A 119125-nucleotide genomic window follows, 5' to 3' on the forward strand; every position below is an offset into this window, starting at 1 on the left:
GAACACACTTTATCAAGTACTACAAATGTTGGTTTCCCAGATGTTATTTATAATTCTAGCGCTCTTTGATATCACAACATGAAACATTTGTCCCATTTATTTGCGTATGGGTGCCAATATTTGTGCATAATTGAGTGACCGTTGTTTTTAACAGACCTATAATAATATAATTAGCTCTATCAACATATTATTGTAGCTATAATTTGGCTATTTTACGTTGTATATTTAGTTCTATACGCTCTACACTTTGCAATACATATAATATAGAGATTTACTCCTGTACCTTTCTCCTATTATTATTTTAGCTGCCTTCATTTTTATTTTATTGTAATATACCTAAACTTTTTTGTTTAACGCGTCATTTTTAATTATTATTTATTATTTTTAGTGAAAATGGACACATATGCGGTATTTCAGTGGTTTTATTGTGACATTGGACGTTTGTGCACTCATCCGTGATTCTTCCAAGTGGCCGTCATACAAATACGTACATTCGATTCGTATTTTTTTCACGGATCCGTAAAATCACGCCTGAGTTCAGAAACGTCCATAAAGGTCATCGCAATTGTTTTTTTGGCTGAATTTGTTGTACTTTTGCTTAAAACTGTATATTTCAGCCAATAGTGGTATACTGCAGTTTTCCTTAGTTTACTTATAAGATAAACAAATCGCAGAAAGTAGAAACTTTTCTGAGAAACGCGTAAGCGACGCCCGGGCGGCGTCTTAGCCCTTCTGGAGTTAGGTTTTCACTCTTATCAAGATTTCATTGTCAGTCCTGAAAGAAAATTTTCTGAATTTTGCCAGATTTGCACAAATATGAAGTAAATGAGTATTTTTGACCAAAGTTTTTATGGAAAAACATGTAGATGTATAAATGTTAAGCCCGCAAAACTCATGATCATAAACCTTCAATGTATGGTTAGTCTACTATTTTTGAAAAACTAGCTAAAATTTGAATTTTCGCGGCCGGATGTATCAAACCACCTTAAGTTAACTAAGGAAAACTAAAGTATAAGTCCGTCAGCTAATCAAATGGATGGCGATGATCGATTTCAAAGGTATTTATCAATAAGGCCGCAGTCGACTTTGTATTGTATATAATAATCTGCTGTTTTCTTATTATCCAAAGAGGAATGTGTTCATTAATGAAATTGCCTTTTTTTTAATTTGTTTGTTTTTTGTTTTTAATTGAATTTGTAACATAAATATTTATTGGATCCAGACTGCATTTGCACTCGTTCAGTTCCCTCCAGAGTGTATGTTATGTTAAGCTTCCCTACCATATAATTATATTTACTGCGATGTATGATTGTGCTCAAAATGACATAGCCATTTATTGCTGAAGACGAACGATCGAGTCATGTCTGCATACTATTATAAAATGAAAATGTCAATAAAGTGGTATTTTAACCGGCTACCTGTGTTTTATACTTACTAGTCTTACCCTGACATCTATGGAATGTATTTTGACTTTGCTTAGACTTAAGTTTTAGTTAAAACGAGACAGATTTATGTCAGCGCTATAACAATCTCTTAAGTCTAAGTAAAGTCAAAGTGCGCTCTATAAGGTCTCAACTTACAGTCCGCGGCAGGAAATAATGTACACCGACCTTTAGAAGGAGATGGCGGATTTGTAGAGCATTGTCTCTGTCGTCGAGACCGACAATATGTCATATTATATGAGTTACAGAGACAACGCTCTACTAAGCCGAAATGTCATTCTAAAGGCCGATGTACATTATTTTCTGCCGCATATTGTATGCCGAGACGCAGGTGGCGTAGCACAGCCCTGAAATCTGCCAGCACCACACCGCGACGCAGCGTAGTACAGACACGTGATGTCTGCGTCGCACATGCCTGCGCCGTAGCGTACGCAGCTCTCAGTACGTTCATATATTATTACGAAGTCTGCTCTGAACTACGGCGCCTGCGTCTCAGCATACACTTAGCCTTTTAGTCGTTTACAGTTATAATGGCACCAATTCCGTCTGCATCCTCTTCTTTTTAACAATGCTAAAAAGGGACAGAACATGAACTTTACATTAAAAGACTAAATTTTAGTGCACGCTACAAATTTAAACAGTAGGTTCGCGACTGTGCGCTAAAATCACGGGTCTTACCATCTGAAAATTAAATTTAAAACTGTCAAACTGCGTCTGTCCTTTTCATATTACATTGGTAAGAAGAGGATTCGAATACTCTAAAATTAGGTTGTGCTCAGAATCAGTAGGTACTCTAATTCCGTAAGTACACAAACTCTAAACTAAACTAAAATGACACGTCTAAATCTATTGCTATCCCTGTCATAATGTTGCTTGCGGGAAAGGATACACTAGATTTAGTCCTGTTAATTTAGTTTAGTTTAGAGATTATGTACCTACAAGAGAATCGGCCCCATTGTACCTACATCTCACTAACGATTAAAGAACAACAAGTTTACAATAAAGAAGTGAGTGCCTTTTGAGATTCAGGGATGTTGTCACAAAATGAAAGTAAGTACCAATTTTTACACAATTTTTATTAAAATAATTCAAAACATCAACCGCACAAACTAGCACAACAGTCAACATCTGAGTACACCTTTTTACTCCCGAATTTCACTCTATCTTTAATATTTGGTACGTACCTACTACATAAAACTTATGTAGAAAATGTTTTATATTTACGAAAATTTATTCATGAGAAGATTTTTGTATTTTTAAGAAGTGTCTTCTGATAAATAAGGGCTTAGAAGACAAAATAATTATACAAATCATTTATTTACATAGAACTAAGAATAACGACGTAGGCATATACCGTATCTATAGTATTAAACTATTGGAAAAGTACCTACTGTCAAACTTTCCTAGCTAATCCTTAAATAGGTAACTCGTTTCTTTACAGTCAGACAATAATTATCACCTTATTTTAAAATAAATACCTGTATTTTTGGTTGGACTTGTTCATAAACCAACAATACTGTAACACAGGTTACATGATTTATGTCTAATGATACTTCGACATACTCGTAACCTTACGTTTAAAACAATTAATTTCATAATGAATACTTGTAAGGCAGTGTAACTGGTTGGGGGACCGCTTCTTCTTTTTCTTCCTGATCGGGCACGTAATAGTGTAACTCATAAGCCGGCGATAACTCAACTGTTATTTTTTCACAATTCGGTTCACAAGACTTCTGCGAAGGAATCTTTGGTTTAAAAATATCACTATTATAGGAACTCCGCATGAAAGCTCTCGACGAAGCTAGATCTCTGCCGTGTTGCATGCCTCCGTGAACAATGCTACTGTTAAATATGATGGGGAAATCTGATCTATACCGTTCACTATTGTGATTGAAATCATCCACGAATCTTTGCAGGACATCTTTTCGGAATGGTGGTTCGTAAGGGTACCCACTGTCTATTGTTCTTGGTTTTTCTTTATCGTACCTAATAAAGTCTGCTTTGGTCACCCCTTCTACTGGAGCTTCGGTGTATGGTTCGTAGCCTAAATTCTTATCATATTCGGCGTCCTTTGCCGCCTCGTGCAAGAAGTCTTTGTAATGTTTTATAACATAAGTGCCTCTATCGAAACTGCCATCATCAATTAGGGCAACGCTCGGGTCGGTCGTGAGGTGTGGTTGACTTAAAATCAAATTTCTAGTGTAATCAGACGTACTGGCGACAGTGTTTACAGTCACAGGTGTCGTCGGTCTGTCGATAGAAACAAGTTTCGGCTCATCCGTCTCGGTTGTGAATGATTCCATTTTGAAATTAAACCCGTTGTCATATTCATTTACATTAACTTTTTTTGTTGTCAGAGGTGGGAAATACTGGACGGTGGCTTTTCTTTCAGGAAATGCGTTGTTCGAAAGTTTATTGCTATTTTTGAGCCAATCGGGCTGATTTGCTATTATTGTTGCGGGATGGAATGGAGTACTGGGCCTGAGTGAAGTAGTGAATTTCTTCAAGTCGATCTGTGCCATATTTAAATAATCACTGTCGTCTTCATCCGTGCTATCGTAATATTCATGGAAAAATTTATTGGGTTTCCTAGTTGAATATGAAATTTTATTAAAACCTTCTGTTATTAAAGATGAATTCAATTTAGTTTGGTTCGTGCTTTGCAAGGCAGGTGAATATGTAGTAACGGTTGAAGTAAGTTCGTCTATCGTAATTCCTGCATGTTCCGCTGAGCTACTATTCTCTTCATAATCAAAGTAAACAACGTTACCAAACGAGTCAATCTTCTTTCGTTTAGATTTTCTCTTTTCAGCCATCTTTTGCAATCTTTCCCTTAGATCAGGCAAATCATTTTTAATATCTTTTTCTGACAAATTGTTCCATTCTGTCTCTGTCTTATTTTTTAAGACTTGAGTGAAAGGTTTAGAAGAGTTTTTCGGTTTAAAAACAATGCCTAGCGAGCTTAAGCTTTCATTCCTCCAGCTGTTGTCATCTGGGTCTCTAACAAATTGTTTAGGAGGTACAACTTCTATTTTTTTCATCGGTTTATAATTAGGATTGACAGTATACAGGCTGCTATTCTTTGATCTGTCGCTATTAACTGGTTTAACGCTTAGCTCCGAAGACAAGTTGATTTCAGCAGAATTTTCAGGGTTTCGATTTTTCATTTCTGTGAAATCAGACTTGTTAGCGAGCTCTTCCCGTTGATGTTTAGCGTTTTCCTGATTATTAATTAACTCCTCCTTCAGTAATTCTTCTTTAATAGCGTCCTCGTTCTGAAAAAGTAACAAGAATAGATTACTGCATTAATTGTAAATTTTACAAATATAGTAGGTATGGCATAGTTTTTCGAACAAGTGTTATAGAGGAATGCCAGGACAAAAACACGAGTCATATTAAACATGCTACTATTCATTATACTGAAAAAATGTCTTACGATCATTTACACTTACCAACACAATGAGTGATCCAATTTTACTCTTATCTTCCTGAACATCAATATCGAGATTTTTTGTTTGTGGCTCATCAGTGGTTTTCAAATCAGACATCTCTGTTGTGACTTCTGCATTTAGTGATTCAGTTGTTATTTCTGAAGTGGTCATATCAGTAATAAAATCTGCAGTTGTAGTCTGTCCTGAATAATTCAGAAACCCAGCTCGTTTCGATTCGTGACCAACTGCTGAGATTGTTTCTGTAGGCGTTAAACTAATAGGTGTGCTTATGTTTTGCTCTGTAACCAATGATTTCAAAGCTACGCTACTTTTGCTCTCCAACGTCTGAAGCTTTAGAGTTGAAGATAGGAGATCATTTTTTAATGATTCAAGTGATGGTATATCAGATGTTACCGTATCCTGTAATGTAACCCGCACGTGCTTAGTTTCCGCTTTCAAAATATCTTCCACGTTATCTTCTTTCTTTCTTTCCTTTAGCTTTTCTGCAGATGAAATCAATGGTCGTTTTCTCTCAATTATTTTGTATTTCTTCCATTTAGGTATGGGTCGTGATTTTTTTGGACTCTGTGATAAATGTTTCTGTTCTTTAACATTGTTTGTAGCTTTTTCTGTTACATTTGATTCTGATTCCGAAAATTCCTGTTTATTTTTAATTTGATTAGATTCCTCAATATTAGTTTTATTCAATGGCATTACATCCATCGTTGGAGGTTCATTTATATCAATTTCACTTAATATTGTTACATCTATTAAGTTAGTTGTAGTTTCTGTATCAGTTATTTTATCAACAAATAATGGAGATGTGTTTTCCAAAATAGAATCAGTAGTTATTGTTTGTAATTCTGTATTTATTACATCTACAATGCTTTCGGTTGTAATAACTTTGTCAGCAATTATGCTTTGCTCTGGTACTAGAGTCTCATTTGGTAAACTTGTTGTTCGATCGTCTGAATAATTATTTGAATCCGGTTCCGTTATAACATCTCGTTCAAGTTCTACTATAGGGCTTGTAAATGTAAAATTATTATTGTTATTAATGTGTTCAGTAGTATTATTCTCAGTTATCTGTATTTTATCAGGTACGTTTAACTCCCTCTTGACTTCTAGTAGAACGCTCTCCTCTTGAGCAAGATCTCTGTAGGAATCGATGTCTCTGGTTGTGCGACGAAGCGTGAATGCTGCTACCGGTACGTCAATGTTCCACAACACAAATGTAAAGCATAGAACGGATAACCTGAAATAGAAATGTGCAGTTTTAGTACCATGTAAACATAAAGCAATAATGAAAACTGAAGGCTGCTAGTCTACTTTAGGCTGACAACTAAAGCCATCGAACTGGATTTAAACACGCACATTTCTAATAAAAGAAAAATTATTAAAAAAATCGCGAAATCACCCAGCATTAACAATTTACGGCTAGTGTAAAAGTTCTGAGCCTGATAATTCCATATTAGTATGATTTATACCCGGACAGAATACACCTATATTTATATTTAACATTGTATTTAACGTTAGGTAGGTAGACACACGTAAACGAATTTGTTGTTTAAAAAAGTATAATGTGTAAAAGGAAACGGATGGAAACTATTGTTAGGTATATCTTATTGCAATTTTATTATTAAACAATTGCACCTGCGTAGTATTTTGAACCACCGACCCATTGTAATATTCATAAGGAACACTCGCTTATGTCTTGTTTAAAAAAAAAAATATTTAAATCAATTGTTTCCGATTGTTATGACTGGGTATTTCAAATACGACATTCCTGTATTATTGCTATTACAAAAATATTTTTAGGAAACTTATTTTCATGCAATTCGATTAGGCACAATATTTTCTTTTATTCTGATTCTTATTTCTTACACTAGGTCACTACCACTGGTTGTTATAACATAAGAAACATGATAGTTAATGTATTAAATAGGTATTCCTGATCTCGTAAATACTATGTTCTATTGTGTGTTAGATTCCTATAAGAAGGTGTGCCCTTGTACATTGCAATTGAAATCCTCGCTGACCGAACACAATGGGCAGTGTGAAAAATTACGCTTTCCCGATAATTTATATCTAACTTGTAAGACGACTGATGCGATATTTCTTTAACTGAATCCTGACCGTACTGAACGCATAGCAGGCTCTTTAGTCTCGTGGCTAGCTTAATTAGCTGCGGATCATGAAGTCTCTCTGGCTCAAATCCTGGGTCACGATTTAAACCTAACCACTACTTCCTCTCCAAGCTCCCATGCTTCGAAAGCACGTAAAGCCGTTGATCTTACTACGCCTGCACTCCCATCGGATTATGAAAGTGAGCGAATAGAGATAACTGATAAGGTACGCCTAGGTTTGCGCACACACTGTGCACTATAATTTCTCCGAGGTAACTGGGCTGTTTCTGTTAAATTGTCTACCATAGCCAAAATTTGGTGAGGAGAAGCTTAATAATTATTATATTTCTTAGCTACGCGAGTCAGGATAAAAATATTTGGCATGATATTTTTTTTAAACTAAAGGAAACAAATTCTGACCCACAGACAGTCTGTAGAGCTGTTAAAATAGACTACTAAAGTGACTTTATACTCATAGCATGTGGCTGATAAAAGTTTTAAATTTAACGATGCCCCTCAATTATAAGTCCCGCAAATTGCTATTGCGCTGGAACCATGTCTCATTTACATCGAAATAACATCATTTTGACGTCAGCTGAAATAAAAATATACCATCAGCTCGAAACTTCAGTCTAGTGCTGACGTCACTAAAATTGCGGCCACGCGCATTAGCGATTTGCGGGACTTATATTGTGTAAGACATCAAGGAGTTTTCATATCAAGTAAAGTTGTATCTTTCTTAGCAAAACTTATTACCTACCTATTATAGGTAGCATCAATAGCTCAGTGGCAAAAGGTAGACTAAGGATAAAGGACAAGTTCAACCTTCCGTCGTTTGTCGTGCCAAGTTGGTACTTATACCTGCCGACAGTCCATCTGGCATAATATTCGCGCTTATAGTGAAAGGACAATGGAATATATGTTTAGAAAATATGGCTAAAATAATAATTGTTATTGAGAGAAAGCTATTTTTAACAAACAAGTTTATTACGGGTGCATGTCTAATAACCAATAACCATGTAAATATTGTTGCAGCAAGAAGTCAATTCGTAGTTAATTTACTACGTTGTTTTACCTTTTCGTTGTGGAACGATTGTGCTCGAAGACAATTTGTTCATAAATTGAGGATGCTAATTTCACGTACCTAGTACTGAATAGGTTTACTTAATCGTGTTCTAATCTAGCACTTTCATTATTGAAGCGGAAAATACAAGCATTAGTTACAAAAATAATTTATTTCTACCTACTAGTACCTACTTAACTGCCTACTTCTAAAGGGCTTTGATTTTGTAAATTTTTTATTTATTCGAAGATTTGAAACATGCTCAAATCAAAAGTCAATAAGTATAAAAATGTTAGGTTTTTCCGCGGGATTTTAAGAACTTCCGAAACGGTCAAGCACTTATAGATTTGTTTTTCTTGATCAAGCTGCTTGATACGCCCGTCAAGCGGCTTGATCAAGCAAACGGCACTTTTCTCATAGAGACGATGTCCGAAAGTCGCGTCAAGCAAAAATATAAAATCGCATCAAGCTCGTAAATGCTTGACTCAAGCATCAAGCTTTGTAAACGGTTAAAATGCTTGACTCAAGCAAATTCTACGTGCTTGACCGTCTCGGAAGCCCTTTACTGCCACGGACCTTTTATTTGTGTTTTTTTCGTGATTAATATTTTATTTAAATCTTAAATATCTTATTCCAACATAAAAAATATTAATATCTTACTAGGTACTTATTTGATATTATTCAGTTTAATATTTTAGTTGAAAATGTATAAAAGAGCGGAGATTTAAATAAAGAGTTTCGTGCAGTGGGCCCGCATATTTTTCTTTAAATATAGTCCGTTACGTTTAAAAACCAGTAAGTACAGAAAACAAAATTGACGCGCTAATCCGTAAGATTGAATTCGTATCAATAGTAAATAAGTAGCCATTACATGTTATGATCGGCAACTCGTCGTCACGCCCTGATTGCTGCACGTACCTGAAAGTGTTGCACAGTGACATCTTCAGTTCGCGTTGCGTCACAGGTTCCACATGACAGCGTATATACTCTGTGACAGCGAGAACGCGCGCGCACCACCGCTGCCGATCGATCACTGAATCCTACTCTACGAATACGATCTACCACAGCCGATATTGATTGGCGATTTGCTGATGTTCAACCGATTAACGCAAATGTCGAATGCTTCTTTCCATTGACCAACTACTTGACTAACTAAAAATAAGAATATCAATACATACTTACCTTTAGCTTACCTATAGCTATACGATGTTTTCAATTTGTATATCTACGCAATGGCCTTCAATTATTTCAGTTTTCAGTTTCTATCCGAAACATTACGGGTCTTACGGATTCACACAATTAAATTGTAGTTATGACTAATTAATTATTATTATTTATTATGTAGGTAGGTCTGCATTAACAAGAAAGTTTTAATATGAAAATTATTAGCATATTTTTGCATATATTATTCTTACAGCAATACGAGTTCAATAGAGCCTATTAAGTATATCAGACAAATACATATGAGGCTTATTGATTACCAAACACTCTATTTAAAAGGTGTAAAAAAATATATTTAAAGCTTAGGTAAACTATTTCTTAATGGTCGAATTCCTCATTGCTGAGGGTTGAGACTACCTACAGTCTACACAGTCCGAGACACAGAGTACCGAATAGTCCAAATTATGACCTCTAAAATCAGCCACCCATTCTAGTTGCCGACTTGGGTCAACTTTGCTTAACAATCGCAATGGATCAATATGCGTTGTCACATATTATTAGGTACCTAAATGTAAGTGTGGGGCGTTTCATCCCCGATTCCCATTTCGACCTGTCGCGTAGGTATATATTTGTACAGTACGCGGCCGAAAGTGATGAACATTGACCTTTAAAAAGATACAGTCGGCTAATTTCGGCTTCGTAGTAGAGCCACGGTAATACAAAGATTATAATAATATACGGTAATGTTATCTAAATATTACCGTGGTAGAGCGTTATCTTGTATTTGTCGCAAACTACTTATGTGACGTTTTGTCACATATGTTATTGGTCTGTGTTCACTGTTCTGTCAGTCGATGCAACTGTAGTCTGTGAGTCGATGTTCAAGTGCGTTGGGGTGCGGTCGCATTAAGTTTAAAATGTAATATAATAAAGAGTTTAAAATGTAATGTAATATAGAGTTGTTAAAACCCCCAAATTTAAGTAACTTTCCAAAATGTTGTGAACATGTTTTTTTATATTATTTTAAACCCAACCAAAAGACAGCACTTACAGAAAAAACTGGACATCGCTCACCGAGGGTTCCGTACTACAGTCGATTTTTTTTTGGTATATTAATCTTAAGGTTCGTACGCACCTGAGCGGCGCGGCGCGGCGCTTCAGTCCGACTGCAGAACGCTTCACCTCAGGCCGCTCGACGGTGCCTACCGCACTACAACTTCAGTACGCGGCACCTCGCGTCACTTGCGCGTCACTTTTATACCCGTTCGCGTACGAGCAACAACGTCGCAAGATGAGCGACAGTGAAGAGGATTTGATTATTATTTCTTTGTTGTGCAGAAGAAGAACGAATTATCGAAGAGAAAAAACCGGCCAAGTGCGAGTCAGGCTCGCGCAATGAGGGTTCCGTACTACAGTCGTATGATTTCGATAATTCAAAAACTATGATGCATAAAAATAAATAAAAATCTGTTTTAAAATGTACAGGTGAAGACCTTTCATATGATACCCCACTTGGTATAGTCACTCACTTCGAAAGTTGAAAATACTAATTATTAGTTCATGACCACAATTTAATTTTTTTTGTGTGATCTAATCCTAAATTCACGGTTTTCAGATTTTTCCCCAAATGTCAGCTATAAGATCTACCTACCTGCCAAATTTCATGATTCTAGGTCAACGGGAAGTACCCTGTAGGTTTCTTGACAGACAGACGGACAGACAGACAGACAGACAGACAGACAGACAGACAGACAGACAGACAGACAGACAGACAGACAGACAGACAGACAGACAGACAGACAGACAGACAGACAGACAGACAGACAGACAGACAGACAGACAGACAGACAGACAGACAGACAGACAGACAGACAGACAGACAGACAGACAGACAGACAGACAGACAGACAGACAGACAGACAGACAGACAGACAGACAGACAGACAGACAGACAGACAGACAGACAGACAGACAGACAGACAGACAGACAGACAGACAGACAGACAGACAGACAGACAGACAACAAAGTGATCCTATAAGAGTTCCGTTTTTCCTTTTGAGGTACGGAACCCTAAAAAAGAAGAAGAAATGGATTGCTGACATACCAAAGTCACGATATCAAGAAGGATATCACATTTTGTTTCCTCGCCTTCTTAATGACTCTGTACCATTTCACATTTACTTCAGAATGTCGAAGACAAAATTCTTTATGCTATTGCCTAATAGTTTTTGTGGAAATTACATTAGAAACAATAGGTATACCACACAGGTCGGTAATATAATCCTACAAGAAACCTATGTCCAGCAGTGGACATATCTATCGGTTGATGATGATGATGATGATGATAGTTTTTATGGAAATTATAAAAAAATATTTATGCATATCCATACTTATATTATTATCAACGCAAAAGTGTATTTGTCTGTCTATCTACTAGCTTTTCACGGCTCAACAGCTTAACCGAATTTGATGAAATTTGGTACAAAGTTGAATTACATCCCGGGGAAGGACAGGCTACTTTTTATCCTGGAAAATGAAAGAATTTCCACAGGATTGTTAAAGGCCCATTTATATGAAGTTTGGACCAGAGGTAGCTTGCATTCCGGGAATTGACAGAGGTAGGCAACTTTTTATCCCGGAAAATCAAAGAGTTCACACGGGATTAAAAATCTAAAAAAAAATGCAACTAGATGATGCCTGCGACTTCGTCCGCGTGGATTTAGATTTTTCTATAGGTGAGCACATTTCCGGGAATTACCTACTAGTACCTATATACCTGAGATAGATTATACCCTGTAGGATAAAAGTAGCCTATGTGTACCTACACATAGGCTAGTTTTATCCCGAAAATCAAAAAGTTTCCACGGGATTTTTAAAAAACCTACATCTACGCGAACGAAGTTGCGGGCATCAGCTAGTCCCTTAGGTTCTGTGGAAATTACATTAGAAAAAGCATTTTCGCAAAATGTCTTTGTTTTATGTGCAATAGAATATATAAAATAGGCAGGTAAACACAGGTACGTATTATATCTAAATACCTATCTAAAAGAAAAAGGTGACTGACTGACTGATCTATCAACGCACAGCTCAAACTACTTGACGGATCGGGCTGAAATTTGGCATGCTGGCTAGCTAACTAGCTAATATGACGTAGACATCCGCTAAAAAGGGATTTATGAAAATTCAACCCCTAAGGGGGTAAAATAGGGGTTCGAGATTTGTGTAGTCCACGCGGACGACGTCGCGGGCATAAGCTAGTATAATATAAACACAAGTACAATAGGTAGGCATATTTCCGAAACTATTAATTCTACCTAGATGAAGTAGGTAGGTATAATATGTACATAATATATTATAGTTATTTAATCAGGATTATTTTTACCATTGATGTTTTCTCATAACGCTCGGAGAGACATTTATACATTTAGACACTGGGAAGGGGGGAAGCCGACATCCTAGGGGTTGGGACCTTTGAGGATATACTTCTAAGAGCATGAGGAACACGTCATGTGTCAAAAATTAAACCTACGTTATTTATTTTGAGGTCTATCTTGCCGATTCTTGCCTGTACTTTAAATACCTAACAAGATGCGCGTGTATCTTATTCGAGCGACGTACGCATACTGAAGCGCCGCGCCGCGCCGCTGGGTATGTCGCACTAGCGTCACTGCACTGCGCGTCGCTTCGGTGCGCTTCAAAATATTCTCTCCAGCCGTGCCGCGCGGCAACGCGCGGTGAAGCGCCGCGCCGCGCCGCTCTAGTGCGATATGCGCCATACAAAATGATAGAAATGATATTTTGAAGCTCTGTGCCGCGACGTGAAGCTCACTGAAGCGCCGCGCCGCGCCGCTCAGGTGCGTACGAACCTTTACTTTGAAAGTTGAAAATATTATTTGTTCGCGAACACATTTTAATGTTATTTGTGATAGGTTCACAAATTCATGCTTTCCTGATGTATTCCTTTACTTGTGCTATAAGACCTACCTACCTTCCAAATTTCATGATTCTAGGTCAACGGGAAGTTCCCTATAGGTTTTTTGACAGATAGATAGACAGATAACAAATTAAGATATACTTTTTTACTTTTGAGGTATGGAACCCTACAATTCCATTTTATACAATGAATAAAAATAATCATCAAAAGAAACAAATCACAGTTAATTGTTTAGCAGCTCCTAATAGATACTGGACTATTAGTATTTCGTGCGACTGGGATAACGCTCTACGAAGCTGAAATTAGCCGACTGTCTCTTTCTAAAGATCGATGTTCTTTACTTTTGGCCGCGTACTATAGCTCCGCGCCGACTGTTAAATGTGTACGTTTTTTCTTCGTTATAGTTAGTTTATTTACGTTTATTAAAGTTCTTCTAGTAATAAAATTAAAATATTTTTTAGAAGGCACGCAATTAATATTGCCTTCTAAAAAGTAAATATTTTATTATAATAGTTTTTGGACGAACTAAAACGTCACTGTCACAACCATTTTATGTCAAGATTTCCGTTATGTTGTCAAACATTCGAATTTCGAATTTGAAAATTACGGAACTTGAACCTTGGTTGTGAAATTGAATTATTAATTCTTGTATTTTGTGAAATCGTGAATTGTTTTGTGAAATTTAAACTCCCCTACCATGTCTGAATTCCGAACGCCGACCAGGACCAGGACGAAAGCTATCGACATCAATGAAACGATCACGATTCCTCCGTCACCGTTCCTCAACAGACTTGGCTACGGAACAGGTAGGTACCTACTTCTCTAATGAATAATTGAAGTCCACAGGTTAGGCAGTTGGCAACTGTAACAACTGCTGACTGCTCGATCAGTCGTAACTCCTACAGGACAAAGTACAATTAAGATTCTGGGTGTGGCTGCTCTTAGACAAACAAGCATAATTTGATTTCATACTACAAAAAAATAATTTCTTTTCTCTTGCAAATGCAAAAGAAATTGCAAAAAAGTTGTGTTGAATCTTATTTCTCTTATATTGCATTGACAACTAAGTAAATGCCATTGAATTATGTAATTAAATTACCACAAAAGCATTGTCATTTTATTGTACCTAATTATTTCATTTTATATAGGTGTATCAGTAATGCAGCTGATGCGATCTCCTAAAGCCGGTCAGATACGTTCACCGTGGGCATTGAAAATGCTCAACAAGCGTGTGAAGCCTAACAAAGTGTACACGGACCGACTCCAAGCAGAGGCGGAGCTTCTGCAGCGCATGTCCCATCCCAACATAGTGGGCTTCAGGGCCTTCAGCAAGGGGAAGATCCTGTACCTGGGTATGGAAGCCTGTGACCTGTCCCTCGGTGATATGATTGAGAAGAAGTTAGATGATGATTGTGAGCCCTTTGCGCCTGAGAAGATATTGAAGGTAAGATCTTTATTACTCCCTCAGCAGACTTTTGACTATAAGTATCAGCCTGGTCTTGCAGTCTTTAATACTGACAAATCAAGTACTTACATACAACTTATGAACTTATCAATTAACTATATGGAGTTCACTGATAAATAATAGTATCTACACCAATACATTATTCATGAAGGAATATGAATTCATGCATTTGTTGGTTGATATTTGATTTATTCCTTAATTTATTCATATTAATTGTTTTCCTAGGTTGCCTGGAAGAGATTGCTTCTTTGTGATTATTTTAATGTATAACTAGATGACTGGATGGATGGATGAATTTGGGTTTTTCATAAAATCCTGTGGAATCTCTGATTTTTCAGGATAAAAGTATTCCGTTTGTTTCAAGGATGCAAGCTATTTCTGTACCAAATAGATGATGCCAGTGACTTCATCCACATGGATTTAGATTTTTCGAGTTTTTCTTTTTCATTAGTACTTAGCCTTACTAGTTACAATAAAAGTATTTTTATTATGATTTGTTTATAAAATAGTTGTTATTCTTGTATTCAGGTGGCATTAGACATAGGGAAGGCCCTGGAGTACCTGCATACAAAAATGCAAATCCTGCACGGAGACATGAAGTCCTACAACATCTTAGTGAACAGCGACTTTGCGGTGTGCAAGCTGTGTGACTTTGGAGTCACCCTGCCGCTCGACCAGAAGGGACAAGTTGACAAGGAAGAGGCTGGGAAGGCTGTTTATTTTGGTAATTTGTCATTTTCTTTAAATATTAAACATTAGAACCTACGGGATAACCTAACCCATAGGTTTAGCTGATAACATTTTAATGTAGATAATGGGTACATAGTACATACGTACCAGGATTAATTTGATGTTTTTACTTGTCGATATTTCAAGCCACGGGTCATGGTCACGACGGAACTGTTGTCTAAATATATAAAAGGATTGACTGACTGACTGATCTATCAACGCACAGCTCAAATTACTGGACGGATCGAGCTGAAATTTGGCATGCAGATAACTATTATGAGTTGACGTAGGTTAGACATCCGCTAAGAAAATCCGCTTAAAAATTTAACCCCAAAGGGGTGAAATATGAAGTTGTTTAAAGTTTGTGTAGTCCACGCGGACGGAGTCGCGAGCATAAGCTAGTCTACATTAAAATACGTCATTAAACCACGAAATAAGCTAAAAACCATTAGTTAACTAGTAATGTGTGGCACAGCTTTCAAAAATGAAATGTTTTTTTCTTTTTTAGAATCTAGATTCTAGATGGTGGTTGGGACTTCATCTACGTGGTTTTAAGTTTTCTACAAATCCCATGGAAACTTTGATTTTCTGGGACAAAAAGGAACATGTGCCTATTAGGTACCTCTGTACCGAATTTTGTCGAAATTGGTTAAACAGATTGTCTGTGAAAAGTTACCAGACAGACAAACTTTCGTATTTAGGAGTAATGTTAGTATGAATTATGGCTGTTTCACATTATTCTACTCATAGTTATTATTTCAGCTGCGCGATTGCGGTACAATGACAGCTACAATGTCACGATCGCAATCACCTCTGATTGGTTGACGCTCGATCACTATTGGCTACAATGCATTGTTGCACCAAGAATCGCACAAATTCAGCCAATCACGACAATTGAGATTGTAAATGCAGGTTTTACAAAATCGACCTACGGTAACGTAACGTCAGCGTAAAAAGGGCTTAAAATTCCTTGATTTACTGAAATTAATATTACTTGGTTACCATGTTTTGAAAAATAACTGGTTTGATTTGTTTAAGCATACCTACCTAATGTTTTTTCATGTACTTGTAGGCACAGAAGCGTGGAGTGCTCCAGAAGTGATAAGTGGTGACACCATCACCAGTGCAGCGGACATCTGGCCCCTGGGGCTCACGCTGTGGGAGATGATGGCGCTCATGCCGCCGCACAGCCAGAGCGAGGACGACACGCTGCAGGACATGAGCATGGACAGTCTTGATGATGAAGATAGTCTTATGAATATCTTCTTCGAAAGATACGGTAGGTTTTAATTTGTTAGAACAGTTTTTATATATTTTATAAAGGATCACTTTGTCGTCTGTCTGTCTATAAAGAAACCTATAGGGTACTTCCCGTTGAAATAGAATCATGAAATTTGACATGTAGGTAGGTCTTATAGCAGACATAAGAGGAAAAATCTAAAACCCATGAATTTGTGGTTATATCACACAAAAAAATTAAATTGTGGTTATGAACTGATAATTATATTTTCAATTTTCAAAGTAAGATAACTGTATAAAGTGGGGTATCATATGAAAGGGCTTACCTGTACATTCTAAAACAGATTTTTATGCATATTAGTTTTTGATTGTAAGTGAAGTTAGTTAAAATTAATTGATTACCCCAAAAAAAACCAGTGCTGCACTTGTTTCCCGCTCTGAATACCAGCGATTTAGGTCAGTCGCAGTGGTGGCAACAACATTAAAATATTATTTTTGATAATGTTCCGATACTTGATGTTTTGATATTGAAATATCACCAAAAAAATATTGATGTATGGGAAACAATAATATGGATATAATAGTGTATCAATATTTTTTTTAACAAGCCTATATTAAGTGTATATTGAACAATCGAAATATCGAATATGAAAAATTACTAAAGAGTACCTATCCCAAAAAAACAAAATATCAATACAATAATATTATATCCATACTAGCTGATGCCCGCGACTTCGTCCGCGTGGATTTAGCTTTTTAAAAATCCTGTGGGAACTCATCAATTATCCGGGATAAAAAGTAGCCTATGTCCTTCCCCGGGATGTAAGCTATGTCTGTACCAAATTTCGTCAAAATCGGTTGAACGGTTGAGCCGTGAAAAGCTAGCAGACAGACACACTTTCGCATTTATAATATTAGTATGGAAGTATGGATTATATCAACATTTTTTCAACATCCTAGTGTATATTGACAATTCCTCATCTCTTCGCCTTGCCTGCAGGCACGCGGCCGGCCGTGCCCGCCAACATTTCGGAGCAGGAGTACGCTGGTCCTCTGACGCTGTTCTCCTGCTGCACCGAGCCCGAGCCGTGCCGCAGACCCGCCGCGCAGCACGTCGCGGCAACCGCAGAACACTTCCTAGCTAACATGTAGAGGTATAGTGCTTGTGACGTGAAGTTGAAGAACTAACTTGCAATTTAACATTCCAGGTCGATTGCGGAAAAACTGTATCATGACGGTATTCTTGTTGCAACAATACATTGTAGCCAATAGTGAGCGAGCGTCAACCAATCAGAGGTGATTGCGATCGTGACTTTGTAGCTGTCATCCTACCGTGCTCGATTGCGGTAGAATGTCAGCTGTCACGATCACGATCTGGCGATTCGCACGAACACGATTGGCTACAATTCATTGTATTACAAACAAGTAGTATTGCAACAGTAGAATACAAGTACAAATTCAGCCAATCACAACAATTGAGATTGTAATAATGATTGACGCAGGTTTTACAAAATCGACCTACTGGATTGTATCCAGTGACAAGTTGCTAAGTTGTTTCACAGAGCTGTTTTGTAAAACAACTGTTGGTTTTATAAAACAGCTGATTGTACTATCCAATTGCGACATAATATACATTATAATAGGATAAACTGACTGACTGACATATCAATGAACAGCTCAATCCCTACGCTTCCTTCTATTGAAATTTTCAAAATATGTATATTGTATATTTAATGTACAGAAATGGTCCAGTTGTAGTTCTATAAGTTAGAGATTATTATTGTACTTTATTTTTGGTAACATACCAGAAAAAAAAACAATTTACACAAACTCGGTATTGATACCTAGTTTTTGTAAATTTTATTTTGAAATTTTATTGGGTAAATAAATTAAATAATGTTTTAAACAACTATATTTAAGTAACATAAATAAAAATTCAACAATGTATGTAGGTAGTTCTTAAAAGTAGTAGTTAAAATACCTCGCTTCACTATTATACACTTACACACCACAATTGTATACAAAATTGTGATTTATACACTTAATATACAATATTTTACAGTACATTATCTATATACTATATAGTATGAATTAGTGATGTGAAGCAAATGTTCAAAAATATAGTTATATTTTGTGTTTTAATGTTATAGGTATAATCTATTTTTCCTTAACTGACTGACTTAAAAGGTAAAATCCCGTCGCTTACGTGTTTCTCCGAGGTTTCCGCGATTTATCTTATAAGTCAGCCAAGACAAACTAAAGTATAAGTAATAGTATATAATTTGAGATTATTATAGTTTATATTATAACAGATCTTATTATGGCTAAGCTGGTGCTGGTAAGCATGATCTGCAATACTGCATACTGCAGTTGCAACTATGCAATAAATTGATTTTAACACTTAATTGGGTATTTGACTCCAATTTTTTTATCACTTTATAGCAACTTCACTTTCTTTTTTTTTGTTTACTTTATGTTTATTTCACTAGGATAAAAGTAATGGACGTAAACTAAAAGAAAGTAATTAAATCGATCAAATAACAAAAAAGTTATAAGCATTTAAATATTTCTGATTAGACAGAGATACTGATATAGAATTTTGACGTCACACCCTACTAATGCCATAGTAGCTTCGTGCGGTTTCATACAAATTTTCGTTTTGCGAGAAAGAGATAGAAGATCCTCCCACTCCAAATTTAAAATGCCTGTAACTTTTTAAATCTTTGTTGGATTTTAATATTTTTTTCAGCGTATGTCATTATTTTTATCCTAGTTTATCATAAATTAATAATATTTATCAAATTCCCAATTCAATACCCAATTCAGACAAATTACGAGTTGTTTTTGCTTCGCGCTTTATAAAGCTTACAAGTTATAACTTGTAAGTTTTACAAAAAATAGATACTAAAATTACATTCAAATAGGGTAGTTGAATAAATATTGTAAAATCTGTACTTTAGTTATTATTTTTTCGCCCATTGATTAACATTGGCAACCACATTGTAAAAAATGTACTGTTTTACTTCAAAAATATGTACTTTTCCGAGATTCATGACGATAGCTTTTCGACATAACGTTAAGAACTACAATGAGCTGTTTAATTGACTAGTTAAAGTTAACTGTACTAGTGAGATTTTACTATTAGTACTTATATAATAAAATAGCTTAAAATAAAAAGCACCGATCGAAAAACAAGGCCCTGAAAGCTTTTATGACTCACTACACATTGGTCCAAGCGTCCAACGTATATTATAATACGTTCAAAGAATAGAAAATTTTATGACATCGCAACTGTCACTTGAAAGTGGCAGTTTGTATAAAAATAACAACTCCCTCCTCTCGGCCGAATTTCGGCCACGGTAGCCAATTCACAGCCTAGCTGCAGTGTCATACACACACACAGACACACACACACATTCACAAGCGTAGTTTTTATTCCTATATTCTCATAGCCCGATTCGAGGCATGGAGGTGATAATCTGCTAACTTTCTATCTCCGGGCAATACATTCTACACAAAACCCAATTATGTAATTCCTATTTTTTGCCAAAAAATACATTAAAAAATCTACATTGTTTTAAGTATTTCACGTTCGCCGAGGGAAACGGGTCAATGTGTAGTGGGCTCTTTGTATAAAGAGATGTTACAATTTCATAAAATGCATTTAAGGCCCTGATTGTTGGAAACATTTCATTGGATAACATAACTAACGTTTATATATAAAACTAAGTTAGTACACTTAGTATAATTTGACGTCCATATTAGCTATTTACAGTGCGACAAGGATCTTTTGGCGCGTGGCCAAAATCGGAACTAAAGCCGCCATCTTGTGAAGTGTCACGCTGCCCCCATAAATGTGGTGTTGCTATGTAAAAAATCTGAAATACACTGTTTTTATTAAATACTAGCTGATGCCCGCGACTTCGTCCGCGTGGAATTAGGTTTTTAAAAAATCCCGTGGGAATTCTTTGATTTTCCGGGATAAAACGTATCCTTTGTCACTCTCTAGGTCTTTATCTATACCCATGCAAAAAATCACGTAAATCCGTTGAACTGTTGCGACGTGATTGAAGGACAAACCAACAAACCAACAAACAAACACACTTTCGCATTTATAATAAGGGTACTGATAAGAGCCCATTCCGCCATAAAATATCACGATATATCCTGATAATAGATACATGATATCTAAATATATAAAAGGAAAAGGTGACTGACTGACTGACTGATCTATCAAAGCATAGCTCAAACTACTGCACGGATCGGGCTGAAATTTGGCATGCAGATAGCTATTATGACGTAAACATCCGCTAAGAAAGGATTTCTGAAAATTTCAACCCCTAAGGGGGTGAAATAGGGGTTTGAAATTTGTGTTGTCCACGCGGACGAAGTCGCGAGCATAAGCTAGTACATGATAAGTTGCAAGTCCATAACCTGTCAATGTTTATATTATTATTTCTCGCCGTGGAAACAGAGACACCTTTCTTAATTTCACATTCAGTTAAAATTAGATAAAACTTACTCGATTCTCAATATTGACGTTTTCAACATATTCTCTCTAAAAGAGATTTTATTTGCTGGCAGCCTTTGTTCTACAACTACGCCCCCCTGTCAATGTCATTCAAGTGCCAAAAGATCCTTGTCGCACAGTACAACGTTGCTTATCCTGTTGTACAATATCTCTACATAGACAGGTCTAAAGCTGACATCTATAGAGCGCACTTTGACTATGCTCAGACTAAAGACTGAGTTACAACGAGACAGATTTATGTGAGAGAAATAGCTCTGTCTCGCTTTAACTCTGTCTTAAGTCTAAGGTATGGTCTAAGCTAAGTCAGTGTGTTCTATAGATCTCACCCTAAATCTTATATTATCCTTTTCCGTAGCGAGCATTATGAAAGGGAATAGCAATAACTGTTAGTAGAGATTGTGTACAAAAGAATTGGCCACAATATCTAAGGTTACACTATTATTTACATACACACAGACATGTGGCTTGCCTAGTCGCCTAGACTCTAGTTCCAACTTCAGTTTCAAGAATTTTCTGGTTGCAACTAGCTTCTATGCATCGATATAAATGACAAGATATGCCCAAGCGAACAAAATTTTTCACGGTTTTGGAACCAAATAAATCAGCGCCACCTCTTAGATACTAATGAACGACCCGTTTGACATTCAGACGTCACTGAGGTTGCAGTGGTGCTAAATAAACATTTTAGGACCATTGAGTCGGTGCCATTTTGCTTGTTCAATGGACCTGTCCTTACGAAGTCTTCTTTTATATAAAAGTAAAAGGTGACTAACTGACTGACTGACTGATCTATCAACGCACAGCTCAATGTACTAGACGGATCACGCTGAAATTTGGCATGCAGATAGTTATCATAACGTAGGCGTCCGCTAAGAAAGCATTTTTCAAAATTCAACCCCATAAAGGGTTAAAATAGGGGTTTGAAGTTTGTATGAAACTGTCAGCTAGTAATATATAAGTCAATGCTTCTATGACTTTTTCTGGACTCGGAACAGATGAAAAGTTCATCTGTTCTGAGTCCTTATGAAACAGTCTTTAAAGACTAAGTAATTAGTTGTACGAATTGACAATCACCCTAATTCTATGTAGCTATTTTCCAATACTAAGCCCATTTTAAGCTCGATTAAGTTTTTGTTACAAGAATGTAGGCGAGAAGCGCAAGCCTGTCGTTTTATTTCTATTCAATACATTTCTATGTTTATAAAATATTGTTTTATTTACAAGCCTTTCACGTTATTTTTATGTTTGATATACTTTTAATAAAAATATTGTTATTGTGTGAGGTATACATATAAGGCGATGGCTAATATGTGCTTATTTACTTGATATTAGGTTAATTAATATAAGTACAGTACACGGCAGAAAGTAATGTACATCCGCCTTCAGAATTACATTTCGGCTTTGTAGAGCGTTTGTCTCTGTCACTCATATGACGTTTTCGACAGAGACAACGCTCTACAAATCTTCTATGTCTTTCTAAAGGTCGATGTACATTACTTTCTGCCGCATACCTACTGTTCTTTCTTTTTTTATTGCTATCTCCTTTGATGGAAAGTGATGATGCAGTCAAGACGGGAATGTGACAAGATGAGAAAAGCTGTACTAAGTCCGTACAGTTGGTTAATCAACTAAAAAAAATCCAGCAACTCAAAATTTAATTTAGAGGAATCCCGATGTCAGGAAACTTTTTGTGGGATTTTTTTGAAGTAGAACTATTATTAAATAGGTAACATGGCTCACAAGATAACTGCGAGCGGAGCGAGCATCTATAGAGAATAATGTTTAAAAGTTTAAAATTAATAAAAACCGCGAGCGTTACGAGCGCTAAAATTTCGTTCTATTTGAGAAAGAGCCAATCCGAACTTGGCCAGCATGGTGGACTATGGCCTGAATGACCCTTCTTTTTCAGAGAGGAGACCTGTCCTCAGTAAGCTGGTCCTAAAAGTCGATAGATTCCCATCGACTCACACTGTTGCGACTCGATGGTACCTAATCAATCGTTTTTTCGAATTGAGTTAACGCGAAATCTATAGAGCGCACTCTGACTTAGCTTAGACTTAAGACTCAGTAACAATGTGACTCGATGGGAAAAAAATCGATGAATTCCCAACGAGTCACACCCAAATGGGTCGAAAAAGGGTTGATATGATGATGATGATGAAGATGGTGTTACATGGTGTGTGTGATATATCACGAGTGCTCCAGCTGCTTGAGGTAGGCGACCACGTCTCGCTTGCCCGCCTGAGCGGCGACCTGCAGCGGCGTGAGGCCGGCCGCGTTGCGGAGAGTGGTCACCGCCACCACGTCGCTGCCGACGGCCACGCGGCGCCGCGCCAGCAGACGCACGCACGCCAGCTGGCCGAACATGGCCGCGCCGTGGAGAGCTGACTGACCGTTCTGGGAATACACATGCGTCGGTATTATAAAGAGCTTGACGTCAAGCACCTAGATTTGTTTTGCTTCATCAAGGTGCTTGATGCACGCTTGATGCGCTCGTCAAGCGGCTTGATCAAGCAAACGGCACTTTTCTCATACATCGAACACTGTCCGAACGTCGTCGTGTCAAGCAAAAATATAAAATCGCATCAATCACGCAAATGCTTGACTCAAGCATGAAGCAAACTTTGTAAACCGGCAAAATGCTTGACTCAAGCAAAAATCTACGTGCTTGACCATCTCGGAAGCTCTTAATATACCTACATATTAAAAAAACTCAATATGGCTGCAAATCAAAAAACTTAATAAGCACAGAATCTTGCACTATGGTACGGATCCCTTCGTGTGCAAGTTCGACTCGCACTTTATCGGTTTTTTTTAATTACGTAACTACATCAAAAACTTCACTCCTTTCCGTAAACACAGCAAAATACACCACAATTTTATTTATATTTAAGAGACCTTAAGCAAAATTGTTACCGCAGCGGGAAGTGGCTGGATGAGGAAGGCTGAGGACCGGGTGTGGTGGCGCTCTTTAGGGAAGGCCTATGTCCAACAGTGGACGTCCACAGGCTGATGATGATGATGATGATGATGATGAAGCAAAATTGTTGCGGTAAATGAAAAACGCACTTTTAATTTAAATAAACAATTGCACTGACCGGTAATATGCCTAAATTGGGCTTATATTTCAGCAGCTCGGCCACCACGGGCGCGTGCCCCTTGTGTGCCGCCTTGAACAGTGGCGTGGCGCCGTCCTGGAAACAGGAAATATATCATCAAACCATCGCCGGCCCACTACTGAACACGGTCTCCTCTACGAAAGAGAAGGGTTTGCCCAACAAACTGGCCAAGTGCGGATTGGCAGACTTCACAGACCTTTGAGAACACTATGGAGAACTCTCAGGCGTGCAGGTTTCCTCACGATGTTTTCCTTCGCCGTTAAATCAAGTGATATTTGATTGCTTAAAACGCACATAACTTCGAAAAGTAAGACGTGCGTGCCCGAGATCCATATCCCTCGTATTGTTGAAGTCACAACTATTTCTTGTCCCATAACCTGACGCATTGTTGAAATCACAACTATTTCTTGTCCCATAACCTGACGCATTGTTGAAGTCACAACTATTTCTTGTCCCATAACCTGACGCATTGTTGAAGTCACAACTATTTCTTGTCCCATAACCTGACGCATTGTTGAAGTCACAACTATTTCTTGTCCCATAACCTGACGCATTGTTGAAGTCACAACTATTTCTTGTCCCATAACCTGACGCATTGTTGAAGTCACAACTATTTCTTGTCCCATAACCTGTCGCGTTGTTGGAGTCACAACTCTGGTCTCATAACCTGTCGCATTGTTGGAGTCACAACTCTGGTTCCATAACCTGTCGCGTTGTTGGAGTCACAACTCTGGTCCCATAACCTGTCGCATTGTTGGAGTCACAACTCTGGTTCCATAACCTGTCGCGTTGTTGGAGTCACAACTCTGGTCTCATAACCTGTCGCATTGTTGGAGTCACAACTCTGGTTCCATAACCTGTCGCGTTGTTGGAGTCACAACTCTGGTCTCATAACCTGTCGCATTGTTGGAGTCACAACTCTGGTTCCATAACCTGTCGCGTTGTTGGAGTCACAACTCTGGTCCCATAACCTGTCGCGTTGTTGAAGTCACAACTCTGGTCTCATAACCTGTCGCATTGTTGGAGTCACAACTCTGGTTCCATAACCTGTCGCGTTGTTGGAGTCACAACTCTGGTCTCATAACCTGTCGCATTGTTGGAGTCACAACTCTGGTTCCATAACCTGTCGCGTTGTTGGAGTCACAACTCTGGTCCCATAACCTGTCGCGTTGTTGGAGTCACAACTCTGGTCTCATTACCTGTCTCAGCTTGTCGACTTGCGCCCCCGCGGCTAGTAATGCCCGGGCCACACGCTGGTGTCCGCATTGCGCCGCGATCCACAGCGGCGAGGCGCGGTCGCTGCGTGCCGCGTCCACACTCGCGCCTGCCGACAGTAACGCGAGGCACACTTCCTCGTGACCGTTCTGTGCTGCTATGAATAGGGGGGTGGCTTTGTCCTGGAAATTAGAATAAAAATACTTGAATTTGAAGCAGATAACCATTGAGTTTTCGGGGCAAAGCTTCATAACGGCCAGTGGCGGATTTGCCCTAAGGCCCAGTAGGCCCGGGCCTAGGGCGGCTAGATATTAGAGGCGGCCAATCATGGCAAAAATAACTTTTTTTTAGTAACAAAAAAAAATTGCGCCTGCTGCGCTCGAGCTCCTATTTGTCATTGGATTGTAATTTACTGACAAATCAAAAGGTACATTTTTAATCCCCCCCCCCCCTCAACTCATGGCTACGACCATGATTAATGGGTGTTGAGAAAGGGGCGGCCGGTACTTACGAAATCCTGGGGCCTAGGGCGGCCAAGACTGAAAATCCGCCACTGATAACGGCAGTGATGCCTCTATTATCATGTGATCTGAGAGCATGCTGTTGCAATCACTATTACCGGGGGAGACATACTCAAGAGTGAGATGGTCGATGTTTAAACAACGCGCAAATCTACGTTTGGCATTACATTATTTGCCGCAAAATTTCCCCTAAAATAGAGACACTTAAACCAAAGGGCAAAATATATATTTTTTATCTGAAATTTTTCTTTAATGAAAATACTATTATAATAAAACTTAAAGCTAGTCTTATCTAATTACTATACAAATCATGCCCGCGTGGAACGGTGCCAAGAATACTAGCTGCATTCCCGCGCTGGACAGCCGGGCTGATACGTTGCGCAAAAAATGAATCAGCCCTTCTGTCACTAACTATCTATTAATCGCGGTGAAATGTCTCGTAAATTTTTTTTAGCACTAAAACTCCATGGCCCCTGGGTCTCCACGGCAAACGGAACAAAAATGTAACTCTCTAAAGAGAGGCATACTTGCGCCGCTTGCCGTTTTCAGCTGTTTCTGCTGCGGCTCCCGGTCTTGATGCTGTCTCCCTGATATGACACGGGGCCAATGTGTCAACGCAAGTTGCGTCTCACATTAGCGCCCGTCCCCGTTCCCAGGGAACCAGCGTCAATCCATCAGGTCTCTACTCTCTTGCCATCATCCCGACTAATCCCTGCCGGCTCAATGAGCGAAGGAACGTCTATGGTGGCAAGAGCCCTTTTGATCGTGTTTTACTAGTTTACATTTATTATTGGATAAATAGTTAAATCTGGATCATATAAAAACTATTCGCAAAACTAAAACATTGTATTTTGGAATCTCAAATAGAAAGATACTTTATCTTGCGTAAATCAAATGGTTTCCGCAGAATTTTTAAAACCTAAATCGGAGCGGGTAAAAGCTAGTGATGTATAACGAACCTTCATGCAAGAGTTCACATTAGCCCCCCTCCGTATGAGCTCCTCGACGACGGGCAAGTGGCCGCACTGACACGCCACGAACAGCGGAGTGCCGCCATCCTGGAATAAATACGTATAACGAATATAATTTTATTATAAACTACAAAACCGGCCAAGTGCGAGTCAGGCTCGCGTAACGAGGGTTCCATACTACAGTCGTATTTTTGCGATATTTTGCACGTTAATCTATATATATAAAAGGAAAAGGTGACTGACTGACTGACTGACTGAATGACTGACTGACTGATCTATCAACGCACAGCTCAAACTACTGGACGGATCAGGCTGAAATTTGGCATGCAGATAGCTATTAAGTATGACGTAGGCATCCGCTAAGAAAGGGTTTTGAAAATTCAACTCCTAAGGGGGTTAAATAGGGGTTTGAAATTTTGTAGTCCACGCGGACGAAGTCGCGAGCATAAGCTAGTTTTATTATAAACTACAAGACCGGCCAAGTGCGAGTCAGGCTCGCGTATCGAGGGTTCCATACTACAGTCTATTTTTGCGATATTTTGCACGTTAATCTATATATATAAAAGGAAAAGGTGACTGACTGACTGACCGACTGAATGACTGACTGACTGACTGACTGATCTATCAACGCACAGCTCAAACTACTGGACGGATCGGGCTGAAATTTGGCATGCAGATAGCTATTATGACGTAGGCATCCGCTAAGAAAGGATTTTTGCAAATTCGATCTCTAAGGGGGTGAAATAGGGGTTTGAAATTTGTGTAGTCCACGTGGACGAAGTCGCGAGCATAAGCTAGTTCAATAACTAAAATGTATGATGCATAAAAATAAATTAAAATCTGTTTTTGAATGTACAAGTGAAGCCCTTTCATATAAAAATCATGTTATGTCGATTTTTTGGGTTCCGTACCTCGAGAGGAAAAACGGAACACTTATAGGATCACTTTTTTGTCTGTCTGTCTTTCAAGAAACCTATAGGGTACTTCCCATTGACCTAGAATCATGAAATTTGGCAGGTAGGTACGTCTTACAGCAGACATGAGGGGAAAAACCAGAAAACCGTGAATTTAGGGTCACATCAAACTAAAAAAATTAAATTGTAGTCATGAACTATTAATTAGTATTTTCAATTTTATAGGTAAGATAACTATATTAAGTGGGGCATCATATGAAAGGGCTTTCCATTCCATTCCTGTGTATTCCAAAACAGATTTTTATAAAATGTCGAAAAAGTACAACTGTAGGAGCCCTCTGTGTGCGAGTCTGTATTGTGAGTTTGACTTGGAAATGAGCCCTGTAGGGCGATTGTGTAAAACCTGCATCAATCATTATTACAATCTCAATTGTTCTGATTGGCTGAATTTGTGCGATTCTTGTTGCAACAATGCACTGTAGCCAATAGTGAGCGAGCGTTAACCAATCAGTGATGATTGCGATCGTGATATTGTAGCTGTCATTCTCCCGCAATCGCGCAGCGGGCTAATAGGAAGGTGTAAAGTTACCGTGCTTGGGGCGTCGATGGCGGCGCCGCAGTCGAGCAGCAGGCATGCGATGTCGAGGAAGCCGCCCTGTGCCGCGAAAAACAGCGCGCTCGTCCCTGTCTGACACACAACCACACTTGTACACTCCTCTATGCCGACTGGGGGTAGACTTAGATATAAGTCTTAAGACCACGCGATTCCCTTCGAGAGAAATTTAAGGAAATAGATATCCTTACTGTAGCCTCTCAATGGCCCCGATTCTCTAGTCTCTCTCTAAACTAAATCTAGAGTATCTGCATCCTTTTCTTTTTGCTAATGCTAAAAAAGGAACGGAACATGATTTTCACATTTAAAGACTCTAAATTATAGTGCACAATACAAATTTAAACAGTAGGTTCGCGAGTGCGTGCTAAAATCACGGGTTTTACCATCTAAAAATTAAATTTAGAAATGTCAAACTGCTTCTGTCCTTTTCATATTACAATAGTAAGAAGAGGGTGCGAATACTCTAAAATTAGGTTGTGCTTAGAATCGGTGCCAATATATTTATAATAACATAATTTTTGTAAGACAAAATATTCTTAGTTACAAGAAAATTGGTGATCTACACAATAGGCTAACTAGAAACAGAAACAAACTTGCAGCTCCTGCCTTCCGCCTCAGGAAAGTCCAAAAGTCATTTGTGGGTATTGGTATTACCTTTTATAATAAAATCCCGCAAACTATTTTGGACTTACCTTTGCACAAGTTTAAAAAATCTATTAAAAATATGCTCCTGAAAAAAGCATATTACACAATTGAAGATTAGCTAAATGATAAAAGAGCGTGGATTTGACCTGCAGCTCGTTCCAGCAACGCACAAGACTGCAAATACTATTTTATACATGGCATAATTTTGTACCTATATCAAATATTCGAAAAGAGCAACCGCCGAGTTTCTTGCTGGTTCTTCTCGGCAGGAAAGGCATTCCGAACCAGATGGTATGGTATTGGTAGATGCATCCGACTATTCGTAAGCACTTGTAAAAGTTTATACGAATAAAAAAGATTTTCATTTTCATTTTCATTTAAGCTAAAATAATACGATCAGCTTTGAGGCTAGTAGCCAACTTCTGGCTTCTACCGAGACAATAGAATCTATCTCTGTAGATACATACAGGGTGTAACCAGAACGCTAGCAAAAACTTAGCGTTATTGTAAAGCTACCTAAACACAATCCAATACCAGTTACCATTTGCCTCATTTTGTAGTTTTAATGATTCAGTATTTTTCAAACTTGCAATGTATATCGTGCAAAACTCGGGTCAATGCTCCACCTACGACGCGGTATTGACTCCGAGTTGCCTACTTACTTCTTTATGCGCCTATTTTTTAAACCAACAAGTAAAGACAAATTACTACAAACGACTTAAATAAAGCCAACACACATCAATACGCCTTAATTACTAACCCGGTCTACATTCAGAACACAAGTAAGTCAAGGAGTGGTATAAAACGCGAATTGCAGTGATGAAAAGAGCCATAAGCGAGCGCTCCACAAAATAGGTGCTTGACAAGCTCGCTACGTTATTCAGGGCTTTTCAAACAACAAAGGGGAACTTTTAAGAATATTATCTATCATTATAGCTTTTATGTGATAGAAATTCATAGAGTGAAGTAATGTAATATACTGAAAAATTGCTCTTTTTTCAAAACTTTGTTTTCCGAACCAAAAGCACAATTAAACAAATACTGAGTAAAACTTAATTAAAGTCATTAACACACATTATTTAGAAAACAAGTAAGTCAAGGAGAGTGGTATATTTCGCAAAGTAAGCGCTATTGAAAGCAGCTCATTCATATATAAAACGCGAATTGCAGTGATGAAAAGAGCCATAAGCGACCGTTCCACAAAATAGGTGCTTGACAAGCTCGCTACGTTATTTAGAGCTTTTCAAACAACAAAGGGGAATTTTTGAGACGAGAACGCCCTATATTATTAGTTCTTTGTGAGGGAAATTACAGTCAGACTCGCGCACCGAGGGTTCCGTACTACAATCGTATTTTATCGACATTTTGCATGATAAATCAAAAACCATTATGCCTAAAAAAAATCTGTTTTAGAATATAAAGGTAAAGCCATAAGTATGATACCCCACTTGGTATAGTAATTTTGAAAAGTATCCTGTTTCTTGACAGACACGACTGACAGACAAACAGACAGACAACGAAGTGATCCTATACGGGTTCTTTTTTTCCTTTTGAGGTACAGAACCCTAAAAAACTGCCATACCTCTTCCAGGTTAGCCCGCTTCCATCTTAGACTGCATCTTCACTTACCACCAGGTGAGATTGCAGTCAAGGGCTAACTTGTATCTGAATTTTAAAAAAAATATTTCTAAGATGTGTTGGTTTTGGAACCCTCGTGCCTTTAGTTTTAAGTACGGTACGTATTAATTATCACCACTATAATAATAATAATAATAATTAAAATTTTGACCATCAAGCGTAAAATTGTACACGAATAGGACCCCGCCGTCTGCGCCTGGGCGCGTTTGGAACCCTCGTAGCTTTAGTTTTAAGTTTGCGTTATAATTATCACCACTATATTATCTTACAAATCTAACACTATACCAGACAATCAATAAGAGTAATTTATTACCTATTTTGAATAAATCATTTGACTTTTGACTTTTGACTTTTGACTTTTGCACTTGATTTCAGAGGAATGTGGCAAAAAATTAACCCTCAGCTCCACCCTGGTCTGCCACGGTTATATCATTAAGGCCTCCTACGCACTGGCGACCATGGTCGCCGCGACCTGGCCGCGGCGGCCAGTGAATTCTGGACTTTATATGGCAATCGCTATAGCCCCTACGCACTTAGCGGCCAGCGACCAGCGGCCACCGTTGGCCGCGGCGTCCAATTTGATGCCACGCGACCAGCGACCAATCGTGGCCGTCGAGAACATCACTTCTGTATTAAAATTCATCAGTGCTACCGCATCGGCCGCGGCGACCAGACGTGTAGCTAGCTACAGAGTGATTATTTTACAATGGCCAATTTCGACACGGAAAGGTTCATAATTGAAGTTGAAAATAGAAGAGGTTTATGGGATTTAGCATCAAATGATTACTCCAATAAAGTCCAATGAAGTCGACTGCAAATTTTTCGGCCGTCCACATGTCGCGCTTGCCTACGCACCGGCGACCATAGCCGCGGCGGCCTGGCCGCGTCTATGGTCGCCAGTGCGTAGGAGGCCTTAGTTTGGAGAGTGCTGAGCTGTTTAGAATAATTATCTCACATATGTTTCACTAGGGTCTGGCTTGTCCATGTAAGGGAGGGAGGGTTGCTCATATCTTCGAAGGAAGCTCTTCGAGTAAATATGATTGAACTTCACGTACAGGTAAGTTCATTTAATCATTAATTACTCTACGAGCTTCCTTCGAAGATATTTTTTATACACACAATAGGCTACTTGACTCATATCTAATTTCATCCAATAAATGATTATTTATTATAGTATTTTGCTTAAGACAACGAAATATATCAATAACAATTATTAAAAACGCAGGATGGATATATAAATCCAATTTGAAAAAATATATTTTTCATGTAGTAAACTAGTATAGAAGTCATGTTTATTAAACTTTGGGAGGTTATGCTGTTGTTTACAAATGCATGACGTCAGAGCACAGATAATCTATCGGCCAAACATGGCCGACAGTGTTTTCACCTGTCTAAGAAAAATATATTTTTAAATTAAAGTTTTACGGTTTTTAGGGCGCAAAAAAATATAGTGTTAATTTTTTTGATCTAATAGGACAAATATTAACCATTTAAGACCTACTTAAAAAAGTGTCAACTAGCCGAGGTAGATGATGAGACATACCGTCCTAGAGCAGGCGGGGTCGGCACCCTGCGCTAACAGCTCCCGCACGCAGTCCGTGTGCCCCATGGCCGCCGACAGAATCAGTGGCGTGGTGCCGTCCTGCGAAACACATAAAAGGACAGTGTAACAAAAGTTGCTTGGCTTAGCATGTTCAGGTAGATTGTTATTTTAAATCGTAGGGTGAGTGGGAAAAATGTGAGAACTTGTACAATACCTCCAGGGTCAGTTAGGAAGGGTGTTAAGACTTGAGTTCTGACGCCAATGTGGATCTTTGTTCTCATCACTATATACATGATTGTATCACTGCCTGGATTAGATTAGATTAGATTTATTTATTTGCCTTCATGTACATTAATTGATGGTAGGTGCTTAAAGCTAAATATACATTGGTTTCAATACAATTTGATTCATAGGGCATATCTCTATTATATTCCCTTATCCGTGCATGAGACCCTGTCAGGGCATTGTAAATACAATTTTGGAATGATAAACATTAAAGATACAAAAAGGTTAAAATTTAAAATACAATAAGAATAGAGCCGAAATAAAAGTCTAAAATGAATTATTTAATACTAAAATTTCTGACTTGGCAAATAATTTTTATATGGAAATATTTGTCTTTAAGTACTACAGAGAAACTGCTAAATTTTGGTTTTCAACAGGACTTCTATAATTTATTAAATTCAAATTTAACGTTTGAAACACAGAATTTGAACGTTGCCAAGCGGTTTACTTCAAACCCGCTGCCGGCCTCGGTGACTCGCCTTAAAAATTAAAATTATCAAATTATCATTACCATCATTATCATGCATCATATGATCATCACATACTTTCATGTGAAATCGTGGTTAAACACGTACAAAGCCATTTGAAAAGCACGTGCTTGCTTTCAAGGTCAACTAACGCATATCCAATGGAACAAAAAAGCTTGAAGAAAATCATTGCCTCGGGCTTTCTGTGCGTTGCGTAACCGATTGCGATGCCAGTTGTCGGTACCTCATAGCCGCTATAGCAATTACGATCTGTGAGTGATTGGTGCAAGGTGTAAGAGGATCATCATCATCTATACACTTTTTCACTTGATTTTGCGAGTTTGCACACTTTTTGAACTCTTAGCGTGTTAAAACGGTAGCGGAGCGGAGCGGGTGTATAAATTGCGTGGCACATTCGTTGTGCAAAAACAGGAGCGGTTTTCAGCGTGCGTAAGCGCCAGAATGCGGAAGCGGACTGAAGGGGGAATTTGAAAGGAAATGTCATTGCGTACATGTTTATGTGTGAGTTTGAATGTGCGTATGTGTGTATATAATAGATTATTTGCAAATATAATAAATGGCGTAAACACAGAGTAACAATGCTCCAGAGAAGGAGTGAAACGTGCGTTGAGTGTTGGAGGATTTGATTGATGTTGAGTGGTAAGCACTGCTTGCTTTACCTGCAATTTAATTCCCCCTTTTGTAATAAAAACCGGCCGAGTGCGAGTCAGAGTCGCGCACCGAGGGTTTCGTACACTACGGTCGTACTTTTTCGTCATTTTTTTGTACGACAAATCAAAAACTATTATGCATAAAAATAAATAAAGAGCTGTTTTAGAATGTATAGGTCATAATATGATACCCCACTTGGTATAGATATAATCTTGGTATATCTTACTTTGAAAGTTGAAGATATTAGATATATTTGTACACGAAAACATATTTTTTGTGATGTAACCACAAAGTCACGATTTTCGAATTTTTCCCTTTGCGTGTGCTGTAAAACCTACCTACATGCCAAATTTCATGATTCTAGGTCAACGGGAAGTACCCTGTAGGTTTCTTTACAGACAGACAACATAGTGATCCTATAAGAGTTCCTTTTTCCTTTTGAGGTACGGAACCCTAAAAAAACAATTTAAATCATTGATGGTTATATAGAAACCCGCTTACGCTAGTAACTTGATTCTAAATAACTGCCGAAATAAATGACCGAAAAAACTTGAAAGTGGAGCACTCTATTGTTATACGATCTTTGTGATAGATTGATTTCGGTTGCATATAATACCTATTAATATTAATGAAACTTAATATTAATATTGTGTACTTCGATTTTCTCTACGATAAGTTCACAAGATTGGCCAGCGTGGTAGACTATGGCCAAAACCCTTCTCTATAGAGCGCACTTTGACTTTTCTCACACTTAAGTTTGAGTTTAAACGAGACAGATTTATATGACTCTCTTTTTAACTCCCTGTCTCGTTTTAACTGTCTTAAGTCTAAGCAAAGTCAGAGTGCGCTCTATAGATTTCACCCTGATAGTAAGCCCGTAGTCTGTACTCTGTATTGAGCCGGTGATGGGTTGATCATGATGATGATGATGATGGATAATAATGTAGTACATACAGAAATAGAAAAACTCGGATTACTTAGCGCACTCGATCATAAATCATCATCTCTAATGTTTCCTCTCACGAACACGTCATTAACCTAAAAACGGCTTCTCTATACTCTACAGTCTACACATATTACGAAACGCGCTGAACAACATAAATAGGACCGAGATGTTTACTAGCACTAGAGGCGCATTGACTTTTAGAGGATTAAAATCTTGATCAATAAACACATTTAGGAATATCATCATCATCATCATCAACCGATAGACGTCCACTGCTGGACATAGGTCTCTTGTAGGGATTTCCACACGCCACGGTCTTGCGCCGCCCGAATCCAGTGGGGGTCTTCCAACACTGCGTCTTCCAGTGCGAGGTTGCCGTTTCAGCACTTTGGGACCCCAAGCGTCTATCGGGTTTTACGAACTACGTGCTGCCAATGATATTAGAAGAAAAATAGGTAGATAGGTTACTTATATCAAATTCGATGTTTAGTAATGGCACGCTGCGTCAGCGCCGAAAGACTCAACACACATAAACGCATAGATAGTATTTTAACCTCACACAACAGAGAGTAAAGGACGGTGAACTAATAACCTCAGCTTCAGTTGCGCACGAAAAAGAGACGGTTATATTTTGCACTACCTCGTCCTGCACAGAAGAGTGGAAGAAGGACGGATATATGCCTAATAATGCGAGCGTAAAAGAGACGGGACGAGACGGTAAACTAGAAACTCCAAAGAAAAAAAAAACAGTAAAGTCTATTCGGCTAATGCCGATTTATGCCTACACTGTAGTTGTATAGTAAAATAAAAACCTTATACTGTGGTATTTAATATATTACGAACTAGCTTTTTCCCGCGGTTCCGCTCGTTTTTAGGGTTCCGTGCCCAAGGGGTGCCAACGGGACCCTATTACTAAGCCTCCGCTGTCTGTACGTCCATCTGTCAGCGGGCTGTATCTCGTAAGCCGTAATAGGTAGACAGTTGAAATTTTCACAGAATGTATTTCTATTGCCGCTATAATAAAAATAATAAAAATTAAATTAAATTAAATAAAGGGGGCTCCCATACATGGAAAAGAAGTCGAAATAAAATTACTAAATTTTACGCGGACGAAGCCGCGGGAAGGTAGGTAAAGGAATAAAATGTGAAATGAAAATATTTTTATTTTTGAAAATATTTACTATTACACAATCTACATACTCATAGCCAAAATTCCCTCATTGTATGAAGAGACCCAGCAGTGGACCGTAAAAAGATGTTAGACCATAGTTAATTTATCCTTCCCTAAAACAGGAAATATGCACACTATTTGAATTGTCAATACTCAGAAGAGACCTATCTGTTTATTTTATATTCTTTGATCGGAAACTTTAAAATACGTACAACGATAACTTGATACGTACTTATGGCATGTGACATAAGGTACAAATTGCAATGAGTTGCATTTTACACGAACGTGCACGAGTTTGTTATTGTTAAATAAGTATAATACGAATTATATAAAAGAAATAGTTTTACTTACGAATGAAATGTGATTCCTTGACTTTTGGAAACCTTGCTTGTGTAGTTTGTGCAGAATCTCATCACACACGACGGCATTTTCGGTTGTTTTGGGAGACGAAAACAAAATACACATTACTATCAACGACGTCATCGATAGCGCGACGCCAGCGGGCGACTGAGCTCAGGTTTGCTAATTAGCTTAGTTTTAACGTGCCACTTGCGGTCCGCGTATAACGTATCTACCTATTTTCTTCTAATATCATTGCGTGCTGCCCATTGCCACTTCAGCTTCGCAACCCGTTGAGCTATGTCGGTTACTCTAGTTCTCCTACAGATCGCCTCATTTCTGATTTGATCACGTAGAGAAACTCCGCACATAGCTCGCTCCATCGCCCGCTGAGTGACTCTGAGCTTTCTTATGAAAAAAAAATTACGAGACAATTCACCGCGATTAATAGCCTCATCTGGTGACAGAAGGGCTGCCTCTTTTTCTGCACATGGCTGTCCAGCGCGGAAATGCAGCTACCATGCAACCACCAATTAGATAAGGCTAGCTTTAAGTTTTATTGTAATATTTTCATTTTCAACAAATAAGTAGATTTTAATTAAGTAGGTAGGTACATTTTGGAGCATGACTCTCAAAATGTGTGCTAAAGTTAGAGGAACGTAAAACGAAAGGGCGAGGTCAACGATCGAAGGGGGTTGAACGTAGCTAATGGGGTCGCGGATTGGGCGGGACCTATATTCCGTAATTGGTTTCTACGCGGCATCGTTTCGTTATGTTACGTATCTTTGAGTAAAATACAGTACAGTGAGCACATTTTTTTTAAATTTATAGACCACGGCTTGGCTGTAATCACACATGCAGGAAAGTGCAGCGTATGCAGGAAAGTGCAGCGTATGCAGGAAAGTGCAGCGTATACAGGAAAGTGCAGCGTATGCAGCCCAAAATTGAGCGGCTTTGCCTAGATGCCTATTCAAACTTGAATTTGATTTGAAGGTATATTAGGTACAAGTGGAAGAGAAAACGGAAACCAGAAGGGCATTCTATCTTATACAGGTTTGTGTGTCTTTGGCTAGAAGATGCCTATTCACTCTTATCTTGAAGGGACTCAAATTATACGTGGCAGGAAACACGGACGCTGGAAGGTTGTTTCACACCTTAGCGGTTCGCATCAGAAAAGTTGAAAAAAAAAAACGTTTCGTGCGAGTAGACTTAGGCCACTTATAATAATATCCTCCCCAACCGAATTTCGGCCACGATGGCCAAACTCCATAGGCAATTACGCTCGAGATATAGCGCACAAGTATGTGCGCAAGCCGCAAACACATCTCTATTCCCTCACTCTCATAGCCCGATGGGATGGAAATCTGATACCTCCGAAGAGAGATCAGGCACAGGACCGGCGGCTTTACGTGTTCAAGCTTGTGCCACTGTGTTTAAGCAGTGCTTAGGCCGCTATTGGTATATACTTAGAAGTGGTTTGACATCTTACTCTGTCTCTGGAGTCGATGTGCACCTTCCCCGTGTCCAGCAGCCGCTTGAGCCGCTCGCAGTCGCCCCGGAGAGCCGCCAGGTGGAACTGCACATCGGTGCGAGATTCTTTCTGCAACAATACAGAACACACTGTTCAACAAATTCCTGCAAGGCCGGCAACGCATTGGCGGTTCATCTGGTGCTGGAAATGTTCATAGGCGGCGGAAATCTTAACATCAGGTGGACCCACCTGCCCCCCAATTGTGTAAGAAAAACGTATTATCGTAATCGTCAACAAATTATGCCCTTTGATTGGCTGTGAAAAAATTTAAACCGCGAATCAACTAATCAAAGCGCAGAATTTTTCTCCTCCTCCTCGCTCATGTGTCTCCACTCCATCTATCCATCGACCTCCAGCTCTTCCTCGGCTTCTACGGCCCTCTGGTTTACTGCCCAACAACTTTTGTATAGAAGCAGGCGTTACTTTGCGGAAATCCATGATATACAATTAACTAAAAGCTTAATTTGCTATAATCCGCTGTAACAGATCGAATCGGTACTTTTCTGGGCTGATTCAACCCCTTTTTCGGGGCTTTTGTGCCGTCAATACGTTGCACATATTCTGTCCATCGCATTCTAGACAATTTAATGGCCTTCTTCCGTTAATGCAATAAAATTTATTCTATTCCATTCAAAAATTAGGAGGCTGTTTTAGAGAAATACTGAGAAGAAATTGAAGAATTATTTTAACTAAGGCAGAAAGGGCCAAGAGGCGCAAATATGAGAATATAGAAAATAGTTTCATATTTGTGCCTTTTGGGGTGGAGACCATGGGTTCGTGGGGCGAGGATGCTAGATCCTTTTTTAAGGACCTTTCATCCCGTCTCGCGGAATCCACGGGGGACCGGAAGGCTGGCAGTTACCTCGGTCAGCATATTAGTCTGGCCATTCAACGAGGTAACGCTGCCAGCGTTCCCAGCACCCTGCCTCGTTGCGGTGGTTTAGATGATATTTTCGATTTGTAATTTTTATGTTCTAGAATAAGTTTGGTATTTTTGTTTTTTGTATTTTCATTTGCATTAAAAAAAAATTGAGTAAAAAAAAAAAATATTTTAGACACCAAATCATTTTATCGGTACAACTGAATAGCTATCGTCAAATTCACTGCCAAGTTCAATATAAACAAGCCAACAATGCCGGCGTGTCTCAATCAGGCTAATCCGATAGAGCAAAAAGCGTGTCAGTTGCTCGTTAACAGTTCACAATCACACGTATGTTCACATCCCAGCGTGTTATCAATCAGCATGATGCCGATCAGGGTTACTGCGATTTGGGACATCGAACTACCGCTTAAATGGGTTTTTGAGAGGATGCAGCCTAAGATGGAGCGCGTTTGCATAGAAGACGGCCATATTCACCATTGACCCTATATTACTTCGTATGGACAGGGTTATTGCACAAACAAAATGGCACCGACTCATTGGTGCTTATGTACCAATGCAACCTCAGTGACGTCTGGATTTCAAACGGGTCGTTCATTAGTATCTAAGAGGTGGCACTGATTTATTTGGTTCCAAAGCCGTAAAAAATTGTAAAAGTTTATTAGTTTAAAATATATTTCTATTCGATTCTTTTCACATGGCAATTGGCACATTATATTGTACCGTTATGTGAACTAATAGGTCCGCAATCATTCAAGCCGCAGGGGACAACCCTGGCAACAACTGTAACATATAACTGTTTAGGTATATGTCTGTATGTCTGTTCCCGCGCGCCGTTCACGCAAAACAGACTTGTGGCTAATTCCATTGTACACAATCTCTTAACTAAACTAAAATGTCACGCCTAAGTCTATTGTTATCCCTTTCATAATGTTGCTTGCGGAAAAGGATGGCACTAGATTTAAACCTGTTAATTTAGTTTAGTTTAGAGATTGTGTACTAGAGAATCGGCCCCAATTACTTACAACGCGAAAAGTTAGATGAGTCAAATTGGCATTTATCTTTGTTTCAAACGGAACTACCTTGTTTGGTTCTGCTTTAGTATAAAGAAACGCACATGGATCCTAAGCAAACTTCGTTGCTGCAAATAAATAAAAAAATCAATTTCGGGACAAACAGGCTTTTATCCCGGAAACTCAAAGAGTTCCCACGGGATTTTCGAAAACCTAAATCCACGCGGGCATCATCTAGTAATATTATAAATGCGAAAGTGTAATGCGTAAGTGTGCGAATGTGTAAGTGTGGAAGTCCCTACAAGAGACCTATTTATTTTATTTATTTTTATTTTTCATGTTCCAAAATTGTAGTTACAAAGTAATAATAAATTAAGTTACATTGGAAATGCTTATCTGTAAACAGAGATTTCTTCCAGCTTCCCATTCAAGGTTGTGAGTAAGGCGTATCAAGAAGTGGAATAGGTCTAACGGTACTAGAATCTAATAAACTACATAAATATCTTGTTGAGAGATATCTTCTGGAATGTGAATATGACACCCCACACCATAAGACACAAAAAAAATTTACTAACAGATTCTGAGCTAAGCTGCGTACGGAGTACGGACGGACATGGTGAAACTATAAGGTTTCTTGTTACCTACGGAATCCTAAAAGTAAAACAACATCACACGAGTAGATATATAGACCAGAGGGGAAGCTTCACACTAGCGGCTGGCTGTAGGTTCACTCACTCTAGCGCAGCTCACGCACACCACGACGTGTCACGGACGCTCCGTTTGCCGCCAAACTGGGGGCACGGAGCGTCCGTGGCACGTCGTGGTGTGCGTGAGCTAGTGTGAAGCTTCCCCTCTGGTCTATAGTGATTGAATAAATCGGTTATAAATATTAGCGTCCTGGTACGTTGGTTCCATGTGAGGGCAATGGAGCGAGGCACTAGCGTCTATCTAGCACGTTGCAGGCGGCCGCTGCGGATGGAACTGCCAGGTTGACCAAGTTTACGGGATTTTAATAAACTGTCCTTGCTTTGAAGCGGTTCGACTCCTACTCGGGGCTCGGGGGTTTGAACCAGTCACGCAACTCTAACTTTCCGGAGTAATGAGCGTTTTCAACAATTACTTGCATATCACTGACTTTAACAGTGAAGGAAAACATCGTGAGGAAACCAGGAAACGTGCTGCTCAATCCGCGTGGAATTAGGTTTTTCTAAAATCCCGTGGGGACTCTTTGATTTTCCGGGATAAAAAGTAGTCTATGTCACTCTCCAGGTCTTTATTTATACCCATGCAAAAAATCACGTCAATCCGTTGCACCGTGCACCGTCGCGACGTGATTGAAGGACAAACCAACAAACAAACATACTTTCGCATTTATAATAAGGGTACTGATTAGATAAGGCTAGCTTTAAGCTTCATTGTAATATTTTCATTAAAAAATAAAATATAAAATATAAAGATGCAAAATATGAAGAATGTCCTGATGAAACGGTTGACAAGAGTAACCCCAGCGGTAGGAAAGGCGATCCTCACATTCCGTGCGCCAAACCGTGCGGCACTGCGATGCATATTGGATTCAGTGTTTCCATGTACACGGTAATTACCGTAGATGCACCGTAATTCAGCCCTAATCTACCGTCAAGGTAATATGGCCATTACCTTGACCGTGTCACCGTAATACAAAATCACGTTAAAAATTCATATTAGACTGCGTAATACGAGTACGAATCTCAGTCACCTAAGCATATTTCGTAATGGCAACATTTCTCTTGCTCTCGGTTTAAGCATCAAATCTCAGCAATCTATTTTCATCCTTATTCAAGCAATTAGGATGGAGTAAAATGTAAAACTAATGAGATTTAACAAAATATTAATATTTATAAATCCGTATATGAAAAAGATATTGCTATGCTAGGAGAGTCAGACTCAGAATAATATTAATAGTTGATTAAAAAGCAAATTCGTGACGTTTTTTCTTTTAAAAATGACACGGTAATTTACACGGTATTCTTTTAGCTAATCCACCGTAATTTAATCTAGAAACACTGTAATTTTAACCCTTGAACACGGTAATTCTCGATTTACATATGGAAACACTGATTGGATTTCTCACCGAGAGCCGCGCGGCAGCTGCGCGCTGTGCGCACTGCGCGAACCATATACGTAAACTAGGTATTTTACATTTACCATTTTATTTACATTTTGCGCCGTTTCTCCGCCGATACGACGACATGGCCATTGGATACGTATTGTAAAATACTTGAGTATTTCTATTTTTCGGGTTCCGTACCTCAAAAGAAAAAACGTAACCCTTATAGGATCACTTTGTTGTCTGTCTGTCAAGAAACCTACAGGATACTTCCCGTTGACCTAGAATCATGAAATTTGGCAGGTACGTGGGTCTTATAGCTGGCTTTAGGGAAAATCTGAAAACCGTGAATTTAGGGTTAGATCACACAAAAAAAATTAATTGTGGTCATGAACTAATAATTAGTATGTGCAATATTCGAAGTAAGATAACTATATCTAGTGGGGTATCATATGAAAGGGCTTTACCTGTGCATTCTAATATTTATTTTTATGCATCATAGTTTTGGAATTATCGTGTAAAATGTCGAAAAAATACGACTGTAATACGGAATCCTCAGTTTGCGAGCCTGACTCGCAAACTGAGATAATAGAACACATGCGTTTTTTTTACAGGTTTGAGCTTTACAGTAATTTTATCTTAAACAAGAAATCCTGATACTGAGAAATCATTTAAGAAACATCATTTGATCCCTCAATACTTTTAACGTGGGATATCAAAAGCATATCAAAAGGAAGATAGGTATATTTAAGTCGTCAATCAGACAGGGATAAATGCTATGAATCAAGAGTATAGCGATATCTATGTCATCAATCACATAGATTTATGAGGATCGGGGAGCATCTCAACATACCCACTCTCCAAAGAAAATAAATGACTAGGTATGTGAAATCAGCTGCTCGATTACGGTAGAATGACAGCTACAATATCACGATCGCAATCACCTCTGATTGGTTGACGCTCGCTCACTATTGGCTACAATGCATTGTTGCAACAAGAATCGCACAAATTCAGCCAATCACAACAATTGAGATTGTAATAATGATTGATACAGGTTTTACGAAATCGACCTGCGGCTGCGCGATTGCGGGAGAATGACAGCTACATTGTCACGATCGCAATCATCTCTGATTGGTTGATGCTCGCTCACTATTGGCTACAATGCATTGTTGCAACAAGAATCGCACAAATTCAGCCAATCAGAACAATTGAGATTGTATTAATGAGCAGGTTTTAGACAATCGGAATGGTCATCACAGGACCAATGTGTTGTCATGTGTTCTATTATCTACAGTCATATGAATATCTATCATATCAATATACTTTGATAGTGATTACCTATATAGCAGTTATTTGCATACAATGACACAAAAACATACTTCATAACTATAAGTAGGTAAAACAACTGTGTCACGATTTCCTTCACTACCTCCTAGTCACGTTGGAATGAATATGCAGTAAGAAAAAAACACTGTTTCCTACTTTAAATGTTTAAATCATTGACCAACTTAACTTAGTGTTTAGTTTTCACTTAGTCTTTCCAAAAGCTAAAAGGTTTCGTGATTGTAAAACCACGTTTGTGGCTATAGCCGTTACAAAAAAGTTTTGTGATTGTAAAACCACGTTTGTGGCTATAGCCGTTACAAAAAAGTTTTGTGATTGTAAAACCACGTTTGTGGCTATAGCCGTTACAAAAAAGTTTCGTGATTGTAAAACCACGTTTGTGGCTATAGCCGTTACAAAAAAGTTTTACTTGTACACGTTCGTCTCTATCTACATCAATTCATCTATGGGAATCTTTATCAAAATAAAAGGAAAAGGTGACTGACTGATCTATCAACGCACATGGACTCAAACTACTGGACGGATCGGGCTGAAATTTGGCAGATAGCTATTATGACATAGGCATCCGCTAAGAAAGGATTTTTGAAAATTCAAAAAAAATCGTTTTGAAAAACGCGAATTAAATAAAGAGGGCACAAAAAGATCGCTCAACAACATTCCTATAATGGAACGTGCGCCGTAGAAATAGAGAGTTGTTTACATACGGGCGTTGCGCGTTGTCAGGTTTTTGTCCGTCGCAAAAACTATCCAGCACTGTGACGGACGGGCAGTGACAGCCGACAGGTACTGCATTGTTCGAGGAAGCGTAAGATCAGTTACGATGTTAGTTCGCTATACCGTTTTGCGAAAAACTTTGCTCATTCCTCATTTAGGAAAAAAAATAGTCATCATCACCATCATCATCATCAACCGATAGACGTCCACTGCTGGACATAGGTCTCTTGTGGGGACTTCCACACGCCACGATCTTGCGCCGCCTGAATACAGCGGCTCCCTGCGACTCGTCTTATGTCGTCTGTCCACCTAGTGGGGCGTCTGCGAGGTCGCCATACCAGCATATTGGGACCCCAACATCCATCGGTTTAACGAACTATGTGCCCTGCCCATTGCCACTTCAGCTTCGCAACCTGTTGAGCTATGTCGGTTACTCTAGTTCTCCTACAGATCGCCTCATTTCTGATTTGATCACGTAGAGAAACTCCGCACATACTTAGCTCTCTCCATCGCCCGCTGAGTGACTCTGAGCTTTCTTATGAGGCCCATAGTTAGCGACCATGTCTCGGATCCATATGTCATCACTGGCAACACGCACTGTTCAAAGACATTGGTCTTCAAGCACTGAGGAATTTTGGACAAGAAGACATCTCGAAGCTTCCTGGCCAATGCCGAGTTGGATTCGGCGGCGGACCTCTTTCTACAAGACAAGGATTAAGGCTCGATTTTTCGATATTCCCATAGATGCAAAGTCGCGGGCAGTCGCTATTGGTCTATAAAAAGTCCAGTAGGTCGATTTCGTAAAACCTGCATCAATCATTATTACAATCTCAATTGTTGTGATTGGCTGAATTTGTACAATTCTTGTTGCAACAATGCATTGTAGCCAATAGTGAGCGAGCGTCAACCAATCAGAGGTGATTGCGATCGTGACATTGTAGCTGTCATTCTATACTGCAATCGAGCTGCAGATAGCAGACACAAGTGACACGACCTGTAGCCTCAGGACTTTCTAATGATTTGAATGACAATGTTTTGGGTCATTGTACCTACCTACATTTACGTAGCATAATGTGAAATTCTCTATCCTCTCGCAGTCTCTGCTGTGACATCATATTAGGCTAGGTTAGTTACAAGTTCTTAGATATTTTGGCTTCTCTATTAGATATTTTTAAAAACACATTACAATGATTTTCATATTTACTGTTGGTACTTATTAATAATAGTCTACATACTGTACCTACTTAATTATTATCTACAATAATTAACTTATTAAGAAACTGATTTTCTGAAGTGGAAAACTTAAAGTGCGTGGTAAAATATTAATTAATTACTTAACAACATACGATAATTAAGCAGTGATAGCCTGGTGGTTCAGACGTTGTCGGCCTCTTAGTATCTATACCAGGTTTTTGCGGATGCCAATATTTTGACATCCGCGCATGCGGATGTTTGGATTAATGCGAATGTTCCGCATTTGCGGATGCAGATGTGAATATTCGTAACACCCGCCTGTTGGGTACCATTGCATTGTTAACTTACCGAACGAAGATATCAACCAGCAAACATGCGCGAGGCACGCACAACTCTGGCCCCGCCTATTTTTTTTGCCCACTTGTTGCAAATATTCGCATCCGCAAAAGCTCCCAATCAATTGATGCGGATGCGGATGTCTGAATTAATGCGAATGGAACATTTCGCGAATGCGGAACGCATTGGCGGATGCGGATGCGAATATTCGTAACACCCCTGATCTATACCTAGTAAGGTAGTATTGCTAGTAAGCGATGCTCGCGACTTCGTTCACGTGGATTTAGGTTTTTAAAAATCCCGTGAAAATTCGTTGATTTTCCGGGATGAAAAGTAGCCTATGCCACTCTCCAGGTGTTTAACATGCATAAAATCCCGTCCCGTGTCGATGGCGCGTGAGGAGTCATTTTGTACGGACTAAGTAGGTAGGTAGGTATATGTTTTCTTTTGAATAATTCAGACACGGAACGCTAGAGAACGCGGATGCTTTATTGCGTTAACCCAAATGTTTTTCATATACCAACAATAAGATAAAGATGCGAGATAAAACGTGCGTTACTTGCACAGAGATGCACGCGCTGAATATTTTAAATATAATAGAGCAGCTAACGTGTATAAAGTAAAAGAAATCTTTATTTGGTAACGTCACAGACCTGGACGCGTTTGGAATCCTTGTATGCTTTAGTTGTAACATTTTTAAGAAAATGAAGTAAGAAAGAAAGAAAATGCATTTAGGTATTTGTTGTTGGTGTCACAGATAAAAACAAAGAACAAATAAAACATTACCATCTGTCATGGGTGTACCGTGTACACTGTACAATGACTGTACAGCTCGACATGGTGTCTTGCATCATGTGTGTTGACAGTTAACACGATAAGATGCAGGACGCTGATTTTCAGCTGTGACCCGGTAAGTAAAAAAAGTTTACATAAAATAGTTATATTGTGCGCAAAACAAGTAGTCCATTCTGAAGTTGTAACATGGCGGTTTGCGCAGCTCATAAGTGGACTAAGGCCACACAAGCCCTAACACACACACACACACACACACACACACACACACACACACACACACACACACACACACTACCCAACTGACATGAATTTTTGTACAATGTTAACTTTTATTTTGTGACAACGCGCAGCGCAGAACTGGTGTTCACATTTTTTTTTTAAGAATATTAGTAAATGATGACTTATATTCCCCTTTCCCCTCCAACTAAGCGTTAAGCTTGTGCTAGGAGTAAGTACGACACTAGTGCAAGGGGTGGGGTTTGAACGGGTAACCTTTCGGATTTTCAGTCCGCTCCTCTAACCATTGAACTATTGAGGCTATATAACTTATATTGGACTTGTTTTCAGCGCATTATTAGACGTCAGGAAGGTCTATTAGAACCGTTGAGATTAGATGTATAACGTAGATATAGAAACTCGTTAATAACGAAAAAAGCACAAGTCACGTAGTAGTTTTACCGGATCTATTTAGATTTTGCTACGCAAGTGGGCACACTTTCTGTGAAAACAACTTTTTTATATCAAATTTAGCGGACAAATGCGACCTTTCTAGTTGACAGTATTTTTTGCCTCTTGTCAACGCATATTAAACGTTGATAGTGCACACGTAGCATATTATGACATTAGTGTAGATCGTGCCTAAATATTATCTATGGTCAGAAATTGTACTTACTTTAAGAACTGTCAAATAAACCGTTACATACACACAATTCTCCGCTGAAGTACGTTGTTTTCATTTGTTCCTTCTCCGAACCTAAAAATTAGAAGATCTGCCTATCGGGTCTTCGGTGTTAGTTCAAATAACTAACACTCTTTTCCACGACTTCATCGGTTTTCGTCGTAAGGTTGTTTAAAATCGTAGGAACCTGTTGTTTACACGGCCCACTTCTAAGCATAGGCCATGATGATGATGATGATGATGACTGATGAGTAATGGATTATATGTATATACCTATATTAATTCTTCTAGAGTGCTGCTAGTCAGAATGATCTAGCTGCTTCAAATCTGATTTTGGTTTACGTGACTTCGTCTTCTCTACCAATTAAATCCAATATAGTTTTATCACAAAACAATGTGACCCAGAAAAAGGAATCGTTATCGGCGTCAAAAGTAAACTCTCAGTCAAACGTCGCGTGCAAATATGTTTACAATATCGCCTGTACACCGTGGAAATGCACTATGATTATCTAGAAAGCGTTTCGTGAACAAACAATGAAGAATTACTCACTCAATCATCAAATTCGGAAGAACAATTTGGTGCAGAAGTTAACACTGTAGCTCGTAAGGAAGTAATTATAAATTAAAATAAAAGAACGCCAGTTTTGGAAATTAAACTTCTTCATGTGTTTAGGTGTCTAGGCTTCCGTATCACTAAGTGATTTAGCGTCTTCAAAACAAGCATTCTTAAGTCAAACTCCTCGAGGGTTGAGCCTCGATAGCTCAACGGTTAAAGGAGCGGACTGGAATCCGAAAGGTCGCCGGTTCAAACCCCACCCGTTGCACTATTGTCGTACCTACTCCTAGCACAAGTTTGACGCTTAATTGAAGGGGAAAGGGGAATATTAGTCAGCATGTAAAACTTAGCTAGTATTCTTTTTAAAAAAAACTTACGCTAACTTACGGATACGACTCTTCATCCGTTTCCACCATTGATATCGAATTCATTTTCTAACTCTTTCTTAATATTACAGAACAATTTAAACTTGTTAAAGTTAGTTATAAGAAGTATAAATCAAATAATTTGTAGATATACAAATGAAAAATTATGTTTGCTGATACAAATACCACAAACATCAGTCTTGTTCAAACGTACCTACATTCGCAGTAGCAGAAGTATTCAAACACAGATAAATCATAATTAGGTAGCTGTACGTAGCCGCAGCCTTGAGATATAAGCCTCATACGAAATAGGTACACTAAGGCAGTGGCCCGACCGCCGCCGGCGCGAAAACGACTAACTATCGGCTATTTTCTCTCTCACGAAACGCACAATAAATGTACATTCCGTGTAAACGAAAGAGATGCATATATATCAAAAGTTGCTCTCTGACTGTTCACACTGCCGGCGACGACGACTCGCTTTACTAGTTTTGTCACTGAGCGACGAGCTTTCAAAAATAAACTCGGTCAGCGATATTCGTTCAGCGATGCTCGCTCGCTGTTGTGTTGTTAAACCTGTGCGCGCGTTACACGTAACGCGCGCACAGGTTTGCACAGGACTGAGCGACCAAGGGCGGATGGCGCGAGCAATCGCTCGTCGCACTTGCACACTCGCTTATAGCCCGGCAACAAAACTATCGAAACTACACACTCGCTTCCCGCTGATCGCCAACTCGTTTAAGTTTCTAGTTCTACTCGTTTCTCGTTCATCGTCTGCGGTCGGACCACTGCCTAACAGCAATAGAACAGACTTCTTACCAGCTAGCTCATGCATTATTTTGTGTCGTAAAAGGTACAGAAGTCAAGGTTTAGTTAGACGGGTATTTATTATTCAACAAGTGCATAATCATTCTGTGGGTGACAGAGATAAGGTTTCATGAATAATTCCGTGGCTTGTGTTACGTTCAAATGCGGCAAGTGTTTATGAGACACCTGCTTTCACGTAACGAATCTAAACATATAAAAGGAAAAGGTGACTGACTGATCTATCAACGCACAGCTCAAACTACTGGACGGATCGGGCTGAAATTTGGCATGCAGATAGCTATTATGACGTAGGCATCCGCTAAGAAAGGATTTTTGAAAATTCTACCCCTAAGGTGGTGAAATAGGGGTTTGAAATTTGTGTAGTCCACGCGGACGAAATCGCGAGCATAAGCTAGTTTAAGGACTTGTCTGCAAATATTTTGAGTCTTACTTCTTTATCATCATGTATATTAAGCTTGTCTAACTTTGTCTGCGCACTTATTTTGTACTACTTAACTGTGTATTGATACTTTAAATTTGAGTCTTTCTCTTCTCCTAATGTTTGATTCTTGCTTTCTCTGTAATTCTTAAATCAGTTTTCCTTTTCCTTTTTCGGCTTCTATGTGTATATAGCATTAATATTAATTATTTTCTTTATTTTCTTTATTTGATTTATCTATAATTCTTAAAAATCCTTCCTTTTTCTTTTTTCACCTAATCCTTCTATATATTCTTATAACATTAATATTAATTCTTATTTACTTACGAAGCTTCCGTTTCTTTTATTTCCTTTTCGTCAAAGGCTAAAAGGAAGATAACGAAGTGAAAATACAAACGCAAACTCAAATCGGTTTTTTCAACAACGTTTTACCAATTACACTTTTTATCTCAAGGTCGTGTACGAACAGTTCTTTCCTTCTACTTGTAGTTGTATTGCGGAGGTCGTTCAAACAACTTGCTGAAAAGTGGTTCTAATACTGTTATCATTTACCGTATTATTGATACTAAAAACTGTTACGTTTTGATTATATATTGTGACCAAAATTATACAGCACATATGCTAATTAAAATTACACTACATTTCAAACTTAGTTTTCCCGCTACTTCAGGTTTTTAAAAGATCCAGTTGACTCAAAATTTTTTCTTAAGGGGGCTCAGGACGGTGCTTGCTTCATACAAACGTAGGAGGGTAATTACTACATAACTTGATACTGTACGCTTAAAACTAAGTATTATATCGATTAATCTCGTCATTATCTAGGTTTAATGATATATGAAACATTGAAAAAATATTGATTTTAAAGTTACGAGGCTCAAAAGATTCCTATTTTAACACTAAATTTATGACAACTTTGGGCGTAAATAAATGAGATTAGGGGTATGAAGACATTAGACATAGTTTATTCATTCATTAGTTGAAATAACTATACTTTGCAAACATAAACTTAGTAGTTTTTTCTCAAAAATACTTTTCCTAAACCCTTGATTTCGGTGAAAATCATTGTGCCTCTCACCTTTCTCATACAATGTCGAGTGAAAAGCAAACACGTTCGGTCGGGCGTACTGAGTCACCTTAATGGAGAGAACTAAATAATAAGCAAAATCTCGATTCTAGTGTCAGCGCCTTTTGATACGTTGAAAATTGAAATGACAATTGTCAGCTTCTGCTTTATATACCAACGGGATAGAAAAACTCCAAAGGTATTTATATACCTTTGGACTTTTTCTATCCCGTTGGCTAAAATTCAAAATACAGCAAAGCATGAGTTAGCCAATAACAACAATGTTTATGATTGCAATAGACAACAGTGACTCCACTGTTTGTATGCATTGTCGCGCAAAACTTAGGGCACGCCTGAAGGGCACTGAACCCGAGGTGACTTTGTAACATATCAACCGGGAATTCAATACAAATTCATACAAATTGGTAGATTTCACTAACTGCAGATGTGAGTTTGTTAAGAAAAATCTCTACAATTCTCGTTCGTCTGAAATCTGTAGGTAGATCTGAATGAATATAAAAAATGCAATGAAATCTTTTGAAACCTTAATAACTGTACCGTTTTGATCGAAATCATGAACTTGTGTCTCAATTTTAGCTGGAAATGAGTTCAAGATTCATTAATCGATATCATGAACTTTAGATTCAATTTCAGTACAGTTTTAGGCTGTTTTGCTTGGAAATAAGTTCAGATTTGTATTTAGTGGTCCAACAACGTCCGGATTAAAGAAAAAAAGTATTTTGATCGGAATTGATTGCTGCCGCGGTGATTTAGAATTTTAAGAATCCCGTGGGAACTCTTTGATTTTCCGGGATAAAAAGTAGCCTATGTCCTTCCCCGGGATGCAAGCTATCTCTGTACCAAATTTCATTAAAATCGGTTGAACGGATGGGCCGTGAAAAGCTAGCAGACAGACAGACACACTTTCGCATTTATAATATTAGTATGGATATCTTCGTACTTACAAAAGTCAATTTACTTTCTCTAATCTAGTAATCTCTAATAGTAACAATGGTTGTTCCTCTAACCTAACACGTAACGCGGTGCTAGTGTTTAGTCAATTATAACTTAAAGGTCAAGCCATTATAGCGTTATGCAACCTTAACGGTCAAAGATCTTCGAAATTGATAGTACCTAGAGTATCGTTGCTATCGGATTTAAGTTATTTGGTCTTACACATTTATCTTTACACTAGATGATGCCCGCGACTACGTCCGCGTGGATTTAAGTTCTTAAAAATTCCGTGGGAACTCTTAAAATTTCCGGGATAAAAAGTAGCCTATGTCCTTCCCTGGGATGTAGGCTAACTCTGTACCAAATTTCATCAAAATCGGTTAAACTGTTGGGCCGTGAAAAGCTAGCAGACATACATACACACTTAGAGCCTCAATAGCTCAACCGGTATAGGAGTGGACTGAAAACCGAAAGGTCGACGGTTCAAATCCCGCCCGTTGCACTATTGTCGCACCTAGCACAAGCCTGACGCTTAATTGGAGAGGAAAGGGGAATATTAGTCATTTAATATGGCTAATATTCTGTAAAAAAAAAAAAAAAAAAAAACAGACAGACATAACGACAGACGGACAGACAGACACACATTTTCGCATTTATAATATTATATTAGTATGGATAACATTTTAAATTTGCAAGCTATGATAGCTTAGTGGTTAGTAGGTTCGCCTTCTAATCGGTGGTCGGAGGTTCGATCCCGGGCACGCACTTCTAACTTTTCGGGTGCATTTCGGAGTTATGTGCGTTACGTTCACTGAGTGACTCATTTTTAAGGGGCTCATAGTTAGGAATTCCTTCATTAAGCTTATCTGTAATTTAAGATGCAATAGTCAGATTGCTCTTACGTTGAGAATTTGTAACGTAAAGAGAACTATCTTAGATAAGATCGAATCGATCAACGTTATCGAGATATGCTAATGTACGTGCGGCAGCTCGTTTTGTAACCAGGAATTACAACTGCATTTCCGTGATGAAAGACTGAATCATTCTATAGCTAAAATAATATAGGCCCTAGATTGAGAATGGAGTAGTGCGAGACAAACTAGGTATTACGAATTTAAAATATTTCAGTAATTCTTGTGTCACAAAGAATCACTTGTATCAACAAACCAAATTTAAATAAATAATTTGTCACATCTTTTTTTCTCTATATAAAAATGTATCGCTTAATGTGTTGCTAAGCGCAAATCTCGAGAACAGATATATTCCTTGAAGTACGAGGATGGTTCTTACGGCAACATTTAAAAAATTGCCTGAAAAGTCTAAAAACAACACTTTTCTATATGCCCATACAAAAGATTCGTAATACATAATGCTTAAATGTCAATTTGAACTTCAATACCATACCATAAAGTTTAAGTATTAGTGGAGGGGTTCCGGGAAGGCTGACCCGGTGTCCCGAATGGCAGAATAAGTATTAAAAAAATATAAAAAATTAAAGAATCGAGTGTTAGGCGGTACGAAGTTCGCCGGGTCAGATAGTTGTTGAATAAAAACAGATACTGTTATAAACACAAAATAATGGTGTCTAATTTGTATAAATAATACGACTAAAGTCTCGAAAAATGACACACGGAAACGGTTATGTATAATCGTAGAAAGGAAATAACTAAACACGTTAATAAAACCTTTGAAGTTAAACTCCTAAAGAAACCGTCAAGTGGGCGTGTTAATGATACAAAAGTGGTGTCTAACAAATTAGGAGTTATGTTCCTCTTGCAAAACACCAGTTATCAAACATTAAACAATAACATCAAACAAAAATATGACGTGGTTACAGTTTAAGGACTGCCTGAGGAGTTAGTATTCAAAAGTTAACAATTTAATCGTTTATTTTCTTATGGCTGAAATTAATAATTATCAGATAGATTCTATCTAATTAATTCGTTTTTTTAAATTTCACTCCACGCAGATTTAATTCCACGCAGGCATGATTTTACACTAAATAGATAAGGTTTTAAAGTTTTATTATAATATTTTCAGTAAAAAAAAGTTATTAGATATGTACCGAGGAACATACAAGTCAGAATAGATTTCTCAAAGATAACTTTCATGCAATCCTTTAAAGAAAGAAAGTGATATAGCACTCCTGTGTAAACATCAGCGGAGTGGTTGAAAGCGCTGTTATGAATGAATGCTTTTATGCGAGCTTTGAACCGGAAAGGCCCTCGAATCAATAATAGAGGAAGCCAGACCGACAGACGGCTTTTACGCGCTTTTATACTACGACCAAAGGACATAAAAGATGTAGGAAATAAATTACCAAACATGAAGTAGCGAAAAAAATTAACTGACCAAAAAACAGCAAGTAGGTAGGTATAAATAGAGCCTCAATAGCTCAACCGGTATAGGAGTGGACTGAAAACCGAAAGGTCGACGGTTCAAACCCCGCCCGTTGCACTATTGTCGTACCTACTCCTAGCACAAGCCTGACGCTTAATTGGAGAGGAAAGGGGAATATTAGTCATTTAACATGGCTAATATTCTTTAAAAAAAAATGTATCTAGTAAGCCAAAGATGAAATTTGTTTGATAAACTTGACAATCAAAATTCCGAAAAACGTAAAAAAAACGTTTCAAAAAGAGCTAAAAAAGCGGAAGCATAATAAAATATATCAATAAAACCACAAAACTCGAAGCATCAATTATTTACAAGAAGAACGAAAAGCTTAATGTAATGATGACCATACATTTAGCCTCCGCATCCCTTGATATTGGGTCATGAAATGAAAATCTAAAAATATAACTTTTAAAGCCATAAACCAGAATTTCAATACAAGTAGTATTCTGTGAACTAAATGATGAGATAAATTACGATGTGACAAGAAACGGAACGGCGATATCACATACTGTTACCAATAACCAAGGCATGACATTATATACGATGTGTATAATCTATATATATATAAAATTCTAAGTCCTGACTGACTGACATATATATCAACGCACAGCCTAAACCGCTGGTCCTAAAGACATGAAATTTGAAGGTCCTATTCTTTGTAAAGAGTAGGTATCCACTAAGAAAGGATTTTTCGAAAATCCACCCCTAAGTGGGTTAAATGGGGGATGGAAGTTTGTATGAAAGTCGGTCATTTTTCAAGTTATTTGCATGAAAATTGGTATTTGGGTTTTCGGTCACAAATGAAGAAATACGGGTTTCTGAATTTTTGGAAAATTCGCCCATAAGGGTGATAAAATAGGGGATGAAAGTTTGTATGGGAAAGTTTTAATTATTGATATTATAATTAACTTGAAATTTGGAAAGAGGTTTTTTCTTGAGGTTAGGTGTCAGCTAAGAAACGACTATGAGAAAAATCCCCCAAAAAAGGGGTAAAATGGGGGTTGGAATGTTATATAATATGTGTTATTCGGTGCTGTTCAGAGTGCGCGTCCTGATGTTATAATGTTTGTTTCTGAAAGAAAAAAAATGCCATTTGTTTCCTGTAGGCCACGCGGGCGAAGCCGCGGGCAGAAGCTAGTATACTATACGATGTGTTCATAATCATACCTAATCATTTATTTTGCTCGAGTATGGTACATGTATATTGTATATTATTAACATGGGGTCTTAAAAATTTGGTAATATCCTGCCAAGCATGACGAGCAAAATTAATTGAACCCAGCATTACCCAGCATTCAAATTACCTTCTTAAAATTTTAATTTCGTTTGAGGAAAGGTTATACTTATTGGAGACCTCACAACAAGGCCAGGGTCTGCGTCACATTACCCGTCATCTGCTTAGCATAGGACAACGAGTCACGAATCACGATTGCAAAGTAAATTGTGCAAACGCTCGCAGATAACTAACGGTCCTCGTGGATATTCTACAAACTATAACTATAATTCTACATTTTCCTTTCCATAAACAAGTTTCCTTGGAATAAACCCAGATCAAAACAAAACAACAGTAAACAGGTTACAAAAAAAAACATGAAGCTATGGATTTTTTTTTGTTTGCAAGTTCGTATTTTAAATTGAATTGAAAGTGCTACGCGTTCAAACTTAGAATAGGACGGAATTTCCAACATAATATTGTGACGTTGCTAGAAAATAGCGCTGAGAAAAGCTGGAAAGTGTCTGAAAAAATATTTTTATTCAATGTCTTCTATTTTTGTAGTAGCTATTAATCCTTAGTTTGATAATGTTGAAAAACCGGAAAAGTGCCAGTCCGAGGGTAAAAACTATTATGCATAAAAATAAATAAAAATCTGTTTTAGAATGCACAGGTGAAGCCCTTTCATAGCATGACCCACTTGATATAGTTATCTTACTTAGAAAATTGAAAATACTAATAATTATTATTAGTTTATGACCACAATTTAATTTTTTTTTTCGTGATGTACCTAAACCACAAATTCACGGTTTTTAGATTTTTTCCCTAATACCAGCTATAAGACCCACCTACCTACCAAATTTCATGATTCTAGGTCAACGGGAAGTACCCTGTAGGTTTCTTGACAGACCGACAGACAACAAAGTGATCCTATAAGGGTTCCGTTTTTCCATTTGAGGTACGGAACCCTAAAAAGGCTCTTACAAGGTCAACTATTGGTTATGGAAGGCAATTAAAGAGCAGTAATTTTTGCCCATATAATTATTATGCAATGTTTACTGTGACAAAATATGAGTGATCAAAGAGTGACATCATATTATTTCTGTATGTCATGCCCCAAGATAAATTCTTAGCAAAAACATCATCTAATTTGTATTAAGTTAGCTTTAATCGACATGGACTCGAATAGCTTGGATTCATGTCAGGCAGATGGTTGATTACGGTAAAGCTGCATCAATCATTGCTACAATCTCAATCGTTGTGATTGGCTGAATTGATGGTATTTTTGCTGCAACAATGCATTAGAGTCAATAGCGAGAGAGTGTCGGCCAATTAGAGCTCGTGATTGCGATCGTCACAGTAACTGTAATAAAATGACAGCTGATGATGATCGAGCCACTGATGTCGCGTCTCATCGGTTGTGTTTTCTATCAGTACTGCGAAACTGTCAGTATTGCCAACACCTAGTATGGTGCCAATCTATACTTCTATACATAGATTAATGCTTCTATACTTACTAATCCTAATAATCCTAATCCTAATCCATACTAATATGATAAATGCGAAAGTGTGTCTGTCTGTCTGCTAGCCTTTCACCGCCAAACCGTTCAACCGAGTTTGACGAAATTTGGTAGGTACAGAGATAGCTTGAATCCCGGGGAAGGACATAGGCTACTTTTTATCCCGGAAAATCAAAGAGTTCCCACGGGATTTTTAAAAACCGAAATCCACGCGGACGGACGAAGTAATAAATGTGAAAGTGTGGATGTTTGTTACTCAATCACGCAAAAACGGCTGAACGGATTAGGATGAAATTTGGAATGGAGATAGATTATACCCAGGATTAACACATAGGCTACTATTTATCCCGGAAAATCAAAGAGTTTCCGCGGGATTTTGCAAAACGTCAATCCACGCGGATGAATTCGTCATAGTGCCTATCAAGACTTATAATAAAACTGTAACAGGTCAAATTCTGTACATTGAAGATATTTTGAAAATTTTTTTTCGAGGGCACTCTATAATCGATACTGAACACAAAACTGTAATTTTTTTCATTTTTGTCTGTCTGTCTGTCTATCTGTCTGTCTGTCTGTCTGTATCACGGCCGCGCATCACGCTGAAACTACTGAATGGATTCCAATGAAACTTGGTACGATTTGAGGTCATACTATGAGGAAGAATATAGGATACTTTTTATCCCGAAATTCAGCATGGTTCCCGTAGGAGAGGGGATGAAAGTTAAAATGTATACTGAGTTGTAATTCATTAACGCGTAGTCCGATTTCATTCATTCTTTTTTTGTTAGAAAGGGGATATTTTAAAAATTGTTCCGTAAATATTTCAAGGTAATCGGTTTTTAACCGACTGTCAAAAATGAGGTGGTTCTTTTTTCTACATCGATTTTTTCGAGGTTTCTGGACCGATTTGCAATTTTTTTTTAAATCAACAAAAAAAGTTTTCGTGGTGGTCGCATAAAAAATTCTGGATTCAACTCCTTAATCCTGATGCTGCAGGGTTACTGCCCGCCTGAGTTATCAAGATTCAGGAAGTGTTCATAGTGAATTCATATTGTAGGTACCAAGCAACGACTTTATTCTCAGATTCAAGTCTCAACTCCTCAACCCTGATGATGTAGGGTACAGCACTCCTAAACTATAATGTTTCAGGAACTGCGGATGATGCAAAATTATTTTAGGTACCAAGCATAGGCTACATCATTGAACTTCGGATCCTAACTCCTCAATCCTGATGCTGCAAAGTACTGAAGTCCTAAATCGTGGGGATTTTAGAATTTCTGATAGTTAATTGATATTTAAAAAATAAATAAAAAATTTGAATCAACTGTTAGGCGGAACGAAGTTCGCAGGGTCAGCTAGTTATAAATATAATAGAGGTAAAGTTTGTAAGAAGTTATCTCTGGAGCTACTGAACCGATTTTGAAAATTTTTTCACCAGTAGAAAGCTACGTTATTCCTAAATTGTTACTCAGGCTATATTTGATTTTCAAAAAAATTAGAGATTCTTACGAAAATTGTAATAAGCTACCCGTGCGAAGCGGGGGCGGGTCGCTAGTATTCGATAACTTAGTCCGAAGTACATATAGCAGAATTTAAGATTTCATAATCTTTTAATGCCATCGCAGGTATTCTCAGGTCAAGAAGTTGTTGACCTATTTGGCTTGTTGACCATTTAGGTATAAAAGCTACTGCCAAGAGATAACAGGATAAATATAGGTTAATTAAAAAATACAGCAAAATTGCTCTTTTAGAATACATAGTTAAACCTAATAATGAAGAAAGTTTTTGAACTTGAATCCCAAATCTAAATACATAAAAGGAGAAAGGTGACTGATCTATCAACGCACAGCTCAAACTACTGGACGGATCGGGCTGAAATTTGGCATGCAGATAGCTATTATGATGTCGACATCCGCTAAGAAAGGATTTTTCTAAATTCTTTCCCTAAAGGAGTAAAATAGGACTTTTTTGTAGGAATTTTTGTAGTCCACGCGGACGTAGATGCGGGCAGCCAGTATCACTTTTCGGGATGTCTTAGATTAAGAACCTAACCTAAAAATAACATTAGCTGAAGAAGACAAGATCAAAGAACATGCCAATAGGAACAGGCTTTAGCCAAAACGGTGGAATGGGAAGACAGGAAATATTAAAATTATCTGAATCAATTAACATCAATTAATTATAAACATTTCGCAGGGAGCTTGCATAGACTATCAACCCATCTATAGATGTATTAACTAAACGAGTTTTTCACATGTTCCAACTAATAATAAAGTACGAAATAGGAGTGTAGGGACACATATGCACATGTAACACGACGCTTGCACCTGACTCGGCGTATTGTCGCCGTACCTAGGAATATGTTTTATATTTTGTATCTAGTCCATACTCAGTTCACTTATTGGGAACACGTCATGTGAATAAATGTGATATTAAGGGAAGTTGGTATTTCCTTCCTCTTGTTCTTAGGAGAGGCTCAATATCCCCTAAAGGAGGCTTGCGGAGACATTGATGACTGGGTCGGGTCTAACGACGCATTTCAAACTCAAATTACTTATTTATTCAGAATAGGTAAAATTTTACGCTTACTGATGGTCAAAATTGTTAATTTGTAAGATGATATTAAAGTGATGATAATTAATACGTACTTAAAAACTAAAGCTACGAGGGTTCAAAGTTCAAACGTTGGGCGCGTTTGGAACCCTCGTATCTTTAGTTTTAGGTCTGAGAACAGTCCACAACAAACTCAGCCGGGTATTCTTTTTACTATCACCACTTTACAAAATCACTCAAACTTTAAACGGTTAGAACAAAATTTAAACCTATGTAGCTCATGAATGCTCGTTATTATTAATTAACGTTAGTTTAAATTTTGTTGTTTTTGTGGTGAGACCATTAGTCGTTGGGCTAACTAGACAGCCAATTTATAGAGGAATTCTTGAATCCATATATTAACATTACTGGCAATATGCACTGTTCGAATACTTTGGTCTTTAAGCAGGTAGGAATTTTTGACGAAAATATATCTCTGATGGGTAACTAGGTTTGACCATATAGATGAGCGAACAAGTCGGTCGTCCGACTACGAAGTTGGAACGTCTATAGATGCTAAAACAGTAAACTAACCGGTTTGGTGCGTTCGGCCGTTAACATGATTACCGCAAATTAGACACAGTTGAGCAATTACGTCATCATTTCTATGATTGAGAGATATTATGACTACCGTACTAGTAAATTGCTAGTTAACTACTGCGCTAATTTTTATTTATTTACACAATCTCCCAACCAGTTGAATACCAGAAACTGGATCCCAACCAGTGGAATATTTAGACGATAACACAAAATTTTGCTTGCAAAAATTACTAGAATAGATACTTACAAAAATATCGATTTAAAGACCAACAATGGTGAAAAGGTAACGAACAGACCTACACACACTTTCGCATTTATAATATTAATAAGGATGACAAAAGACAATACTGTTGAATGGGATCGATACCCTCAAAGATGGGTGAAAACTTTGGTTCTGGAGTTACTGAAGTAGGTATATATCTACCTAAATAATAAAAAGATATTCTATTGTATAATGCGTAAAAAATGATTTTTCACGCGCCCTTTTTAACCGAAGGTGGGCCCGTACTTTTGACATTACATTTGAACCATAGAGTTAAAATGTCGAGTGAGGAGTCATTTTATAACGGACTATATTATATTTTTTAGCATAGAATAGAATATTTTTTAATTATAATTATTTTTCTAGGCTACCACATAAGTTCTAACATAAAAGCATAAAGGCAGGTGGTATTCGCAAGATAATAAATCGATAAAAAAGAAACAATAACTGCCTTACGTTAGTGGCGTTTACGTAGCTTTATTACAATAAACACAGTTCTCATGACTTCGCAACAAGATATTGTTACGGAGACAAGACAATTGTCACCTGTCAGAGGTCATACGCTAATTACGAGTGTTTGCTAATACGGACTGTATTCAACTATTCAGTTAGGTATTGACTATTGAGGTACAAGTAACCTATTGCTTATTATGTAGCAGTATGACAAGGTAAGCCAGAAATAGAACCATTTGGAAAAATTTAGAGGAGGCCTAAGTCGATGGACACGCAGAACATAAAATATACTAAAAACCTCATGTTAATGTAAATAATCTTTACTGTAATAATTTTAAGTATCTAATTAATTATTTACCTAGCATTAAGAAAAACTTGTAAAAATACTTAACACTGGTGTTTAATTTTAACTGCTATGAGGGTTTAACCTGATTAATAGTACATTACTGTCCAGGCAGCAAATAAAGCGATTTAGTAATATTGGAACTAACGAGTAATATTTGAAGTAACGAGTAATATTGGAAGTAACGAGTAATATTGGAAGTAACGAGTAATATTGGAAGTAACGAGTAATATTGGAAGTAACGAGTAATATTGGAAGTAACGAGTAATATTGGAAGTAACGAGTAATATTGGAAGTAACGAGTAATATTGGAAGTAACGAGTAATATTGGAAGTAACGAGTAATATTTGAAGTAACGAGTAATATTGGAAGGACGAGGCGGAGATGAGTTAATTGCTATTTCGACCGAGACTTATTGTACATAGACATAGTACATTATTGTACATAGATATAGTACATTTCTCTTATTTAGTTTAGGCAGACTGAACATTTTCACACGAAGCAAATTTTTCAATTCAGTACTTTATACCTCTCATGGCTCGTGAGACCATCAGTAGGGCGATTTCGTAAAACCTGCATCAATCATTATTACAATCTCAATTGTTGTGATTGATTGAATTTGTGCGATGCTCGTTGCAACAATGCATTGTAGCCAATAGTGAACGAGCGTCAACCAATCAAGAGGTGATTGCGATCGTGACATTGTAGCTGTCATTCTACCGCAATCGCGCAGCTGGTATGACAGAAATGTCACGTCCAAGAATGGTCCAAGACATTCCGTCTCCGTGTATAGGGAGAGAAGCTGTAACAGCATTCGCTGTGAACGATTTTGACACATATGTCCGACCCCAATTGGCCGTTCTTCATACGCGTCGGTATCTGTGGTATGGAACGATGATGGTTATGCGATTTCTCTCTAAATAAGCTCATGCTCGGACGTGACTTTATTTGGCACATTATGGGACTAGAATGTTCTATAAGCCCCGCAAACTGCTATCGCGCTGGAACCATGTCTCATTAACATCGAAATTACGTCATTTGACGTATATTTAAGTTAAAAAAAAAACCGGCCAAGTGCGAGTCAGGCTCGCGCAATGAGGGTGCCGTACTACAGTCGTATTTTTTCGACATTTTGCACGATAATTCATAAACTATGATTCATAAAAATAAATAAAAATCTGTTTTAGAATGTGCAGGTGAAGACCTTTCATATGATACCCCACTTGATATAGTCACTTACTTCAAAAGTTGAAAATACTAATTATTAGTTCATGACTACAATTTAATTTTTTTTGTGTGATCTAACCACAAATTCACGGTTTTCAGATTTTTTCCCCAAATGTCCAGCTATAAGATCTACCTACCTGCCAAATTTCATGATTCTAGGTCAACGGGAAGTACCCTGTAGGTTTCTTGACAGACAGACAGACAGACAACAAAGTGATCCTATAAGGGTTTCGTTTTTCCTTTTGAGGTACGGAACCCTAAATAAACCATCAGCTCGAAACTTCAGTCTAGTGCTGACGTCACTAAAATGGCGGCCACGCGCATTAGCAGCATTTGCGGGACTTATATCATCAAACGTTCTGTTAGTCTCTTTCACTCGGTTATAATTTTTAGCATTCCGTAGCCGTACCTCAAAAGGAAAAAAAACCCTTATAGGGTCACTTCGTTGTTGTCCGTCTGTCTGTCGTGTCTGTCAAGAAACGTCAACGGAATCAAAACCTATAGGGTACTTCCCGTTGATCTAGAATCATGAAATTTTACAGGTAGCAATGTCTTACAGCACAAGTAAAGGGAAAAAATCAGAAAACCGTGAATTTTTAGCCTAACATCACAAAAAAGTGTTCAGGACTAATAATAATATGTTTACTAAATATCACATCATTTTTTTTTAAATATCTTATTAGAACGGCAATGCCACTTACACTAACTAGATAATTAATAATAAATTTAAATACAAATAAAGGTACAAGAAAAAAGACATAAAATACAAAACGATAAAAGATCAAAGGATTTTGAATATGTACGCTGAGAACATTGAATGACATATTCATGCAATGCTCTCAGCGTACTTCAGTAACTCCCGAACCAGTATTATAGACTCATCATTAAATGGGTCCCATTGAGCATTATTGTCCAAAAGCGCGTTGAACGATGCTAATGAACGGGGTATAGGTGACATAGATCTAGCAACAGTGCGATGATGTGGGACCACGAAAAGTTTATTTTTTCGTGGACGAAGATTACTATTGGAGTCAGGATCATGATAATATGCACCACGCGTCTTCCCACTAGTTACTATATAAAGAAGCAGATAAAGCAAGCAATACACACCCTTCTAGAACACACCCAACATAGATTTCACATTCACTCCGACACCGAAGCATCCTCAGGAGATGCAGACTCCATAATGCACAACTGCAAATTCGTTGCAATTTTATAGGCGACTTTACAGGATTTATGGAACAACCGGATTTATGCATTGACTTATATATTACTTCGTATGGACAGGGTTATTGAACAAACAAAATGGCACCGACTCAGTGGTGCTTATGCACCAATGCAACCTCAGTGACGTCTGGATTTCAAACGGGTCGTTCATTAGTATCTAAGAGGTGGCGTTGATATATTTGGTTTCTAAACCGTGAAAAATTTTGTTCGCTTGACCATATCTTGTCATTTAGGTATATCGATGGATTTATGGAACAATTTTCATTCGTGGGAAGGCACAAGGTTATGGATAAAAATTATAGTACCGTATTGCCGATATTTTAGTAGAGGCAACGGTATGGCGAACGTAACGATCTAGCCTGCTTGTCTACTGTCTAGCCAGTTAGCCACACGAGGCCATATAAAATATAATAATCCTTTTAAAACAAATCTGATAACTACCACGGACTAAACTAATTTTCTGACAAACTAATTCCAAATCCACACTTCGTTCAAATAGTTTTATATAGTTTTTAGAATCGTCAAAGTTTGGGAACCATTAAATGTGTGATGCATCTTTGAAATGGTGTTTGTATTTTTATTATTAATATCTTTCGAGACAGGAAAACATCATTCTATTTTTAACCGACTTCAAAAAAAGGAGGAGGTTCTCAATTCGTCGGAATCTTTTTATTTTTTATTTTTTATTAAAATTAAATAGTGCAACCTCAAACCTTCAAACGAGTTACCTTTTTTACCAAATTGTTTTACGGCCGAAATAATAAATCAATTAATCTGTTATGGTTATCTATCAATAGGTTATCCATACTATAATAAATGCAAAAGTGTGTCTGCTAGCTTTTCACGGCCTAACAGTTAACGGATTTTGATGAAATTTGGTACAGAGTTAGCTTACATCCCGGGGAAGGAATATGCTACTTTTTATCGGGGAATATTAAACGGGATTGTAAACATCCCAAATCCACGCGGACGAAGTCGCAGGCATTATCTATTTGTTACATATTTGTCAAAAATTGCATGGTCTTTTGTCGGAAGGCAAGTAAAGTAACTTATCGGCAGATAATGGAGAGTATTATTAATTTCGGCCGTTAGAAAGTCTGTCAAATCGCTTACAATAATATTTTAACCCTCGATCTTCATGAATTAACGAGCATATGGATAAAGGAAAATAAATTCTTGGGAACAACATATTATTTGTGCAAACAATTTCCAATCACATGAAGTTAATATCAACAAACATTTCCAGCCATATGAAGGTAATATCAATTTTCTCTTGTAAGCACATTTATTGATGTTAGGAATATCTCGCTAACGGTGCCGTGTCCGAGATAGCGTCTGGGGAGGCTGGCAGACGTGGGATGAACAATTTTAGACATTTTGCATTTCAATGAACGTGGGTGAATATATTTAGATCGACCTATAACGGTGTCCGACTGAAGAAAATGGCCGAGAAATGATTGAGAAATAATTGAATGGGTATTTTGTTTATCCTATTTATTGGCTGATTTTGAAACTCGTGAGATCTAAGAATTTTATACAAAGGATATTGCAAGGGATTGAATAACTTAAGACAAAGAAAAAATTGACAACAATTATTTCAGAGTTTAATCTAGGCAGGGTCGGGCGAAGAAATCGAAACAAAATTTTTGCTAAGCGACATAATCAAAAGGCTACGATGGTACGGGCATATCATGCGAAGAAGCAATGACTATCCTTATGTGATAGTCTTCGCATTCATCATAAAGTAGTGAACCACCCTACTAAACCACGAGGGAGATGAAGATCGGGATCCACATAACTCGTGTTCAATGTCGAGAGGAGAGGAACAACCCAGGGAGGCTAACCCTAAATGGAATGGGACAAATAAGAGGCGGAGAAATAAGAAATAGTAGTAAGTATAACGAAAAATTTTTACAAAAAAAATAAAAACCGACTTCGACCCCAAAAAATATTATTATGGAACTATATTAACTCTTGTATACATAATATATTCGGTAATAAATTAAATTATTTTCAATTTTTAGTGTTTGTGTATCGAAGTCGGTTTTTATTTTTTTTTGTAAAAAAATTTTATTTCACAATTTTTAGTGGTCCCATGGAATTATGCTATGACTGGTTAAAAATCTACTGTTTACTAAGCTATTACACTGATCGCGAGCAATTTACTCTTATCCGTTGAGGAGTTCCAGTATCTATCTTCGAAGATGTTCATCCGATCTTCACCAAATTTATATGGGACCAACTTTGAAGTATACTCTTTCAAACAAAAAAAGAATTTTCAAAATCGATCCAGGCGTCTTTGAGTAATCGGGGAACATACATAAAAAAAAAAAAAAAAAAAAAAAAAAAAAAAAAAAAAAAAAAAAAAAAAAAAAGATTCCGACGAATTGAGAACCTCCTCCTTTTTTTGAAGTCGGTTAAAAATCGGTGAGATGCTATAAAACTTATAGGGGGTCTACAAAACAGTAGTTATGCCATTATGATCTCGATTATTATATTATTTCTTTTAAGTAATTAGTTAATAGGTATCTTCGTTGCAGATAGGCACCGAGGACAAACCTCTGTGGTTTTTTCGGTGTTTTTAGTTTAAGCTTTTATTTGTATGTATTTTTATTTGATAATAAATTTAAAAAAAAAAAAATTCGAGTTCTCTGTAGATTTCTGTTGTGTTGTGCAATGTCGTTGCCGGTTGCGTTGTTTACAAAACAATGAAAACGTAAGCAGAGTCAAGTGGAGGTCACAGTAATGACGCTTCTGTGTACGATCTCTGTCACGTCTTTGTAATACTTTCACAATACATGAGCGTTCATAATTGTTCCGTACTTTTGATATATTTATAATAGCACAAACCAGCGTCTTTTCCAAATTCGTAGACTTATTTTTATTATAAAAGTGTAATATTTTATAATAAAATTCCACAACCAATTTTAGACTTGCCTTTACACAAGTTTAAAAAATGTGTTAAAAGTATGCTCCTAAAAAAAGCATATTATACAGTCGCAGACTATGTAAACGATAAAAAGCTTGGATTTGACTCGCTCCAGCAATGCACGGGGCTGCAATGGCTTGTATAGTACGGTATAATAACATTGTAAATTGAAAAATTAAAAAGAGCAACCGCCGAGTTTCTTGCTGGTTCTTCTCGGTAGGAACGGCATTCCGAACCAGTGGTAAATTAAAACTACCTGACTATTCATAAGCACTTTTAAAAAGTTTACATGAATAAAAAAACATTCTATTCTATTCTATTCTATTCTATTACAATCGGTCGGGGTTTACCTATGTGGCCGCTTACAAAAACGGCAACACTACAGCTGTCAGTCGAACTCGAAGTTGACACATACCGCGAACGCTTCGCGAGAACGCGTGACACACATCAAACACAAGCCTCTAACGGCTATCATCAAAAAAAAAAGCAAAACTTTAGACGCGAAGTTCATCAACCATCGACCAGATCATCAACCCTGGACCTTACCAGCGCATCTTGGGGGCCCCCATCATCGGAGCGCGTTCTCGGATCCGGTAAGTGACGGCATTACAAACACTGACCGTCCATTAGCTTTCTTCTTAACAATCATGACTCATACATCTTCTTCTAATCCATAAAAGATATCATCATCATCATCATCAGCCTGTGGACATCCACCTGTTTGAACATTGGCCTTCCCTAACGAGTGTCACCACACTCGGTCCTCAGCCTTCCTCATCCAACCACTTCCCGTCAGCCTCTTTATATCGTCGGTCCATCGTGCTGGAGGGCGTCCCACACTACGCTTGCTAAACGCTGTCTCCACTCAGGACTTTCCGGCTCCAACGGCCATCGCCTCTACGACAGGCATGACCTGCCCACTGCCACTTCAGCTTGCTAATAATTTGGGCTATGTCAGTGACCTTAATTCTACTGCGGATCTCCTCATTTCGGATTTTATCCCTCAGGGAAACTCTTAACATAAAAGATATAAAAGAACAGTATCCATACTATGCGAAAGTGTGTTTGTCTTTCAGTCTACTGGTTTTCACGGCCCATTTCTCGGGGATGAACATAGACTTTTTTTCCCGGAAAATCAAAGAGTTCCTATGGGATTTTTCAAAAACCTAAATTCACGTTTAAGAAGTTGCGGGAATCGTCTATTTTATACAGAGATAGATGCTATTTTTTTTTATTTTTTATTTATTATTTTTTTTATTAGCTCCTACGAGATTTTACCTAAATCCACGCGGACAAAGTCGCGGGCGTCAGCTAGTCATGAAAACCATTCAAATATACACAAGACCATTGGAAGATACGAAATTGGAAGTAAAAAACTTTTTTTTTAAAGAGATAGCGAGCAAACGAGCAGGCGAGTCACCTGATGTTAAGTGATTACCACTGCCCATGAACATTTGCAGCACCAGAGGAACCGCCGATACGTTGCCGGCCTTTTAGGAATTTGTTGGTCCGCCCCTTGAATAACCCCATGTTGTAATCTAGGGGAACACCGCCGATGGGAGTTGGTTCCACAGTTTGCATATGCGTGGAAAAAAGGAAGGTGGATATAGGTTAATTTTGCACTTTAAAACTTTAAAATTCAAAAAGTGTGAATTTTAGAAATGATCATTTATTTATTATGTTTTTGAAGGGCCAGTTTCATATAGTGTCCTTCATTCCAGGCTAGGCATTCCAACGAGCTTTATAAAGTGTCCTTCATCTGGAAGGATGTCGCGGTTCAGTGACTGAGAGCCGGACTGGTTTGGTGCAGGTCGTCGCTAAATATGGCACCGCTGCACCCTCGCGCCTCGCCACCTCGCCACCTCGCCACCTCGCCACCTCGCCTCGCCGCGCGGTCACACGATTAGGCGCGGTGCTCAACTCAACTGTAGGTACTTGATTTGTACCAAACGTGTCTGCTAATTCCAAGTGAAATAGAATTCGCTCTGAGCTTTCGACCTCGATATTATCCAAGCGCTTATAAGTGACTAGCTGACCCGCCCCGGCTTCGCTCGGGTGGTATTTAGAAAATCAAGGTGGGGGTTAAATTTCCAAAAATCCTGGAACACGTATTTCTTCATTTGAGAACCCAAAATACCAATTTTCATGCAAAATTACGGACTTTCATACAAACTTTCATCCCCTATTTAACCCACTTAGGGGTGGAATTTCGAAAAATAATTTCTTAGTGGATACCTACTCTTTACTACAAAGAACACACTTTCAAAATTTTATGTCTCTATAGGCTGTTTAGGCTGTGCGTTGATATATCAGTCAGTCAGTCGGTCAGTCAGTCAGGACTTTGAATTTTATATATAACTAGCTTATGTTCGCGACTTCGTCCGCGTGGACTACAAAATTTCAAACCCCTATTTCACCCCCTTAGGAGTTGAATTTTCAAAAATCCTTTCTTAGCGGATGCCTACGTCATAATACCTATCTGCATGCCAAATTTCAGCCCAATCCGTCCAGTAGTTTGAGCTGTGCGTTGATAGATCAGTCAGTCAGTCAGTCAGTCAGTCAGTCAGTCAGTCAGTCAGTCACCTTTTCCTTTTATATATATAGAAGAAGATGATTCTACAAGCCGCAATTATAAAATTTAGAAAAAAGACTACTCTGTTAAGAAGAACTAAAAAGTAAAATACAGCCGCCATATTGAAATACTTAAAAAAAATTATAGCCAGTGTCACTCGGAATGATGTAAGGATTCTAACAATACCGCATACATCCAGATCTGTTCAGGCATTTAGAAGTTATGGTGGAATTAACTAACTGACATTGGTAGGTACCTACATCTTAGTACAGGGACATCAAAGAGTTCCTACGGAATTGTTTAAAATCAAAACCTAAATCCATGCGGATAAGGCGCGGTAATTTGGTACAGAGATAGCTTGCATATGTACTGGATACAGACATAGGATACTTTTATCCTGGAAAATCAAAGAGTGATTTTTAAAAACCTAAATCCACACGAATGAATTCGCAAGCATCTACAGTTTCTAGACAATTTTGCAATGCAGTATCAGACTTTAGACTGGTTCTATAACAGGTTGGGCTAATATGGCGCCACCCTCGCCGACCGCCGACAGCCTGTATAAGGTTTAATGGTGGAAAAAACTGGATGCCAGGAATTTATTGGCCTGTTGGAGAACATGACAAAAACGTATAATATGACCTATTAATATTACCAGGAATTTAGCCAATGTGTTTTTGAGCTGTGGGAAAGTATGGTCCTGAATTAATTATTATTAGTGATATAAAAACTGGATGACCTATAAGTCCAAACTGGAATGGAGTTAGAGTCAGACTCGTGCACCGAGGGTTCCATACTACAGCCGTATTTTGTCGACATTTTGCACGACAAATCAAAAACTATTATGCACAAAAAAAAGATTCCGAAGAATTGAGAACCTCCTCCTCTTTTGAAATCGGTTAAAAATAAATAAAAATCTGCGCCTTTCATGATTCTAGGTCAACGAGAAGTACCTAGGTTTTCTTGACATACACAACAGATGGACAGACAGACAGACAACAAATAAGAGTTCATTTTTTCCTTTTGAGGTACGGAACCCTAAAAACACACATAGCTGATAAGTTGCAAAGTAAGTTGGAGCTTTATATTAAACTCTATAATCCATAAATCATTATTTACTTAAAGATAACAAGCACTTATAGTATAAACAGTTGTGTACAGGAGCATAATCTAAAACCTGAGACGATGTGAAAAGTTTAATTTTTATTTTTTTTTAATTTATAGACTAGCGCTTGGCTGCAATCAGACCCGGTGGTGAGTGATGATGCAGCCTAAGATGGAGTGTGCTTGCCTAGAAGCTGCCTATTCACTCTTGACTTGAAGGTATTATTGGAGGGGAAAACTGATGCTGGAAGGGTGTTCCAAATCTTAGCGGTTCGAATTAGAAATGAGGAGGCAAAAATAAAATATTTTTAATTTTGCTGTTAGTCTGTGATGCAGGTCAATTTTTAAGTAGATAAATGCATTGCTGCTAGAGTAAGTAAATTTATGGTTACCTAATTATAGGCTTCACTTCAATTTAATATGTAATTATTGTAGGTAGGTACTTAGGTACATTACATCTTTAATTTAAAAAACAGCCACAAATCCTTGACCTGTTTAAGATAAGTAATGCACATAATAAGCTTAATATCATTATTTTTTTTTAATCTTTTATTAACAGGCTTTTACATAAGCTTATCATTGTTTCAATAATTTAAAAAAATGACGTATTTAAGTAGGTAGGTACACATCATTGACATTTTTAAAATCTAAAATATTTTTACCTACTTCCTAAAATAACCACCTCTTACTTAATAAAACAATCCTGATAATATTAGGTATATGTAGGCTAGTAGACAGGTAGGTATATGAGGATTTTTAATTTTTCTCTAGAACATGTGGGGCAACTTTTAATCTTCCAGAAAAAAACAGTTATTTCGCTAAAAATACACGGTACCTACATGGTAAGTAGGTAAATAATAAAAGCAATATATTCTTCTAATTCAGAATTTAGTATTTACATTTTGTATGAACATTTATGCAAATCTGCACCTCTGCTGAACACATGAGTCGTATCATAAATTCACAGTCATAAAATGCAAAGCAGTACGGATAAGAAACAATATTTTAAAATATTATAAAACATACCCGCAACATAATATAATAGTAATTTTATTGGTTTAAACTTACCTTTAACGACATTTTATATCAATCGATGTAAGCCTATACAACCCAGGAATAAACAGTCATCATTCGATGAAATAAATATTGTTTTTGCACAGCAAAATTATTGTTTATTTTCACACCACAAACTAACGCACCTCAAAGTTATTACGTAATTTTAAATTTCGAAGATTACTTCATTCAGATCCTGTATAAAATTATTGTCGCGTGGTTTACGATCGAACTCGAAGGTCCTCGGATTATTTTATTTTTCCGTAATGAAATACGAGCACACAGCGCAAGTCGCACGATATTTTCCCTCAATTCGCGCGCCCGCCGCGAACCGCGACCGTTCGGTTATCGGTTTGACATTGACATATTATTTAGATTTGGTGTTGCTACTTGCTATTATAAATTTTTACTTTAACTTGTTTATAAAACAAAATTAAAGTGATTTAAAATTAATATCAAAAATAAACAATCATGAATGAAAATTTGATCAAGAAGTTATAAAGTTTGCTTACAGTACAAACTTTTGCAGTAGCGTCATCTGTTGTCGTAGAGTGAAATGTTTAAGTAACGCCATCTATGTGTGTAGAGTGAAAGCTTAGGTTCAAAGAGTTACAACAGATGGCGCTGTATTCAAAACTGCCTATTGGTCTGGGATAGGATAAAATCGGTGCAATAAAAACAGCTTTTCAAAAATACATTATGTATTAAGTATCTATAGACATTTCGCAACAAATTATTATTTCAATTATTATAATTATTTATGCAGGTATGATAATTATTTTGGAACTTTAAACCGCAGAGTAGGTAGGGATATCTACTCGTGTCAAACTACCAGTAGGTAGGTATAGTAAGTAGAATTGAAGCAGTGATAATTTATTACAGTAGTTGGCTACTTATTATTCGGCGAGTTCTTCGGCCGCCGCCTCGTACCTAGGCATCGTTGTACGACAGGAGTCAAAAATAAAAATCAAAATAAGTAGACAAAGCGGCCAGGTCAACGTTACTAATTACTTCCATATTTCAAATGGCCGCCAGATAGAACAGCTGATTTGAAGGTCACTATCTTTTATCGAGGTGTTTTGAAAGTACGAAGTAGTTAGTGCCATAGAGTAAACGTTTCATTTTAGATTTCCGTACTTCCAAATGAAAAAAACGGAATCCTTATAAGATCACTTATGCGTCTATTTGTGTCTGTCTGTCTCATCAGCATCATCATCATCATCATCATCATCCTCGTCAACCAACAGACGTCTACTGCTGGTCATAGATCTCTTGTGGGGACTTCACACGCCACGGTCTGGCGTCGTCTGTATCCAGCGGCTCCCTGTGACTCATATGATGTCTGTCTGTCAACCACAGCCAATTTAAACTGGTGCCTCCTTCATCAGGTGTCGCTTGACAGCATGTAGAGCGCTCTTGGTGTCGTAGGAGTCAGGGTGCGCGGCGACGAGGTGCGCGCGCAACGCAGCGGCGCGGTCGGTGTGGTAGCTGCACGACGCGACGCGGCAGCGGTAGAGCGGCAGGCCGAGGTGTCGGCCGCTGCGCAGCACGTGCTTGCGCAAGTTCTCCTGCAATATTACCACTACAGTGCGACAAGGCTCTCTTGGCACTTGAGTGACATTGACAGGGGGGCACTGTTGTAGAACAAAGGCTTAGAATATTCAAACAAGAACAAAGGGGACACTTGACGGTAACGTTAGTTCCGATTTTCGCCACGCGCCAGGATAGCCACCTACCTCTTTTTGAATTTGGAATGTGAAAATACAGGGAAAATGACGGGCAAGGAAAGTATAACTTTATGTGTCAAATTTCACGTCAAAAGTACGATTTTTTCACAGGATTTTTTAGTCAATGGCAAAACGTACTTTTGACATGACAGTTAACCCATTGAGCCCATAAAATTAAAATGGTGTATGAGGAGTCATTATTACGGACTTTAAAGATTTTTGATTCGAAGCAGAAAAGATTGGCGTTTAGTTGTTAAGAATTAAAGCTGAAGTTTAGCTAAAGTATGAGTTGAGTTTATTTTAATTACTTGCTGTCAAAATATGCTAGCTAGTATGAAAGTAGATAGCGCAGTAATACTCACCAAACTCCCACAAGTGAACTCGCAGTGTGGACAAGCATACGGCTTGATTCCCTCATGACATACGAGGTGCCTCTTCATGTGACTCGCCTGGTCCGTGGTGAAGCCACAAGTCTGACACTCGTACTGCTTTTTACGTTCCCCGTGCGTTCGACGGTGTCTGTAAAAATAATAATTAAATAATTGAATAAAAACTACATTTAAAAAATCTTTTAAAAGTATAAAGCTTTTTACAAGTACCTACCAAAAATAACGGACAATTTTGACGGACTGACAAAAATAATGTTAGTAGGTACATGTAGCGCCATCTGGTGATCGCTTATAAAATAAGTTGTACTACGTAAGCACACAGTGCAATCCATCTGGCAAACCTATGTGAAGTAGATTCATTGTATAGTAGTTCAACAAGCTTACCATAGATGTCACTGACTTTAAAAGTACATAACCTAAAAATTGTTTTTTTTTCATCTTTCAATGAAGTCTTGAAAACTAAATAAAATAGAGAAATATATAATATATTATTATTACTATAAACAATTTTTTTTTAGTCATTAGGTCCTTGGTAGATAAGTACTCACCTCTTTAGTTGTGCGGGAGTGGACGCGATGTAGGAACACTGGTCGTGGAGGCAGCGCCTCTCTTCTGCCTCGCACGCGGTGGTGTGTTCAGTTAATTCGAGGCTGGAAACATGACTACCATTGCATTATGATGTACTAGCTGATGCCCGCGACTTCATCCGCGTGGATTTAGGTTTTAAATCACGTGGGAACTCTTTAATTTTCCGGGATAAAGTAGCATAATGTCACTCTCCAGGTCTTTTACTATACCTATGCAAAAATCACGTCAATCCATTGCTCCATTGCGACGTGATTGAAGGACAAACCAACAAACAAACACACTTTCGCATTTACTATAATTTATGGGTAGTGATGATGGAACCGAAAAAAGTGGTGATGATAATGTCAAAAAGGTAAGAAATATTTAGACATGTCAGTTTAATTTTTATCTAAGTACTAGCTGATCCCCGCGGCTTCGCCCGCGTGTGTATTATAATATAGCCTATGCCACTCAGGAATAATGTAGCTTTCTACTGGTGAAAGAATTTTTAAAATCGGTTCAGTAGTTCCAAAGATTACCCCCTACAAACAAACTTAACGACATTACCTCTTTATATAATAGTATAGAAGATATAGATATAGATTATAGTATAGATAAACAGTAGTCATAGCCTAGTGGTAATGACGTCTCGGAGTCAGTCGTGGGGTCCGGGGTTTTCCGGGCCGTCGAAACCACTAAGTAGTCTATCACAGCTTTGTAGAAAAAACCGGCCAAGTACGAGTCAGGCTCGCGCAATGAGGGTTCCGTACTACAGTCGTATTTTTTCGACATTTTGCACGATAATTCAAAAACTATGATGCATAAAATAAATAAAAATCTGTTTTAGAATGTACAGGTGAAGACCTTTCAAAGATATGATACCCCACTTGATATAGTCACTCACTTCGAAAGTTGAAAATACTAATTATTAGTTCATGACCACAATTTAATTTTTGTTGTGTGATCTAACCCTAAATTCATGGTTTTCAGATTTTTCCCCAAATTTCAGCTATAAGATCTACCTACCTGCCAAATTTCATGATTCTAGGTCAACGGGAAGTACCCTGTAGGTTTCTTGACAGACAGACAGACAGACAAACAGACAACAAAGTGATCCTATAAGAGTTCCGTTTTTCCTTTTGAGGTACGGAACCCTAAAAACCTATAAATAATGATGATATTTATGGAAAACTCGAAGGTGCCAAGGATTTGTACAGACGCCCACCTGGAAGGTTCCGCTAACCAAACCACTGAGCTATCGCGGTTCCCACTCGGTAAGTTAATCTAGTAAACAGGCAATAAATAGTCTGAGTTGGTAATTACATAATTTTCAGCCGGACTGCAGAGCCGGCTCGAGACAGGAATTTTCTCAGACGCCGGAATGTGACAGACGGGCCGACGGACGTTCCCTTACTACACTCCGTTCCGTTAACTTTATAGTGAACGGAGTGTAGTATCTATTTTATTTTAACTACTAGCTGATGCTCGCGGCTTCGCCCGCGTGGCCTACAGGAAACAAATGGCATTTTTTTCAGAAACAAACATTATAACATCAGGACGCGCACCCTGAACAGCACCGAATAACACATTTAACCTTCCAACATCCCTTTAGGGGGGGAATTTTCTCATAGTCGTTTCTTAGCTGACACCTAGCCTAAAGAAAAACCTACTTTCCAAATTTCAAGTTTTAATTATATCAATAATTAAAACTTTCCCATACAAACATTCATCCCCTATTTTATCACCCTTATGGGCGAATTTTCCAAAAATCCTGAAACACGTATTTCTTCATATGTGACCGAGAACCCAAATACCAATTTTCATGCAAATAACTTGAAAAATGACGGACTTTCATACAAACTTCCATCCCCCATTTAACCCACTTAGGGGTGGAATTTCGAAAAATCCTTTCTTAGTGGATACCTACTCTTTACAAAAAATAGACCGCCAAATTTCATGTCTTTAGGACCAGCGGTTTAGGCTGTGCGTTGATATATAATATGTCAGTCAGTCAGTCAAGACTTTGAATTTTATATATATAGATATACACTAGCTTCTGCCCGCGACTTCCAACGTATAGACTACACAAATTTTAAAGAATCAAAGATTCAAATCATATTTTATTCAAGTAGGTAGGTGCTATTGTAGGTTTGATAAGTGGTGATAATTTTAATTTTGTAAACTTAAAAATAAAGCACTTAAAAACAAGGGTTCCAAAAATCTAAACACGCCCAGGTCTCAGTTTTTTTTTGAGTTAAGCTGATTTACACTTGATTCATGCCAGACTGCCAACTTGCGGACACAGTTATACCATATACCGACTGACATTTGATTCTGAATGCCAGACTGCCAGACTTTCGGTTATGAGTTTTGCTTGGCTTGATAGACATAACATTACCTATTATAGGGACAATATTACAGAAACAAAACATTTTCGACAATGGAATAGGAAGTAGGAAGATAATAACATTAGAACTGGCAACACTAAGGCCATTGACATCAACTTAAGGCTCTGCTAGTGCATTAATGCAGCGCGGCGCAATAACGCGTAAGCTACGGCGCAAGTTGGATCATCAGCGCGCCTCAATGGCCGCAGGAGGGCGCTGTTTGCGATCTAACTTCTGTAATGGCGGCGACACTTGATTCATGCCAGACTGCCGACTTGCGGACACAGTTATGTGTTGAAGTTTAAAGATCTAGAACTCTAAGGCCTCGTTTACGGAGACGCGGGGCGTCGCGCGTCGCGTGTAGCGTGGCGTCTGCGGCGCGTCGTACGTTTTTTTTTTGTTTACGGTGAGGCGGCGCGTGAAGCGGCACTTAGCATCGCAGGCGTAATCACAAACATATGGCAATATACGATGTTGTTCATAGAGATGCGAGGCAGGAAGAGTGGCGGTGATAACGCAGACGTGCACAGCGGCGGGCACGTCTGCGTTATGCGATTTCCAAATAAAGACTGGCAGAAGTTTGCGCTGCGGGCATCGCTTCTTAAAAAGCAATGATGAGGTCTAGATTGGAGCACGCTTGCCTAGAAGCTGATGCCTAGGTATGCACTCATATCTACATATAATATATGAACCTAAATATAAGCTTTAAATGCAAAAGCTTGTAACGGCTCATCTGTTTAACCAATTTTGGTGAAAAGTAGGTACAACAAAGATAACTTACATCTCAGGGAAGTAGGTGTACCATAGGCTACTTTTTATCCCGGAAAATCAAAGAGTTCCCACAAGATTTTTAGAAATTTAAATTCACGCCGAAGAAGTGCATCATCTGTTTAGTACAGAGATAACTTGCACCCCAGAGAGAATAAAGGCTATCAGGGCCTTTTGCCCGAATCCTCCCATGAGCAAAAAATTTAGCCCGATACCCGATATGTAGGTAAGTACCTATAAGAAATAAAAGCGCAAGCGCAGCGTGCGCGATTTTTTTTGTTTTTGATTACCTACTGCTTTTTTTCTACCTTGCACTGTTTACAATAAAGCATCCGGCAATACCTACTTACTGCAGAATTTATTTGTATGTAAAATTACACGCACTTTCTGAAATATTCGACGTTTATCACAGTTGTATATGTGCGATATGACATCAGTAATCTGCTTGTGATAATAAATAATCGCTTTGTGGACACGCAACAAAAATAGCCGGCGCATCACCGCGCGGCGATGTCCGCATCAATTGGTGGCACTAAGGCGCGGCGGATGCGGCCGTGTCAGCCGTCACACTACTCCTTCACAAATATCGGGAAACATTCATAATTTGACGCGCCTCTTTGATACTGAAGTATTAAATTATTATATTGCTTCGGTCTTTGATACGTGTGCTAAGAGCGGCCGCACACGGGCAGCTTGAGCAGTTCAACAACTTAACACTTGAGCAGTCAAAGTCAAATGCTGGAACAGGCACCTTCAACTGCTTCTACAGTTGAAAAAACAAATGCAGTTATATTATAGTCAATCAATCAATCAGTTTCTACTTTCTACTGCTCATACATGTGATGATTCTCCTGCACCATTCTATTGGCTAAAATGCGTTGTCGCAGCAAGAATACCATACTCCGCCATAGAATAATCACAACGATTGAGATTTTAGCAATGATTGATGCAGCTTGATATGTACATAGTTAAAACCGATAGACATTGGAGTCTCAAGGTGCTAAAATGGCGTCCTGGCATCAGAAAGCCCAGCGTTGGATGTCCTCACAAAGAGGACAGAGGACATCAAACGAGCAGTAGGGAGCCTCTGGATTCAAATTCATCTCCTAAGTAACTTAATTATTAATTTGTTTAGTTAAGTAGTTAGTTATTCTTTTTATTTGTCTAGATATTTTGCAAATGCTGTGTACACATTTTATAGATACATTTATCAGCCTGTGTTTGTCTATAAGTGTCGTAGTTTGTGTTAAATTAATGTATAGTGTGTGTTCCTAATAAATAAAATAAATAATAAATAAAGTGCGCAACATTTATGTCATGTGGAAGTCCCTACAAGAGACGTATACCCAGCTGTGGACATCTATCGGTTGACAAGAATGATGCGATGCAGTCGCAGTTTAAAGCAGTCAGTCGTAACGGTTTCAAGAATCAAGCAGCGAGTGTAGTGTGTGGCCGCTCTAAGACGCTGCATCGAAAGCAAGTGTTGCCAGCGATGATGTTTTTATACGCACAGCGATAAATTCGTGTAAATGCCCTCCGGATGCCCAGAACTATGCCAGATCGAAATATTAGTGCAACTCAAAGAGATCGGTTGACATTTGATTTTATTGTACACACGTGTTGTGATCTGTTGCAACCTCACCGTCTGAAGTTTGACAGCTACAATGTGACGATTGCAATCACTTTTGCAGGCCTTTTTCGTATATCAGTGGCTAGGTAATTTAGTTGTAAACTAGCCAATAGATATTGGTTAGTACAGTAGTTTGCCTACAATGTGGCAATAATTATTACCGCAACTTACCATTGGTGTTCATGTCAATGTTCAACTATGTGATAATTCATAGGTTCGCTATGTGATAATCACAGCTTTCTCTTTCGCCCCACGTTTCCCATTATTACATCAATCCATCGCTGTCTCACTATTGAGAACGGGTCTCCTCGAAGAATAAGAAAGGTTTGGCCATAGACCTCATTCGCCGCCCGGTCAAGTGCGGATTGGTAGACTTCACACATTTGAGAACATTATGGAGAATTCTCAGGCGTGAAGGTCTTCTCACGATGTTTTCTTTCACCGTTAAATCCAGTAAGATTGAATTGCTTAAAACTCGGCAACCTGGGCGGTCTACTCGGCTTCTGGAGCGAGCTTGGATGGCTGGAGTGAAGACTTCGGCGGGGAGGGGCAATGCACGCACAACAGACGGAAACGTATTAAGTATAAGTGCGAAGTAAGAAAGAAGGAGAAAGAAGGAGGCGGACGTCTTAACCACTAGGCTGTCACGGCTTAGTATGGTCCAATAGTGCCAAATCCTCAGAGCAAATATGATTCTTACTCTAAGGCCAAATCGCATAGTTTATTCACTTTGCTTTGACAAATCTGAGCTTTCAATTTATTTATTTATTTTACATCACGCGTTAAATATAAATAAACTTGGTTAGGGAGAGTGCGCACTGCGGTGCGGCGAGTTGCGGTGCGTTTTAAAATCCGTAGAATTTTAATTTAAATCAATTAAAATCCGGTGCGGAATTAATTCCGACGTACGCGCGTTTCTGTGTATACTTACTACGCGAAAGGTCGAGATGGCAATCGGGGAGGGAACGCCCCGTATACCCGCTCAGCCTTCGCGCTAACCCGGTGCGAGGTGGGTGACGTGCGGGTGTTCAGAGCATCCTCCCGCCTCGTACCCCGATTGCCATCTTGACTTGTCGCGGACTAAGTATGGTTTTATTTTTTTTATTTTATTCTTAATAGGTAAACGCTTGACCACAATCACACCTGATGGAAAGTGATGATGTGGCCTATGATGGGAAGCGTTTACCTAGAAGATGCCTATTCACTCTTATCTTAAAGATACCAGGGTTGTAATTGGTAGGAAACACAAATCGTGGAAGAGTATTCCAAGCCTTAGCCATGCGTATGAGGAATGATGACGCAAAACGTTTCGTGCGTGTAGATGGGATGTCGACGACATAAGGATGGAAACTCGCCTGACGTCTTGCGGTTCTATAGTTCACAGATATAGCGGGGAAAAACGCACGGAAATTGACCGTGGTGCGCGCTAACTGTTAGTCCAGTTATATTTTTATCGTGTCCTCCTTCTCGCGACATTATTAATGCTCATAACGTGTCGTGTAAACGGTGTAAATCTCAATTAAACTGTACTCATCAGTCTCGCTGTGACGTGTACACAAATCATAACAAAATTCGAGAGGAGAAATTATACAAAACAAAGGGAGTCGATTTGTCATATTCAAAAATAGATCTTTAAACTCAATAAATTGCTGTAAAGTATCTAAAAGAAATTCGTAACTTTTTGAAATCACTGCTCATAAGTATGATAATTGCGAAAGTGTGTTTGTTTGTTGGTTTGTCTCTACATATTATGCCCATGCAAAATATTACGTCAATCCGTTGCTCCATTGCGACGTGATTGAAGGATAAACCAAGAAACCAACAAAACCAACAAACAAACACACTTTCACATTTATAATAATATGGGTATTGATTATACCTAATATAGACTCCATCGATAGATAGAATGGCAAAATTTCTTAATCCATTAAACTTACCTAAATCTAACACTAATGCCCTTTCTACATCGTGCCATTTGTACAACGTACATCGGCCTTTAGAGTTTTCCATTTCGGTTTTGTAGAGCGTTGTCTCTGTCACTCATACCTATAGGACGTTTTGTCGGTCTCAACAACAGAAACAGTGCTCTACAAATTTGCTATCTCCTTCTAAAGGTCGATGTTCATTACTTTCAGCCGCGTACTGTACCTGTATGACAAACCGGCTTTTCTTACTTAACTATTTCGTCGACGTTAGCCCGACTAGTTTCGAACCCATCCGGGGTCCTTTTTCAACGCTAAAAGAGACTTACCTGTCTCGAAAATTCTTCTTGCATTTGGTACATTCCAAGGTCTCCTCAGTCATTTTGGTCATCCTGACATCCAGCGGAGTTAACTTCGGAACCCGAGAGTCTAACCCTCCATGATCACTCTTTGAATGATTCGCCAGACTAGATTGACGTGTGAAATTCGCTCCACAAATCGAGCATATGAACGGCCTTTCAAAAGTGTGCTGTCTTAAATGTAATCGAAGGGATGCCTTCTTGAAACTCTTCGAGCAAATCGGACACGAGTATTTCTGAACTGTTTTATTCTTTCCATCACTTTTCGTTTCAGTGATGACTTCAGTATGAAGAACTTCGTGGAAGAAGCACTCGGCTTGAGAGTCGGTGGTGAAGATGCACTGGCTGCAGTTCCAGAGGATGGAGGCGTTTGGTATCTCTGCCTTTTGGAATGTGCAAGCGTTGTCTCGAATATGTCGACTCACTTCTTGAGAAAAGATGAATGATTTCCCACATTTGGGACATCTGAAAAAGAAATAGATTTGACTTACTAATAAATTGGAAAAATAAATGGGCCTGACTTACTGACTGACTGATTGATCTATCAACGCACAGCTAAACTATACTAGATCGAGCTCAGACTACTGTCAATGGACATTGGGATAGGTACAGATAGCTATTATGCCGTAGACATCCGTTAAGAAAGGGGATGAAATAGGGGTTTGAAATTTGTGTAGTCCACGTGGATGAAGTCGCGGGCTTAAGCTAGTTTTACATAAATTAATCTTCGAACAATTAGTTAATTACTAGATGATGCCCGCGACTTCGTCCGCTTGGATTTAGGTTTTAAATAGTAACGTGGAAACTATTTGACTTTCCGGTATAAAAAGTAGCCTAGGTCACTCTCCAGGTCTTTTCTAACCCTAGGTCTTTTCTAGGTTCTTTAACTATACCCATGAAAAAATCACGTCCATTCGTTGCTCCGTTGCGACGTGATTGAAGGACAAACCAACAAACCAACAAACAAACACACTTTCGCATTTATAATATGGATAGTGATAAATTAGATACTCTGCTTACTTTTTCTTAATGTTTGGATGGACTCGCCTAATGTGATCTTTGAGTTCCAGGATATTTTTCAAGATAACTTTTTCAGTACAATAAGGACATTTTTTACTCAAATCCTTAGTGTCGACTCCTCTTTGACTCATATTCTCTTTCCTGCGAATCCTGTGCTCTGAAGTCTGCCGATGTCGCTTGGCTTCGTCCGACGTAGCAAAAATCTTTGAACAGACGAGACAAAAAAATGCCTTCTGCTTGTGTCTTGATTTTAAATGTGCTGCCAACGTAACAGAGGATTTAAATTTTTCTTTGCAATGTTGGCACCTGTGTAATTCTTGGTAATTATCAGTAGCTGTTATAGCTAGATCGTGACCAGCTTTCAGGCAATGTCGTTTAATCTCCATGTTATAACGAAATTCTTTATCGCACGTCGCGCAAGTTAAAACTGTCTTCTTCCTTATAATTATAGGCATGGATCTGTTTATAACTGCAACAACTTCGCTGTGTTCTGAATTCGACATGTGATTCAGCATTTCTTGTGACGTGTCACACTCGAACTTGCAAAACGAGCACCAATATCTACCCTCTATCGTAGAAACTGTGAGTTCATGCTCTTGAGAATACCAGTGTTGCATGAAAGTTGAAAGCCAGTTCGCATAGAACTTGCATGGACTGCATTGAAAGGGAGCTTGATGTACTATGGCTTCTATATTGTTGAGAATCAGCTGTCGATCGTCCTCGTCACTTTTTATATCAGTAGCTTTTCTGAAATGATAATGGGATATCAAGTGTTTTCCCATTAAGTGCGTCCGTACTCGTGATTTGCATCCTGAGCATTGCACGAAATAAGATTTGCGTTTCCTCTTCTTTTTCTTGATTTTGATCACTTTCGGTTCTAATTTTTGCTTCTTTTTATGTGGCTGCAATTTTGGACTTTCGTTAACAAAAATGGAAGGGCGTGTCGAACGTTTTTCTACGTTCCGTATAGGTTCTAAATGTCCTGAAAATTCTAGTTCATGTTCTGGAAGAACTTTACGCATATGTAAGTTTGACATGAGATGTTTCTCGTAAATAGTCCTAGAACCTAATCTTCTGTTGCATGGACCGCACCAGTACTGAACGGAGCCTTTAGATTGGATGGTAGTTTGCATGATTTGTGTTTTTTCATTAGCACCCGGTACCCATTTTCCTTTGGTATGCTCGGGAGGTGGTGCATCATAGTCATAATCACGATCATGATCTTGTTCGTCTTTCATATCCCAATCTTCGTGTTCTGGAGAGGCGGGTCGCCATTTACCCCCTGTGTAATTCGGTGATGGTTTCCATTTCCCGTCATGCACTTCTTCTTCTTCATCCTCTTCAGAGTCATCGGATTCTTCTGATTCGTCATCACCTTTATAGTCATTATACGTGCTAATATTATAAGAGGTACTTGGAAGATCTTTTTTAACCGAACCACTTATACTTGCAACAGCGTTAATTAGTTTAGTCTGGTTATCTTCGTTGCTTCCTATTCTTAAACTATGTCCACCGATCCAATCTTCTCCTCTCAGGTTGCTTTCTATTGGACTCATTCTTGGGATATCTCTAGATGTTGATGCAACTGCGTGTGTGGGTTTCTTATCGGTAGCTTTAGAAGTCTGTGTGGGTGGAGTGAGTCGAGATAATGGAGATTTTTTAACGCTGCTCTGTAATTGCAGAGATTGGAAAAAGACATCAGCACCAAGGCTGTATGACGGTTCCAACGGATCGATGGTCGGTAGATCTGGTTTTGGGTCATTTTTGGGTTTACCACAATTCTGTTTTCTATGTTTAACATAGTTGTCGAGGCCAATGATGGTTGCGTTGCACTTGATGCAAAGGTGGCTGTCATCATCGTCGTCATGGTGTGACAGCATCTGAAAGATAGGAGGAAAAATCTTAAAAAGGGGCTTTTTTAATCATAGTCTTCACACATAACTTTTTGAGACGTTTAGAAGTTCTGTAAATTCTGGTATTCTATACCTTAGCGGTATGTATTAGAAACATAATAAATGTAATGATTGTTCCACTTGGAGTCTACTGCTAAAAAGAAAACCTCAGGAACTGTAGTGCAGAGACCTTAGATCAGCAAGTAGGTATTTGGCATTACGATTCTGGCATGTCATGGTTATATGTAACGTCCACATGTCTTGCGGATGAAAGGAGTAGATTGTACAGCGTGTCTTGAGACATTATCTGAGAGTCAAAGCGCATAAATCTCTTGATGTACCGGCAAGATTGATAGCCCGGGCGGGACAGGGCTCGGGTGGTGAAGGTGGTGACATCGCGCGGGGTGGAAGGAACTCCTTAATCGCGTGGTGCATAGATATTAAGCCGTGACGTCTCGGAGGTCGTCAGCGAACTGGGGCATTAAATACGCGAATTATTCAAGCCTTTAACAGAGGCCTCTGCGTCAGTCGCTCCATACAATTGTAGTTTCAATCTCATTTGAATTTTTAGCAACTAAAGTCAATGAAACTTTGTAGACATATTCAAGAAACTAATATCTGTGTCTGTGGTTTGCCAGATTTCCGTAAACATATCTAGTTTTAACGTTACACGCGTGCAAAAATTTGTATGTAAATCCTTGCCTTGAGCCCATGTAACTTTGAAACTAAATATTTTAACAGAAATCTGGGAACTTACAGACTTAGATATTAGTTTTTAGAATGTATCTACAAAATTTCATTGAGTTTGATTTCTTAGTATTTAAATGAGAGCCACACATGTAAACTGTGGAACCAACTCCTATCGATGGTGCATGGGGTTGTTCAAGGGGCACGGCGGACCAATAAATTCCTGAGAGGCCGGCAACGCATCGGCAGTTCCTCTGGTGCTGCAAATGTTCATGGGCGGCGGTAATCACTTAACGTCAGATGACTCGCCTGCTCGTTTGCTCGCTATTTGTATTTATAAAATTTCACGTTTGTTTAGAGCGTACTACCAATAAACTCCGTTTAGTTGAGAATACCTAGCGTTTTCGTGATGATCGATAATGTATGCAACTCACCGTCTCATTACTGTGAAACTTTGTTTCGCCATAAGCCGCCATTTGCATAAGGCTATCTATCACTCCATTAGCATTAGTTTAAAGAGAACTAACTTGTATAGGAATGTGATTGCGATTCGCGTTGTCAACTAGGCCAGGGAATAAATATGGAGGATTGCTGCAATACGACGGAAATTATATTTTAATGCTGTGGTTTTAATTAAGCTGCGTATTCAGCGTGAATAATTGTTGAGCAACATAGTTGCTGCAACTTGTTTCAATGTTGGTCGCAACTCTTTTCAGGATCATTTTATTGTGTCTGTCTGTCAAGAAGCCTACAGTGTACTTCCCGTTGACCTAGAATCATGAAATATGGCAGCTAGATAGGTCTTATAGCAGATATTAAGGGAAAAATCTGAAAACCGTGAATTTGCGGTTACACCACAAAAAATTGTGGTATTGAACAAAAAATTAGTCTTTTCAATTTTCGAAGTAAGATAACTATCAAGTGGGGTATCATATGAAAGGTCTTCACATGTGCATTTTAAAACAGGTTTTAATTTATTTTTATGCATCATAGTTTTTGAATTATCGTGCAAATTGTCGAAAAAGTAAGACTGAAGTACGGAACCCTCGTTGCGCGAGCCTGACTCGGTTTTAATCCCAAAGACCACACGCGAAAGACCTTCAGTGTAAGTGTTATCGGTGAAAGGGATTTTTACTATAAGATCGATAGTCAATGTCTTCTATTAAAAACCCCTTCATCGATATGAAGGGCATATTCTGAAGGACACCTCCGAGGCGCGAATCAAAGGGTCATTAATAATGCTCCCTTCACCTGTCCGACTACATCGCTACACTGCTCTACTGCTGGTGCGCCTAGTGTAAGGTACAATTTGAAATCTCGAAAACTTTGATGGTTTTCGTGAGTTACATATTATGAGCGTAAAATGGACCTAAGCTTCTTATACCTTCGTCTACGCAAAAGCACCCTTCATCATAAGCTAGGTATCTAATATCTTACGTTTCTTTAATGTGTCTTTAGCACTCTACCCATTCATTACCATCTCTGACCAGGTCTGCTCTTAGAATGATAAGGCTTGCTTTAGGCATGGTCCACCACTCTGGCTAAGTACATAATTGACAGACTTGACTCATCTCTGAGTTCAATTCTCATTCAAGTATGCAGGTTTGATCTCGTTGTTTTTCTTCACCGTTAAAAGCAAGTGTTATTTAGTTGTCTAAAACGCACATAATCAAAAACTCCGAGGTGGGCGCCTGAAATCGAACCCCAGGCCCCCCTATCGCTGCTTTTTAAGTAATCAACTTTTCAATACCTTATTTTTTTCTTATTTAATTCTAGCTACGGGCGCTGGCTTCTGTAGATACAGATGTATTATAGTCCGCGACAGGTTGATATGGCAATCGGGGTATGAGGTGGGGGAGGGCGACGCATACTTGCACGTCACCCGCGCTCGCCGGCACCGGGTTAGCATGGGGGTTGTGCGTGTGTGCGGGGCGTTCCCTCCCCGATTGATATTTCTACCTGTCGCGTACTATATGTATGGATCGAATTTCGTTTTCGAAAACTGTAAAACTGACACTAAGTGCTCTGTACACTTTCACTACAGTGATTTGCGAATTGGATCGGAAATTGATTCATGCGTAGTCGTTACGTTCACAATTGACATTCCGAAGCTAAACATTTAGCGAGCGACGCCGCGACGTCTAAAATCTGAATGTTTACGAAATTTTGTTCCTTGTTGATGGTTTTGTTTGAATGTATTTAGGTACGCGTAGGTACCTTGACGTGGGAACTCTATTATGCAATGCAATAATTTCAGGGATGAATATAATATTTACTCGACTTATATGTAAATCATAATATGATTATTATTTACGCGTTATCCTTGTGATAATAATCAAAGGTGAAAAAGTGAAATTTTTAAGTAAAACCTTGTAATTTTTAGGTAAGAGGAGTTTTTAAGAAAGAAATGAATTTAAGTCCTAAGAAATTAATGTAAGTCTAGGGAACACCGTAGATTAGGTATTCGAATGTAAATGTTTACCTTCTACTGAGTAACTGGAATCAGAAAGATCCATAGATGGATGCCATACCGTACCTACCTGATCCTGTAGGGCGATTTCGTAAAACTTGCATCAATCATTATTACAATCTTAATTATTGTGATTGGCTGAATTTGTGCGATTCTTGAGGCAACAATGCATTGTAGCCAATGATGAGCGAGCGTCAACCAATCAGAGGTCATCGTGAATCGCGCAACTGATTTTTTAAAGAATATTAGCCATGTCAGTCATGACTAATATTCCCCTTTCCCCTAGGAGTGGGTACGACAATAGTGCAACGGGTGGGGTTTGAACTGACGGATTTTTTGACCTTTCGGATTTCATTCCGCTTCTTAGCCGTTGAGCTATTGACAGTTTTAACATGTTTGATATAAAAAAAATACTTTTTCGATATGCTTCAATATAATGTCCTTTACCCGAAGTAAAAGTCCATGTATAGCCAAGCTCGATAAAGAGATGTTGTTTCCAGAGTGTCGCAATGTATCCACAAGTTGTCAGTGTGTGTGTGACGTGTACACACACGGTGTGTGCGTGTGTGCGCGACGTCCGTCAGTCACGTGTCCGCGAGCGGTGGACGCCTTCCACTGGGCGGCGGGCTCGCGGTTCGGCACAATTCAGTGCCTCCAGTAAAAGAGAAGTAGCTATACCCTATCTGCGGAGTGAAGTAAATATAGCGCTCTCTCTGTTTTTGTGTGGAATCAGGTACAGAGAGCGCGCTATATTAAGAAAGAAGAAAGAAAGAAAACCGAAAAAAGAGAAAAGTTTATTCATCTTGTGCATTACATATTAACAAACCTAAAATGAGTGGTTAGTATGTAATAGTTCGTAATAAAATCCATACTAAAATTATAAATGCGAAAGTGTGCCTGTCTGTCCGTCTGTCTGTCTGTATGTATGTCTGTTTGTCTATCTGGCCCATTCGTTCAACCGATTTTGACGAAATTTGGTACAGCGATAGCTTGCATCTAGGAGAAGGACATAGGCTACTTTTTATTCTCGAAAATCAAAGAGTAGGTACCCACGGGGTTTTTAAAAACCTAAATCCACGCGGACAAAGTCGCGGGAATCAGCTAGTACTTAATAATTATTTAAAATGAGTTCTTGCACCCACTTGGCACAAGAAGAAGGGCTATTTGTGAAGTGTTCAATGCTCTATCCATGGAAGGAGGTTAGTATAGCGCTCTCTCTGTTACGTACTCCCATACAAATGAGAGGGACAAAAATCTCAGTGGGCGTTAAGTTAACCATTTTGAGCCACCATCCAATCACAACAAAACTTTGTTTTCGAATTAAATTTAGAATGTATTTGAAGACATTTTCGAATTGAATTTAGAAAACTTGGTGTCTCAAAATGGTTAACGTCCACTGAGTTATTTGGCTCTGTCATTTGAATGGGGTTACGTAAAATAAAGAGCGCTATACTAACTTCTTTCCGTGGATAGCGTATAGGTAGTTAAAATGGTTCAATTCTGTAGTGAGGAGTCAGGAGGCCGCCGCGTCGTCAAAGGCTGTCGCCCTAATAACGACGCCGGCATCGATCGCGCCGCGCCGTCACAGCGCCGTCACAGCGCCGTCACCTTCGCACACTACACCGCTTTTTATTTATTTTAAACTTGCACTCCGCAAATTAAATGATTTTGAATGCAAACATATTTTATAATAATATGCACTTACCTCTTCTTCTCAAAGATCTTAGAAAAGAACTTAGAAGTTTGGAGATAATATATCGAGACCCCCCAAACATAATGCGTCCTTTGTATAACTATAGGTACTATCTATACGTAATCGTATGATCTTATCTACAAGCTTATGCTCGCGACTTCGTCCGCGTGGACTACACAAATTTCAAACCCCTATTTCACCTCTTTAGGAGTTGAATTTTCAAAAATCCTTTCTTAACGGATGCCTACGTCACAATAGCTACCTGCATGCCAAGTTACAGCCCGATTCATCGAATAGTTTGAGCTCTGCGTTGACGGATCAGTCAGTGACCTTTTCGTTTTATAAATTTATACTAGCTTATGCCCGCGACTTCGTCCACGACAACACAAATTTCAAACCCCTATTTCACCCTCTTAGGGATTGAATTTTCAAAAATTTTGCCCGTTTATAATTTAGGTAGGAATTATTTAGTTACCTATTCGTCAGAATTTCGCGTAAGTACCGACTCAAATTGCAAACTCAGTGTCTTACAGAATGCAGCACTTGAACGTGAATTTGTTTGATTGACTAAAGAGTTTCAGGCATTTTTTTGGAGATTTCGATTAGAAAACAATACACTTAACTTAATTAAAATTAATTCAAATATTACCTGAATAAATGAAACAAGACTAAATTATAGAGTTGTGAATAAAGATAATTATATAGCTACATTCTTCTCATGTTTTGTTTTAGTATGAATTGAACATGAATTGAATATGTATTCACGAGTATGAGTAGGTGCCTATATTTTTTAATACACAATTAGTATTAAATAATAAGTACAAGTCATACGCAGCAGTACAAAGTAGTACAAACTGCATTAATGTTCAATTAATACGATTCGCCTATTACGGGCAACTCAGTCTCGACTCGGATGGTTCGGCTCCACTATCGGGGTTCCGCCAATGATTCGTGATAATTCGTGGACCAGTGGTGTTTGAGGAAGGTTCCGGACCGCGGAGCACACGGGGAACTGCGTGTTGTGTAGGTACGTCTGCCCCAGAAAGGGGAAAAAGTCGCATAGGGACAAGGATCAGAGAGAAAGAATTTGTAGAGAGTCAAGGCGCGCCGGGAAAGAGCCTCCGAACAAGTACCGAGCGGGCGCCCTCCCGCGTTTGGGCCTATATAACCGCAGGGTTGGTGGGGCCATGGGAGGTGGTGGGTTGTCCGTCTGGCTAAGGTTTGGAACACAAATTACAATCCAAGTAGACTTGAAAATAAGAATAGGCATCTTCTAGGTCGCGCCTAGTATAAGCATCTTCTAGGTAAACGCGTCGCATCTTAGGCCACATCATTACTTTCTAGTTTCTATCAGGTGTGATTGTCATGCCTATAATGAATAAAAAAAGTACTTTTTTTTAAATAGATATAGCGAGCAAACGAGCAGGCGGGTCACCTGATGTTAAGTGATTACCGCCGCCCATGAACATTTGCTGCACCAGAGGAGCCGCCGATGCGTTGCGGGCCTTTTAGGAATTTGTTGGTCCGCCCCTTGAATAACCCCATGTTATAATCTAGTGGGAACACCGCCGATGGGAGTTGGTTCCACAGTTTGCACGTGCGTGGAAAGAAGGATCTGGCGCAGCGGACGGTCGAAGTGCACCAGACACCCAGATGGTGAGGGTGAAATTCCTCACTTTGGTGCGCGGTGCGGTTGTAGAAAAAAGAGGGTGGAATGAGGTCAAAAAGCTCTTCAGAGCACTCCCCATTATACAGGCGATAGAACACGCATAGAGAGCTAACGTCTCTGCGGTGCTCCAGGCTTTCCAACGAGCAGGTTAGTTTGGGATCGTCCACAAGTCGAACAGCCCGAATTTGGATCCGATCAAATGGAAGGAGTTGGAACTCGAATCATTTGCCGAATCCTGATAGTGGAAACGTACCAAGGAGCGCAAGGCAAGGTGCAGTTGTGAATTTTTCCCCGCGATCTGGCAATAAATCCCTCGCCACGCCCAAATCTAATGGGAATTATAATTGATTCCCTCCCAACTAGGCTGATCAATGTTGCCAGTAAATAGTCTATGCCTGCCCGAGCGTTCTGCACCCACGGGCTATGGGCTAATTCATTAAAACATAGCAATTAATAAGCAAGAGTAAGAGCGGTGATAGCCTAGTGGCTAAGACGTCGGCCTTTTAATCGGGAAGTTGGGGGTTCGAATCCGGGCCTCGAACTTTTTAGAGACAAAGTCAAATACAAATTACTTTACTGTAACTGAGCTCTGTAGAGTAGAGTTTCTTTACAGTTGCGAATCTGGGTAAACAGTTTAGATGTTACAAAAACAAAAAGTTACAGACAAATTCTGCCTATTAGCATTCAATATGCTATAATACCTGGCAACGTGTACATAGTTTTGATAAAATTAGTCACCTCAAATAGGTACTTAGTCACAGAGAGAAAAAAATAATAAAAAAAATAATAGGTTTACAAAAAAATGTTTATTGAAATTCAAAGTCAAATAATTTGTTCAAAATCAGTACCCTTTTTATAAATGCGAAAGTCTGTTTGTTTGTAACTTTGTTGATCTGTTAGTTTGTCCGTCAATCGCGTCGCAACGGTGCAACGGATTGAGGTGATTTTTTGCATGGGTATAGATAGATAAATACCTGGAAAGTGACATAGGCTACTTTTTATCGCGGAAAATCAATGAGTTCCCATGAAATTTGTAAAAACCTCATTCCACGCACGTCGCCCACATCCCATCCTCTGCTTCATCCACTGTGCCCTCTGCTAGTCAGAGGGACACGCGGAGAAACCTCCCCCCTGCCAGGTCATTAGCCATGGCTAACAATATCCCCGAAGAGAGATCATTAGCCATGTTACCGGGTTCGAATACTGCTCTTCCCCTCGGATGCATCCAAAAGGGACCAGCAGCCCAGGCACACTGGGAGGTTACCTGGCTGGCATCCTGGGATCAAACCCCTGACCCCGTGAATAGGATGCCGACGTCTTAACCACTAGGCTATCACCGCTAGTTAAGTAGGTATTTAATAATTATGGCCATTGGCCACATACTAACGCTGCACTGCAGAGTTCGTCAGAAGTTCGTATATACCTAACCTAGTACAAAGTTGGTGTCAGTTCTAAATCCGGGGACAGGTCCAGCGGTCACGGACAGCTAATGTGTCCCCGCGGGACACATCCGTTGTCCGCGAGCGGCGAGTGCCGACCAACTTCGTACTGAAGACGGATTAGCTCTGAGACGTACTGCCTTCATGCTAATTTATTGATGTTCTATGATACTTATTATGTTTATTTAGCTATTGGTATTTAGGTTTATTTTACACCACCTCCCATTGTCCATTTCATCCATTTGTTCGTTGTCTCCCTAGCGTTAAGGTTGTCTGGAAGAGATCGCTATTTAGCGATAAGACCGCCTTTTTGTACCTACTTATTAAGATTTATTTTTGTAACCTGTCATTTGTGTTTCTGTGGTGCAATAAAATATATACATACATACATACATACATACCTTCATACCATTACCTAGCCATCATTTGTATAGGATATAGTACGTAGGGTAAATGTCCCAGTAGTCAGCCAATCTCCAGTTGTCGGCCTTTGCTGACATTATCTCCATATAAATAGTGTTTAATTGTTCATAAACAGTGTTTTAAGGGTTCCGTACCTCAAAAGGAACAACGGAACCCTGTATGTCTGTCTGTCTGTCGGTCTGTCAAGAAACCTACAGGGTATTTCCCGGTGACCTAGAATCATGAAATTTGGTAGGTAGGTAGGTCTTATAGCAGACATTTGGCGAAAAATCTGAAAACCGTGAATTTGTGGTTACATCACACAAAAAAAAAATTTTGGTCATGAACTAATAATTAGTATTTTCAATGTTTGACGTAAGATATAAGTATATCAAGTGGGGTATCATATGAAAGGGTGCATTCTAAAACAGATTTTTATTTATTTTTAAGCATCATAGTTTTTGAATTATCGTGCAAAATGTCGAAAAAATACGACTGTGTTACGGAACCCTCGTCGCGCGAGCCTGACTCGCACTTGGCCGGTTTTTTTTATCTGATCCTTGTCTTATGATTAACTAGCTTACACTCGCGAACTCGTCCGCGTGGTCTACACAAATTTCAAACCCCTATTTCTCCCCTTAGGGGTTGAATTTTCAAAAATCCTTTCTTAGTGGATGCCTGCGTCATAATAGCTATCTGCATGCCAAAAATCAGTCCGGTCCGTCCAGTAGTTTGAGCTGTGCGTTGATAGATCAGTCAGTCACCATTTCCTTTTATATATTTAGATTAAAGTTATTCAGCGACACAAAACTGAGACACAAGACAACAAAATGTTAAGACACCTCCACACGACGTGATCGAAGCCCGCAGGAAGTCTTCATCCCGGACAATAACTCTCATGATTGTCCGGCTCCAATGCCTTTTATTATCCCCGTGTGCGTTGCTATTAAGATCCCCGCGTGTATCGTACACCTTATAATTATAACTTATTCAAATAGAAATGCCCAACTATACCCTGCTAGCCTGTGGCGGTTGCCAGAGATGCAACTAGATGGCGCTGTTCAATCGATAACATTTCATGATGTAGTCCCGAACAAAATTGTACCGCCGACAGTAGAAGTTTCAAGATACAACCGCGTCGGCCCAACTGGCGCTACCGAGCACAACCAAACCGCTCGATGGTAGGTCTCCCTTTGGTACGGTCGAGCCTACATACCGCTCCCGTAATAAGGCTATAGGTACAGGATGTAACCAGAACGCTGGCAAAAATGAAGACAGGTGATACTGATGATTACTGATATGATACCACAAAAAATAAAAAAATAAAAATCCTTATTTTGTAAAATTTCACGATAAGTATATTGCAAATAAAACATCTGACTGACGCTATTGGTCAACGAACGTTCCGTAAGTAGGCCACTCGAAGTCATACTTACCGCGTCGAAGGCGGGGCATTGAACCGAGCTTTATATGCTGTGGCGTGTGGAAGTCCCTACAAGAGACTTATGTCCAGCAGTGGACGACGTCCTTAGTGTTTTTTTTACATTCTTGGAACTATCTATTCGACCGAGGTATAGTATCGTACATTTTGTCATTAACTGCTCGTCCATGAATAATATTAAACTCAATCATTTTCATCTCATTCCAGCCAACAATAAATACAAATAAAGTCATCTCAATGTGGCTCATCGATGCAGACAATTGTCGCGTTTATCACTCATGTGTTAGAGATGATAATTGCTTATTAAAGGTCTGTGTGAAACGGAGGTTCTCAAACTTTTTTGCCCCACTGTATACTTAGAACCAGTGGCGTGCACAGTGTTTGAAGCCAGGGTAAGCATGTTAGGTAGGAACCTATTTACTGGCAGGTCATAATGAAAAATATGCATTGAGCCATTACAACTGGGGTAAGCAGTGCATTTATGCCTCTATGACCTGCACGCCACTGCTTAGAACGTCAGCTATTTTGTTGTTAAGTAAAAGACGTCACATGGAGCCAAAGCCTGAATGTCTAGTCTAATAAATTGGTATTTGACAACTAGTCAAATCAGTAACTTTTATCAAACGTCAAAACACACGCTTAGTATGCGAGATTCTATGAAATATTGGTCAATCATTTGACGTGCTTTTTTAGTTTAATCGATAATTTAAAATAGTTATCACACATAAAACTAACAAAGTACGTGGATTTTACGAATTTTGGAAAACTCTCTATTTAATAATTACTGAGAAATAATTTATCTTTGATATACAATATACATATTATGTACATAGGCAACATCCCATATTAATTCATCGAGTCATCAGCCTGTAAATTAAAGGTCGTATGGGCCGCGTACAGTGCGTCTCTTACCCATTTCAGTGAGAAACTACTTGTTTACATCTAAGTATACAGATTACCGATATAGATTATACATCTACTAGCTGATGCCCGCGACTTCGTCTGCGTGGAATTAGGTTTTTTAAAAATCCCGTGGGAACTCTTTTATTTTCCGGGATAAAAAGTAGTCTATGTCACTCTGCAGGTCTTTATCTATACCCATGCAAAAATCACGTCAATAAACCAAACCAATAAACCAATAAACCAACAAACAAACACACTTTCGCATTTATAATAAGGGTACTGATACCGGTTTTGTATAATAGATTTTTGTGTCACAAGGGGCGCTCTGAATTTAAAATAACGCCCTCGAGGAACAAATCATCACTTTGGCCCCTTGTGACACAAACGACTATTTTTACTTTTGGTATCTTTGGGAACCCATGGCCAAATCCGGGGCAGGTACAAACGAACGCATCAATTTCCACAAATCCGTGTCAATTCGATCGTGACTCAAAAAAAAAAAATGAAAAAAAAATCGAAGCCACCCTTTAGCGATTACGTTTATAAATAACTCGTTTTCACATGTTATTATTTATTGGACGCCACGGAGCCGAGCAGCCTCCCGCTCCCGACAGGTTAACGATGACGAATACGAGATACGTTTGTAAAAAGCCCTTTTCAGGCTCGACGCGTGATGTATGCCCGCGCATGCGCGTCGTAAAGCACGCGGCGGGGCGCGCGCGCGCCGCTCGCTGATTGGCCCGGGTAATGAGCGCACGCGCGTGTCGGTGCCCTGCGCCTGCGCGCCCTGACGCGGAGTAATGGTGGCTGTAAAGCCAGGCCAATGACGGATAGGCGCGTTTTTCAAGCCATTGTGTGTAATATACACGTTACTGATAGGGATCGGTTGAGACTTGAGTCGTGTATTCGCTGGCGACTTGATTGGTAGCTGCATTGAAAAACCGCCGGATGCTGAGGTCACTTTATCAGTTTCTGCGTGGATCTTATAAAAACTTAAGGGTATGGTCATAGGTTTATATTAGAACCATTAGAACTTTCGGTTGCACTAATTAACAGCATTCGCGACTTCATCCGCGTGGACAACACAAATTTCAAGTTGAATTTTCAAAAATCCTTTCTTAGCGGACGCCTACGTCATATACTTATAAACGCCATAATAGCTATCTGCATGCCAAATTTCAGCCCGATCCGTCCAGTAGTTTGAGCTGTGCGTTGATAGATCAGTCAGTCAGTCACCTTTTAATTTTGTATATTTAAAGAAGATAATGAAAGTAAATTTTGATTTATCTTTCACACTTTGTAACATTTGGTAGGCATTTGTTAGGCCTATAGTCGGGAGTCGGGACTATTCTTTTGTATATGAACCTATTTAGATTACAAGACCCACTACCGCACAGACGTCTAGTTCTGGAAGATTAAGAATTTTCGTCAAGTCATGAAATAGAAGATTATTTTTTGAAAATTCTAGTCGTTTCGATTAGGTAAAATATTACGCTTACTGATGGTCAAAATTGTTAATTTGTAAGATGATATAGATACCTAATGGTGATAATTAATACGTTCTTAAAACTAAAGCTACGAGGGTTCCAAAAGCACCCAGGTCTGAGAAGAGCCCACAACAAAATCAACAAAGCATAGGCAATATATAATAACCTATAGCTGTACCTACGTGTATAATTATTATATTTTACTAGCTTATGCTCGCGACTTCGTCCGCGTGGACTACAAAATTTCAAAACCCTATTTCACCCCCTTAGGAGTTGAATTTTCAAAAATCCTTTCTTAGCGGATGCCTACGTCATAATAGCTAACTGCATGCCAAAGGAGATCGCCCGTGAACGGGCCCTCTTTTGTCGCGTCCTGTCAAAACTTAAATTAATTTTTTTTTAAATGTGTTATTTTTTTACGATTATGTTTTATAACGACTTTTTTTCAATCTATTATTGAAAATATCCACAATTACAGTTAGAATCGTAAACATGCATTTATTTTGAAGAAGTATTAATTAAATGTAACCTCAATATCAGTAATATAAAAAATAAGATTTCTTTATAACCAGGGTGAATAAATAAAAATCGTTTGCAGAATATAAAGAGCTAATTATTTGTCTACAAAATAAAATTAAAACCATGGTGACAACAATTATATTAGGGGGGGCCCAAAGCTCCTAAGAAATGAAGAATGGGCAATCTCTTTTCAACCCGATCCGTCCAGTAGTTTGAGCTGTGCGTTGATAGATCAGTCAGTCAGTCAGTCATTTAGTCAGTCAGTCAGTCAGTCACCTTTTTCCTTTTATATATATATAGATATTAATAATACATCTATAAAACATGAGTTCCATTTGCCTACGGGCTCCGATTTCAATAGATTGGTACCAATAAAACATATTGTAAGAAACAAACACTGTGTCTATGAAGTTATGGAGTCAATCACACAATGCACTGAGCATAGCCGACAGCTATGCAAGGAGGAAGGTGGATGAAAAGTATACTTACAGTATACCCAGTGGCGTGCAGCTCATAGAGGCATAAACGCAACTGCTTACCCTCATTGTAATTAATCAATGCTTATTTTTCATTTTAACCTGCCGCTAAATAAGTTCATACCTAAATGCATACCCTGGCTTGAACTCCTGTGCACGCCACTGAGTATACCCATAGGTACTTCTTTGTAAGATGGATGGCAAACTAGAGGACGATTCGCAAACTCAGTGTCTAACACTGAATGATAACCACCGAGCTCATTTCACATTTTAATTGAAGATTTTCTACGAAAAAATATTTTAATACTGGATGATGCCTGAGACTTCGTGCGGGATTCCGCGTGGATTTAGATTTTTGAAAATCGCGTGGGAACTCTATGATTTTCAAAGATAAAAAGTAGCCTATGTCCCTCTCCAGGTCTTAAACTATACCTGACCATGCAAAATCTAAAAAAAAATCACGTCGATCCGTTGCGCCGTTGCGACGTGATTGAAGAACAAACCAACAAACAAACACACTTTCATCACATTTATAAAAGGGTAGTGATGACACAAGTTGGTACCTACGACCTATAGTATAGATAAGTAAGTATAGTACGCGACAGGTCGAGATATCCCTTTTTTTTTTTAAAGAATATTAGCCATGTTAAATGACTAATATTCCCCTTTCCTCTCCAACTAAGCGTCAAGCTTGTGCTAGGAGTAGGTACGACAATAGTGCAACGGGCGGGATTTGAACCGTCGACCTTTCGGTTTTCAGTCCACTCCTATACCGGTTGAGCTATTGAGGCATTATTATAAATGCGAAAGTGTGTTTGTCTGTTGGTTGTTGGTTTGTTGGTTTGTTGGTTTGTCCTTCAATCACGTCGCAACGGATTGACGTGATTTTTTGCATGGGTATAGATAAAGACCTGGAGAGTGACATAGGCTACTTTTTATCTCGGAAAATCAAAGAGTTCCCACGGGATTTTTAAAAACCCAATTCCACGCGGACGAAGGCGCGGGCATCAGCTAGTACCTTTTTTTTTTTTATTCAGATACAAATTAGCCCTTGACTGCAATCTCACCTGGTGGTAAGTGATTATGCAGTCTAAGATGATAGCGGGCTAACCTGGAAGGGGTATGGCAGTTTTTGTTAAACCCATACCCCTTTGGTTTCTACACGGCGTCGTACTGGAACGCTAAATCGCTTGGCGGCACGGCTTTGCCGGTACCTACTACTTACCTAGTACCTAGTATAGATAAGTAAGGCCTAGGCGCTAGGGTCGTCTCGGCTGTATCGCGGACGTAGCACATAAATCAGCGTGGCACAATAAACTCTTAGGTTTCAATTAAACATAAATCTCGCATGACGCCGCCTAATGGAGTTCTGAGTCTTGCGCGTCCGTCTGCAATTACATTCATTGCCGATCGCGGTACTGATATAAGTCCCGCAAATTGCTATTGCGCTGGAACCATGTCTCATTAACATCGAAATAACGTCATTTTGATGTCAATAGTCAATTTATTGGTAAAAATTTGTTAACAGGTCATAATATAAAATAAGAAATAATTTTGTTACAAAAACAATTTCCGGAAAGCTCTCGTAGGATTTTTTAAAACCTGAATCCACATAGACAAAGTCGCGGGTATTATAACTAGTAGGTACTTACTAAATAAATGGCACTTAGGTAATCTTCATAAGTTCATACCAATACTTCTTAAAAAATACATCTGTTTCCATCAAGAGTTTCATAAAAAACCCGAGCCTGCTTATTAGATCGTGATTTTTACATTTATTTATTCGTTTTATGAAAATTGTGTAATTTTAAATGTTAATTTTAAATGTTAAAACAAAATAAAAAAGTAAAAAAATTGTAAAAAAGTGTTTCTAGCAGAGCGTGGTTTCGATCCACGGACCTCTGGGTTATGGGCCCAGCACGCTTCCACTGCGCCACTCTGCTCTTGGTAGTGGAGACGAAAATGTGATATATTAACCACCTGTCATACAAAATGTTGTGCAACGCTGTCATTATTATAAAAAATATTAATTAATAATAATAATTATTATTAAAAAGATAAGTAAAAAATAAATAATTAGGATGTCTAACGAAATTTTTTTAGCATGATTTATTTAATTATACTTCAACAATTGTAGGTACAGTTAAATAAAATTATATAAATAAGATTTTTCAATTTAATAAAAAATAAAATAAGTAAGCTTATTTATACTAGTTTATGAAAATATGGTCTACTGTCTCGTCTTCAAGATTTTTGTATAATATTTTCAATAAAAGTTTAAAATTTCACTAGGGTTACCATGATTCCGTGTTATCACGGACATGTCTTGAAAAATTAAGGTCAGGTGTTCAAACTTTCAAATAAACTTTGTACTGTCGAATAAATTGAACACTTTAACAAAATTACAATACAAAAGTAGATGTCATTTTCTTCTTATTGCGATTAAAATATCGGCTCTTAATAAGAAACTTTAAGGACCTACTTATTAGATACTTGCTAGCGGTCGCTTGCGGCTTCACTCCTGTGAATTTCGACAAATCCGGCCTTGTTCCTTGTCTACATTATAAAGGGCCTAATAAAAAGCTGAAATTTTGTACAGAGGTTCTGTGCAAAATTTCAACTTTTTGTTAGGTCCAAGGGCTTAGGCTAGGTGTTAATGAGTCAAGACTTTTCTTTTTATATATTTAGATTATAACCATGTATGGTCGTGAATCATGATGTAATTTTATTTTATGTTTATATGGTGCAAAATTGAAGTAAGTAGCTTAGAGTGAGTTATTGTTACATGTGTAAGTTGTCTTATGATTTGGCATCACTCGTGCGTATGAAAGTCTTTTGGGTGTGCAGGCTCTAATAATTTCCCAGTTGCCAGCTCAACGCGCAATAAAATAAAAACTCCGTCGATATTGTTACGAGGCGGTGTTGACGTGCTTATTAAGAGGGAAAATTGAAAATTGACTCGCGCGATGATTGGCAGGGGAATATTAGCTGGATGCAATTTTGCCGCGTATTGTTTGCGTTTTTAAAGGAACCTCTCTCGGGTGACGCTAATCCATCATTTTGGCGCGCCACAGCTCGGCTATGGCTCGGCTGTTGCAGCTTAGAACAATGTGTGAAGGTAATTAAAATCTAGATGCAATATTGAAATTGCTATCGCCGTATTGAATGGAAAGTTTTTAGAATTTCCGCTCTATAGGAATTTTTAAGAGCGCTGGTGATTGACTGATTTAGATTTTGGTTCACTTTTTAGTTTAAGGCTACGATACTAGATGGCGTTAGTGGTAAGTTAACTTTATAGAATATTCATTTTATTCTTATCTTCTATGACTTTTCATTTCTGTTCTTCTTCACTTCTTCTTGTAAATTTTTCCTATAGGTACATTAAAGCTTAGTAAAAAATACACCATCATATCGTACGAAAAGTGTCGATTCAAAGGGGTTTTAGAGTTTAGAAAACAAACATTCAAAGGGCAAGCACAAGGACAACCTAGTTTAGTTTAGAGATTTTCAGTGTGAAAATCCTTATTATTTCATAAAATAAGCCTAAAATATTTAATTAACCTTAAAAAAGTATAATAATTTAGTCAGGAATATTATTAATTGTTGGTAAGTGGGTGCGTAAAAATTACACGTTTCTTTTCAACGCGTAAGTATGTACAAGGTAAAGGGATATACCTACATGATATGATGTCAATGAAGATCGACGGTGGCGCCCCTAGCGGCGGGCACGCGTCACAGCTGCGTCACCATTCCCCCATTATAGCTTTATTATTGTGTATTTCCAATATTTTCGCCTTCGCCGTCTCATTACTCGTGGCTGACGGCACTAATCCGCCGGGACCCGGAGACGAGCCTTAATGGAGGTGATCATGTGTCCTAACGCGCATCGTATTGAAATATGACGTATTAGCCCCACCTGGGGGACTGCAGCCTTAATAAACGAAAAAAGGTGGCTGAAATGACGACTAATGAGAGATCCCTACTAGGTGTTCAAATATGTATCAAATGCTGGAAAAATGACAGTAAGTATTTTTTTAGAAGTACGATTTCCAGACCGCTAGACTTGCATGCGCATGGTGGATGAGCAAAACGATGTTTGGTGGCACTTTATTGGTGGTGCTGTACAATTAAAAGTATTAGTAGGTACTTAAACGAAAGAGAAACTGCAAATTTCTAGAAAGAATAATCTTTCGATTAAAAATAAAAAGATAAGTAAACTCTAAAAAGTGATGATTTCATTTATATAAAAAAGTTTAAAAAATATGTAGCACGCCTACCTACCTACCAGTGGAAGGCAATGACTCGATTTGAGATCGAAAGAATTCCATCCATTAGAGTTCTTGGTTTCTTTTTCTCTGAAGGTTACGGATCACTAAAAATATCCCAGAATATGTAATATAAATCAAATGAAGAAGAAATGCCAATAAATATCGCGCCGAAATCCAATAATTACGAGGCAATGAGCCGGCCGGCCACAAATCAAAAACGGACGCGCATACTAATGTCTTATCCTAACATCAGATTAAAAACATCAATACTTGTCAATAGAGGTCGCCTCCCACGTAATTATAGCCAACAATATCCCGGGGAGGCTCGGCCGGAGGATTAACGTATATCAAGTGGGAATAATTGAAGGAATCGATTAAATGAAGAGTATTAATTGGTGATGCGCCCGCGCAGCCCTTTGATGCGATTCAGCCTTATCTTGATCATTTGAATCTGTCGACTCTAGCTTTGCCTTTACTTATTTTCATGGTGATACAACTTTGTATTACTTACGTTACTACTAAAGATAAACATTAAATATTATATTATCTATGGTAGCATTTTTGAGCATCAAATTTACATATTGCTGTTTATTTGATTGTTTTGATTAATCGTAGAGACTTTTTTTGACCTCTCAAACAGTATCTGTTAATGCTAGACCTTACGGAGCTGCAAACGGCCATTTTTAATTTTTCATAATAATTCTTCAATTATGTCATTTTGCATCTTATCTGCTAAGTGATCATTGAACAATTTAACGTAGGTGCCTAATCTCATTTGGATATTACTCGTAAGACGTAGTCGTAGTAGCTTCAACTTTAAACGAGACAAAGAGTAGAAAATATCAACAAAGCGAACACTACTTTATTAAATTCATAAGTTTTAATTTACCCGCGTTTAGCGAAACATTCGCGATTAACACGGGTTAATAACGCAATTTAAAAACCGAACAAACAAATGTATGTAAATTGCGCAACTCTATGTAAAAGCCGGCGATAACCTCGCAAAATAGAAATACGCACGAAACGTTCAACAAAGGCTTCTAAAGCTTTGGGAATAAGAAATTGGTGGGGTTGAGTTAACTTTGTCCGGGTGGAGTGAGCTGGAAACAAGCACGTTCAGAAACTGCTTACACGAATTAGCGCATCAAAGGGGCGAAGGGGCGAAATTAGAAAACTCGCCTCCCCTCCCGCCCCACCCCGAGCATCGTTCTGCACGTCATAAACTGACAATTTACGATAACTCCCGGATTAGCCTGTTTGTCTGTTATGCATCGGAGTATGAGCCGGCGAGGTGAAGGGGGGCGGAATTGTTTTACATTTGCATTCACAAGTGGGGCACCTCCAATCGTCGGATTGATCAAACGTTTTGTTTTCTGTTCTCGGTTCTCGCACTTTTCCGCAACCTTGAAGACGTTTTAGCTTCGAACCTTTTTGGTATTTATTGGCAATAGATACGATTAGGTATTATGCCTACATCATCATCATCATCATCAGTGGCTTTACATTTCTCAATGGAAGGTTTACTCTAGCGGATTTCTCCACTGAAACGTAAAATGTTTTTGGTTTAAAATACATTACACTTTATACATGATGATATTCATAATGCTCTATTAGTACAGTCAGCAAATAGTGGTAATAAAACCTCCTAAAACACTAAACTAGAAGAAATAAAGCTACTTCATAACAGTGTAACTACCTACCTAAGCGATTACACAAAATGTACTTTAAAGAAGGTGGTCCATTTATAATCCTAATTCAGGAATTTAATGTGCACCTCCATAACGAATATCGTCCACTCTAATGCCTACAGATAATTAACAAAAACCTCCTCGCCCAGGGTCAATCGTAAATTCCACCCAAACTGCGGCATCATTACATTTGGCAAAACATACAAATAAAGAAAGGCCACGAAGGTGTTTTATTGTCAAATTAATTTGCCTACAAAGTCGTTTGCTTTGTGCCCGTCCGCGTCTATGTCGGCCATTAAACGTTACGGCGACCATGCTTCATAAAGAGCGGCCCGTAAAAATTAACGTCCCGCCGCCCGTCCCGCTGTCGTCCCGCCCGCGCCCTGCGGGACAGATTTGAAAGCTCGTATTTTGTGTACACTCATATTTTATTTTGGATAACATTTCTGTTATATAAACAACGCACCGGAGCTTTTTATTGAGGGCCTCTCCTATGAGGATATTAAAACATGAAACACATTAACAGTCTGTTAATGCAAATGGACCCTTTTAACTTTTATTGCAGATGAATCTAAAACTACACATCACTTTGTTACTTTATTAACAAGGTGTAGTTATCAAGAATCCTAGCCTACCTATATACAAGCAGTCTTTCATGTCATACATTTGAATGTTTTGGTAATGAAGACAGTTCTTCCTGAACTGTCGAACCAGATAGACTAGATTGGTTTAAAAACTCTAAAAACAAAAGAGACAAAAATGAAAACTTAAAACTATTAAATAACAGTGTCTTTTTTTGGATTTTAAAATTAATTGGAATAAGTACCCTGAATTAAAATTTATAAATTAGCACTAATACCAATAGTTTTGTTTTTACATCTGTCGGCACTCCAAGCACTATTAGTATTAATATACATCAAGTATATGACGAAACCTTGATGCCCATGCCAAAATCGCTCAACGTGCATAAAGAAGTTTTCACTTTAAAAAAGTCCGTGAAAAGGGGTCAACATGGCCACCGTATTGCTAATTTCTTAAAGGGCGACCGCGACCACGCTCAGTAAATAATTGTCCTGCTAAAAGAAAGCTCAGCAAATCTCCGCGATTAGCATAAAAAGCACCTAAACAGACCGCCGGAAACGTCGCCTTCCTTCCGCAATATTTGTAGAGAAAAAAAAATAACACATTTCCGCCCGACATTTTGTCTACCGCGCGCGCTAGCAAAAAGTTCGCTGATGTTAATTGCTGCAGGCTAATAAAAGTTTTAAAGTTATTAATGGAGATTATTTGTTCGAGTCATTTCTTTGCATTGTTATTAAATTAGTTTATGCTTGATTGGTGTGACAATTTAAGGAAGTATAATTAACTAAGTAGGTATGAAAAGTAGGTATTATTATGTATTATTTAACGGTAGGTACCTAATTGGTGTTGGTGTGGCACTACTAAAAGCCATAAAGCAAAATAAGAAAAACATTGGAGACATACCTATCTACTTAGGGACTAAAATTGTGTTTGTGTAGCATAAGTGATCAGAGAAAAAATTCTTGACACTGTAAAAATCAACTTTAAGACGAATATTGTACGGATGATGTTCAATTACCAATATTATGTTATGACCCATTTTACCTCCATTCGTGGATTAGAATCCAGCAAATACCTACCTACTTAATACGAACTTGAAGAGAATTCCTTTTTTACTTCAAAAGATCTCTGTAGCCTGCATTTTATTAAAGAACAAAGAAAACGTATACGTTCTTCAAATAACAAAGGCGAAGGCAAGAAGTGAAAACCAGTAGGTTTCAATACTGAATCAAATGTCCAATCTAACCAATTATTTAGGTTCTGAAAATATAAAAACCAAAATTTGTTTATTTCAATAGGAACACTAATTCAATAGGAAGCTCTTTGGAACATCAACATTTGTAAAGTTTGTAAAGTGTTTGTGTTCTGACCCTCATTCTGATGAGAAAGGTTCAGTCCATGGTTCACCACGCTGGACAAGTGCTGTTTTTGGCAAATTTCACACCTTTGAGAACATTATGGAGAACTCTCAAATATGCAGGTTTCTGCTTCACCGTTAAAGCAAGTAACGTTAAAATTGAACACACAGCTCCAAAAAGTTAGAGAATCGAATCCCTGACCCACCGGACAGAGAGTAAAAACTGTCAAACCTTTAACAGATATAATTTTGGGGGGTAATTGAATCAAATTGAACATATCGGACGGCACGCTAGAGAAATCATAACCGCTCGGAGCAGACACGTTGCGTCGTTAAAATTTACGAATAATTTCGCCCACAGAAAGCCCCCGAATCCTCCAGACATCTGTTCCAAATCGCAATAAAAGTAGACGGCAGCAGAAACATAGAATTTTATCACGGCCGTGTCCATCATAAAGCATCCGAGCATCCCCCGGCGGGTCGAGGAGGGAGGGTAGAAGTAACATAAAAGTTTACAGGCATTCGGCTAATAAATCGTGTCAAATAAATAAGTGTTGAGTCGGTTGGCGGCATATTGATTCGTCATGTGCCGCCTTAGAGGGCGAGGGGTGCGGGGCACGCGGCCGGGTGGTCATAAAGGTGCGTAATGGCCGCCGTCGGAAGACAGCGCAGTGGCGCGCATCGATTAGCGCTCCGCCGCCGCGTCAGCCGCCGACGCAACGAACAGGCACCCGATCCGACCCAACGCGACCTTCCTTCGATCACCCGCTAACGATTAAACGACCTTTGACACCGGAGTTACGACCCAGGTTCATCCTTGGCGAAAACGCTGACAGAGGACCCTGTGTCTTGAGGTGAAGTTTTTAAATATACCTATAATACCAGGTGGATTCCGATTTTTTCGAGGTGATTCCATCAAATCTTCATACATGTAATTGGTCTGTTGTCCAGAATGTCTAAACTAAGATGACAAGTCTAAATCTAGTGCTATCCTTTTCTGCAGGGAGCATAATAAGGGTAAGAGACAGCGATACATTTAGAGTTTTAGACCTGTTATTTTAATTTAGACTTTAGAGATACAGACCTGCAACAAAATAAACCGCTCGATTTTACCGCCAATAATAATTGTTTATTAGGTAAGTAATTCATAATAATTGTCCTTAATAACAACTACTAAATCATGGTAATATTACTGTATTTTAAAATTAGAATTATGTTCGCTTCCAATTTTAAAATTGGAGCAAAACTAAAAATCGTTTACTTGTTTCTATAACGGTTCGATAGATGGCGTGAGTAGTAAGCAAACATTCGAAGCGCGTGACAAGTTAGTGTTATTCCGAGTCGAATAATAAAACATTGAAGCTTAATAGCTACAATTGTGTCATAGTAAGTTAATAAGAGTCGTAAATCATACTCTGTCTGGGGTAAATGGTTATTATAAAGCTGTCAGGCGGGATATAGAAACGTCATGGTTTTTGTTTATTGGTAGCTCTAGCCTCTAGGTATATCAAGTCTATACCTACCAATTTCTAATCTACGTAGAGATACGAGAAATGCGTAACCTGCGGATTGATCTTAACCTATTTCTGTAAAAAAAACAATTATTACTTAGGTAGTCAGTGCATGGGTTTAATGGGTTTAAAGTTTAAACTTATTTAAAAAACCGGGTCGAATTATTGTGAACCACCTCTCTTTTGGAAGTCGGTAAAAGAGGTTACATATCTACCTATTTACAGACCGACCAACATGTGCATTTATTAATAACTAGCTTATGCTCGCGACTTCGTCCGCGTGGACTACAAAATTTCAAACCCCTATTTAACCCCCTTAGGACTTGAATTTTCAAAAATCCTTTCTTAGCGGATGCCTACGTCATAATAGCTATCTGCATGCCAAATTTCAGCCCGATCCGTCCAGTAGTTTGAGCTGTGCGTTGATAGATCAGTCAGTCAGTCAGTCAGTCAGTCAGTCACCTTCTCCTTTTATATATATAGATTAGAAGACTAGTTTATATACAAGCGTCTTCGTTTACGTGGATTTAGTTTTCTATAAATCCTCGTAGGAAGCCTTTGATTTTCCGGCATAAAAAGAAGCCTACGCGGCAGAAAATAATGTACATCGACCTTTAGAAAGAGGTAGTGGTTTTGTGGAGCATTGTCTCTGTCGTTGAGACCGACAAAACGTCATATAGGTATGAGTGACAGAGACGCTCTACGGAGCCGAAATTTCATTCTAAAGGCCGATGTTCATTATTTTCTGCAGCGTACTGTATAAGTAAGTCCGTTCCCGAGATGCAAGCTATCTCTGTATACGCGGCAGAAAGTGATGTACATCGATATTTAGAAGGAGATAGCAGATTTGTAGAGCATTGTCCCTGTCATTGAGACAAAACGTCATATATGTATAGTGACATAGACAACGCTCTACAAAACCGAAATGTCATTCTAAAGGCCGATGTACATTACTTTCGGCCGCGTACTGTACCAAATTTCGTCTAAATCGTTGAAACGGTTGCGGTTGGGCCGTGAAAAGCTAGCAGACAGACAGACAGACACACGCGTTTAAAATATGAATAAGTATGGATAATAAAATGAAAGTGTTGATACAATATATAAGTTTGCGTGTCCACTTGATCTAAATCTTGCTTAATGGAAAACATAAGGAGGAATTTTTAATAAAACCGAAGGCCGTTATAAAGATGTTTTATTGATTCGCTCAATATTCATGCGATTGTGACGTATTGACGCAGTAAATTACAATATCATTATTGTCGGGGACCATACCCAATAACAAATAACCGATTTTACTACATGTCCATGTCGGCGAGTACAGGATGTTCTAAAATTTACCTTTTAATTATAACTTACTTATGAAAATGACATACACAGCTTTCTCGCGCAGTGCTGGAGGAGTGTAGAGCCAAACTTGTGTCTGACATAGAAACCTGCCTAGGTAAAGTGTCAGAATGGGGCGCACAAAACCTAGTGCAATTTAACCCAACTAAAACACAGGTTTGCGCGTTTTCCGCCAAGAAGTCCCCTTTTACACTGCCTCTTCTCTTTCAGAGCACTCCCCTCACACCTTCCAACAGCATTGGGATCCTTGGAGTCCACATTTCGAGCGAGGTTCAATTCCGCGATCATTTGGAAAGCAAGGCCAAATTAGCCTCCAAAAAGCTTGGGGTGTTCAACAGAGCAAAGCGGTACTTCGCGCCCGAGCATAGGCTCCTACTCTATAAGGCGCAAGTCCGCCCTCACATGGAGTACTGCTCCCACCTTTGGGCTGGAGCACCCCAGTACCAACTCCTTCCATTTGATCGGATCCAAAGGCGGGCTGTTCGACTTGTGGACGATCCCAAACTAACCGGCTCGTTGGAAAGCCTGGAGCACCGCAGAGACGTTAGCTCTCTATGCGTGTTCTATCGCCTGTATTATGGGGAGTGCTCTGAAGAGCTTTTTGACCTCATTCCACCCTCTTTTTTCTACAACCGCACCGCGCGCCACCGTAAGGAATTGCACCCTCACCATCTGGGTGTCTGGTGCACTTCGACCGTCCGCTGCGCCAGATCCTTCTTTCCACGCACGTGCAAACTGTGGAACCAACTCCCATCGGCGGTGTTCCCACTAGATTATAACATGGGGTTATTCAAGGGGCGGACCAACAAATTCCTAAAAGGCCGGCAACGCATCGGCGGCTCCTCTGGTGCTGCAAATGTTCATGGGCGGCGGTAATCACTTAACATCAGGTGACCCGCCTGCTCGCTTGCTCGCTATATCTATTAAAAAAAAAAAAAAAAAAAAAAAAGAAAAGTGTAGATTTTTAATTTTACGTAAGGATATTTTATACATCGGACACAGATTAAAAAAAGATTTTTCATAAGATCGGAGACTGTAATAAAGGTGTTTTATTGATTCGCTTAATATTCATGCGATTGTGACATATTGATGCAGTAAATTACAAATATCATTACTGTCGGGGACAATAACCAATAACAAAATAATCTATTTTACTATATAATATCCATGTCGATGAGTACAGGCTGATCCAAAAATTTCAAATTTCAAAAAGTAAATTACTATTAATATTAATCATATCAGACAAATAAATTTCGCGGATCGCCTCTGGAAAACCAGTAAGAAATAACTGATTTTACTTCAAGTCAATATTGGCGTCTAAATTCGCTTTTTAGAAAAAAGGCTTCGCGGATGAAGTCGCAGTCATCATCTAGTTTTAAATAAGTATTAAAATGAATACAAGATCTAAATATCTAAATATATAAAAGGACAAGGTGACTGACTGACTGATCTATCAAGGCACAGCTCAAACTACTGGACGGATCAAGCTGAAATTTGGCATGCAGATAGCTGTTATGACGTAGGCATCCGCTAAGAAAGGATTTTTGAAAATTCAACCCCTAAGGGGGTGAAATAGGGGTTTGAAATTTGTGTAGTCCACGCGGACGAATTCGCGAGCTAAGCTAATTTTAAATAAGTATTAAAATGAATACAAGACATAGGTACTAGGAGGCATTACAAAGATACATGCACGATACAAATGGATATCTGCAATTAATCGTCTATAGTTAATTGCTTGTCGAGCATCCTGTGCATTAGCCGGGACTCGAACGCCAGTCCCCCGACTTATTGCCGCTGCGTTCGGACGTTGATTAAAATCTCTCACTACATTCACACAAAGCTTTACTTTGATATATTTATAAATCTTATGAAACGTCTGTTACGACCCGACGACCTGGTCGCACCTGTACGCGATATTGACCCTTCGTGTCCACGAAGTTAGGTTGTCATTAGCGAATCAAAACACACAGACCTGCCTACCACCTGTCAAGTGATATATTGGCTTTAAATAACATATCTTATTTATGTTGAATCGGAAACAAAATGTATAAAAAGGGTTTATTATAAATAATCGTGCGGTCTGTAGTGGGAGGACGACTAAATTTGTACTGCAGCCTTGTATTACAAGTTGCATGAGGGACCGGCCAGCCAGCTGTAGATAAATTGCACTAGATAGGTCTTTCTTAATAAGCCGATTGCAAGAATCCCAATCTTTCATACCTGTTCCGTAGAGCGAAAAGTCACTAAGTTCAAAAATTGCGAAAGATGGGCGAAAAATCACTACCTTAAATCGAAATATAACTAGGTATAACTTACTTTGAAACGATATGATTCAAGGGTAAAAAAAACCGGCCAAGTGCGAATCAGGCTCGCGCAACGAGGGTTCCGTACTATAGTCATGTTTTTTCGACATTTTGCACGATAATTCCAAAAGTATGATGCATAAAAATAAATAAAAATCTGTTTTAGAATGCACAAGTAAAGCCGTTTCATATGATATCCCACTTGATACAGTTATCTTACATCGAAAATTGAAAATACTAATTATTAGTTCATGACCACAATTTAAATTTTTTTGTGTGATTTAACCACAAATTCACGGTTTTAAGATTTTTTCCCAAATGTCTGCTATAGGACCTACCTACCTACCAAATTTCATGATTCTAGGTCAACGGGAAGTACCCAGTAGGTTTCTTGACAGATCGACAGGCAGACATACAGACAGACAACAAAGTGATCCTATAAGGGTTCCGTTTTCCCTAAAAATGGCGAAAGATGGGTGAAAAATCACTAATCTAACTTCGAAACGAAATGATTCATGAGTGAAAAATACTGCAATTTACTGACTGCAATTTTTCAAAAATATCTATGTAACAATTTTCTTTTTAATTTAATTTGTTTTAGAAGTCTTTATCGTACAAAGATATTACAGGAAAACAATACAAAATACAGAAGGTACTATACAAAGGGTGCACGGGCGGCCTTATTGCTAAAGCAATCTCTAACAGGCAAGGCAACCTTTGGTGAAAGGATTCAACTGACCAGAGCTAGGGATGGTAGAAGAAATAAGAAGTAAAATTAAAATTTTATAATAAAACCTAATAATATATCTAACTATGCCTGAATCAAATACCATAAAGAGATAAGATTATAAATTCAAAAATAATTATTATTGTAAAAAAACATCTGTCATCTTTTTCATTTATTTGAAGCCTCGTACCTACTATGGCGTTCATTCTAAGAGGAGACCCGTGCTCAGTAGTGAGCCGTCGATGGGATGGGATATGACATGACTAGGGAACAAGATTTCATTAGTATTTGACACCTAATCTGTCCATTTTTCCATTTCCTAATCTACCTAAGATTAGGTTAGGATTGAAGAAACTTTATCTGATCGGTAACTTACCACTGGTTCGGAAAACAAATTACACTGAGAAGAGCCGGCAAGAAATTCAGCAGTTACTCTTTTCAGTGCGTGCGCTACTTGATAAAATGCATAGTAATCCTCAGAAGAGCCTCAATAGCTCAACGGGTAAAGGAGTGGACTGAAAACCGAAAGGTCGACGGTTCAAACCCCGCCCTTTGCACTATTGTCGTACCTACTCCTAGCACAAGCCTGACGCTTAGTTGGAGAGGAAAGGGGAATATTAGTCATTTAACATGGCTAATAATCTTTAAAAAAAAAAATAAAAAAAAATTATGTTACAGATCGCGGATATACAAAGTAAGAAGGATACTCCTAGGTATTTTAGTTTGGTTATTTTCGACTTAATGAGTTTTCGCTCTAGTGCGAAGACGATATTATATTATACTCTCGTAAAACGCTCTTATCGACAACAATAACCGAATTGAATCGCAATAACTTACAGGCCATTGTTGGCCAATGAGACGTGCTCAATGAGCACAAATTAATTTATAACTACAATAATACAGCTGCAGTTAAAAGGGATTAATGCTAGTGACGTAAACTCGCGCTTTTCATTTACAACGGAAAAGTTTTGTTAATCTCTGGTAATGGGCGTTGCGAACAGTTTAGGTGTGCATGCATGGATTTGGGTTTTTTGAAAAGCTCAAAACTCAAAGGAACTCTTTGATTTTCCGGACAAAAGTAGTATATATCTGCACCCAATGACTTCTATGTACATATCTATACATGTAACTACAAAAAATAACGCGAAAAATATATAAAAAAATCCTACATTTTTTAAAAGTTCACGATATAAGTATTGCAAATAAAACATCTGACTGACGCTACAGGTCAAAGAACGTTGCGTAAGTAGGCAGTACAGAGACGACGCTCTCCGAAACCTCTATCTAAATGTCCATGTACCTACGATGCAGTGGCGTGCACAGGGTTTGAAGCCAGGGTAGGCATTAGTTAGGTGAGAACCTATTTACTGGCAGGTCATAATGAAAAATATGCATTAAGCTATTACAACTGGGGTAAGCAGTGCATTTATGACTCTATGACCTGCACGCCACTGCAGTACGATGTCGGCTAGTGGCTACTGTAAATGGTTGACTCAAGCATCAAGCAAACTTTGTAAACGGTCAAAATGCTTAACTCAGGCACAGAATATATAATAGACTCAGGCCAGAATCTACGTGCGTGACGTCAAGCCGCTTGATCGTCTCGGAAGCTCTTTATAATGTGACCCTGTTGGGATATTTTGATTTTATAGGAAAAATATCAGTAAAAGGAAAAACTTGGACGTCCTGTTTGAGATATATATTTGAAGTCAGCCAATATGTCATCGAATGTAAAACAAAAAACTCTTAGAAAAAATAAGAATAAGAACATATTTAAATATAAACAATTTAGTTTACAGCCAGTTCCAACAGACCCCAGAGAGAGCTTCTGTACCTACGAGTCAAATGACATTGTGTGTGTCGATACATTATCTGATGGGAGTAATACGTATTTTTCATTCACATTGTTCCGTGAATTTCACTTACACCTGACATTAATATGAATTTTAATCATAAAAATTATTAATACGGTGATATATTATCACAACCTTTTTCGGCGCAGTCCATGGGACATTAAAACGGATCATAATTCAACACCATCGCGTTCAGCCCCGAGTCTATGACACGCTCGCTAAATCTCTCGGAAGGCGGTCTCTTGCCACATAAATTATTATTTTGTAAATAAAACTAATGAAAATTAAAAAATGAAAATAAAATAGTAATAAGTTAGAATATTAATAAAATCGTGTAAGCCGTACAAAATAAAAAAAGAGGAATAATAAGTAAAAATATTAATAAAATCATGTTCCTAAAAAACCCTAATTTATGTTAGTCTCCACTTAGGCTGAGATCTATAGAGCGCACTTTGACTTTGCTCAGACTTAAGTTTGACTTAAAACGAGACAGATTTATGTGTGAGATATACATCTGTCTCGCTCTGGCTAAAGTCTAAGCGAAGTCGGAGTGCTCTCTATAGAATCCACCCTTAGAACCTCGTCATATGGAACTGTCCAGCAATTTCTATTACAGTCCTATTGGATATTGCTGGCGTGTGGACAGTAAAGAGGCGATTACAGTCGTCTTTTACAGGCTTCCTCTTTCTGTAACGAAGCATTTTACGAGCAAGTGGGAGAAAAAATTATGAACACCGTGATAAATATATCACCTTTTTCGGCGGGACATTAAAACGGATATAATTCAACAGCATCGCGTCCCAGCCGAGTCTATGACACGCTCGCTAAATCTCTCGGAAGGCGGTCTCTTGCCACATAAATTATTATTTTGTAAATAAAAATAATGAAAATAAACCCCGCACCGCGCCGGAAACATTTGTCCAGACGCGTCACTGATAATCCGGGACACTTGATTTATTGATAATTAGCTAAGTATAATAATAGCCTTTATTTCCCAATAAATATAACAAAACACACTTCATCTTAAACATAGTTATACTTAATTCTATTTTTCAATATATTAGTTAATTAAATCACCTTTTCACATTTCAACATGTAATAATATGTTGTGAGGATAAAAAATATAACTCTTACAATGATATTAACCTTATAATAATATTAGTATTAAGTAGGAAAGTACTAGGTATTTCATTTAGTTACAATAGCTATGCTTTATAATTTCAGTTCATTGACTTCTGTTACTCTAATTAGGTACATACTGGCAAAAATAATCCTACACTAGTATTTTGTTAATTAAGTTCAAAATCGTAATAGTAATTAAAACATTTGCTGCTTGCCATTTCACTATTGATACTTAAAATAAACAATAATTATAGGTACCTACTTCTTTCTTTTCAAATACAACAAATTTTACAGTTCACTAACAGTGAAAAAAAAAGTTTTAATGAATTGAAATTCTGACTAAAAATTAGTTTTTAATTATTATAAACTTATTACATTGTTGTCAAGTTACAATCATAAATTTTACTATCATAATAAAATTTAGCTAAGTATACTATATTATATTTAACTGGCTTATGCCCGCGTCTTTGTCCCCGTAGACTTTAAAAATTTTACCCCCTTAGGGATTGAATTTTCAATAACCTTTCTTAGCGAATGTCTACATCATAATAGCTATCTGCATGCAAAACAGGCCGATCCGTCCAGTGTGGTTTGAGCTGTGCATTGATAAATCAGTCAGTCAGTCAGCTTGTCTTTTTATATAATACTAGCTTATGCTCGCGACTTCGTCCGCGTGGACTACAAAATTTCAAACCCCTATTTCACCCCCTTAGGAGTTGAATTTTCCAATATCCTTTCTTAGCGGATGCCTACGTCATAATAGCTATCTGCATGCCAAATTTCAGCCCGATCAATCCAGTAGTTTGAGCTGTGCGTTGATAGATCAGTCAGTCAGTCAGTCAGTCAGTCAGTCACCTATTCCTTTTATACATATATACTAGATGATGCACGCGACTTCGTCCGCGTGGATTTAGGTTTTTAAAAACCCCGTGGGAACTCTTTGATTTTCCGGGATAAAAAGAAGCCTATGTTCTTCCCCGGGATGCAAGCTATCTCTATTCCAAATTTCGTCAAAATCGGTTGGGCAAACTAATAAAACAATTAGTGTGTGTGTCCATCCTAATCCCATCAAACTATCGGAACACTAGTTGCAATAAATGCAAAGCATTGATTAGAAGCGAGACGGATGAGCGATTTCGTTAACGTGCGAATATAATACAAGCGATTCGACGCGTGTGAATCCACAATCAATAAAACTTTACCTACCTATTCAATTAGTTACTTACTTATTAACTGTGCTATAAGTACTATGTGCTGGGCATCGATAACCGCGATAAATTATACGGGTTTTTGTTTAAAAACATTTGAATATTAACTTGCAATAAAATAAACTGGAAAAGTTGCGCAAATTTGCATCCACCGTAAACATATTATCCATACTAATATTATAAATGCGAAAGTGAGTCTGTCTGTTTGTCTGTGTGTCTGCTAGCTTTTCACGGCTCAACCGTTCAACCGATTTTACCAAAACTTGGTACAGAGATAGCTTACATCCCGGGGAAGGACATAGGCTGCTTTTTATCCCGGAAAATTAAAGAGTATGTAATATTTATAAAAGTTTATTACACTAAATCTATATTAATATTATAAATGCAAAGTGTGTCTGTGTGTCTGTCTATCTATATTCCGTACTAAATATATATTATGACGTATCCTCTTAGGGGTTAAATTTTCAAAAATTCTTTCTTAGCAGATGCCTACGTCATAATAGCTTTCTGCCCGATCCGTCCAGTAGTTTGAGCGGTGTGTTGATAGATCAGTCAGCCAGTCAGTCAATTACCTTTTCCTTTTATTAGATATCCATCATCGTCATCGTTATCAAACGATAGATGCTCCCAGCTGGACATACCTACTCGTAGGTCTCTTGTAGAGACTTCCACAGTCCACACGTCATAAGGTCTTGCGCCGCCTGAATCCAGCAGCTCCATGCAACTCGTTTGATGTCATCTGTCCACCTATTTGTGTGTTTTCCGTCTGTTAATTTTTCACGGCCCACCCGTAATTAACCAATTTTGACAAAAGTGTTTTTAAAACATCTTAATTCATGTTGGACGAAGTCGCAGGAATCATGTAGTGATTAAGAAGTGTATTGCAATACGCAAATACTTAGATAATTATTTTATCTACAAATATACTAAATCATTTGAGTTTTAGTTTTATTATTTTTGTATAAAAACGGGTAATTTAGCGTTTTATTTAATTTAACTATAAATATGGTCACGCAAATTATAACGACTAAGTAGGTGTTTGCCATTAATTAAAGATTAGCAACAATTAATTATTTTTACAACAATTAAATGTTAGCATTTAACTACGTTTTATAATTTCTGTATCAGCTGTTTACACACTTTTGTACATTGTAAGGAGAAACTTTTTTAATCGATTTTTTTAAATATTCATATAGTATTAGTTTATGGTCGCGACTTCGTCCACGTGGACTACATAAATTTATTTCAACCCCGTATTTGAATTTTCAAAAATGTATGCCTACGTCATAACAGCTATATGTGCATACCAAATTTCAGCCCAATCCGTCCAGTAGTTTCAGCTGTCCGTTGATAGATCAGTCAGTCACATTTTCCTTTTATAGGTATATTTAGATAATTAGAATGTTAGAAAAAACTTAACGCTACTATTATACTACCTAAACACAATCCAATACCAATAACCAGTTGCCTTAAACTTGTAGGTTTAGTGATTTAGTAATTTTTAAACCCGCAATGTATAACGTGCAAAACTCGGGTTCAATGCTCCGCCTATGATGTGGCATTGACCCCGTGGCACCTAACTACGCAACGTTCGTTGATTTTCTGGTGACAGTTAGATATTTTATCAGTACCCTTATTATAAATGCGAAAGTGTGTTGGTTTGTTGGTTTGTCCTTCAATCACGTCGCAACGGTGCAACGGATTGACGTGATTTTTTGCATGGGTGTAGATAAAGACCTTGAGAGTGACATAGGCTACTTTTTATCCCGGAAAATCAAAGAGTTCCCACGGGATTTTTACCTAATTCCACGCGGACGAACTCACGGTCATCAGCTAGTTTACAATACATTGCGCAATTTTAAAAATACAGGATGTTTTTTGTGATACCTACATATCTTATGAGTAATCATAATCACTTGTCTTCGTTTTTCTAGGTTTCTAACCCTGTGTAGTGTACAATGAGACATGAAAAAAAGCAAAAGCGGGAACCACCACAACGCAAGCTTTTAATACTTCTAACCGTACTATTTATTGATTTAAAGAAAGGAGCCCCACGAACTTTTGGCAGAATGGAGAGAATTATGCAACAGAAAGATTAAAAAAAAGGAAATTTACGACTCTCAAACAATAGAAGTAATGCATCACTCGTCATAAAGGGCAGATTACGGACGTCTCGGCCGACAGATTTACGACTAGTTGCATAATAGTCCCCGACGAAAACAACCGCGCGGCTCTCAGCCCGTGCGAAATATGAATGACAATTAACCGTATTTTTAGGGTATCAGAGGGAAGGTTTTTTAGCCATAGTCTACCACGCTGGCCATGTGCGGATTGGTAGACTTCACACACCTTTGAGAGCATTATGGAGAACTCTGAGGCGTGCAGGTTTCCTCATGATGTTTTCCTTCACCGTTAAAGCAAGTGATATTTAATTTCTTAAAAGGCACATAACTCCGAAAAGTTAGAGGTGCGTGCCCCCAACCTCTGATAAGAATGCGGACGTCCTAACCACTAGGCTATCACAGCTACGGTCGTAGGTGTCAACTGTCAAAAGGTGCGTAAATCCCGGGTACGACTCTCAAACAATAAAAGTAAAGTACGCGGCAGAAAGTAATTTACATCGACCTTTAGAAGGAGATAGCAGTTTTGTAGAGCATTGGCACTGTCATTGAGACCGACAAAACGTCATATACCTAGGTATGAGTGACAAAGACATAGCTCTACAAAGACGAAAACTCATCCTATAGGTCTATGTGACGTTATGTGGGTGTCAACGGAACCTTATGGCTGTTTTGAGACACACTTGACTATTTTTTGTATTAAGTATATGAATACTTGATACTAAGAATAATGCTTGGTGAATGCTGCCCATAAATCTTAGATTTAAACAGATTTTCAAAAACTCTCTGAGATGATAATAAATATCTACCTAATTATAACTGCTAGGGAAAATAAGAGAGTTAAAAGTTGCACTGTACGATGTAGATATGGTGCATTAGTACATACCTCGTCTCGTACATATTCGTCTGGTGGGAGGCTTCGGCCGTGGCTAGTTACCACCCTACCGGCAAAGCCGTGCCGCCAAGCGATTTAGCGTTCCGGTACGATGCCGTGTAGAAACCAAAGGGGTATGGGTTTATTAAAAACTGCCATACCCCTTCCAGGTTAGCCCGCTATCATCTTAGACTGCATCATCACTTACCACCAGGTGAGATTGCAGTCAAGGGCTAACTTGTATCTGAATTAAAAAAAAACCTAGGTATATACATACCTACCTACTTGGTAGTAAAAGTAATCACCTAAGTAATAACTTATAGCATAAATTATTGTTATACTTATCGAAAAGGCACCCATTTGTGATAAAATAATTTACAGATCACTAAAATTTATGAAAAAAAAATTATAAATAGAGAAAAAAAGACGTTAGTTTATTTAATTTCATACTAAGAGTGTGGATAAGTACCTACTTAAGAAGAAGAAATAATACAATGGCAATATTTTGCTGTAGTTCGTGACAAAATGCCACATAAAACGTGCATTTCTGCTACACCTTTTATGTTACTTTTACTCAAAAGCAGTAAAACCGAACATCAATTATATACCTATTATTGTTTTTGGCGGGTAAATCATAAATATTTACTAAAAACTTGCTAATAAAAAATACTATTTCTGTTTTAATAGTTCCTAATTTAAAAAAAGATTTTATTAAGTATAACTTATTATTTTATTCCATTAATTAGCATTAAATATTAAAATTCACTCAATTATTCTTTTGAAAACTGCGCTCACATTTACAACTAACGCCATCTATGTTCAGCTATGTGAAAACTTTGACAAAGAAACATTTCGAGGTTATCTACAAGATTCTAGCACGAAATGCCGTCTCAATAGTTATTTATTTAAATCAAAAACAAATCTGAATATTTTTTATTTTTCAATAATAGTAACATTTTTCATACAAAATGAACATTTTAAAGTAGGTACCATCGTAATTTTATGAGTACAGACTGGTCAAGGCAATCTAAGACACATTGTTACATAAATAAATGAATACTTTCATGCAATCTAGGACGAAATAAAAGTAAAGTATTTAGTAAAATATCAGTATTTCACTTACCAGGCTTGAATTGATGCAATATTTTGATAAAAACACAAATTACTATGGAGTGAAGTTGAATACGCGATTGTGACTCAGCTCACCTTGCGTCTGTGAGACAGACTGCGTTCCGAAGCCAGCCGATGTTGTTCGAAGCCCGACCCTTGGCCCGCCCCTTGCTTGACGTACATTGACAGCAAACGCGTGGAATGCGCCCGATGTTTTGAACGTGTGGCGCGAAAACGAATTACGAAATGCGAACATCGCACTCTTTGCGAACCCATTTTAAATTTGGAACGCGTTTATGGAACTTTTTATTTTTCTAGCTGTGAGAAAGAATGCTTATAAAAAGAGGCAGGTAACGTAATTAATAGAAGAAAAAAAACAATGAATTTTCGTGCAAAGTTTATTAATATATTTTCATATAAATTAGTTTAGATAAATAATAATTATTGTGAAGTTTTGTGGACGGATGTTGAATTAAGAATGAGTAACATTAAACATTGCATAAAAATAAGGTCTTTTATGGTGGCTGGATACCAGTGTTGTGGTATATGTATTGAGGGATAAATAAATTAATGGGAGCAAAAAGGCAGATGACAAGCCCCTGTAACCGGTCGGCGGGAAGAGA

General features: G+C 38.4%; 4 protein-coding genes and 1 non-coding gene across 6 annotated transcripts; 1 reads left to right on the plus strand and 4 right to left on the minus strand.

The window, feature by feature from the left end:
- Positions 1-2501: 2501 nt before the first annotated feature.
- Positions 2502-9117, minus strand: LOC117996746 (centromere-associated protein E-like). The gene is made up of 3 exons (XM_034984900.2): positions 8981-9117; positions 4895-6128; positions 2502-4717 (listed from the first exon to the last, which is right to left on the minus strand). Exons 1-3 carry the CDS (start codon positions 9001-9003, stop codon positions 3035-3037), a joined length of 2940 nt encoding a protein of 979 aa, XP_034840791.1. The 5' UTR covers positions 9004-9117; the 3' UTR covers positions 2502-3034.
- Positions 9118-13699: 4582 nt separating this feature from the next.
- LOC117996750 (lymphokine-activated killer T-cell-originated protein kinase-like) lies at positions 13700-22328 on the plus strand. Its single transcript, XM_034984903.2, has 5 exons — positions 13700-13964; positions 14307-14602; positions 15152-15347; positions 16425-16631; positions 17592-22328. Exons 1-5 carry the CDS (start codon positions 13856-13858, stop codon positions 17741-17743), a joined length of 960 nt encoding a protein of 319 aa, XP_034840794.1. The 5' UTR covers positions 13700-13855; the 3' UTR covers positions 17744-22328.
- On the minus strand, positions 18489-70926 carry LOC117996749 (ankyrin repeat domain-containing protein 29). Of its 2 annotated transcripts, XM_034984902.2 has the most exons (8): positions 70604-70926; positions 37671-37781; positions 32302-32400; positions 28452-28550; positions 26937-27035; positions 25441-25638; positions 24221-24316; positions 18489-23519 (listed from the first exon to the last, which is right to left on the minus strand). In XM_034984902.2, the coding sequence occupies exons 1-8, from the start codon at positions 70613-70615 to the stop codon at positions 23313-23315; spliced, it is 921 nt and encodes a 306-aa protein (XP_034840793.1). In that variant the 5' UTR covers positions 70616-70926; the 3' UTR covers positions 18489-23312. The 2 variants fall into 2 exon arrangements, with proteins under 2 accessions (XP_034840793.1, XP_069365833.1); XM_069509732.1 differs by lacking the exon at positions 28452-28550.
- Positions 70927-71311: 385 nt separating this feature from the next.
- Positions 71312-118550, minus strand: LOC117996392 (zinc finger protein 11). The gene is made up of 6 exons (XM_069509714.1): positions 118516-118550; positions 81358-83237; positions 80308-80802; positions 73253-73354; positions 72678-72834; positions 71312-72156 (listed from the first exon to the last, which is right to left on the minus strand). Exons 2-6 carry the CDS (start codon positions 83235-83237, stop codon positions 71953-71955), a joined length of 2838 nt encoding a protein of 945 aa, XP_069365815.1. The 5' UTR covers positions 118516-118550; the 3' UTR covers positions 71312-71952.
- On the minus strand, positions 98307-98378 carry TRNAM-CAU (transfer RNA methionine (anticodon CAU)). The gene has a single exon. It is a non-coding gene; the product is annotated as a tRNA-Met (tRNA).
- Positions 118551-119125: the final 575 nt, after the last annotated feature.

This window comes from Maniola hyperantus, chromosome 3 (genome assembly GCF_902806685.2).
Source record: "Maniola hyperantus chromosome 3, iAphHyp1.2, whole genome shotgun sequence".
Classification (NCBI taxonomy): domain Eukaryota; kingdom Metazoa; phylum Arthropoda; class Insecta; order Lepidoptera; family Nymphalidae; genus Maniola; species Maniola hyperantus.

Excerpts from the sequence above, each read along its gene's own strand:
- LOC117996746 (XM_034984900.2), bottom strand. The coding sequence starts at position 9,003 with ATGTCACTGTGCAACACTTTCAG. Across the intron at positions 6,129-8,980 it reads TCACTGTGCAACACTTTCAG|GTTATCCGTTCTATGCTTTA; the intron begins GTACGTGCAGCA and ends TTTCTATTTCAG. Across the intron at positions 4,718-4,894 it reads TTGGATCACTCATTGTGTTG|AACGAGGACGCTATTAAAGA; the intron begins GTAAGTGTAAAT and ends TTACTTTTTCAG.
- LOC117996750 (XM_034984903.2), top strand. The coding sequence starts at position 13,856 with ATGTCTGAATTCCGAACGCCGACCAGGACCAGGACGAAAGCTATCGAC. Across the intron at positions 14,603-15,151 it reads CGCCTGAGAAGATATTGAAG|GTGGCATTAGACATAGGGAA; the intron begins GTAAGATCTTTA and ends TCTTGTATTCAG. Across the intron at positions 15,348-16,424 it reads TGGGAAGGCTGTTTATTTTG|GCACAGAAGCGTGGAGTGCT; the intron begins GTAATTTGTCAT and ends ATGTACTTGTAG.
- LOC117996749 (XM_034984902.2), bottom strand. Across the intron at positions 28,551-32,301 it reads ACCCCGCCTGCTCTAGGACG|ACAGGGACGAGCGCGCTGTT; the intron begins GTATGTCTCATC and ends GTTGTGTGTCAG. Across the intron at positions 24,317-25,440 it reads AAGTCGACAAGCTGAGACAG|GACGGCGCCACGCCACTGTT; the intron begins GTAATGAGACCA and ends TCCTGTTTCCAG.
- LOC117996392 (XM_069509714.1), bottom strand. The coding sequence starts at position 83,237 with ATGCTGTCACACCATGACGACGATGATGACAGCCACCTTTGCATCAAG. Across the intron at positions 73,355-80,307 it reads AAGAAGAATTTTCGAGACAG|CCTCGAATTAACTGAACACA; the intron begins GTAAGTCTCTTT and ends TCATGTTTCCAG. Across the intron at positions 72,157-72,677 it reads AGTTCACTTGTGGGAGTTTG|GAGAACTTGCGCAAGCACGT; the intron begins GTGAGTATTACT and ends GTAATATTGCAG.